Genomic DNA, 144,179 nt, shown 5'->3' on the forward strand with positions numbered 1-144,179 from the left:
CAATTCCCTGTTTTGCATTACTCTGCACTTCTCTGCACACCTTTACCTATATTGCTGTTAAATTTCACATACAGTTGTATGCCACACAACTGTAGCCACTCCACTGTGTGCTATTCCACTCTATACCATTCCACTCTACACCTCTCCACTGTACAAGACTCCACTCGACACCACTCCACTCCACTCCATGCTATTACACTGTATAAATCACCACTGTATGCCACTCTACTCTATTCCGCTCCAGTCCATGTCACTCTACTGTATACCACTCCACTAGATGCTGCTCTAACATACGCTATTCTACTCTATGCCATTCTACTGTAGGTATCTCATCCTACTCTAGTCCATTGTATGCTATGCTACTCTACATAACTCTACTACTCTCTACTCCACTGTATGGCAGTCCACTGTAGACTTTTCAGCTCTATGCCACTCCACTGTATGGCACTCCACTCTATGTCACTTCATTCTGCACTATTTAATTGGACCCCACACCAATATACACCACTCTACTGTATGCCATTACATACTACCCCACACCACAGTACTCCACTCCAGTCTACACCACTCCATTTTATGCCACTCCATTGCATGTTACTCCATTATACACTGTCACACTCTATGCCACTCCATTATACAACACTCCTCTCTACGTCACTCCCCTCAATGCTATCATACTGTACACAACTCCAGCCTATGCCAGTCCACCCCATGTTACACTGCATACAACTTCACTCAAACTAAGAGAGAACAAGGCTAAAGAATGCAAATAATGCAGCACTCTTAGTCTGCGCAATGAATTTATTAAGGAACTTCCCAGGGTTCAAACATAAGTATACAGAAATATTAACTTGAGCATTTAACTTGAATGCACCAAAACATGTGTAGCCACTAAAAAATCACAGCAGTGGAATAATAATAATAATAATCAGAATAAATGAAATATATCAACACTGAATATGTATGCAGGAAATATATATATATATATATATATACACAGTAAAGCTAGATAATTAAGAATTAAAAATGCATGACCACAGGGATTGAATTCAGCATCATCCTTGTCTTTGCCATTGCCAAGGTTAGGAACTCTGGGCTGCAGAGACAGGAGACATTTTCCCCAATGGGCCTCAGTGGCAAGTTTCCCCAATATATATGTGAATATATATATATATATATATATATACATATATATATATATATATATATATATATATATATATATATATATATATATATATATATATATATAAAACAAACATAAGAGGAAGGTTCTGGTAACGTCCCTCCCTTTGAGTAAATTGTGAAATTCAAGTGCTAGCTGTACTTGATCAGTGTTGGAAACACACACAAAGGATTGGCCAAATTTTAAGGTATATTTCCAAGACAGAGACGTACCCTTCTCTGCTATAAATATTCTCAACCTTGTTCACTCTTATTAGCGTTGCATCCCCCATGTTATCTCCCCTTCCCTGGTGAGAAAACTGAAAATATGTTAACAAACTGTTTGTGGAAAAATACCTGTGCCACCGATGTGAGGGTTTTAGAAGCTAAGTTCAGCACAAAATGGAGTCAGTGATCAAGATGGAATCAGTGGTTAAATACAGATAGCGTTACAGCCACTCCCCTACATGCTATTTCACTCTACCCCATTACACTGTATACCACTGCAGTCTACACCACTCCACTGTGTGCTACTCCACTCTATGTTATTCTACTCTGCACTATTACACTCTACGCTATTCTACTCTACCCCACTCCACTGTAATTCTCTCTATGCTATTCCACTGTACACAACTCCATTCTACACAATTACACTGTAGGCAACATCAATCTTTCCCCACTAGTGCATGGTATTGTACTCTACCCCACTCTACTGTATGCTATCTTACTCTACCCCACACAACAATACACTAATCCAGTCTACACCACTTCCCTGTATGCCACTCCACTGTATTCTACTATACTATACTCTATTCCACTTTATGCCTCTCCACTGTATGCTACTCTATTATACACTGTTCCACTCTGCCATTCTACTGTATGTCACTCCATTCTCCTCTATTCCACTGTATGCCATTCCACCATACAACACATTACTGAACACTATTCTGTTGCATAACACTCCACCACATGCTATTCTATTGTAGGCCGCTCCGATGTATGGCAGTTTTATCTATGCCACTTCATTATATGTCATTCTATTGGACACCAAAACAATGTACGCCACTCCACTCGATGCTATACTCTGTACCCCATGTCACTATATGCCACTCTAGTCTACACCATTCCGTTACACGCTACTCCACTGAACGCTACTGTACTAAATACTATTACACTTTATGCTACTCCACTGTACAACACTCTGCTCCACAGCACTCCACTCTATGCTATTACACTGTACACAACTCCACTCTGCACCAGTCCACTGTATGCTATCACACTATATGTAATTCCGCTCAATGTCTCTTCAGTGTATGCCAGGCCACTGTATGCCACTCTGCTATATACTACTCCAGTACATACTATTCCACTGTATGTCATTCCACTTTGTGCCGCTCCACTGTATGCTACTCCAGTCTATGCCACTCCAGTGAATGCCACTCCACTCTACCGCACTCCATTCTACGCTATTCCATTGAACGCCACTCCACTGTATACTATTAACCTTTACACCATTCCAGTGTATGTGACCCCATTCTACATCACTTTAGTGTATGGCATTGCACTGTACCTTTTTAAGGAAATTTGTGCCGTCCACACCGTCTTCAGCCAGCAAGCAGGGTCCCTCATCAATGGTACCACCCCAACCTAAGCCCAAAGCCATGTCTCTCAGCAAGGCAGCCACTGCAATCATGGCAACGAACAGTAAGTCTGAACTGGAGTTGTCTCAGTAGTAAACTAGTACCTAATCATCACAGGAAACTGAGCAAAGTGGACAACAGGAGCTGCAGCCAGAAATAGTAGATCTTTCTGAAGTCAGAGCACAACAGGAAGTTGACCTTCCTGCTGAGCAAAATTTACCTCTTCTTGACCTATTGGCTTCCCGATCTCCACCAAGAAAAATGAAAGGTACTCCACCATCTTCTCCAATTCCCTCCTTCTGGTGTTCTGGACATGAATTGGACCCCGCCTAAGTCCGAAACCCACAACGAAAGACAAGGAGAATGGAAAGATCCCAAAAGCCTTAAAATTAGTGAAATGGATTTGGAGGAGGGTGAACCACTCATTGTTATAGAAGCTAGCTCAGAGGGCACCAACATTACCCCTCCTAATTAACCTGTTCTGACAGGCTGCCGAGAGGCAAACATTGCCGTACGCACCTACCTCCAGTTCTTTGGGCATTGGCAGTGGCACCAGTAGCCCACTAAAAAAATCTCCTCCCAAGATTGGGACTTCTTTACAATGGGCAAGCAGAAGGAATGTATTGCAATATGCTCCATTTACCACGCTTGTGTTCGTCAAGGTAAGCCTGGTTCATACTATGTTAATGGAAGCCAAATAACCCATATGAAAAAACATCACACACTCCAGTGGGAGAAGCACCCCAAAATATTAAATGTAGGTGGTGGTGGTGATGAGAGAGGGGAATCAGCTCCAATCATGGTAAGGGGTGAAGGTGGGAGGTGAAGGTGATGAAAAGAAGAGGGTGACTGTGTTATGCCAAGCAGCGCTGTCCCCAGCAGTGCACCAACGTCACCCACCTCAGCAACCTCAAAATGTCAAAACAGTCAAATGGAGACACCAAATCATACAGACTGCCCCAAGACTCACATAGAGTCTACCGCCTCCTAGTTCTCAGAAGTCACCTGTGTCAGTGGCATCAGAAAAGAAAAAAATCCGGACTACCATTACGGGCACATTTAGGCAAGAGGGACCGTAGGAACACAACTACCCAATTGTGCGTATGCACAATGGGAAGCTTTCTAAAATGTAAGCCTTGACCTCCTCTCTTTTTCTTTTGTGGAAGAAGGGGGACTCTTAAAATTTGTGGCAGCCATCTGCCTGAAGTGGAAGGTTTCAAGTCAGCCCTGTTTTGTCAAGGTTTGCTGTTCACGATATACTGCAATTGGTTTGACAATCTTTGCAGCAGAGTGCAGTTCACACTAGCTGCCTGACGACAGACATGTGGACCAGTTGTCAAGCAACTGATTACATGTGTATCACTGCACACTGGATCTTTTTTGTGGTTAGTAGGCAACAGCTACCTAGAGGTCTCATTTGCGGCATGTAAAAGTAGCTATGTTCACAATGGAGAATCCCATACAGCTGAAAACATCTTGGAAGTCTTTAACAGCAAGGTGTTTGAATGGCTGCAATTGGATTTGTTGCTGTGGACAATGGCAGTAATATCATCAAGGCCATGGCAGATGGTGACAATTTCAGGGTCCTGTGTTTGGCACATTGCAACAACCTGACTGTGCAGGACCTTCTCAAAATGAAGACATAGTCAGTGACATACTGACCATCTACAGAATAATCTGCACTCATTTCAGCCATTCTTTTGAAGCTCAGAAGTAGCTGAGGATCATTCAGAGTGCTAATAGAGAACCAGTTCAGCCCTCATAAAGGAGGTTCCAACACATTTTAACTCAACCTTTTACATGTTGTAACACCTTTTTGAGCTGTACAAACTGATCAATGACTGTTATTCAAAGAAGAGGGGATGCAATTGGGAAAAATATGAGAATGGATGAGGATAAATAGGACTTAGTCAAATACCTAATCAGATGCTATTTCCTTTTGAGGTTTTCACACATGTAGTCAACAAGGAGGACAGTATGATGAGCAAAACTATCCAATTGGTGAATCTGCTACAGGACCAATTAAGAAGGATGTTGGAAAGATTTGCTACTGTGAACAGGAAAAGAAAAGCACAAGATTTGGTTGAGAGCTTAATCCTTTGCTTGGCTGTTAATCCAAGGTTGATAAGAGACATCATGTCCTCCAAAGGGTACATCTGAGCAAAATACATGATTCACAATTAAAAAAATACTTTCATTCCTTTTCTAGAAGGGGATATTTCACTATACAAGATGTGGATTATTGCGCAACGAGAGACCTGGAAGAGGAATGTCTAGAAGTTAGAGGTCCACGCAGAACTTCTGGCATGAAGTTTTCAATCTCCGGAGAGGGAAGTGCTATTGTCTCACAGCAACCAATACCAGAACAAAAACAATGGCACAAGAGCTACAGATGAATCAGAGCCAACCTTTGTAATGGCTTGGTTTCAAGTGGCAGGGCTTAAGTCAAGTGCAGAGCTGAAGGTAAAAGTGGGTGAGGAAGTGGCAGCACCAATGACCCTTCAGAGGATGTTTTAAACTATCTGAGTGACCTGAAAGAGGTCTACATGAAACAAATTCCATTGGTCTATTGATATGGGAAGATGCACCTATGGTTAGAGCTCAGGCAGGCTGGCAATAAAGTGTCTGTCTTGTCCGGTAGCCAGTGTGTCTGCTGAGCATGTTCTCATTGCAGCTGGGGATGTTGTCACTGTCAAAAAGACCAGTCTCTCACCTCAAAATGTGGAAAGAATAAACACAATTAAAATGAGCCAACAGTTAATACCACGCAATTACATTGTTCCTGAAACACCAAAAGAGGAGGAAGAAGATGAGGGTGATTGGTCACGTACAAGTACGTTAGCTGATCAACTTCTGAGTGAACCCCCTGAGTTTGAGGACAAACTCTACTTCCTAAACTGAGTAGGCCACCATAGAACTTTCAGATTACTGTCAAACTGCTTCGACTAATCCAAATGGCTATAGCTGGAGGAACACTATGGCCCTCATTTCGACCTCAGCGGTCTTTTGGAAAGACTGCTGAGGTACTGCCACGCTGAAGACTGCCAGTGCAGGTGGTTTTCCCCGCAGCGTATTATGACTGCTGGCAGCCCTCCGTCCTTTTTCGGACGGAGAGCCGCCAGCAGCCATACTGGGGTTCGGCGGGGAAGTGGAGGCTACTCCACCTCCACCGCCCCATCATCAGAACACCATCCACCGAATCACGTCCCATGATTCGGTGTGGCGGTGTTCTGGTGACGGGGTGCTGGCGGCAGAGCAGCCCCCATGGATCCCATCTCCTCCTGGAGGATCACTGGAACAGGTAAGGTGATCGTCCGTTAGGGGAGGGGGGTGGGGGTGTGTTGTGTGCTGTGTGCATGCATGGGGGTGTGAGTGTGAGTGTGTAGAGGGGGTGTGTGAGTGGGTGTATGCATGCAGGGGTGTTGTGTGTTTGGAAATGTGTGCGTGACTGTCTGTATGTTTGACTGTGAGTATGTGTGTGTGTGTATGTATGTATGTGTGCGTGTATGACTATGTGTGTCTGCTGGAATGTTTGTTAGTATGTGTGCGTGTATGTGTGGTGGTGGTGTCTGTGTGTGTGAAGGGGGTGTGTGTGTCGATGTGGGGGGTGTGGGGAGTGTGGTACTACCACCTTTGAGGGGTGGTAGGGGGGTCGGGGTGTGGGGGGATGACTCGGGTGGGGGAAGGGGGGCAGGGGAGACCCCTATCAGTGCCAGGGAAGGAATTCCCTGGCACTGATAGTGCCTACCACCATGGATTTTGTGGTGGTTCCAAACCACACGAAATCCATGGTGGTATGCAGGGTCCTGATACCGTGGGCAGTCTGGTGACGGCCGCCGGGCTAGAGATCGAAGATTCCAGCCCAGCGGTCATCACCGCCCTGGCGGTCGGAGTGAAGAAGTGGCGGATGACCATGGCGTTAACCGCCATGGTCATAATTCCATTTTTTTCCTCCAGCCTGTTGGCGGTATTACCACCACTTCTTCCCCGTCCGCCAGGGTCATAATGAGGGCCTATATATTTAGTTTATTTCTAACTTATTCAGCCCTACCATTTTAGGAACATGTCTGGCCGGATTGGAGTTGAACCAATGAGTAGTGAAGAATCCCCCCTGTTACCTTCAAGGACAATGCCTGTCTCCTTCCAATACCTATCCTTCTTTTTTCTACATTCCCTAGCATTCCAAGACTGCCTAATTGCCAAGAGTTGTTTCCATCAAAGGAGGAGATGCAATGGTGTACCATCAAGCTTGAATTGGAACAGGTAGCTATTGCACCAATGAGTGTTTTATTATAGATTGAATGTGAGTGATGATTGATGATTCAAGTGGTGGCAGACACTAAGGAAGGGTGTTCAACTTGCAATTTGTAAACTTGATGATTTGTAATGTTTGGAGGCTGATATGTGATTTTGCCTGAAGATGACTGACCCTTTCACATTTATCTAGATTTACTTGCATGATCCACTCCTTGCTGTACTTTTTTCTTGTTCTTTAGAGACCATTCAGCCAGTTTAGGTAATCAATGCAAATCTACACAAAATGCTCAAATTATTTTGCTCCTCTTGCTTATCAAAAGCAGTGTGCTGCAGGTTTATCGCTCTCAATCTCATTTGGGTCGGGAGTGGGAGTGATTAGTTACTCAAAGTGCAGACTTAGAGAGGGACTACCTCACCAGCCAGAATAAGGAATGTATCTACTTCAAAGAGAAACCTAACCAACATGATAATAACTGTAAGAGGCCTACTCTGCCCTGTGGATAGAAGAGAGGTGTGTTGATTTGGAAATGCTTGCTGGTTCAAATAAATGTCAAACTTCATTATTATGTGGTTGTGATTGGGCGGCTGTAACTGTAGACAAACATGTTAAACATGATGGACACACTCAGCTAAATTTTAATACAGTTGTGAGATTGATCAGACAAGTATGTGAAGCTACTTATCTGGGACTGAATGTAAATTTGCTCTCACTTCTCACTCTTAATCATGATGACTCATGTGTTATCGATTTGAGCAGCTTGTGTCCTGGCTCTGCGGCTTGGTCTACTCCTCCTGAAACTTATCTTCTGTCTTTCTGCTTGACTCTACAACATTGTTACTGTTTTAAAATCCACAAGCCTTCTCTTCTCCTACATAAAAGGCAAAAGCTCCACAACTCTCCTGCTTACCTTACCAGACTGGTTCAGCCCAACACCCAAAACAGACATTCCAGACATTTTGAGAAGAATGCAGATGCACCATCCAAATTGGCATTTATGTAGTATCATTTCACTTTTGACCATCATAATTTTTCGAAGGCTCAAGAACTGCTTGTACTACATTTAATTGAACCTTCATTTTCCTTTCACAACAGAATTCATGATGATGATGATGTACTGCTCAACACCCTAATGAATATTGTTTTTGTTCTTGTTGCGTTTGTCACACTTTTCCCATAAATAGATCACACAATTGGTGAGTTGGATGTGTTGAAAATGACACCAACTCAGTGTGTGATCTTTTTGTACATGAGCAATAGCCCACACCAGCACTAGTTATCTATCCACACATAAAAGGGATCCGTAATTTAGATGTGTATAATATAATTCGTCAACATCATCATTCAGACCTTTGCCAATTACCTAAACACTTAACCTTGTCCACTCTAGTCCTGAGTCCACTTCTCCTGACTCAAGGATTTCATAAATGTAATTGAATACTAGCTTACGATTGCTGAGAAGTTACTATTATTGCTAGTTTCTGTTATAATATCAGTTGTTGAAGGCTGGCCTTCAATATAGTGTGCAAAACACTGTAAACTGTACAGAGGGTCCGGGCAACCACACCTTGCTTTACGGAGGTAAAAACTAGATCACATTACTCTTTCATTTGTATGGTAGCTTGGTCAAGCAGTTAGGTTAATCTTGGAGACGTGCAAAGCATTTGTTGTACTCACAGTATCAATAAATGAAAAAACACACTCAAAATTATAACTTGAGACCAATTCACAAAAATATTTCTGATTTTTATAACATTTTTAAGACCAACATCATCAAAATCAGGTAAGTACATTTTAAGTTATGAATTTTCAAAGTTTAGAATATGTCTCAGTTCTGTGCGTATTTACGCACCATAGGAATCAATGGAGAAATACTTTAAAAAAGGCATATAAAATCAGGCAATGTATTTACCATTGACTCCTCTCGGTTGTAGGTTGAGGTAGTCGGTGTGCCCTGTGGAACAGCTGGAGAAGTTCGAGTGGCTTCTTGTTTTGGTGGGAGCAGCTGCAAAATGTCTTTGGACCTGGTGCAAGGCCACTGCGGGTGCCACTTGCACTTGGAAAAGCAGAGCACAGGTGGACTTCAAGATGAGTCTGGTGGGTCTCCTTGGAGTTTCAAGGTCGCAAGGGGTGAGGTACCCTTAGAACACAGCTGGATCTTAAGTGCAGGGCACAGGGCATCCGGGTGTAGAGTGAATCAGTGAGCCAAGAGCTGTGTACGAAGGTGCCCTTGGAAGCAGGAGGTAGGTAAATTTGAGGGTCACTTTCAGGTCAGCAGGGTCACTCTGGTGGGAGGTCTTGGTGTTTTCTGAAGTCCCTTGACTGAGGCTTCTTCCTGGTCCTTTTACAGTCCAGCATGGAGTGTCCATCAGGATGTCCGATGTTGGGTGTCTAGTACACCTGGCAATTGCACGGTTCAGCCACTAGAGATCACAGTGCCACCAAACTTGGGACACTTGCAGGGTTTGTCCTCTGTGTCTGCTGGGTGAAAATTGGTATGGCTGAAGAATCCTGTTCCTTGGTCAGCTGCCAATCAATGAGCTGAACTTTACTGTTTTTCGTCTCTTTGATGCTAAAGAGTAATGCCTTCAATCTGAAGGGAGATCTTCTGTGATTTTTAGAAGAGTGGAGGTCCTCTGGGGGTTTTGGAGTCCATCCGATCTCCGAGCAACTCCTCAGTGGTGATTCTCGAGACTTGGGTGCAGCAGGCAAGGTTTGGCACCTTTTTCTTGTTCTCGAGCCTTGGGTCTTCTTTGTTGCTGGACTACTTGTGCCCTTGGAATCTAAATCTCTGGTCTAGGGGTGCACACTAAATACTGTATTTAGTGGGCGTTTAGAGGAGTACCTCATAGAGACCATTGGGTCAACTACCTTAGGGTGGCTACACACACTATATGACCACTTCTTGTGGGCAGCCGTCACTTCTCTACCCCTGATAGGCTATTTTCCTACCGTGCAAGATGGAGGAAAATGAAATGGAAGAGTCACCTCAAATGCAACTCCTTTGGGGTGGTGCAAAATGGTGGTGCCCATTCCTCATGTCCTTTGTGTGTTTTCCCACCATTGGTCCCACGAAAAGTGGAGGTTTGCAAACGGTGCGTTCATCAGTTGCAAGCAGCAGGCCAGGGGTTTGAGTTTCAAAGAGCCCTTTGAAGCTTGATAGCAGAGCAGTGCACAATCCTGGAGGGAAGTGTGACATCTGCACCCAGGAAGAGCTTTGTTCTGGGACCCAGAGTGCAGAAGCTCTCATCCCGGGTTCCAAGATCTGGACTGGTGGTGGCAGGCTGGTTGTAACTGGCCACAACCATGTCAGTGTTAGTTAGCTTTGCAGAGGTCACTTCAAAGTTGGCCCTTGGGTATATTTTGCAATACATCCAATACTGATACCAGATTAGATTTATAATTCTGAGTTGTTTGATAACCAACAACCCAGGGTTCATTGTAGCCATCATGTAGCTGTGAAACTCGTACTGACCAGTGTCCAGCAAATACATTTAAAATGGCTATTCTGTTAACTTACTATGTCCCAGGTTTGGCAAGGACACAGTAGGGGCATATTGTTCATGCATCTATGCCCACACATACAGTATAGTGCACCCTATGACTGGAAGGCCTGCCAGATGGGTGACCTACCCATATTGCATGCAGTGTGAAGTGGACAGGGCACACAGGCTGTGGGCCATGTTGTGTTTGCATTTTAGGATTGCACCAGGGCACTCAGCCTGCAATGGCAGTGTTGGGTGCATCTGGATGCATGGACTACGAGGGTGGCACAATCTGTGCTGCTGCCCTCAGGGGCCTACCTTAGTACCCCATGTACTGGGTAGCTAAGTGCCATTTACCAGGGACTTTTAGTGGCAGCTAAAGGAGTTGCCAGTTGTATCAATACCTTTGCAGATTTAGGGAAAGAACACTGGCAGTGGGGACCTGATTATCAGGATCCAACTGCACTCCAGTCCAAGTTGCATCTAGAACCCAGACAACAAGTTGGGGGGTACTGAAACAGGGTGCCAGGTTCCAATATCAGGTCTTTGTGTCAAGGTGTTAGTCTGGTCTCAGTCTTTGTAAAGTTATGCTATAAATAAATAGACCACTAACACTGTGTTAGATTTCAATTTAGTTGAAGTGTATAATCCTTCTGATTAATCCTACAGTTGGAGTTCACCTAGGTGGGAGTGGGACATTGCTTGTGATGTTTTCCCTGTTAGCGCACTATCCTGCTACTACAATTACTACCACCACCATTGTAAGGGAAACCCTTGGGAAAACCCTGCAGTAAGGTTTTGGAAGATTGAGAGAGGAAGCAGCTGTCACTTTATCTATTTAGTTAAGAGAACTACAGTGTGAAGTGAACTAGTTTAGTTAGTAACTTATTTCTACTGAAGATTAAGAAGCTGGATTTCTCAGTTGTTGTAGGCAATATAGGCATCGGCAATGATATACCCCCAACCCCCAGTGGTCATTATATTTACAGAAGGTAGTAGGACAATGGTATAACTAACTGGTATGCACTTTGATAAAGAGGCTGCACCTAAAGAATGCTATCCCTTTTATTTCTATTAAAGATGTATTGTAAACCCACCCTCTCCACTCACACAGGCCCACCCCTCTCCCAAATCAACCCCATCCCCAAGCAACATCTAAAATGTCGAAAGAAAAGTCAAATGTCACATTCCTTACCCAATTTCCACTCTTTCTACCCACAATAAGACCCTCCCACCAAAACAAAGGGCATTAGAGGGCTTCAGTTAGGCAGACTTGAAGGCTTGCCACCTCCAGGCAAAGGTTTGTCACCTCCTGGCAAAGTAGTGCAAGCTCTCGCAGCTTATCACGTTGAAAGCAGTCTGGGTAGGAGGGAGGCTGCAGTGGAGGAATTAAAGGATCCCAGCTGCCGGAGGCACAGGTGATGCTGTATGATGGAGGTATTGGTGGCCAGCTGGAGCTACTAAGGCCCAGGGCTGGTCCTACCGCCTCTTCCTCCGGAGCCACCAGCCAATGATATTTGTCACGGGTGGCCTCCATCCGCTGTCTCTGCAGCTGGGCTACTATCTCCTGATGCGATGGTGGACCAGCAGGAATAGCTATATCATGAAACAAAAAAATAAAAAAGACAAATTTTAAATAATGTTCAGTGCGAACACTTGATTATATAGTGGCACAGTAGCAGTACACTACATTATTGGTCTCCCAGGGCTGTTGGAATTTTAGATGTGATTAGTCACAGGGCCAAGTTTTTCCCATACAAGTCTCACATAAAGGCATTGACTGGCTGCAAGAAATTAAGTCAGAATACCACTAAATTAAAACTAAGGCCCTCATTACAACCCTGGTGGTTGGTGTTAAAGTGGCAGTAATACTGCCAACAGGCTGGTGGCAACTACCTCCAAATTATGACCATGGCAGAAAGATCTCTGATAGATAGCCAATGTACCACATCGACCACCAGGGCGGAAACAATAGCCACCATGGCGGTAGCCGCCTACAGCCAGGTGGAAGTCAATGTTCCGCCCACCATATTAAGACACTGCAAACTGCCACCTTTTCTCGGGCGGTACCAAGGACATCAAAAGCCTGGCGGAAACTGAGCTCAGAAGGGAAAGGACTCACCATTGGCAACACAGGGAACAACCACGCCACCATGGAGCCAGAACTTCCCCATGATCTTCTACTAGCTGCTCCACAATGAACACCAACGCCGGTGAAGACGACGACGGTGAGTACAGACACCTAGCACACAAGGGCGGGAGGGAAGAAAAAGACATTGACACACACACTCACTAAACACCCCACCCCAACACCATACACACAATCAGCTGCATTACTAAAACATTTTTACCCAGTAACTCTAATGCATATGCAAGGACAAAACGATTTTGAAAAAGTGAATGTAATGAGATCAACACATCAAGAAAAATAAGTTAGGCAAGATAATAGATATATACATATGTACAGAAAAAGGGACACAGCCTATTCCACAACATTCGTAGGCTACATGGCCATAGGACAAAGTCCAAGGCCACACATGTCACCTGCATCAACAAGGAGAAAACACTGCAGGGCATCAGTTGGTAAATAGGCAGGCACCTCTTGGGGATGGGGGATGGGTGGCACCTCAGCCGGGAGATGGAACAAGACCACTTGCTCTGGAGGGGGCAATATGCCCTGTGCTTGGTCCTGAGGAGTACAAGGCCACAGTCTCTCGAGTGGTGTGACTTGTCCACTTGCTCTGGAGGGGGAAACATGCCCTGTGCTTTGTCCTGGGGAGTGCAAAGCCACAGTCTCTCGAGTGTGTGACTTGCTCACTTGCTCGGGAGGAGGCAACATGCCTTGTGCTTGGTCCTGGGAAGTGCAAAGCCACAGTCTCTCGAATGGGTGACTTTCCCACTTTCTCTGGAGTGGGCAACATGCCCTGTGCTTGGTCCTGGGGAGTGCAAGGCCACAGTCTCTCGAGTGGATGACTTGCCCACTTGCTCTGGAGGGGGCAACATGCCCATTGCTCTGTCCTGGAGAGTGCAAGGCCACAGTCTCTCGAGCGGGTGACGTGCCCACTGGTTCTGGAGGGGGCAACATGCCCTGTGCTTGGTCCTGGGGAGTGCAAGGCCACAGTCTCTCAAGTGGGTGACTTGCCCACTTGCTCTGGAGGTGGCAACATGTCCTCTGCTCTTTATCCTGGGGAGTCTTGGGTATGTGAGTTTCTTAGCCACTGGTTCTGGAGGAGCCTCGTGCCCTGTGCTCTTGATCCTGGAGAGTCTTGGGTATGTTGGTGTCTTACCCACTGGTTCTGGAGGGGGCCTCCTGCCCTGTGCTCTTGATCCTGGGAGTGCAAGGTCACAGTCTCTAAAGTCGGTGTCATATCCACTGGAGGGGGCAGGCCGCACAGCAGCCCATAGAGGCAGGATTACATACCGTCCCCCGGCGGTGATGGCTGCTCACTGGAGGTGGTGGTGCTGCTGTGGGGGGGGCTCCTGTCCATCCACTGCAACCTTGAAAGGCTGCTCACCGGAGGTGGTGGTGCTGCTGGGGGGGAAGGCTCTGGCCCATTCCCTGCAACCTCGGACAGCTGCACAGCCATGGTTGGTGGTGGGGGCACTGTCACAGTTCCTGCCCCAGGCCCCTTCAACTTCCTATCTGCTGGTGCAGGCATCTTGCTCTTCCTAGCAGCTGGGGCCGGGCCCTTTCCCTTCTTAGCAGCTGCTGCAGGCTTCTTGGTCTTCCTGCCAGCTGGGGCAGGTTCCGTGATCTTTCTGGCAGCTGGGGCAGGCTCCTTTCCCCTGAGGTTGTCTGGTGCCGGCTCCTTCACCTTCAGGACATGTGGCCTGGATCCTTTTCCACCACAAGCGGTGTGGTGATTACTGGGCCTGTGGACTGGGAGACTGAGGTGCTTGGCTGGGTTCTTCCCACCCTGGCCATACGTGCAGGATGGGGGTAGGGGTAGGGAAGAGGTCAATGGTGGATAGGAACAGTTTTTCAGGGACATTGGGGTGGGAAGAGAGAGAAGGAATGGGAGTAGAGGAAAAGGGAGTGGTTGTTGGAGGTGTCTGTCTACTGATTTTGGGTGCAGGTGCATGGGTTGGATGCTGTTGTGAGGTGGATGGCTATTGGGTGTCTGAGTGCTTGCGTTTGTGTACCTTAGGAGGGGGGCAAACACAGTGGGAGAGGACACAGGGGACGTGTGCATGGCTGTTCTGGAGGTGTCTGCCAGTGAGGTGTGTGTTCTGCTTGCTGTGGTGATGAAGCTGGTAGTGGATGATGATGGAGTGCATGCAAGTGTGAGTGTAGACAGAACTGGGAGGGAGACGGGGGAGGAGGAAGGGCGACAGTGGAATAGTGGATGTTGGTGTGTCTGTATCTGGATGGTGTTTGTGTGAGTGCCTGTGGGATGAAGTGTGGTGCTTGTGTTTGCCTGTACCACTCTTGTGTGTTGTCTTGTGTGCATGCTCACCCACCTGTGTGTTTGGGATGGGTTGGGGTTGAGGAGAATGGGACTTGGAAGAGAAGTTGGAGAGTGGAAAAAGGGACAATGGCTGCCATTAGAGAGGAGGCCAGAGCCTGGATCGATCTCTGTTTGGCCGCCAATCCAGTGTGAATGCCCTCCAGGAATGCACTAGTCTGTCGCATCTGGGCTGCCAGCCCCTGGATGGCATTCACAATGGTTGACTGCCCTCCAGAGATTGATCTCAGGAGGTTAATAGCCTCATCGATCAGGGCAGCAGGGCTCACTAGGGCAGGGCCTGAGGTGCCGGGGTGAAGGAGATGCCCACCTTCTTGGGTGATCGGGCACGGGCAACTCGATTAGGGGCTGCTGGGAGGGTGGTGCTGGTAAGGGTGTGGCAGCTGTAGCTGGGGTGACCACAGACGTGTCCACCACCACCAGGGAGCTTCCATCAGTGGAAGTATCTGTGGCAGAACTGTCCCCTCCTGTCTCTGCCATAGTGCTCCCCTCACCCTCCGTCCCACTGGTGCCCTCCGTGTCGGTGGACTCTGCCTCCGGGATCCGGTGGGACGAAGCTCCCTCCGTAGCCGGTGCCTCTGCTCCTCCGCCAGATGATGTTAATGCACATAAGGACAGGGTGACAAAACAATAAGGATGGGGGAGAGACAAAGACTACACTTGGTCAATGGCTGCACCTACACCTCCGTTGGCGTACACAGCACCCTCACACACAGAGAACAGCCCTACGCAATGTGCCATAGCACTACCAGAGAAGCAGTTAGCAGCTAAGGCATGGGAAGGGGCACACACTGCCAAATGCAGCACACCTGGGACTCACGCAGCCCTGACCAGTAGTGGATGCCTACGAGCAAGGTAGCAAGATTTTCCCTTCTGAGCCCCAGCCACCAGGGGACCTATGCTGCAATGTCAGGCCTGGCCTAGGGGCACCCACTGACACACATCCCCCGCCCGGATACCATGCATAAGTTGTAATACAGGCCCTGTACTCACCCCCTTCTGGCTGCTGTGATGCCCTCAAGCGCCATCCAGCTCAGGATAGGCCACCGCGAGTATTCAGGCCATGAGGGGGGTCAAGGTTCGATGGGCACCCCTTCCTTGTTGGGAGGCCATCCCCAGCTGGGCATCCTACGTCTTCCGTGCCCAGCGTCTCAGGTACTCCCACCATTTCTGACAGTGGGTGCTCTGCCTGCCGTAGACCGCCAGGGTCCACACGTCCTTGGCGATGGTACGCCATAAACCCTTCATTTGATTGGCACTGACCTGCAGAGGCAATACACACTAGAAAATTGAGTTAGTCAAACAGTCCTGCCTGTTACACACATGGCCCACCATACCCTTTCACATCACCATTTCCACACACATGGCCCAGCACACAACCAATACACCTCTCAGAGGACATCCACCCACTCCCCTTACACGAGGCCTTCACACACCACTCCATGCATTCATACCACATGCATCGTGCCCACAGTGTACTCACATGCTGGTCTGAAGGCCCATACAGCAGTCCATACTGGGGTAGGACCCCATCCACCAGTCTCTCCAACTCGGCCGAAGTGAAGGCTGGGGCCCTTTCCCCAGTAACACAGGCCATGGTAGGTTCCAGACACAGGTCACAGCAGCACATGCAGTGTAGGTCTTCTCCTGTTGAAGATCAGGTAGCAAGTGAGGGATGAGGTAGAAATTGGTGGTCACGTCCACGGCAGTAAATACCGTCACTGCTGGCGTGGATCACCATTGACCACTGTAACCCATAGGGCCCAATGTTAAACAATGAGGAGTTGCACCGCGGTTCCCGACCGCCTCCCACAACGGGGCACAACATCAGTGGAATTACCTCACTTCCACCTGTCCCTCCACACAGGACAGGCGGACGCCATTTCGGGGTGGGTGGTGCAGGCCCTGGAAAATTGCTGTGATGCTGTTGAAAATAGGATACACTGGACAAATTACACTTACCCATAACAAGTTAACAGCATGCACAATTCTGTTGCATCTCCATTGTTCAGTTTGTGACTGGCTCTTCACTCTTTTGCCCCATAGATTGCTCCTGTTGCGGATGAATAGGAGATGGAGACATAACCCCGTGTATAGACCCCTGGTGGATTTGGCAACAATGGAGGACAGGCACATTATCCTCACTTGTAGACTTGACAGGGCCACAATCACAGAGCTGTGTGCCCAATTGGAGCCTGACTTGATATCTGCTATCTGTCACCACACTGAGATCCCCCCTCTTGTGCAAGTTCTATCAGTGCTCCATTTCCTGGCAACTGTTTTTTTCCAAGTGACAGTGGGCTTGGCAGCAGGAATATCACAGCTCATTTTCTCAATAGTGCTAACAAGAGTGTTGTCTGCCCTGATTAAATACATGTGCAGCTATATTGTATTTCCCAGGTTGAAGATTTGTCTACAGTGAAGGCCAAGTTCTATGCAATGGTACATATCCCCAACATAATTGGGGCGATTGATGGAACACTACATTTATTCCCCCGTCAGAATGTACAGGTGTTCAGAAATCATAAGAGTTTCCACTCCATGAATGTACAGATGTTGTGCTTGGTGGACCAGTACATCTCCCACATCAATGCTAAGTATCCTGAGTCAGTGCATGATGCCTTTGCCCTGAGGAATAGCAGCATTCCAAATGTGATGTCCCAACTACAGAGGCACAGGGTGTGGCTAATAGGTGAGCTATGATTCACACCCACCATATGCTGGTGCATGGGTAAGGTGTGGGCCATATGGGATAATATGTGGCTAAATGTTGTCCCTCAAAATTTACAGGTGACTCTGGTTACCCCAACCTATCATGGCTTCTGACCCCTGTGAGGAATGCCAGGACAAGGGCAGTAGAACACTGTAATGAGGCACATGGGAGAACCAGAAGGATAATAGAAAGGACCGTCGGCCCCTTAAAGGCCATATTCCAGTACCTCCATCTGTGCTACTCACCCAAGAAGGTCTGCCAGATAGTAGTGGCATGCTACATGTTGATCAACCGTGCCCTGACACGTCATGTGCCTTTTCTGCAGGAGGAGGAGGCTGGTGATGCCCATGTGGCAGCAGTAAACCCTGTGGACAGTGCGGATGAGGAGGCAGATGATGAGGATGAGGACAACAGAACATCAGTGATCAGACAATGCTTCCAATTCACACAGGTAAGACAGTGTTACTACACATTTCAATTACATTTGTTTGAATTTCTGTGGCACTGGCATGCTGTTATTTCCCACTTCTATGCCCACTTACTGTACCCTCTGGCAATTCATTTTGCAGATGTTGGTGACCTCACATATGCTCCTGGTGTGATAACTTCAGCCAGTTAAAGGTCATTACTCTATGTTCATTTTCTGTATAGTTAAATTGCAATGTTTGTACCTGTTTACATGAATACATACTTGAACAATTTGACATACTCAAAACTTCTGTTTTTTCCAAGGGTGTTTATTTAAGTGCTAAAACCTTGAGGGGGAAGAGTAATGGGATGGGGTGATGATGGAGGAAAGTCCAGGGTATTGTTCCTGTCTGTTTGTAGCACAGGTGAGTTGTCCAAGGGGACATAGGAAGGGGAGCAATGGCAGTTCAAGGTGGACAAGGTGACTTAGTGGGACACAAGGGGAACAATCAGGAGAGTCTCATTTCCTGGCGGGGTCTTGGCAAGTGTCTCTGACTTCTGTCTGGATCCCAGGGAATGTTTGCAGGGTGGTTCTCCTTCTGCAGGGGGAGGGGTGCTGGTGGCCTGTGAGTCCAGTGGCGGGGCCTCCTGGCCACTAGCGGCAGCAGAGGTGGAAGGCTTTTCAGATGTCTGGCTAGTGGCAGGGGACAGCTGTTGTGTGACTGCTTCCCTCATAATATTGGCCATGTCTGCCAGCACCCCTGCTTTGGAGATCAGGGTGTTGTTGATGGCCTGCAAGTCCTCCCTGATCCCCTAGTACTGTCCCTCCTGCAGGCACCTGTTCTCCTGCACGTTGTCCAGGATATGGCCCATCATGTCCTAGGAATGTTGATATGCTCCCAGGATCTCTGCAAGTGCCTCCTGGAGAGTCGGTTCCCTGGGCCTGTCCTCCCTCAGCACACAGCAGTCCTCCCAGTGTCCCTGGTGGCCTGTGCCTCTGTCCCCTGAACCGTTTGCCCACAGCCACTGACCCTAGGTCCCTGATTGTCATGGGTATGAGGTGTGGCCTGGGGTCCCTGTAGAGGTGGACACACTGCTGATTGACATGTCCTGGGGACAGAGGTATGGGTACGCTGGTTGGGTGCTGTGGTGGTGTTTCTTGATGGGGGAGGCTCTGTGGTGTGTGAGACTGAGCCTGGGTAACTGGCTGTCCAGAGGCCCCTGATGGGCCAGGTTGGTCATCCAGATCCTGATGACCCGAGTTGCTGTCATCACCGTGGGCCTCTTAAGTCAGGGGACTGGTTATTGCTGGCACCTCCTCTCCGCTGACATTGGCTTGGGTACCTGTGGGGATGTAAATAATGTGTTATTGTTTCTGTGTCTGACATATTGTGCATCTGTGGCTTGGCCTCTTTGGTTGTATTTACCATGGCAGCTTTGACTTGTGTATGTTTGTGTATGGTGGGATTGTTAGTTCTCTACGGTGTGTATGCTTTAGCGATGAGTGTCCATGCAGGGCTGTGAGTGGTGTCTATGCATTGTTAGAGCACGCAGGGCTTGACACTGGAATGAGTGAGATGTGATGGTGGAGTGTTTGGGAATGTAGTGGAGTGTTGGGAGTGAGGGTGGGGATGTGTGATGGCATGCGGGTAGGGGGGTGATAGAAGTAGAGAGTTGACTTACCATAGTCCAGTCCTTCTCCTACTCTGGCCAGGCCCTCATGATGCAGTATTGCCAAGACTTGATCCTCCCATTCTGTTAGTTGTGGGGGAGGAGGTGGGGTCCACCGCCAGTCCACTGTACAGCAAGGTGGTATCTTGCTGCAATGAAACAAACCTTCCCCCATAGGTTGTTTCACCTCTTCCTGATGTCTTCCCTCGTTCTTAGGTGCTGTCCCACGGCCTTGAACCTGATTCTCTGCCATAGCTCGATTTTCCTAGCTATCGCTATCTGTTGCACCTGTGCTCCAAATAGCTGTGGCTCTACCCTGATGATTTCCTCCACCATGACCCGTAGCTCCTTCTCTGTGAAACGGGGGTGTCTTTGTGGTGCCATGGGTGTTGTGTGAGGTGTGTAGGTGAGGGAGTGTTGGGTAATGTGTTGGGATGTGTGATGTGGAGTGTGTGTGTGGTGGATAGGTGTGAGTAGTGTGTGGCTCGGGAAACATCCTGAACAACTAGGTCTAAACCACTACTTGCCTGAACCACTACTGCTAAACAACTAAAAAGTCTCTACAACTAAGTACTGAACAACTACTGTCTGAACAACTACTGTGTCTGAATAACAATTGCCTGAACAACTAATTTTAAGGTAAGGTTTTCCTTTTGGTTTTTATGGTTTATTAGTTGTTTAGAATATATATATATATTAGTTGTTCAGGCAATTGTTATTCAGACACAGTAGTTGTTCAGACAGTAGTTGTTCAGTACTTAGTTGTAGAGACTTTTTAGTTGTTTAGCAGTAGTGGTTTAGGCTATAGTTGTTTAGGCCCTAGTTGTTCTGTCACATATTCGTGTGGCTCTGGTTGTGTCTGTGGTCTTGATGTCTCTCTGCTGGCAATGGTTTGTATTAGTAAAGGATTGTGGATAATGTATGTGTGTTTTATAGTGGTGTGGGTGTTATGTGTGTCTGGGTGTCAGGTGTGTGTTGTTTGAATTGGCCAATGAGGTTTTGTTTTGTTTGTGTGTGTCCATTATGAGCGCGGCAGTATGTACCACCAATGGTTTATCGCCGTTGAATGTTTGCCATAGTGATTCATGGGTCATAATGTGATGGGCGTAGTTCTGTTGGCGTAACGGTGTGGGTTTTGATACCGCCAGTTTATCACTGACCTTTGGTGTAGCGGATTTGTGTATGTGGCTGAATACTGACAGATTGGTGTATGTGTGTCATAATATTGTGAACGGATATCCGCCGCAGTGAGGGTAAGTTGACGGCAGTCAGCGTGGTGGTAAGTGGGATTTACCACCAATGCCATGGGCAGGGAGGTGATGGTGATGGGTGGAATATCTGCCTCATTTAAGAAATACAGTATACCATATGGTCTGAGTTTGCAAATGCAATGGGACCTCGTACTTTCCAGCCATGCTGCAATGCTATGGAAACTGCTGGTGTACTGTACAAATGACACTCAGCAACATGCCCCTCAACTCAGTGCTCCAGTCTTGACTCCACTATATGGGACACCATGCCACTACACTATATAACACTTTACTACACTGCTAGTGAAGAGTGTCTTATAGTTCAGTGTCATCAAACATAATGTTGTGCTGTAGAGTGCTGAAGAGTCTTGTACATAGCAGTGTTTTTCAATGGAGTATCGTTATTTGTCACAGCACAGTGCATGTAAAGTGTTGAGTTGTAGTTACTGTTGTTTGGTTAGTGAGCTGAAAAGTGTGTATAAAGAGCTCTGCTAATATAATAATTTGAAGGTGGTAGATAAAATGAAATTTATAACTAAATCTTTACAATTTTTAAAGTTTGTGTAGTTTAAACTTGGTTTGTATAGGGAAATAAGCTTTTCCTATTTATAACTACTGTTATAAGGTATAAATATTGTTAGAAATGGGGTCTTTGGTTGGCAGCCAGGTTACCGCCTGTCCAAGCAAGGACTCTCACTCTAGTCAGGGTAAGGGAGAATCACCTTCAGGTAACCTCGATCACCCCATTGGCAGCTTAGCACGAGCAGGCAGGCTTAACTTCAGAAGCAATGTGTAAAGTATTTGTACCAAACACACACAGTAACTCAGTGACACCACAACAAAATGACATAACACAGGTTTAGAATAATAGGTAATAATTATCTAAACAAAACAAGACCACAACAACAAAAATCCATCATACACAAGTCAAGTTATGAATTTTCAAAGAGTAAAAGTCTGAGGACTAGATGTACGTACCATTTTTCTTGTCGCAAACAGCGACAGGAAAACACATTTTAGTATGTACAGACCCTATTTTGCGATTCGGTAATCTACTTCCTGAATCGCAAAATAGGTTTGCGAGTTGCAATTAAGAAGGGGCGTTCCCTTCCTAATGGAAAGTCGCAGTGCGGTGTAGCATTGTTTTTTTACCGTGAATGCGGTCACAAAACAATCGCAGTTAGCACCAGTTTCAAATTGGTGCTAACCCATTCGCAAACCTTAAGAGATCCCAATGGGACCCCTTTCCCTTTGTGAATGGTAGCAAAAATATTTTTTCAGAGCAGGCAAAAAAGGCTTTATTTAAAAGCAGTCAAAGAAATGGTGGTCTGTTGTCCCCAGCAGGCCACCATCCCTGTGAGGATGGCCATTCACAATGGGGTCGCAAATTGCGACCTACCTCATGAATATTTATGAGGTAGGTCATTTGCGACCCCATTAGGAATCACAAACAGTGCCATTGACACTGTTGTACATCAGGTTTTGCGACTCACAAATTGCAAGTTGCTATAACCTAATGTTCGCACATGTGGCCAGTAGTGCTTAGAAACCAGCTTGAATGCTGTTATTTCTCAAATACCTGGGTAGCATCAAAATAAAGCCACACTGGTAAGAGTGCATCGAAAAAGGCAAGCAATGCATTGAATTCTCACTCGCAAGACCGTGCGTCGTTTCTCCTCCAGTCAGGTCAGCGTGTGTCGTTTCTTCTCTCCCACAAGAGAGCAATGCGTTGATCCGGTCAGGCACCTCAGGTCCAGGCAGGCTTTGCGTTGAATATCCGTTCCCAGCGATGTTGTGTCGAAAATCATGCCGCATGGTATCACAAAACTGCGCTGAATGGGATTTGAGTCATTATCAGCTTCCGGTAGAGGGTGTTGCACTTTTTTTCTTCAGCCGCAATGCAGGTGGAGCATTGATTTCAGCTGTGAAGCCGGCGGCACATAGTTTATCAGATGTGTCACGGAAGTTGCGTCACATATTTTCAGTTCTTGTTTGCCAGCTTCACTTTTCAAGAGCTCAGGAACTGGATAGGGCAGGACTTTGCAGGGCATGAGTCTCAGCAGAGGGTCTAGGTGCTGGGAGGTGAAGTCTTTGATGGCCCTGAGACTTCAACAACAGGAGGAAAGCTCAGTACAAGCCCTTGGAGATTCGTATCAAGCAGGAATCCACAACAAAGTCCAGTCCTTGTCCCCTTTCACAGGCAGAAACAGCAACTGCAGGATAGCCCAATTAAGCACAGGCAGGGGCAGCACTTCTCCTCAGCCCTTCTCCTTGGCAGAGGTTCCTCTTGATTCCAGAAGTGATCTCATTTTCAGGGTTTTTGGAACTCTTCTTATAGCCCTTTCTCCCTTTGAAGTAGACCTACTTCAAGCTAGCCTGGCTGATGAAGGGTGATACCCTGAAACCGGTCCAAGGATGCTTGGTCCATGAAAGACCTGTCCTGGCAGTTCGGGCTGGACTCCTCCCATGGGGAACAAGGTCAAGACTGATTTGCATATGGCTGGGTCCAAACTGGGGTGGCATGGCAAGCAACAAAACTGATGGATTAAACCCAGGTCTGTGACCGGGGGTGAATGTTTGATTTATTCTGCATTCTGTCCATCATCTATTGTTTTTGCATTACTTTCTAAAAGTGCCATTTTCAAACAACCAATTTAAAAACAAGCTTTACTAAAAGATGTATTTTTAAATTGTGAGTTCAGAGACCCTAAACTCCATATTTCTATATGCTCCCAAAGGGAATCTGAGCTTTAGTAATATTTAAAGGCAGCCCCATGTTAAGCTATGAGAGACATAGGCCTTGCAACATTGAAAATCGGAATCTTCACTCATGATTTTTTTTTTAAATCCAGCAATGTGAGCTGTGCAGCCACAGAGGAAACCATCTTGTACTACCGGAGGAAGTCAGAAACTGAAACGTTGTAGTAAAGATATATTTTTGTTCTTTGGTGAGATCATCTATTTGAGTCACTTCTTTCTTGGATATGACATTTCTCTTCTTGTGATTCATTGCATCCTTTGGGATCCAGATTTTTGCCCTGGCTGGCTGTTTTTTTTCTTGTGATCTTTCATCTTCTAGTATATATAAATATTGCACTTTGATTGTCACCACTGTGTAGTTATATGCAATTTAGAGTTTCCACAGGAAGAGCATTCCTTGTTTTGCTATAACTTCGGAGCTGTTTGACAAATCTTCACAAAAGAAAAATGTTTCCTCCAAAAAAGTTCACCCATCTCAGACTGTTTTTTGTTGACACATGTTGGAATGGAGGATGCATCTCTGACAGTGGTCGGAAAATTTTCTTAGACAAATCTGAGGCTTTATTGTGCTAAATGCCCTCTTTATGTTCCCCCAGCGTACTCTGCTTTTATAGAAGGGACTGCAAATGCTTGTGTTGCCCATCCTGTAATACTGACAGCCCTGGGGCAGATATAGCACCATTGCTATCATGAGAGGGTGTTCCCTCATTTACATGGCGACTTGGCCCCCATGCAAAACAGGGAATCATTCTGCCTCTGCCTTGTGCCTGCTTACAGATGTAGGGGCAGAGGTAAACAAGCCATTAGGAGGCTCACTGACAGTGTACGAAAAAATGTGGTGCACTTCTAGTGTATGGGTAAACTGAGCTGATTGCAGAACCCCCCTAACTTTTTGCCCTCATTTTTCACTCATACTGGTGTTTTTCTGGCTCTGATGGTGCCATGGGCACTGCTAAACAGTCCCAGGGCCTGTGCTATTTTTAAATTAGATATGCAAATTAGGCTAATTAAAATTGGCTGCACCAACCTACCTATAAGTACCTAGTATATGGTACGGAATGTAGGTTTAGGGACCCCAGCATAGGTAGTACACCCATGGGTGCACTGATGTGGTGCCCAGTGTCATTTTAAAAACAAGCCTGCTTTACTGGCTGCTTTTAAATTAAAGTTAACCCCAAATTCGACTTTGGAATTAAAAGTATTTCCAAAGTCCTAAGTTACCTTGTTTTTACATATGTCACACCTAAGGTATGCCCTAAGTGCCCCTCAGGGTTGGGTGCAGTTTGACTATAAGCAGGGTCTTCATAAAATATGTTTTATAAGCCCTGGTGAGGGAAAAAACAGTTAAATTCATTTTTCCCATTGTAGTAAAAGGGCCCATATACTAACATGGAGAGTCTTTATTTTAAAACGATATTGTCTCATTTTCCATAGGAGGTTATAATGAATCTAACAATGTGACAGTGTTGAATTAATGTAAACTTGTACCTAGAAAGAGTTTTAGAACTCTTTCTAAATGTTACCTGTTTCAGCTCAGCAATGCCCTTCTCTGATTGATCAGCCTCTGGCAGCTTGAGCCAGGCTGCCTTGATGAGGTGTGAAGTGGCCTAACACAAAGTAAGCATCTGTTTGGAGTAAATCTGCCTCAGCAGATGGTGGAGCAGGATGGTGGGAGAGCAGCCAAATTGGTCTTTAAAAGAGGAAAGGACATTTGAGACAGCAACTTTACCTCCCCTATTTCCTGCAAACCCAGACAATCAGGTGCCCCCTGATTAGATTAAGGAAGGGTGTGTTAAGGGAAACGTGGCCACACCAGACGAGTGGGTTCAGCCAGACCAAACCTCTGAGATTGAATTTTCCCCATCATAGACTTTGGGAGAATATTGCTCCCTGGGATTGATTTTTGCTACACTTCCCAGGAAGTGGTCACTCAAGAGGGTAGTGGTCTGCATATGATTGGTCAAGAGGAGCCCCCGCTTTCCACCCCAGGAGCAAGGATAACATTGGCAGAGATGCACCCCACCTCAGATCCCTACAAAGAACAAAGAAGGACTGTCCTGCTGGATTCCTGACTTTGTCTGTCTTCTGCTATTTCATGGAGGGACTGCCTGTTTACTACAGGTAGAAAACAGCTGATCAAAGTCCCATGCATCAAGCCCTGAAGAAACTGACCATCTGACGAGTGGTCATTCTGGATTTGAGCCAGGTGCATTCTGGGAGTTGGAGTCCTAACCCTCATGGAGCATCTCAGAGCTTCTGGAACCTTGGGGTGAGTTGTAAACTCCAAAAGGCTTTTCAAGGACTTTCTAGAAGAAGATCCAGAAGTTTGAAGAAGTCTGGAGCAACTTTGGAAATAAGCTCCATAAGTGGACCGACCCGACGTCATGAGTCAAGCAGGCTTACCCCCACGGGTGTCCTCCTCCAGATGGGTGCAGTCACTTACTGCACCCACCTGTAGGAGGACTTCTGTCCTTTAAAGCACTGGCAGCTGAAAGAACCGCTTATAATCAGCTGCTGTATATTTCACTGAGTGTTCAGCCACCAGTACAAGTGAGATTTTCAGCTCCCCTCAGGGCAGCACATACATCATTATAGGGAGCACTAAACCAGTCTGTGCCAGGCATACCTTTTTAAAGTTATGGCATGATATAAAAAGAAGTTGTGCGCCCCATACATTATACAGGCCCTGGTATATGTTTTTGAAGGTCCTAGTAAGTTATGCACAACGTATTGACAACAACCCAGCGAGGCACCAGAAACCAGAGCAAAGTCCCAGGGCTGGAAAATGTCCAGGTTGAGGTTGTTTGATTATGTGGCTGTATAATTGCCACTATGTGTGTATGTGAGTTTGTGCGCATACGCATGTGTGTGTGTGCGCGCAGGTGTTGGCATTGTGCAGTAGCTTAAGTGTATCATCAAACTTAGTGCAAGGAAGGAAATGGGCCCCCTGGCTGCTGCTTTAGTTATTAAATACAGCAATAATCAGTGCCCCCCTAGTCCTCTGAACCCTGATGCAACTGCACCTGCTGCAGCAATGGAAACTACGTTTCTGTCTATGCATGTTATTTCGTTTTTGAAAATGGATGCGCTCTTTTTTATTAATATTTATGTAATGTAAAATATTTTCCACCCAAACTTCCTTTCTCTTGCTAATTCTCACATTTCAAGTCTTTCAGGGCCTTTTATGTGTTCTTCAAGGCAAGAAGATATCGATTTAGAAAGTTGTTTTCCAGCAGTTTAGCGTTGCATTTCATGCTGTGCCGTTAACCACAGGAAAACCCGAAACTGACAAGCACAAGAATGTGTTCCTGCCCCCAGGCTATCCACATGAGGCGAGAAACAAAAAAATTAAGTCCAGTTTCATAATGATGGAATTCAACTGAGATCTCTTTGTAGAAGTGCAAGGACTTACACATCGAATCTGTGAATCCCAACTGCAAAACAGTACGTCATGAAAAGAAAAGCACACAGGACATTGGCACTTAAAGCAGTACAACTTGAATTTCATTACAGTTTTCATCCTATTGGGTGTGTACTCATTTCTGTGTTTCTTATTTCGGTCCATATGTATATAGATATTTTTTAGCACGTTATACTAGGCATAAACTCCTCCTTCAAGATCTTTCATCAAATGTTTATAAAATTATCTATTTTGGGTGTGTGCTTCCAGTACAAGCACAGTGAATATTTTAGCAGCCATGTTTAGTTGTCTGGATGAGAAGGAGTGGGACGTGTTGTATAGGAGAATAACTTAGAAACTCCGAGGCGTGATCAATGCAGCTCATTTTCCTACCAAACAGCGGCGGCTCCTCCGTAAGGGTGGAGGAGCATCGCCCCCCTCCAGCAGCATAAGCTGCAAAACCTTTGACAACGAAAGGATAATAAATGGTATTCAATATCCTTTCCTTATGAAAGGGGTGGGGCATTGGAGGATAACGGAAATGAGGGGAGTGCACTGTACACTTCCCTCAGAGCACATGTGTGTTTTAGCGGCCGTCTCGGGCCAGCCAAACACACATGTGCAGTGTGCTCTCTCCAGGCCAGCACTGTGTTGCTGGGCTGGAGAGAGCAGGCACAAGCTCCCAGTCTGCCTGGGAGAGGCCAGACGCTCCCAGCCAATCCTGACGCTGTTCTGAGCAGCGTCAGGATTGGCCACCGAGCAGGCCGGGAGCCTGTGCCTGCAACGAAGAGAGAAAGAGGAGAGTTGCTGCAGAAAATCAGGTAAGTTTTTATTTTTATTTTTTTATTTTATTAAATGTTACCCCCTCCACCTCAGTGCAGTGCACCCACCCCGCCCCTTTTGAGCGCAGCGAGCCGCAACTGCTACCAAACCAGTGCTGCTGGGGTTTATTATGCATTGGCTAGCACCCTCAGCTGAAAAAGACTGATACAAAAACTAAACGATACAGTCTCAATATGATGATACCATTAAACCAATTTCTTTAGAGAGATTTATGTAACTCAGCTATCCAAATTACTTTGCTGGGTTGCACAGGAGGGGACAGCCGGGCAGTGCCATATCTACTAAGATATGGAGCTGATGCTCTCTTACCTGGTGCTGGTGCTATTTCATACTGTCTTGCGCCCCGCACACCCTACCGTTATAGCAAGGTGCAAAGATTTGTAGGTCATGTCTAGCATAGGTTTTGAACTAGAGGGTTACTCTTCCTGTCCAAAAATCTGTGCTTGGGCATACTTTAATGCATTTCCTGCATTATATGGGAGTGAGCCAGTGCTGCACACATGAAATGTGTGAAAAGTTGGTGAAATGAAAACATTTTTCTTTGTTAGCGCCTGACTTGAGTAGTCATTTCTTTTGGCTCAAAGTAGTAGTAGTAGATAGGGCTTTGCGTCAAAAACCAAATGGTAGCATGGGACTGCTGATGTACCACTCATGAGATGCCTGCTTCATGCAAATTGATTCAACGTACTGCAAAGCGATATTTGCATTACTTTCCAGCCCAAAAATGTTGTGCATTGAAAAGTAAATATTGATATGGACTTGGCACCAATTTGTGTCACGTTTTGTACTACTGCATCAGTGCAAAGCATTGAAAAGTGTGCCCCTTAATGTCGGATCTCACTGCATGTATTTCTTTTGCCACTGGCTCCGTGGCACACAAGGGTGTCATTGGCCCGAATGCAAGAAATTAAATTGGGCTGCAATGACATTACCAGCCTTTAACCAGATGCAGTTGGAACCCTTCACATCCCATGGTCCCTGTGCATTGCATGTGCCTCTCCATTGATATCTACACTCCTGATCTGGCTTTTAAAGTGCTATCTGCACTTTCATGTCTCTCAGTGCCATTCCAAGTTTTAGAGGAACCAAGGGCCAGATGTAACAAATGTTTTGCATGGCGCAAACAGCTAAATTTGCTGTTTGCGCCATGCAAAACGCGCATTGTGATGCTCAATCCAATTTTGTGAGTCGGTAACTTGATTACCGACTCGCAAAATGGGAATGCGACTCGTAAATAGGAAGGGATGTTCCCCTTCCTATTTGCAATTTGCATCGCGATGCAGAATTGCTTTGTGACCGCGAACGCGGTCGCAACACAATTCGCATTTAGCACCCATGTGATGTAGGTGCTAACCCATTCGCAAAAGGGAAGGGGTCCCTATGGGACCCCTTCCCCTTTGTGAATGGCTCTAAAAATATTTTTTCAGAGCAGGCAGTGGTCCTATAGACCACTGCCTACTCTGAAAACATGAAACCAAATGGTTTCATTTTCTCGAGTGTATTGCAACTCGTTTTCCTTTAAGGAAAACGGGCTGCAATACAAAAAAAAAAAAAAATGCTTTATTAAAAAATCAGTCACAGACATGGTGGTCTGCTGTCTCCAGCAGGCCACCATCCCATTAAGTGCAGGGAATCACAAGGGAGTCGCAAATTGTGACCCACCTCATTAATATTAATGAGGTGGGTCTTTGGGACCCCCTTGCGATTCGCAGATGGTGTCAGGGTCACCATCCTGCATATGGGTTTGCAACTCGCAAATTGCGGGTCGGTCCGACTCGCAATTTGTGAGTCGCAAACCCATTTCTTCCTACATCTGGCCCCAACTTCTTTAATACCCTGAACAGGTCCATCAGCTTCTAAACGTGACCTTACTCTTGTACTTGTAGAGCTAATCGATTTAAGTTTACACAATACTATTACTTTTTAAACTCCTCCATATCTCTTATTTTACTTATGCCTGTATTTTCCCACATGAAATGGCTAACTCGTGTTTTCCCTATTAGCTCACCTCCTCAGTTGATGGACCATCATTGCTTTAGTGTATGAACGATACTGCCCACCTGCTAACAGATGATATCGCTCTGGCCAGCTTAAAGTAGACACACAAGAGGACATGAAAAGTTTGATTAATGATTGATTCAGACATGTTTTCACCCTCAAGATGTAATCTGTGTGGGTTGAAATAAAGTATCTCTCGATAAAGCTAGCCTACAACTCACCTTTCTAACAATAATGATGAGTATGGTGCAACATTCTACAGTTTCTCCTCCTAGGCTTCATTGTCAATGTGGATTCTATTGAGATGTTTATTTATTTGAACGTATCCATAACTCAAACTGGACCCAAAGGAGGTGGGATAGGCAGACACTGCTTTTCCATCGATGAAGGCTCCTGTTTACAATTAGATATCCACCACAATAATAGGGAAATCTAAAATGTCCCACACTTCTTCCTCCACTCATTCTAATGCTAACTTATCTAAAATTGAAGCAATGTCTGTTTGAGTATATTGTGCTCGGGCTCGGGACAAGCACAATGTATGCTTACTATTTTTTTAAGCATGCCATGTAAATCATCTGCAGCTGTTGTAGTTACCCGTCTTTCCATTTTATGCCCAATATCTGATTACCTTCTCGGTTTACCTTCAGTACTCAAGCCAGCGTTTTTCCTGGGCAGTCTCCCTCACCAAATGCCCTGGATCGTGCTTGTCTAGCCAGATACAGCACTTCTCATTCTACATTTGACAGGATTCTTTCAAAGCCTCTTGCAAATCCACCAACAATGTGGAATTTTTACAGGACTTAGGGTCAGATTTACAAGAAAGTGGCGCATCGATCCCGATGCGCCACTTTTCTTGTGCTCCCTTTGCCCCCCCTACTGACACCATGGTTGCACCATATTTAGAATACGACGCACCATGGCGGTCATTACAACAGCGTAACATTTTTTGTTTTTGATACTGTTGTGGCACATTGCTGCACTAGCGTCAAACATTTTGACACTGGTGCAACAAAGCACAGAGGCCCATAGATTATAATGGGTGCATCTCTTTAACACCTCCCCAGAGCAGGCATTAAAAAATGGTACAGTGAAATCTTGTAAATTTCACTGTGCCATTGTTTCAAGCCTCCCTGCATGGAAATGCCCCCTTGCATACATTATGCCTGATGCAGGCATAATGTGACGCAAAGAGTTGCAAAGTGGCAATATGGATGCATTGCGCCACTTTGTAAATATGGCACAGGGGAATGGCCATCTTAATGCCACCTTAAAATGACAGTAAGGCAGCGTTAAGGCAGCGCTAGGGGCTTGGAAATCAGCCCCATGATGTTATCTAATTTTGAGTATAGCCAAACTACAGTTCTACCTTCAACTGAAGCTTGTTGCTCCCACCATGATGACATGCTTAGAAATTTATGTTTGGCTCTTTCTATTGTTTTTGCAAAATGATACAGAAAAAAACAGGAGAAAACAAACAACAACCAGTAATGTTATCAAGATGTCATCATACAAATCCTTTCCTCTAGTAGTAAACATACACAGCACAAGGTGGGCGTGCAAGAGTAGGTTGTGTGGAGTGTTGGGTGTGGGGTATGCATAGGATAGTGTTGAGGGGTGTGCCCGCCAGAAGGGGGAAGCTGGGGCAATATGAGAGGTACATGCTGTCAGGAATTTGTGCAAGGGGGGAAACAATGAACATATGTGACATGATGGGGATAGTGGTCCTCCTGGTGCAAGTGATATTTGGATGCAGATTTGATGACAGTTTAGTTACATGCCATTTGTTATGAGTGTGTAGATCATGTGGCAAAAATATTGTGTCTATTCCCAAAAGTGGCAGTGTTGTACACATGGCCTGTGCACTGCATTTGAGCACTTACATACAGTGCAGAGTTACAAGTACTGTAGGTACAAAATTATTCACTCTTCATTGTCAGTGGTGAAGGACTATTCATGCACCACAGCTATGCAAGCTGTGCCTAGGATATCCCACTGAAGGATACAAAAACGTCAAGGCCGGAATGCTTGAATTAATCTCAACCCCTAGTTATTTCTCAGGCCACGTCCCAATCCATCTTTATTTTTCCCACCATGCCATCTCAGGCATGAGCATTTCATATGCAAATGAGCCTTGCTCCTACTCCAATGGAACTGTCTAGCTCAAACTGCAGTGCTAAGTCCCTTCTGAATGGGAACACAAGCTGCCCAGACCAATTTTGGCCCATTCGGTACCCCTGGGGAGGTAGTGGCTTGCAACCGAGGGAGAAGAGAGCACAGAACTAGATCTGGACATACCTGTCACATTTAGGGCATTGCACTGAAGAGAAAGGTACAGCGATGGGTGGAAAGCTTGAATTAGTCTCAGCCACTGGTACTTACTCAGGGCTTCATCCCAGCACATTGCTTTTTGCCCACCATACCACTTCCAACTGGAACCAGCCATCTGCATTCAGTTTTGGTCATGCGCCAATAAGAACAGTCCAGCTTGAATAATAAAGCTAGTTCCCCTACTAAGTGGAAACAGATGCATCTCCAGACCATTGGGGTTAGTCAGTATGTTGCATCTTAAGTCTAAAAGCACAATGAGCATAGGACTCCAGCTGAACTCTGCTGATGAGGAAGAGTCCAGCCCAGTAAATACTCAGGATTGCAGTCAAGATTAATTGTCATTGTCCGAGGCTAATTCAAGCCATCCACCTATCACTTGTATCCCTCACTGCCTAGGGCAACAAGCAGGTGATGGGTGAAAGTGTGGAACTAAATAGAACATTTGTTCAATGTAAGAACCTACTCTGTCTGCTGGGATCTGAATGTTAAGTGTGCTGCAGGTTCTTGCAATATACTGCTGATGTATGTGGCTGCATTGGACATTTAGCGCTATAAGTTAAATCTTCAGGTATTTCTAAATGAAATAACTTTGAATCTTGAGATACATTGGAATGAAATAAATGTACATTGAAAGACAAACACTTCAACAATGCTGTTTGCCAATACTCACAAAACCCTTCTGCAAAACCTCAATATTCTGACCCTTGCACGTTGACAGCAATAATACCATCTCAAATTCAGAAGTGAAATAGAGGCCATGCTGGTCCATCAGTGATTGTTGGTACTTCCAGAACATGTGACCAATCAGCTTAAAGTGATTACATATATCTGCCTGGTCCTTCTTAGTGATAACTAATCATCCACTGATTACTAGGGAACATTTAGGGCCTGATTTAAGTAAAGTGGCGCTGCACTTTTCCTTGCACCCCCCCCCCCAACGCCACCATGTGTGCGCAGTATCTAAGAGATGGCACATCATGGCGGTAGTTAGGGAAACTAGCGTCAACATTTTTGACGCTAGTTCAGAGCTCTGCAGGGACCAACGTCAAAAATGTTTATGTAATCCTGGAAAGCCCATTGAGGCCTATTGAAAGCAATGGTGTGCCTTCTCTAAGCAGGCGTTTAAAGTGCCGAAACAAATGAGGCAAAGAAGTCTCTTGGATTTCTTTGCACCATTTTTTCAGCCCCCCTACTTGGGGAATGCCCCCTTTGCCTACATTATGCCTAGCAAAGGCATAATGCAGCGCAAAGAGTCACAAAGTGATGCAATGCATGCATTGCGCCACTTGGTAAATTTGGCGCGCAATTTTGGCATCGTTGGGCCATATTGGAGTAAAACAAATACGCTAATGTGGTGCAAGGAGGCGCTAGGAGCTTTTAAATCAGCCCATTAAGTTCTCTGAAACATTGGCTTGTTAGAGGTTTTGATACCTTCAGCAGCAAGAACTGGAATGTATGATCTGTGAACCTTGCAAATCACTACTTTGTTCATGTTGTTTTTCAACCCTTCTCTGCTCGCAATATCCCATCCTACTCTTAGGCACTCAGAAATGACCTTTAGAGGCATGTACTGCCTTGTACATTGACAATAAAGAAACAAAGAAATATAAAAAATATGACATGATCAGCCACATTTTGTGAGAGGTAGCAAGAGTGTTTCAAATGTATATAACTTGACATCTCTTTGAAGGGGCTGGAGTGTGCTAAGCCAGCATGACACACATAATAAATACATTAAAACATATATAAATCAAAACAGAAAACATGACACCCAATGTACATTTTAGGGTTGAGCGTGAGCAAATGCTCTGGACCATGTTGTAATCTCTCTGTGGGTTTCTAACCAGGCCCATGTCATTCCCGTCACTTTCATTAGTTGGTGAGCTTGCCTTTAAAAAATCGATTGATTCTGCCTGAGGAGACTGTTCCTAAATCGCCCACTGAGGTAAAACAATATTCTTTCTTAAACTTTATTCATTTCTGTTTAATTTGCGATGTATGTTATTAGGGCCGAGCGCGTGAAAGCCCTTTGGACCATGTTGTAATCTCTCTGTGGGCTTCTAACCATGCCGATGTCACGCCCGTCACTTTCATTAGTTCGTGAGTTTGCCTTTCAGAAATTGATTGATTCCATTTGTGAAAGGCATGCATAGGTCATGCCTTTTCTGGTGTTCAGCCCTCCTCTAGCGCACGAGTAAACTACTGAACACATACAAGGCTCCATGTTTTCAGCAGGTTTCTAGACTACTTTATCTTTTCATTTCCTGTGCAGTGCAATATCACTATGCAGAAGTCGAGAGCTTTGCATGTCATCAACCCTGTTACATGGATAATTGCACTTTTGATGGTTACATGGATAATTGCACTTTTGCCGGTAACATGGATAATTGCACTTTTGCTGATAAGTTTCACTGACAGCGAACTTCTGTTTCCTTTTCTGTGTCTCCTTCACGTTCATGGCAACCATCGGCTCGCATATGTGAAACTGTTTTACCTTTCATTATTAGTTTTTGTGGCAAGAAAAGTCCGGTTAAAAGTTTACAAAGCTAATAGCTCTAACGCAAGCAAATGCAAGACCCGTTGCATTGCAAATGCTTGTTCCTTTTGCAGACCAGAAATGTGCAAGTTTATTTTGTTATGCGACCTATATGCTAAAAAGGAGTTTCACAAATTTTACATTTGCAGGGGGTCACAAAACCACTTACTGCATGCATATTAATTAGGCAGGTTTAAGGTTGTGATCCCTTCTGAATGTAGGGAAGGTGTTCTGTAGTAGCCAACAGACCTCCGCCCCTGCTTTTGCTTCTCCAAATAGGAAACTTTTATTTTAAAAGCAGCCCGTGTCCATTGAGGTGACTAGTGTTGCTTTTTAAAAAACAATGTTTACAGTTTGGAGTCTAGTGAGTGTGGCGAAGCTGCAGACATGATCCAAAGGAATACTTGACATCCCAAATGGGGAGTGGGTACTAATGAATAGTTTGCAAATATAATTGCTGTTACAAATCATTGATACATCCTTTCCAAATCATAAATAAGAGGTAATGTCCCTTTGGCAATCCCTACTATTTGTGTCACAGAGAACGCTGCAAGAGCCCTTTTAAAAGTCAGAAAAACATTCTAACCAGAGTAAGAGCTTTCATGCATTCTGGAATCGTAAACTGGGAGATTTAGAATCACAGATTATGCAACTGAAATATGACTTTGTACAAGTGGCCAATTATTCAGAAAAAAGATGAATTTTAAGAAATCTTGCATAATGCTCATTAGTGTATTGACCAGGGTCGGCCACTCCACGTGGGTGGAGGAGTGTTGCCCCCCAAAAAAATGCCATGGATAATGGGGAAATAAAATGCTTATAAACTTTGGGCCAAATTTAAGAAAAGTGGGGCTGCATCCAAAGCATCACCAGTTTTCTTGCGCCCCTCTGCACCCCCTAGTGCCACCATGTGTGCGCTGTAGTTAAGATACGGTGCACCATGGCAGTGGTTAAAACAACAGCGTCAAAAAGCTAGTGGCTCTTTGCTACACTTAGCATCAAAAATGTTGACGCTAGTATAGCAAAGGGCAAAGAGGCCCATTGATTTAAATGGGTGCATCATTTTAACAACTGCTCTGAGCAGGCATTAAAAATTACAGAAAAAATGGTGCAGTGAAATATTTTAAATTTCACTGTGCCATTTTTTCAGGCCTCCTAACAGGGGAATGCCCCCTTGCATATATTATGCCTGGCACAGGTGGCGCTAAAGTGGGGCAAGGGCCTCTTAAACCTGCTCCTTTGTTTATTACCATTTTATGTTTCAGCACCCCATCCTGAACTGAGTTTCTGAATAGGGTGGGGCAATCGCTGCTAAGTGACAGCAGGGAGCTGTGCACTTATTTAAAATGCGCATGTCCCTTTGGCCAGCCGGCCAGCCTGACATGCACACATTAAACTTCTCTAACCCAACTGTCTTAAGGCAAGCTGGCTTAGAGAAAGCACAGGCCTCCAGCACTCTTGTGAGTGCTGAGAAAGGCCGCTCCCACCAATCCTGATTTAATTTTGGTTGCCAGCATGAAACCAGTGTCAGGTTTGGCTTGTGCAGTTTCCTGGGTCCCGTGACTGTCGTGCTTCGGAGCTGGGAGAGAGGATGCAAGGAGAGAAGATCATCATCAGGTAAGTGCCTTTTTCTAAAAATGTTATTCTTATTGTATCCCCTCTCCCACCCTCCTCCATTATAAATACGAGCTAGCCACCACTTGTACAGACAAAAAAATAAAACTGTCCTACATCAATTCACATACCTTAAAACCTTTAGAACCAATGGGCTGTGTAAGTCAAAAACTGCACATTGTTATGTGCAGTTGACAAATCTGCACTTTCACAAGGTTGTGAAATGTATCCACTTTATGTAAATGCATGCAAAATTTCTCACAGAAAAAAGGTTTTACTGAAGTTTATCTCATTAGGTTTTTCTCTCTGCTTTCTTTCAAGAATTTGCAGATTTTATAATGACCTTTTAAAATAATAAAATACCTAGAGAAATTCACAATGGAAGAGAGAAAAAAAAAAATCCCAAATTGGCAGAAGCAGAGGAAAATATCTTTGAAAAACCCTAGTGAGCGTGTCAAGTGACTATTTATTAATTTATTGTCAATTTAGTAGTCTAAGCCCTGATTTACTATAGTTTTGCAGAAGCCCTTACGTCACATAATGCACCACGAACTATAGAATCAATTGTCTTTCATACAGCACATTTGTGGCATTTATTTCAATGCAAATGTGGCGTTAAGGTGGCATTTCCCCGCCCCATATTTGCAAAGTGGCGCTATGCTTGCATTGCACCACTTTGTAACCCCTTATGCCACATTATGCTTGCGCTAGCATAATGTATGCAAGGGGGGCATTCCGGCGATGGGGAGGGGCATAAAAATGGTGCAAAGGAATCTCTGAGATTCCTTTGCGCCATTTTCATCTGCATTTTTAATGCCTGAAAAGAGGGTCCCATCAATTTCAATGGGCTTCTGGGTGCTTTGCAGGATTAGCATCATAATTTGTGTCACTAGTCTTGCAAAGCACCGGACTAGCGTCACACATTATGATGCTAGTCACCCTAAATAGCACCATGGTGCGCCGTAAACATGGCGCTACCATGGTGGGGTTAGGGGGATGCTAAGGGACGCAAGAAAGGTGGTGCTGCACTATGTGCAACTCCACTTTTCGTAAATATGCCCCTAAATGTAATTGCTTTCTGTAGCGCAAAACCCCTTATAATTGTTGCAAAGTGGGCATTACACGATGGGAACTTTGAAAAAACCTATACTAGTTAGCACACACCCATAGCTACTAAATCATCCAAAGTACACTTGGAATGCGAGCTCCATAAGAAAACAGGTGCCAATAATGAGAAATAATGTAGTTTGCCAACATCACGTGATTTTAGTATGCGTAGGAGATGCAACATTGCGAAAAGGGGTCTTATTTAGCCAGTGCTTAATTTGTAAATAAAAAGGTGCAGGTACAGAGAGCTCTGCTTTGAAACACACAGCTGCTGCAATTAAATGTGAGAGCAGAGAATACTGAGGCAGCGTAATCCTAAAGCCGTCTCGGGCCTCTTTAGTCTATTTACAGCCTCACCCTGCCACTTCAGCTCACTCTTGCAGCTTTCTGTGTTCTTTCTTTGTGACACTTTTTCGTTTTTCTTTTCTGCCTCCTTTCCCATATGTGTCCTTTTCTGACAGTAAATGCCTGATGCAGAAAATTAAGTGCTGGCCCTCAAAAGTAAGTGCTGCTGCCCCGCACCGGAAACCACTGGCGAAAATTAAGCACTGTATTCAGCAAATCAACCCTGAGTCTTGCTGAACGTCGTTGTACTGCAGGGTGTACCTCAATCTTGCAAGTTATCCCACAAATCCCTTTTATGCCATCCAGCTCTTTTAAATCTCTTTTACCATTACACAAGCATGGCAGTATTTACATTTTTGTTACCAATGACGTTTTTAAGATGTATTCTAATTACGACGCTGCAAACAAAGGTTTTGCTTGTTTGAGCAGCAAAGCTAATTTTGCGCAACCTTTCAAGATGTAAATCTGCTGCTAATTTTCTTCACATTATTTTCCAGTGCTTAATTTGTGCTTGTTGTTTCCGGTGCTGAGCACCGGCACTTATTTTTGCGGTGCTTATTGTTCTGCCTCAAGCATTTACTGCGAGCAAAAGACACATATGGGAAAGACGGAGGAAGAGAAAATCGATAGAGCGTCACAACGGGAGAAAGCTGCAAGAGTGAAGAGGGCCGAGATGGCTTCAGGATTACGCTGCCTCAGTGTTCCCTGTTCGCACATTTAATTGCAACAGCCGCGTGTTTAGAGGAGGGCTGTGGGCACCGGCACGTTTTTCTTTACAAATTAAATACTGATTTTTTTCACAGCTACCTGAACCGCTGAAACATGGGAGGCATTTTTGCAAAGGATAGTGTACATCAGGATAACTTTTATGTTTTAGCTTCTTGGAATGCAGTACTCAGAAATTGTATTATTTAGAACCCTAAAGCTTTATATATATATTTTTAAAATGATAGCACACAAGTTTCTTACATTAGATTCCAGCAAAAACGCTGTGGGGCACAAAGTCCATACTTCCAGGGGCCCATAACGTGTCACGGATGTGTGCACCTGCTTTCTGTGTCTTGAGACACTTTGGTATTACAGAAGGGGGCGTAGACACTTGTGTCACCCCTTTTGTACTACAGATCAGGCTTGTACACTTATAGCCCTTACATGATTTGGGAGGGGATTCTAGTATTCGCTTGAGGAGGTGGCCCTGTGCTGAGAGAAACTCTTTGCTTTTACGCGTGTGCCATGTTATGGACAAAGGTGCGGCGGCAAAGAGACCACCAGCATACGCATTGACGGTGCACCACAAAGAGGTGGTGCACAGTCAGTATGACCCGCTCCAAGGGCAACTCCTGAAAAATAGGAGTAGGTGGTCCTATAAACTACCCCCGGACAACTCTTTTCCCCCCTCGGGAAGCGCAATTAATCACTGCACGGCATATTGCTGCCTATACTGTGGAAGGCAGACCGACCAGTACCAACAACGGATCCGACTTTCAATGATGTTTCCACCAGGACAAGTGCCAGTTCATAGCTGTCTTGGGGGCAGAATGTTATCTGTAATAGGGAGCCCTGACCAGTGCGCCCTATATGCAATATTTCCAGAGAGGTGAAATCTTATTACAATTTTCAGCAAAGTAGTACAAAACATTCCTTCACAACGTTGAAGATTCTCTTTGCAATTTTTTAAGTGTTTACTGTCAGGATGGCTGTGTGTGTTATGTAGACAACCTTATGCCAAAAACTACCTTAACATATGACAAAGCTGATTTTGTGTTGATCTTTAATTTCCAAAATGTAAGAACTCAGAAGCCTTAAAATAAGCTGCTGTTCCAAACCACGAATAAGATGTGCCAGTTCCAGGACACAAGCCCTTGTCTCATGAAGAGTCTAAGCACATTTGCAAAGCAGCGGGTGGACGCTTGAATTGCTGTACCTGAGCTGTGATTAAGCGGTGAGATTGGTCTCAAGCTGCAACCTTTCAGAACTCATTTTTCCAGCTGTATCACACCGACGCATCGACGTATCCCGCCAGTATAGGCATGCATTAGTTATTAAAATTACATATTCTGTGCAAATGGTGTGATGAATGGAAAAACATAAAACATGCAAGACTAATCGTTACTACCAAATTGTGATATATTTCAACAATTTATTAAAGCAGGAATTTCAGTTCTTGTTAAGTTATGATATGTTATGTTAAAACCACTTTTAAGAACACAAGTGTCATGTTCTAAAGGCTCTTCACTTGAGGCCATATAATTAAGAAGAAAATGCAAGCATAGAGTGTTGGTATAATAGGGGCACTTGCAGCCCCTGCAGGGCGAGCCACCTTTGCCCATACTGAGCATGCTGTCTCTGAACAGCCTATTCTTGGGTATATCTGCGTAATCGCCACCCGAAGTGAACATTTAAGGCGACCTCACCATATTCTACTTTGTGCCACAGAGCGAGCATGTAGCACTTCAACTGGAAAGGGACAGGGACTTCGTATTTAAGATGGTCTTCACTCACCATAACGGAGACAGGCACCCTATTCCAAAGGGGGAAACATGGATGACTATTTAAGATTCTCAATAGGGTGGTTCAACAATCACTGTGACATGACAGCCCCTTGGTGGACAGGCCACCAAGTCAGTGGTTCAACCAGGCAAAGCCAGATAAGGCTTTGCAAGTAAAAACCTGGTGCTTCTCTTGACTCTATGTATTGCTGGGGAACTGAGAAGCTGGGGGGATGTAAGCACAGCAAATCCATGGCAGTACTCCAACCCCACCAAACTCTAAATAAGGCTTTCTGTTTTTTTCTTTTTTCGCTAGTACTTGTCATGTCTGTTTTGAAAACATTGTACAAACACTGGGCCTGATTTATATTTTGGTGGACGGGTTACTCTGTCACAACTGTGACAGCTATCCCATCTGCCGAAATATAAATCCCCTAGGACATAATTGGATTTACATTTTGGTGGATGGGATATCCGTCACATTTGTCATGCAGTAACCCATCTGCCGAAATCTAAATCAGACCCACTATGTTGTAAATATGTCTCCCTTAAGGTGCAGCAAGAATATATTTCTGGTTGCTACACTTAGCTAAAACAGTCACCCAAGGACAACACAGAACCTTCAGGCATCGAGGGTATCCAAGGGCCTGATTTAGAGTTTAGCAGGGAGGGTATTGTTCACAGCTGATTTACAGACGGCCAAACCTTCAGTATCTTCAATATTTTTGATATTGAAAAGCCAAAAGCTTGTTAAAAGTTTGAGGGACGTCTGTCAGTTTCACAATACTGTTTATCGAACATTAAGAGCATTAACAGGAACCACACAGTGCCAACGACTAGCTATGTCAGAATGGCCTGTGGACATCTCTTAATGTGGAGGACAGGTATTTTGTCAAAGTGAAGGTGTATTTTATTCTGTCGCCTTAATGGAGTACAAACTGAATTCGGCTCTGTAAATCAGGCCTCTATTCTAAACTATCCATGATTACTTCTTTTCTAATACCACAACAGGACTCTTGCCCACTATCATGTCACAGAATCTTTGATTGTGAGGTTATTTTTTTACTGCTTCTCATCTAACGAACAGGAGCACTCCTGAATTATTATTTGTTTGACTTGCCTCTATCTTTGGCACCATTTGACTAATCTTCCAGAAATATTCCAAAAGAAGTGCCCAGTGATTCTTAGTGTGCAAGAAAAGGAGTGGGGTGATCTGTCAAGTGAGGGTCGAGAAAAAGGGAGCTAAAAAACATTGCGTTTTCCATAGAAATTCCCATAGGATTTGTCAACACGTCCACAGCCCAAACCACTGGATGAAATTACACCAAATTTGGTAGAAAGCTAGCTGTCGGTACGCAGATTGTGCTTTTTAATTGGTGTAAATCCGTTCAGTAGTTTTTGAGAAATTTAGGGAAATTCAAATTTGTATATCTCTGGCCACAAAGTATTTGTGCACAAAGACAAGCGCATGAACGGAAATGCACAGCTCTGATTGGCTGCCAACACTTCAGACCAGGAAGTGGGATCTTGGAATTTGGCTTGAGCCAAGGGTTTTCCTCTTAAAATATAAGGAGGGTCCCCCCGCTGCCTTGGGGACCTTCCCAGGGCTTTCCTTTATGAATATGCGGGGGCAGCATCCCTGCTACTAAAATATGCCCTGCTGTCCTGGGGCCGCCACAACCCCAGGGCTTTCCATTTCAAAAAATGTAGGGGGACCCACAACCCTCTCCTGCCCCATGGGCCACCACCCGCCGGGCTGAATATTTTAAAATAGAAAGGGGGTCCCTCTCGGACCCCTAAGCCATGGGGACCACCATCCCCCAGGGCTGTGTCATAGTTAGAGGACGGCCATGCATCTTTGCCATGCACAGCTAATTCCTCCATATGTTATATAATTTATGGCATATTCTATGCCATCTTTAATATTCTCACTGCAACATATGCAACTGTGCAGGGGGAGGGTGTGAGTTATAGTTACCTTAGGGCACGAGTTTTAGTTATTTGAAAAAACTTTAGCTATAACTGCTGATTTTCTATGGTTTTGTATGAGTAAATTCAGAAACTAACTATAACGCCCCTGTAACGTTTGTTTTTTTAGTGAATATGTATATATATATATATATATATATATTTAGAAATGGTGTCTCTAGCTGGCAGGGGTTCACACCCTATCCAAGCTCGGACTCTCGCTCTTGTCAGGGTAAGGAAGTCTTCAGGCCTCATTACAAGTTTGGAGGTCAGTGGACTTCCATGGCGGCGTTGGCAGTCCAACCACCGTTGGATTGGCAGACAGACCGCTGTATTATGAGTCATGCAGGCCTATGGAGCGAAGACTGCCGCGGTCCCACTGGCGCGGCCAGGCAGCACAGACCACCACAATCACGAGGCAGTACACACAGGCCGGTGGAGCCTGTGTTCTGCCAGACACTTTGGGGCATATTTATACTCCGTCTGCGCCGAATGTGCGTCAAAAATTTTGGCGCACATTCAGCACAAACGTTGCCCCGTATTTAAACTTTGACGCCCAACCCGCGGATGCCAAAATTCCGCCGTGTGCATCATTTTTTGGATGCGGCAACCGGCCTTGCGTTAATCATATGCAAGGTAGGCGTTCCCGCCCAAAAAATGACTTAAACAGCCGTGCGTCATATTTATGCTTTTGGGCAAAAATGAAGCACGGCCGGGAGGCGGAGCCGGAAAATGACGCACAGCCCGATTTGCGTCAAAATGTAACACCTGGGTCAGGGCAGGCATTAAAATGGGGCAACACACCTGTATTTAATCAGAACGCACATAACAAACAGCAGAGCAGCAGAGCAGCAACAGGGAGACATGGAGGTGATTCTAATCCAGCGTGCACGCAGACACAGAGCCCAGCAGCAACAACAGCAGCTACAACAGCACCAGCAGGGACCCCAAAGGCAACGCAGAAGGCAGGAGAGGAGTATCTGCCCCAGAACCACCCTTCAGGGCCTCAGGGAACACAACATCATCCAGAGCTACCGGTTGAACTGGCAGGCCATTCAGCAGCTGCTGCGCAACATTGAACCGCAGTTGGCCCCCACTTTGCTGGCACCCTGCACCATCCCAGCAGAAGCCAAGCTGCTTGCCGTACTTCATATGCTGGCAAGTGGCTCTTTTCAAACAAATGGTGCCCTGGTTGCCGGAATTTCACAACCATCATTCTCCGCCTTTTTGCCCAAAGTACTGGATGCCATCATTGGACTGACACCCCGCCACATCTGCTTCCCTAACACACTGCAGAAGCAGCAGGAAACAAAACAGGGGTTCTACCTCATCAGTGGCTTCCCACATGTCCTTGGTGCAATCGACTGCACACATGTACGCCTTGTGCCACCTGCTACAACTGAACACCTCTACCGCAACAGGAAGCACACACATTCCATCAACGTGCAGGCCATAGTCGATCACCAGGGATTGATCACCAACATCGTGGCTAAATATCCTGGGAGTGTACATGACTCATTCATCTTCCGTCACAGCACCATCAATGAACACTTCCAGGATGGATTGTATGGCAATAGACTACTTGTTGGTAAGTACAAAAACCTACTTATATACACACTGCACAGCAACCCTCTAGGACACACAACACATACACCACAACAGCAACATGTGGACAGGAACACACTGAGGTCGTGACATCGCTAGCCATGTTTCTTAGGTCACCATTGAACCTGTCACACATCGGAAATTACTGTACAGCCTAATGCTAAGACGTCAATGATCACAACGTGTGGAGTGGGTTGCCCAAATGTCACCTTGCAAAATGTAAGTTTCCCAATGACCTTTACATTAATCCATTGCATAAGTCTAAAGGTATGGGATGTCCAGGGTACATTGATATGAACGTGTTAACAACACTGTCAATTTTAACCTGTTTATGGAACTATCATCTCACCCCCAGTGAAGACACACGGACACCTGTATCACAAGTTACAATGCTAGGGAGGGCACACTGTACTGCAAATCCCAAAACATACTGCTGACGAACGGTTAGCAGACAAACACTCATTCAGCCAAGGAAACAACACAATGCAGATGGTACATCCTACAAGCCTAGGATGCTACATTATAACACAAAAGAGTCACAGACAACACAAGACAACTATTGCCATGAAAGGTCATTTCAATAGGGCCAGCTACATGAACATGATCCCAATCATTTTCTCTTACAGCTGATCAGGGGTATGGCATCCAGCCATGAATTATGACACCATTTGGCAACCTGAGTACTGCTGCAGAGAGTGCCTACAACGACGCACATAGGAGGACACACAGCATTGTCGAGAGGACCTTTGGCATCCTCATGTCAAGGTTCCGGTGCCTTGACATCACTGGTGGTAGCCTCCTATATTCGCCGGAGATGTAGGATCATCCTAACATGTGCAATACTGCGCAACATTTACATCAAAAGTAACATTCCCTTCCTGGAACCAGAGCCACACATGCCTGAAGAGGAGGAAGAGGAGGATGCTGGCCTGCAACATCAGGGGGAACTACAGAACACGGCCGCTGGTATACGCAGGCAGCAACAGATCGTCAACAATTTCTTTTGGATATAATCACCTTCACCACTTTACTTAACTAATTTAAATAAACACCTATAATAATCACCATATCATGGTCTGGCTATTCATTTTTGCGCACCTTCATCTCTACTTATCAGAATAAGAGTGTTGCCTCATGGAGCATTGCTGAGATACTGATTAGGACACTGAACATCCCAGAGCTAATGTGATGCGTAACATACAATGGTCACATACGCACACACTGTTAATGACATATATCATGTACATTTCTCCTTTGAAGGCCAATAGCAGAGGACCACAACTATTTCACACATACATGTTGAAATCAAGGTCCAACACAGCATATGGCACACTTCTAAGACAACATCACTCTATAAGGGGAAAACAAGCCTCATACATGAGGCAGTCAATGTGCTTTTGCATCAGTAACAGGAATGTCTGACCAGACCCTTGACAGCAGTCCAACTGCATCCAATATTTGCAAGGACTATCTGTGACCAGAGTTCCATAGAAGCAGAACATAGACAGCGCAAGTGCCACACATAAGAGCAGCATTGCGCACATTACATTCCATGTACATGTCAGCCCATTTCCTAACTCCTGACACACCCATGCACCTGGTCACAACCTACCTGTCGGAAGAGGTCCCTGGAATACTAAGATGTGTACCCTGATATTCTATCCTCTACACACACAGACCAACATTAGCAATCCAGTGTGCTACACCCTTTCCTATGGTATGCCATTGTCATAGAACATATGACTGCATGGACGTCGGGTTAATTTATACACTGTTTTCTAGTTTCAAAGCCCTGTTAGCACCTGTAGATTGCTTCCTGTGTGAAAATGTCTGTTGGCCCTTAGAAGTCTTAGATGCAAGTCTCACCTACAGGACTGGTGAGAAACAGATGCAGCCCACACCTGTGATCACCTCCATGCACACCACCCATTTCAAAAAGCACTGCCCCTCCTGATGCCTGGAACAGAATGGGAGTTGCCATTTAGTCAATTACACCGTTAAGCATTGATACTAATTAAGCTGTGTAACACAGCCCTTGGGTTAATTTGCCACCTTCAAAAACACAGGACATACACAGTTTGACATGTCAACTCTCTAGATCGTCCTTCAAACAGTCTTAGTCAGACCATTGATTATGTAACTTGTCAAATTGCTGGATCCTGAATCACCCTGCATTCTGTCAGCCTGACTGCCATCTGTCTGTGCGTCACACTAAAGTATCCCTGTGTCTACATATGTACCACACTTGAGTTAGCAAAACTCTCATTTATCAGGGGGTATTGGGCATGGGCTTCTTCAATGCATACACAAATACATTGTATAGCATCATCTGCCTTTTAACTGTACGATTTGAGTTCAATCCTCTGGGAAAAGCAAAATTCATGGCTCATCCCTTGTCTGGGTCGCATTTATGCATGAATGACAAAGTGTGACAGTGTCCCAGGGCCGTAGGCAGGGATTGGGTGTGGGCTTTCAGCACAACCAGCAACCTCTGATAATGTCCATGAAAAATACACACGTTAGGACCATGACAGCTCACACACAGAATCACAGTGCTCACAACATAGTGATGGGCCATGTGTGGTGAATAGCTGTGAGAATAATCAGCACAGAGGCTATGATGTTCCCAGATGCAGTGGGAATTGCAGAGGCTAACCTGTGTACAAATGTTGTAATGACACCTGCCGGAACATGACACCTGAGACATTATCTCACTCAGCACACCAAGGTTGCCCTGTTGACTGTCTCATTACACGTCTTTAGTGACAGGGTGAGACCATCCCCATGTAGGTTCACATGTCCACATCCACTTTACTCACATTGATCAACCAAGGATACTCAGTAGATACAGGAATAGCTGCCACTGACTCATGATGAGTCCTGGACCGAACTGTGACAAATTATACCCCAAACAATATACAGGATCATCATTGGACCACACACATGAACAAGACAACTATGTGCAATTGATCACTGGAAATATGTGGACACGTGCTGTCTTGTATGCTGGTCCACCACAGCCACTTGATAGTTGGGGCTCACTTCTATGGCCTCAACTGTGGTGTCATCATACATTTGAGATTCACCCTTGTCTGTCTGTGCAAACAACATGGTACCCACTTCCTCACTGCATGTGTATGACTCACTGTGGGATTCACCAACTAGTGCCTAGGAAGCTGTTACCAATATTCTAGGACATAGGATGTAGAAAATGTGGACCATTGTCATGAACAAGCGTCTGCCATCTATCTGGTGCATGCTATGTCACAGGTGGTGTCTACGTGACCCTAAATCTTGGAAGTCCACTTTACAGATGTTGCTACATGTATGACTAACACATGCCCTCTCTCATTTCCACTATGACTTGCATCTAAGGATTGGACATTGGACGTCACAAACATACAAGCATATGTTCAAATATGCTTCATGTGATACACACACACTTGGTCAACAAATACATTATTTGCCAAAGCACACACTTTGAGCCAAAGGCATTTAGGTATTGTACATATGTGCGTCACATTGCTATCCTCTCCTTATGCCAAACATGCACAATTTGTGCAACACATATATGTAGGCCACACTAATGACCAACTATTGCGTCAGCCAACCGTAAAAATACTGTGAAGGGAGTAGCGGATCATGGTCTGCTGCAGTATGATGTCACACATGTGAACATACACCATCAACACCATAGTGTCTTCAATAAGCCTATCTCTGATGTGTCCCAAATGTAACATAACAAAAAAACAAGACAAATTGCCCAAAACCAGTTAATGCACTGAAATTTTGACGTTCCTAGCGTTATGCGTCATTTTTTGTGTACCAAAACTGTATTTGCGTCATTGTTTTTGACGCACAGGAGCGAAAATTAGCCTGCATCCAGATATTTGTACAGGCCATGTACTATTATGTGGATGCGGGCTAATTTTCACTCATGTGTGTCAATAAAAATGACGCAAATACAGTTTTGGTACACAAAAAATGACGCATAACATTAAAAAGGCGGACTTTTCACACAGGAAGTGATGTAATAGGATATCCTGTTTACAGATCATGTACAGTGGGTGTACTTTCACTTTCACTTTGCAGACTATGATCCTTCTAGACTGTGTGGCTGTGTAGAGAGTGCTGTCCTGAGATTTTGTGCTTTTTTGTCCTGTGTGCTATCTGTAAAGTCCATTTGTGAAATAAATATTGTTGCTCTATACTGTACTACTGTGTTTTGTCTACATTTGTCCATTTATCTTGTGTTTTTGTTGTTTGTGGGAGTCTGTTGTGGGTAGTGTTAGTTTGGGGATGGTTGGGCTCTTTTAGTGGTTAAGTTGACTTTTCATCTGTATTTGTACCCCTACTTTCCCCCTTTTCCCCTTTCTATTTATTTTACCCCTATTCCCTTTCACTTTACAAGTATGTCTGGTAGGCCACGTCTTGGCAGGATGGGTGAAGAGGAGTTGGGGGGGGTTCATCTGGCTTGTGTACCATTTCTTGCCACTCATGATCCAGGCAGGGGGCAGGGTGATACAGGGGTATCCAACAGAGGCGTGCAGAATCCGGTGGGGAAAGGTGCTGCATCACCTGTAGCGTGTGTATGCCAGCCAAAGGAGTGACCACCAGCTGAAGCACCGGTGGGCTGACCTCATCACCAGGGAGAAGGATCTCTTGGACCACCTGGGAATCATGATTGGTGGCACTGTTGGTGAGTGCTAATCATGTAAATGTGCACGATTAAATGCTCTGTAGTGACATAAGAGGATTTGTACTATGTCTGCCAGCTAACTTGCTGACTGTGTGTAATGCTGGGAAACATAAAGGGATAATTGATGCACTATGGCAAGGATCACAATTGCTAGCTGTCAGGTAGCACGTGCTCAGCAAACTTACAGGATACTTTTCCATGAAGTAAATTGGTGTGGCCTTTTTGTCAGAAAACCAAACAAAATAGGAGCCACTCATGTCTATATAGGGTACTATTGACAGAGAAGTAAAGATGTACCAACATATTGGGTAACTTTGTTGAGGCAATAGCTAGACTGACTTTAAAATCCATCATGATGCTGAAAATGAGTGCTGCCTTCACGTCAATAGATAATAGCAAAGTGGCTCAGACATATGTCTCATGTGAGTCTGGTGAATGTGGAAGGAAAGCGTTCACAAAATGTAAAGAAATGGCTCCCTGTTGCAGTTACCCCCCACTTTTTGCCTGATACTGATGCTGACTTGACTGAGAAGTGTGCTGGGACCCTGCTAACCAGGCCCCAGCACCAGTGTTCTTTCACCTAAAATGTACCATTGTCTCCACAATTGGCACAACCCTGGTACCCAGGTAAGTCCCTTGTAACTGGTACCCCTGGTACCAAGGGCCCTGATGCCAGGTAAGGTCTCTAAGGGCTGCAGCATGACTTATGCCACCCTAGGGACCCCTCACGCAGCACAGACACACTGCTTGCCAGCTTGTGTGTGCAGGTGGGGAGAAAATGACTAAATCGACATGGCACTCCCCTCAGGGTGCCATGCCAACCTCACACTGCCTGTGGCATAGGTAAGTCACCCCTCTAGCAGGCCTTACAGCCCTAAGGCAGGGTGCACTATACCACAGGTGAGGGCATATGTGCATGAGCACTATGCCCCTACAGTGTCTAAGCAAAACCTTAGACATTGTAAGTGCAGGGTAGCCATAAGAGCATATGGTCTGGGAGTCTGTCAAAAACGAACTCCACAGCTCCATAATGGCTGCACTGAATACTGGGAAGTTTAGTATCAAACTTCTCAGAATAATAAACCCACACAGATACCAGTGTTGGATTTATTAAAAAAAATGCACACAGAGTGCATCTTAGAGATGCCCCCTGTATTTTACCCAATTGTTCAGTGCAGGACTGACTGGTCTGTGCCAGCCTGCTGCTGAGAGACGAGTTTCTGACCCCATGCGGTGAGAGCCTTTGTGCTCTCTGAGGACAGAAACAAAGCCTGCTCTGGGTGGAGGTGCTTCACACCTCCCCCCTGCAGGAACTGTAACACCTAGCAGTGAGCTTCAAAGGCTCAAGCTTCGTGTTACAATGCCCCAGGGCACTCCAGCTAGTGGAGATGCCCGCCCCCTGGACCCAGCCCCCACTTTTGGCGGCAAGTCCAGGAGAGATAATGAGAAAAACAAGGAGGAGTCACTGGCCAGTCAGGACAGCCCCTAATGTGTCCTGAGCTGAAGTAACTCTGACTTTTAGAAATCCTCCATCTTGCAGATGGAGGATTCTCCCAATAGGGATAGGAATGTGACCCCCTCCCCTTGGGAGGAGGCACAAAGAGGGTGTACCCACCCTCAGGGCTAGTAGCCATTGGCTACTAACCCCCTAGACCTGAACACGCCCTTAAATTTAGTATTTAAGGGCTCCCCTGAACCTAAGAATTCAGATTCCTGCATCTACAAGAAGAAGAGGACTGCTGAGCTGAAAGACCCCTGCAGAAGAAGAAAGAAGACACCAACTGCTTTGGCCCCAGTCCTACCGGCCTGTCTCCTGCCTTCTAAAGAAACCTGCTTCAGCGACGCTTTCCCCAGGACCAGCGACCTCTGAATCCTCAGAGAACTGCCCTGCTTCAAGAGGAACAAGAAACTCCTGAGGACAGCGGCCCTGTTCCAAAAAGACTGCAACTTTGTTTCAGAGGAGCAGATTTAAAGACCCCTGCAATCCCCGCAAGAAGCGTGAGACTTGCAACACTGCACCCGGCGACCCGACTCGACTGGTGGAGAAACAACGCTACAGGGAGGACCCTCCGGCGACTCCAAGACTGTGAGTAACCAAAGTTGTCCCCCTTGAGCCCCCACAGCGACGCCTGCCGAGGGAATCCCGAGGCTCCCCCTGACCGCGACTGCCTGATTCTAAAATCCCGACGGCTGGAAAAGACCCTGCACCCGCAGCCCCCTGCACCTGAAGGATCGGAACTCCAGTGCAGGAGTGACCCCCAGGAGGCCCTCTCCCTTGCCCAGGTGGTGGCTACCCCGAGGAGCCCCCCCTTGCCTGCCTGCACCGCTGAAGAGACCCCTTGGTCTCCCATTGACTCCCATTGGAAACCCGACGCTAGTTTGCACACTGCACCCGGCCGCCCCCGCGCTGCTGAGGGTGTACTTTTTGTGTGGACTTGTGTCCCCCCCGGTGCCCTACAAAACCCCCCTGGTCTGCCCTCCGAAGACGCGGGTACTTACCTGCTGGCAGACTGGAACCGGGGCACCCCCTTCTCTCCATTGAAGCCTATGTGTTTTGGGCACCTCTTTGACCTCTGCACCTGACCGGCCCTGAGCTGCTGGTGTGGTGACTTTGGGGTTGCTCTGAACCCCCAACGGTGGGCTACCTTGGACCCAAATCTGAACCCTGTAGGTGGGTTACTTACCTGCAAAAACTAACAATACTTTACCTCCCCAGGAACTGTGAAAATTGCACTGTGTCCACTTTTAAAACAGCTATTTGTGTTTTATGTGAAAAGTACATATGCTACTGTAATTATTCAAAGTTCCTAAAGTACTTACCTGCAATACCTTTCAAATGAGATATTACATGTAGAATTTGAACCTGTGGTTCTTAAAATAAACTAAGAAAATATATTTTTCTATACAAAAACCTATTGGCTAGAATTGTCTCTGAGTGTGTGTTTTCTCATTTATTGCCTGTGTGTATGTACAACAAATGCTTAACACTACTCCTTTGATAAGCCTACTGCTCGACCACACTACCACAAAATAGAGCATTAGTATTATCTCTTTTTGCCACTATCTTACCTCTAAGGGGAAGCCTTGGACTCTGTGCATGCTATTCCTTACTTTTAAATAGCACATACAGAGCCAACTTCCTACATTGGTGGATCAGCGGTGGGGTACAAGACTTTGCATTTGCTGGACTACTCAGCCAATACCTGATCACACGACAAATTCCAAATATTGTCATTAGAAATAGATTTTTGCAATTTGAACTATTTTTCTAAATTTTTAAAAGTCCTGCTAGGGCCTTGTGTTAGTCCCTGTTAGCATTTCTTTTAGAGTTTAAATGTTTTGTGAAAGTTTGAATTATAACCTAGAACTAGTTTTAGATTCTTAAAAAGTATTCCAACTTTTAGAAGCATAATGTCTAGTGCAGAGATGAATGTGGAGGAACTCGACCTCACACCTTACCTCCATCTTAAGATGAGGGAGCTAAGGTCACTCTGCAAAATAAAGAAAATAGCAATGGGCCCAAGACCTTCCAAACTACAGCTCCAGGAGCTTTTGGCAGAGTTTGAAAGAGCCAACCCCTCTGAGGATGGCAACACAGAGGATGAAGATAGTGACTTGGAGGAAAATTCCCCCCTTCCAGTCCTAACTAGGGAATCCAGGGACCCTCAATCCCTGATTTCAACTGTGATAGTCAGAGATGCTGCTTCCCTCACAGGAGGGACCAGCACCTCTGAAATCACTGAGGATAGCCTCAGTGAAGATGACCTCCTGTTAGCCAGGATGGCATAAAGATTGGCTTTGGAGAGACAGCTCCTAGCCATAGAAAGGGAAAGACAAGAGATGGGCCTAGGTCCCATCAATGGTGGCAGCAACTTAAATAGGGTCAGAGATTCTCCTGACATGTTGAAAATCCCAAAAGGGATTGTAACTAAATATGAAGATGGTGATGACATCACCAAATGGTTCACAGCTTTTGAGAGGGCTTGTGCAACCAGAAAAGTAAACAGATCTCACTGGGGTGCTCTCCTTTGGGAAATGTTCACTGGAAAGTGTAGGGATAGACTCCTCACACTCTCTGGAAAAGATGCAGAATCCTATGACCCCATGAAGGCTACCCTGATTGAGGGCTTTGGATTCTCCACTAAGGAGTACAGGATTAGGTTCAGGGGGGCTCAAAAATCTTCGAGACAGACCTGGGTTGATTTTGTAGACTACTCAGTGAAAACACTGGATGGTTGGGTAACTGGAAATGAAGTGCATGACTATGTTGGGCTTTATAATTTGTTTATGAAAGAACACATTTTAAGTAACTGCTTCAATGAAAAGTTGCATCAGTATCTGGTAGACCTAGGTCCAATTTTTCCCCAAGAATTGGGAAAGAAGGCAGACCACTGGGTCAAGACTAGGGTAACCAAAACTTCCACTGGGGGTGACCAAAAGAAAGGGGTTACAAAGCCTCCCCAGGAGAAAGTGGGTGACACTAGAAACAAAGAAAAAGAGTCCTCTGTAGGCCCCCATAAACCAGAACAGGTGGGTGGGCCCCGAGACACAACCCAAAACAAAGGTGGGTACCAGGGTAAGAACTGGGATGCCACTAAGGCATGGTGCCATAACTGTAGACAGACAGGGCACCACACCAAGGACACTTCTTGTCCCAAAAACAAACCCCCTTGCAAAATCCCAGGGGTGACCAGTGTAGCCATTGGGGATGACTCCTCAGATGAGGAGGTCTTCATAGCCTTCAACTGGAAAAAGGGCCCAACAGGTGAGTTGGAGATTCCAGAGGGAAGTAGACACTTCCACCACCTACTGGTGAATGGAATCCCAGCCACTGCCCTGAGAGACACTTGTGCCAGTCACACTATTGTGCATGACAGGCTGGTGTTCTCAAACCAGTACATCCCAGGTGAGACTGCCAGAGTAAGAGTTAGCCCAGACAGGGTCACTGATAGGCCTGTGGCTTTTGTGCCCATAGAAGTGGGTGGGACTTTTAGCTGGAGAAGGGTGGTAGTCAGTACAGACCTCCCCCTTGATTGTCTCCTTGGAAATGACTACCCAGGGGTTAGTCAGAGCCCAAGAGAGGAACTGGTCCAGTGCCAGTCCTCTCCCAAGGATTCTGGAGGTCCTGCCTCTGCAGTAAATGCAAGTAGGCCCCAGAAGAAAAAGAAAAGAAAACAGTGTAGGAAGGGTGGACAACCTTTAGCCAAGGTTCCAGAAAGCCAAGGAGATTCTGCTCCAATAGGGGAGAACTCCAAAAGTGGCACTGGTAAAGTCCAACCTGACCCACAAGAAGTCCTGGCTAGTCAGGCAACTGTTAAGCCGGAGTGGGTGGCTCCTCAGCTAACAGAAGAAAGAGTGGAAGAAGGGTGTTTACTACAAGATGTGGTAACCCCCCACTCTAATACAGCAGACAGGCACCCTGAACCCAAAGAAACCTGTAACTTAGCCCCTTCCCTTGTAGGTGAAGATCTAAAGGTGTGGTTCTGGACACTGACAGCTGTCTGTGGCCTCTGCTGGGTGTTAGCCTTTATGGCTGCACTATCATTGGCATGGTCGTCAGACCCCATGCCAAATAGCAAGTTAGGCCCCCTGACCCTGTTGGTCATGGTGGGGTTACTCCAGCTCTGGGTAACCTCTTTGGGTAAGCTAGGGGTGACCCTGGCTAACATAAGATTAGCAGAGGTGGATACCTCTAACCCCAAAATAGAGAGAATGGGTGAAGACATTAAAAGCACAGACAAGAGGCAGTTCAGATTAGGTCCTATCACTGTGGAAGTGGGTCTGTTCCCCAGAGGGAATGACCTGAACAGGAGGATGTAAGGCAGAGTAGGCCCTGCAACAAACCAGCCTTTTTCCTCTACTCTTCCTCGCCTGACAGACTAGGAAGACTCTCCCAGCTTTGGCTGAGTCTCCTGGCCTGTGGTCTGGGGGGGGGGGGGGGTTGTGTAAAGAAATGGCCCCCTGTTGCAGTTACCCCCCACTTTTTGCCTGATACTGATGCTGACTTGACTGAGAAGTGTGCTGGGACCCTGCTAACCAGGCCCCAGCACCAGTGTTCTTTCACCTAAAATGTACCATTGTCTCCACAATTGGCACAACCCTGGCACCCAGGTAAGTCCCTTGTAACTGGTACCCCTGGTACCAAGGGCCCTGATGTCAGGGAAGGTCTTTAAGGGCTGCAGCATGACTTATGCCACCCTAGGGACCCCTCACTCAGCACAGACACACTGATTGCCAGCTTGTGTGTGCTGGTGGGGAGAAAATGACTAAGTCCACATGGCACTTCCCTCAGGGTGCCATGCCAACCTCACACTGTCTGTGGCATAGGTAAGTCACCCCTCTAGCAGGCCTTACAGCCCTAAGGCAGGGTGCACTATACCACAGGTGAGGGCATATGTGCATGAGCACTATGCCCCTACAGTGTCTAAGCAAAACCTTAGACATTGTAAGTGCAGGGTAGCCATAAGAGTATATGGTCTGGGAGTCTGTCAAAAACGAACTCCACAGCTCCATAATGGCTGCACTGAATACTGGGAAGTTTAGTATCAAACTTCTCAGAATAATAAACCCACACTGATGCCAGTGTTGGATTTATAAAAAAAAAATGCACACAGAGTGCATCTTAGAGATGCCCACTGTATTTTACCCAATTGTTCAGTGCAGGACTGACTGGTCTGTGCCAGCCTGCTGCTGAGAGACGAGTTTCTGACCCCATGCGGTGAGAGCCTTTGTGCTCTCTGAGGGCAGAAACAAAGCCTGCTCTGGGTGGAGGTGCTTCACACATCCCCCCTGCAGGAACTGTAACACCTAGCAGTGAGCTTCAAAGGCTCAAGCTTCGTGTTACAATGCCCCAGGGCACTCCAGCTAGTGGAGATGCCCGCCCCCTGGACCCAGCCCCCACTTTTGGCGGCAAGTCCAGGAGAGATAATGAGAAAAACAAGGAGGAGTCACTGGCCAGTCAGGACAGCCCCTAAGGTGTCCTGAGCTGAGGTGACTCTGACTTTTAGAAATCCTCCATCTTGCAGATGGAGGATTCTCCCAATAGGGATAGGAATGTGACCCCCTCCCCTTGGGAGGAGGCACAAAGAGGGTGTACCCACCCTCAGGGCTAGTAGCCATTGGCTACTAACCCCCTAGACCTGAACACGCCCTTAAATTTAGTATTTAAGGGCTCCCCTGAACCTAAGAATTCAGATTCCTGCATCTACAAGAAGAGGACTGCTGAGCTGAAAGACCCCTGCAGAAGAAGAAAGAAGACACCAACTGCTTTGGCCCCAGTCCTACCGGCCTGTCTCCTGCCTTCTAAAGAAACCTGCTTCAGCGACGCTTTCCCCAGGACCAGCGACCTCTGAATCCTCAGAGGACTGCCCTGCTTCAAGAGGAACAAGAAACTCCCGAGGACAGCGGCCCTGTTCCAAAAAGACTGCAACTTTGTTTCAGAGGAGCAGATTTAAAGACCCCTGCAATCCCCGCAAGAAGCGTGAGACTTGCAACACTGCACCCGGCAACCCGACTCGACTGGTGGAGAAACAACGCTACAGGGAGGACCCTCCGGCGACTCCAAGACTGTGAGTAACCAAAGTTGTCCCCGTTGAGCCCCCACAGCGACGCCTGCAGAGGGAATCCCGAGGCTCCCCCTGACCGCGACTGCCTGACTCTAAAATCCCGACGGCTGGAAAAGACCCTGCACCCGCAGCCCCCAGCACCTGAAGAATCGGAACTCCAGTGCAGGAGTGACCCCCAGGAGGCCTTCTCCCTTGCCCAGGTGGTGGCTACCCCGAGGAGCCCCCTCCTTGCCTGTCTGCACCGCTGAAGAGACCCCTTGTTCTCCCATTGACTCCCATTGGAAACCCGACGCTAGTTTGCACACTGCACCCGGCCGCACCCACACTGCTGAGGGTGTACTTTTTGTGTGGACTTGTGTCCCCCCCGGTGCCCTACAAAACCCCCCTGGTCTGCCCTCCGAAGACGCGGGTACTTACCTGCTGGCAAACTGGAAGCGGGGCACCCCCTTCTCTCCATTGAAGCCTATGTGTTTTGGGCACCTCTTTGACCTCTGCACCTGACCGGCCCTGAGCTGCTGGTGTGGTGACTTTGGGGTTGCTCTGAACCCCCAATGGTGGGCTACCTTGGACCCAAATCTGAACCCTGTAGGTGGGTTACTTACCTGCAAGAACTAACAATACTTTACCTCCCCCAGGAACTGTGAAAATTGCACTGTGTCCACTTTTAAAACAGATATTTGTGTTTTATGTGAAAAGTACATATGCTACTGTAATTATTCAAAGTTCCTAAAGTACTTACCTGCAATACCTTTCAAATGAGATATTACATGTAGAATTTGAACCTGTGGTTCTTAAAATAAACTAAGAAAATATATTTTTCTATACAAAAACCTATTGGCTGGAATTGTCTCTGAGTGTGTGTTTTCTCATTTATTGCCTGTGTGTATGTACAACAAATGCTTAACACTACTCCTTTGATAAGCCTACTGCTCGACCACACTACCACAAAATAGAGCATTAGTATTATCTCTTTTTGCCACTATCTTACCTCTAAGGGGAACCCTTGGACTCTGTGCATGCTATTCCTTACTTTGAAATAGCACATACAGAGCCAACTTCCTACACAGAAGTACTATGAATGTTTGGGATTATTGTGTTCCTTGATCTTTTTGGATACACGTCAGATCTGGATTTGAAAACATAGTGAAAAGGAGTAAGGTGCCCTCAGCTAACATCTTAGAATGTTTGTTGGAGTTAGTTGTGTCACATTCCAAATATGGATGGCAGTCCAAGTGTGTGCACATGGCTTCACATCTCCATGGTTGGTGAAAATCACCATAGCTGGGCCACATCAATTGAATCACATGTAACAACAGGGGGGCTTACAGAAAGTCCCTGCCCCTTCCTCTGTACATTGTACCTATGTGTCATTAATGTGTCATGGCCACAAGGCATGTTTGACTGGTAATGCAGTCCTCAAGTAACCAGGCTTTGGATGTCTCTCTTGGATGCACATGATGAGAAGATTACACTCCATATTTTTTTCTAGTCACCAATTACGGGGCATGTTTGCAACCACATGATAGTTAGGGCCAATGTATGTGTGCAGATATGTGTGTAACTGTCGCAGGAGACCCATGCTATGTACAAGTTGGCCGTGATATATCAGATGTAGTACCATCATGTCTGAATGGCTGCCATTTCCTTATTCAGCCTACACATTGTATATGTTTATGAAATTGTTGTGTTGTGCACAGATTTTTAGCACATTTCTTCCTTCCATACCTTACAGGTGGACCGGCACCCTACACTGTGGGAGAGGTGGCGACATCTGAGGACACCGACCACTCCAGTAAGTGTTGATATGTCTGTTATGTGTTGTGTTTGCTGGTAATGGACTAGTGTGAATTGAACGCATAGCAAGGTGTGATGCGTTGGGCAAGCTTTTCTCTTGTTCCATGAGAGGGAATTCAGTTTCTCACACGTTTTGAGTTGGCCAATTCGTATCCAATGGTGTTATGTAGGGATTGTAGGCCATTCCTGTAGGCCCCACTGTGAGTACAGGGGTTACTCATGTGGATGACACTTGTATCAACAAGAGTCACACTGGAAGTCAGCTCCGATTTAGTCAGCCTATCAGACCCACATTCTCCAAGATTGGTACAGCAAATTGCTTTCCAATAGACATCTGCTTCCCTATTTACCAACGTAATTATGAAACAGTAGGTAGAACCTCCTAGCAGCATGTACTTCCACGTGTAGTGCTACAAGTATGTGCAACTTGAGTTCAATGGCCTAGGTGTGCATGCAATTCATGATCATGGGTGTTCTTGCAACTATGTGTCTGATGTAAGTCAGGCCTTATTGGAAGTGTATGTTGTGTACCAAGTTCGGCATTTCCTGACATGTGTGGCCTTATGATTGCTCTAGGGTTTGCTGACCCCTAATTGTTGATAGACCTTACCTGTGGTGTGTGTGTGTAGAAACAAACATGTGTGGTGTTTTCTATACACTCCTCTGTGTACATGTTGTTGGAAATTGATAGTTGTTTATCCACCCCCTCACCCGCAAACACGGGCATGGGTTTGTGAATGGGGTACCTAGTACTGATGCCACCAGTATGTTACACATACATGTGAATAAGTGACGGTTTGGTTGCAACCTAGTATACACACTCAGGTTTGGCACTTGGTACTATACTGGCAAGTCCAGTTACAACTTGCAGACCATGTGGCTTTAGTTTTGCTTTCCGTACACTAACATTTGTAGCCCAGGTCTTGGTGGAGGATATGAAGCATGATTCTTAGCTGATAACTGGCAGAACTCAGATTGCAAGTCAAAGCCAGTTGTTACCCATCTTGTAGGTTTTGGATGTGCTATGTGTGATGTGACCTTTGTAGGCTGGCCTGCCATGTACTTCCTCAGGGACATTCAATGATCTGTATTGTGATATGAGCTGTTACAAGTACAGTAGATGCATTGTGATTAACTTCTTGTGCCATTTCACACAATGCAGTTACTAATGTAGAATATCTGCATTTGTCTTCACAGCTGCAAACATGACTCCAGACCTGGTCCGTGAATTCTAGCGCCGGGCCATGAGATACCAGCACATCCTGCTGGTGGAGTCGGGGTTCAGGAGGATGGCCTGGCGATATCGCCATGAACGGGCCTCCGGGGCATGGAGAGCTTTCCCACAGGGTGGCACTACTTTGCCCACCACAGCCACCACCAGCACAACCACCAATCCAAGCCAGGTGGCCCCACCCACAGCTGGGACTGTTGGTCCTACATCTGCTGGACTTCCAGGCCCCAGCATTGCTACCGGTGCAGGATAGCCCACTAGGCCTGGCACCACACACACACACAGACCTCCTCCACCGGTACCCAGACTGCCACAGCGCCATCTGTTGACCCTGCAGCCTTCCACAACATGGAATGTAAAATGGACCATGTGCTGCGCAAGTTGAGCCACCTGAGCCGGGATGTGCGCCACATTAACCGGCGTGTTAAGTCTATTAAGAGGACCCTCGGGAGGGCCAAACTCTAGACATTTTTTGATAGACATGATTCCCTCCCCTCCCTCCTCTTTCCTTGTTCTTATAGTTAGTGGGCTTAGGGGGCTTAGTGTTAGGTTAGTATAGGCTGTTAGTTTAGTTAGTGTTAGTGGGTGGGGGGTCCAGATTCTTTATATTTTTACTGATTAAGTGTGTGGGTGGGTGGGTGGGGGGCTATGTTGGGGTTCTTGTGTGTTTAAATAAAAAATATATAAAAAAAATATATATATATATTTGTTTAGGATAGTATAGTATGTGTTTAGGTTAGTATGTGTTGTCCTCCATGTGTCCCATCTCATAAGGGGGCTGGGGGGTAGATGTTTAGAACGTTTCGTTGCATGTGATAAGTCTGTGTAGCTTAGGGTAGTTAGGGACAGTTGTGGGTAATGAGTACTCAGGGTAGATTAGGGTAGGTAAGATTTTTCCCTCAGTTTCCTCTTCTGGGATTAGCATTTAATAAATATTTGGTTAACCCTTAATAGTATGTTTTGAATGGTACTTGATCGTGGGTTTGGATTCAGTGTACATACATTTTGTACTATTACATTTGTGTCCTATGCTACTAACAAATCCCAACTGAGCTGTACGATTGGCAGCTAGCCCAGAGCTACCTTGCAAAGTGTCGACCCTTTGTTGCAACCACCAATCACAGTTAATATGGATGACAATGTGTTTCTGTTGATAACTGTGTTTTGAAAGTCACAAACAGCGCTTCCAGACTTCGTATTGGGGAAACAGTTTTAGGTCTGACTGCATTGTGATGATCATGGACACCCTTATAAGATGAGTTCTCATTGGCAATCTTGTATTCTTGTCTTAATGACTCTCATACATCATTTGTGACACAGTTCAGCATGATTACCTATTTGTATGTAAACTCAGACACCTTCATTTATGCAGTTTTTGTAGTGTTTGCTTAGATTAGTGTGCCATGCTATTTGTGTTATTTTTGAATGTTGACAACATTTTGCGGCCACTATTTGATGACTTAGTTATCCCCTGAGGAAGCATTCTTCTGTCCAACACAGCATGATGGTGTATGGTTTCTCACTTCATCAGATTTGTCCCTCAGGATGGGCAGAGTATGATGCAATCATGGGCACTGTGCAGATTTCTCTGACTACATATTATCAGGACAGTTGTATTGACAAGCTACGTAATTTGACAGTAGGCACATTTCAGTTATCTACTGCACAGTTGATATGACACATTACCCAGAGACAGATTTGTTGTGTAAGTGCTATTTATTGAAAAGTGCTGTAATGCTATCTGTACATTGTCCAGGATTGTGAGTCCATTATAGTGATATCTTACATTGTGATCCAACACAAGGGTTTACCAAAATGCTTTTGACATGCTGGGATTGCTGTTTCAGACAGTGCAGAGGGACAGAATTTGCCAATGAGTAGGAGAGAGACAATCACTGGGCTGGGTGACAAGATATACAGTGGTTTGCAGAACAGTGCTTGAGTACAGTTGTTGCAAGACTGGCAAGTTACAAAGCGCAGGATGTTGGCCATGTGGCAGGGACTAGTGCTTCCGGGTCATTTTCCTTGTGAATGTGATCTGTTCCATGTCTTCTTCTTCTGATGTGTATGTTGCCTCCTCTGTCCTTGTTGTTGTTGGTTGTGAAGAGGCAACACACACCTCAGTGTTAGAAGACGTGGAGTCAGACATCCCGGTCGCTGCTCCCTGTGAAGGTCTTAAGGGCAGTACTGCAGCAAGGAGTATCTGCTGGTTTTTAAGAATAGCAGCCATATCACGATGGTAGGCAGCCAGGTCGGCCCTGAGGGGTTCAATGTTGCATTTGTGCACGCTTTGACAGGATTGCTGTAAGTGTTGAGTCAACTGTATTACAGCTGTGCTGATTTCCTTCAGCCTTTTTTCTACTTCCTGCAAGATAGTTGTTTGCCCTTGCATTGCTGCTGCCTGTTCTTCAGTTGACATCATGCACGAACGCACCCCCTCTAGGCTGGCTGCCATAGTTTGCATCCCCGCCCGCACCTCATTGGCCAGCTCCCGCTGTACTCCAACTACAGTTCTCTCAAAGCTGGTGCCTGTTTCGTCTGAGTCCTCAGCTGTATTGGAGCTGGCAGATCTTACAACTGGGGTGGTGGGTGGATTCTCTGCGATGGCTGCTTGTTCTGTGCTCCTCCTTGTGACTGAAGGTAGGGTCTGGAGGGTTTCAAGGACCTTTTGGATAGTCTCCTGGGGAATGTTTATCGGTTCGTCATCCATGCCATCAGGGAAATCTGGGACAGGCATATCCGCAGGAGATCCACTTCCTTTGCAATGAAACAGGGTACAATTAGTGTGTCTGTGTTGTGGCAATTTTGATGTGACGTGCATGCCTTTTGATGAATTCACTTTGTGATCTTGTTTTGTGTTAATTGCTCCAGTCCTTCAGATGGGCATTCTTCCAGGCCTATGGCCCACCTGCATGTCACATGTATGTTATTGAGTTATTAGACTTGTCAGCATCATCGCATCTAGGTGTTGGTTTAGGCCAAATAGAGAATTGCCACCTTCTTTTCCTACTTAAGCCTCCGTCTACATCCATTGTCATGGTGAGACCTTTCACTGGCTGTGGGTGTTCTGATGGCCCTGGCAGCACACTTAACAATCTGGACCTGCCCCAATCTCTGATCTTTCACATCCACTTAAATGTATTTGACATGTGGCATATCCTATGCATGACAATGTTATGATCTGATATGGTTGGTGACATTGGTAATGTGTACTGCTGATGTTGGGGAATGTGTGTTACATTGGATTGCCCTGATAGTCGTATCAGTGTCCTATTTCCTCCTCTGACTGTGCAGGTGTATTTCAGTGACCAGTTACATGTTCCCCCCCCTCAATGCTGTTGTCTGAGCAGTATGACATTTGGGATGTTGCATTGTTACCCAGGCACAGGATGGAACCTGACATATGCAGCATGGGTGTGTCCTTAGTGCTGTGTAGCTCCTATTGTTGTTTACATTGGCTGATGTTTGCGACAACTATGGACATTGACATTTGAGAGTACTGGGGCCTTTGTCTTGTTTCTGGGGATTGTTGAAGTTGTCATCCTCACCCGCTAATTTAGGTGTGTATGATCCATGGGGAGGTTACTGTCATTGGCTACTTGAGATGCACACAGAGCGGAGGTGGTAGTGGCAACTGTTGTCGCAGTTACATTCCAGTTGTCGGTATGGCTAGAGGTTGTTAAGAGGGACCTAGTTAATGTAGGGGTATGGTGGCTGGCGTGTGCAGGGATGTCAGTTTGACGTTGTGGCCTTCCCTCCTGGCGTGGCTTTCCCTTTGCTCCATCGTTGGCAGGACAGCATGCCCCCATGGGACTGTTGTTGGTGTTGTGTAATGGTGTGCCCCAGATATTCTCAGAATGGGTCATGCCCCCCTGCCGTGACCCTTTACCCATGCCAATCCATGTATAAGATGACTTCCATGCATTTTGTGGTCGGTATCCGCCCCCCCGGTTGTAGATGACATTAGTGCATTTTAATTCCCGCATGCAACTTACCCTGCATGTGCATTGTCTCCTGGTAGTCTGCTCTGTCCTGTCCTTGAATCCTTGTGACTATCTCCTCAGGGATGACGGCTGTGACCATCTCCTCCATGTGGTCCAGGGCCTCCTGGTGTGCTGGACTCCCCCCTCCAGTCTGCAGTGCTGCCTTCCTGTTCCTGGCCATCTTTTCCTTGGTCCTGCGCTTGCAGTCATGCCAGCGTTTCTTGCACTCGATAACTGTTCTGCGTACTTCAGCCACACTGTTAATCTTGTCGACAATTTGTTGCCATATAGCCCCTCTCCTACTGATTGGCAACTTTGAGCTGACAAACAGTTGGTGCTGGTGTTCCGTCACCTCTTTAACCAGAATTTCCTGCTCCTCTGCACTAAAGCGACACTTTCTTTTCTTCTTGTCCTGGTTCTTGTGTGGGTCATCCTGGCTGGTTCCTGGTCTGCTGTCATCTTCCTGGGGTCTGTAGTGGCATCTGGGATCCATTTTGGCTCTCCTCTGGTGAAATGGCAGTGTTTGCGTGTTTTTTTTCACGCTATTACGTCATAAAACGTCGCATATCCGGTTTGCGGGGTCGTAAATCGACCCACAGTAATTTCCGCCACGTTAGTGTAGTTTTGCTTCACAACTTGATGCTGCGGTATGCGTCAAAAATAATGACTCCCACCTGTGGTTTGCGCTTCCGTGCGTCAAAGTATAAATATGACGCCCGCACGGCACACCAAAATGGCGTTAGCCAGCAGGAATATTTTTGACACAAAACTGCGCCGGTGCAGTTTTACATCTAAAAGTATAAATATGGCCCTTTATGCAATTGCACATCACCAATGTGACTGTGGTGGTCCAACTACCACATATAACAAGGTGGAAATGAGGATTATATAAGGAATCACTCACCTGCAGGCAGCGCTACACGCCTGGCACTGCCATGGAGCCCAACACACTGCAACTGCTTCTAGTCATCAAAGGAGCCCAAAATCCCCAACTCTGTGGATACACCTGATCATAAGTACACACACCTACCTGTGCCATTAACCTTAACAACAGATCATCACCTGTCAGCTACATTATATAACACCACCCTCATTAAACAGCCCTGCAATGGACACACACACACAGTGCCTCACAATAGAAAGACAATGGGATGCACAATAGACAGAGAGACAAAAATACTATGCAAACAATACCTGCACAATAGAAATGGGGGCATTAGGAGCACTCCAGGAAGGAGGTGGCTTTGGGACACATATCACTTTGCACATGCCCCTTAAACAACATTTGCTCAGGAACTAGCCCTTCAGTTATCTAAGGGACAAACAATACTAGACTCAAGTGACATGACAATCTGCACAATGTGGAAGTGCAAGTCAACAAAGTTAATACAACTCCAACTTCATGTGACATACATCTACGTGATGAAGCTGCAAGGTACACACAGCTACATAGACAGATGCACGGTCAAATGCAAACTAAGGTAGCATAATCGAGCACACTCTATGTCTGCATAAACAAAACTCAAGCTGCCACACATTACACAAATCCATAATCCATATCAGGGGGACAAGTTTAACACCATACATGCTCACATTGGACAACACAAGATAAAATACTTACCATAACAAACAGGGGACAATGTAATGACACCACAATTGCATTAACACCCACATATCCATACAGTCAACATATACCTTTGTCTTAGGGGACACCAGCACTGACCACAAAGTCAGATACTGTAAACAACAGCAAATGGATCAGCAGGCAGGCTAAATCACACAACTGTGAGCAGACAATACAAGTTACTAAGGAAAAACATAAAGGTGGAAAAGGAACTGCAGGACAAATGTGTACCCAAAAAACAACTGTTTTGGTTTATTTATAACCAAACTTGGAAAGTCCAAGGCCATTGGCCAGTCCATATAGAATAGACCAGGCACCTCAGTGTGCTGTCACTTAACTCCTAACTGCCAGGAAACCTCCACAGGAAGGGTCATCAAGTGGGTAGGCGGGCACCTCAGGGATCTTCCTGGGGGGGGGGGCAGAATGTCAGATTTGGGATGGGTGGGTTTGGGTTTGTGAGTGTGGACTGCCTTTTAGGAGGGTTGTGCTTTTTATTGAGGGGAGGGTTATTGGTGTTAGCAGGGGGGCAGGTGTGACAGGGGAGGACTTGGAGGTGGAAGGGATGGGTTGGGAGGTAGGTGGGGACCTCTTGGTTTTGGGTCTGTGGTGGAGGCACTGAGTGGTTGTCTCTGTGTCGGTGGGGATGTCTTGGGTGTGTGTGTATGTCTGAGGTATGCTTATGCGTGGGTGGTGTCTGTTGCATGTGTGAGTGTTTGCATTTGCTTGTCTTGGAGACTGGGAGGTGGAGGTGCTTGGTGATGTGGGAGTGGTGGATATGTGTGTGTGTCTGTTGGAGTGGTGCCTGCAGGTATGCTTGCAGTGGTGGATGTCTGAGTCTGTAGTGGGTGGGGTCTGTGTATATGTTGGATGTGGTGGATGTTTGTGTGTTTCTTGGGGTGGTGTCTTCAGGTATGTTGGATGTGATAGATATTTGTGTGTCTCTTGGGGTGGTGCCTGCAGGTATACTGGATGTGATGCATGACTATGTGTCTGTTGTGGTTTCTGCAGGTATGTGGGTGTGGTGGGTGTGTCACTGACTGCTGTGATAGTGCTTGTGAGTATGCTTGATGGGATGTGTGGGACGAGAGGTTGGAGGGTGTTCCTGGGGAAGTGGTGGCTGGTGTTGTGTGTCTGGGTGTCTGTTGAGTGTTGAGGTGGTTGTATGCTGATTGGTCTATGAGCTTGGGAAAGGTAGGGGAATTGGGAAGAGGGAGGTGGAAGGGGGACTGAAGGTTGGGGGGGTCAGTAGCTGCCATCAGTGTGGGGGCCAGACATTGCACTATGAATGCCTTCCAGGAGTGCATTTGTCTGCTGCAGTTGAGTGGACAACCCCATGATAACATTCACAATGGCTGTCTGACTCACAGAGATACTCCTCAGGAGGTCAATATCCCCTCACTGAGGGCAGCAGTGGTAACAGGGGCTAGGGCAGAGGTGCCTGCAGCAAAGGAGACGACCACCCTCTTGGGTTAGCGGGCATGACCAATTGGGTGGGGAGCAACAGGGAGTTTTGCGATAGAACTGGGGGATGGCGGCAAAGGTGGAACAGGGGTATGTCCTGATTGGTACGCCATCACTAGGTAGTGGCCACTGGAGGAAGAATCTAATGATAAGGAGGATGAAGATCCGGTCTCCTCCGTGGCAATCCACTTACCTTCTGGGCAACTGGGTTCCTCTGTGTCAGTTATGTCTTGACCAGAGGTCCAGTGGCCAGATGCTTTCCCACTCTGCTGTGCCCTGTCTCTTTCACTTCCCTGGGCTGATGCTGCAAAGACAAAGAGAAATTGGGTCATCAGATGTCCATGATCACAGTTGAAAAACAGTTGTGGTTAGCAAATATTGCCATGATGTCAAGTAGGCCCCAGCACAAAACTTCACCTAAGTGGCCTATACATGTACCATACTATATGCATGCATGACATCTGAACTGGCAACAGTTGGCCAAAGAAAAATCAGGATCTCACACAACTACAATTGAATGGCTGAAGTTGTGCAATCACAGTAACCATTGAACACGTAGGAGACATCATCACTTTCAATGCTTTGCCTCAAGGAGCATATATCACTTAACCATTATCACATAATAGTAGGCCAATACAAACCCCATTCCCACAGATCCCTCACAAGATCATACACACATCTATTTTTCAGATACACAATGACACAACAATAAGATCTGATGCTCCCCGAACATGCAATGTTGCTAACAACAGTACAATAGCCTGGAGGAGGTGACATGGAAATACTCATGTCACACTGGAAACTGTTCTTCGATACACACTTCACAAAATGATATTTGTTTCAGTGGAGTCACGGAGGTAGTACTAATGTTGCTCAGTTATGCCACAGATTTGGCATGGAAATGTACACTGTAGATGAAATGTGAAAAATGTCAGGGAGATATGTCTATAAAATCCACAGTACTTGTAGAAGGCCCTCAACATGTTGCCCAATTGAAAGCTACATCATTGTCTCCATTTCGGTCACGCAAACCCAGATGTCTGTGGATGAATGCTTGCACCCAAACACGTATTACCAACATAACTGGAAGTCACTTCATGATGCATGGAAATGCACATTGTAGGTAAAATGAAAATCACTAGGCCTAACCGTCATGTCCGTCATTGCTACTGCAGTTGTACACACCAAATGGCATGCTATGTCGGGGGAAGGTATGTGTCAGCCAAGAATCAATGGTGATACACTGATTTCTGAGCACAACATGAAATGTACCCCCATTGTAAATTTCCCACTCCATGCATAGGTTGGCATGCACATATATTTGAGGGAATACAGAAATTATCCCCTCAACACAGGTAGACCATGCATGAAACAGCAGATTACAAATTATTTTCTAAAGAGAAGAGTACACATGCTGACATGTAGGCACAAGGAATTTTGGCAACAGTGATGGCACATAAATCATGTCAATGGACATGTCCCACTTAGCAGGGAAAAGTAGTGATCTATAGCTGCACCCTAAAAAATTGTACGCACTGGCAGATGTATGATGGCCATCTTCAAATTTCAGACAGTAGTGAGGAACCAGCACCCGTCATCTGCTAAAGACAAGTAGACTCTGGTTGGCAGAGGCCAATATACTAATTTTTCCAGACAACTGGCTGATTACAGTGATCCATCACAACCTTTCGTTTGGCCTGTAATACTGAGGAGTAGTGGTCTGTTGCATAGATACTACACCCACTACAACAACAAACATTACTTGATTAATCACTGTACGCAGCCATATGTTGTCCATGGACAGCTAATTGTTTGTGGATTGAACACAGTTGTGTCCTAGGTCACTGGGCCAGTAGGCAAGGCACCTCTGCATGCAACAAATGACATGTCTACACAAACAATCACTCATCTACTGTGTTACATATGGCTCATCCCTAATCGTCAGGGGGAGCTGTCAGAACCTAGCACATTACCCTGGCAATGTGACAGGCAGGTATATGGCCTGTACTTACCCCCTTGTAGCTGCTGTACTATCCTCAAACTCCCATAAAGGTCTGGGTAGGCCACTGCCAGAATGTAGGCCATTAGGGGGGTCATGGTCCAATGGGCACCTCCCCCACATTGGGAGGACATCCCCAGCTGGACCTCAGCCATCTTCCAGGCCCAGTATCTCAGGTCCTCCCCCTTCTTGCGACAGTGGGCACTCCACCGGTTGTGGACCCCCAGGGTTTGCACCCTCTTGTTCCCCATCATAACTCCTTTTTCTGATGGGTGTTGACCTGCATGGATGAAAAAGACAAATCAAGAGATTACAATCACAATTGATGTCTCAAATGGTTGAGTCACATAAATGTCAGAAACACAAAGCTCAAACTTTTTCAATGTTAACACTCCACAGGTGTGAAACACACAAGTTCATAAGTACAGGGACATGGCTACAGACATATGTATTTGCATTTGCAGACTAACCCACTTCCCTGCTCATGGCCTACAATGACTAAGCAAGCTTACTGACATGAGGTAGCCCCTGTTCCAGCAACCTGTACTGTAATGTGAGTCACAATGAAACACTGCACACTTATGTGGCTTCTGAAGGGTAAACTCCTTAGGCCAGACTGGACCAACTCATAGACACTCTGTGAAGTTGAATCACTGCATACATCCCCTACAGGCAACTGCCATAGTACAAACTTCACCATTACACTTGGGTAACAATAAAGAGGCTGGCATGGTGGGTACAGAAAGTGTTTTTCTTGTCCATGTGTAGGCACGTGGAATAACAAATGCAGACTCATGCCACTTCAGGGGGCGGTTTCTGTGGTATGTACCTGTACCACATAACAGTCCTGTGAACATATGTACCTATACTACAGAGGCGGCATCCAACATACAAAGACATGCATTTTACAGTTTCTGCTATGTGACCAAGCTCCTGAGTCACATATCATGGCCTCCCAGGAATCAACACACTGTCTTAACTGTGGGACTGTCATTCATACAATAAGGCTGTACAAGACAAATATGACCTGTGTGAAGGTGACAACAGAGCTGTGGGAGTAAGGACCTGTCATGAGCCTAAGACACACATTGACAATGATGCAAAATGCACATATGGACTAGAGAGATGATTTAACTATGCACCCATTCCTAATCTAATCAAAGGAATTAGACATTCCGGGCAGGTTTTGCCACTAGAGCATCATCTTGGTCACAAGCCAGGATCCTCTGGGATACAGGGAGTGGGCAAAGTGCCACAGTTGCCTAGCCATAGCCACACTCCTACAGCCTGGATAGGTCCCATACTGGGAGATACATTTGATAGGCCCTGTTCTATACATGCTGAGCATAGAGAACCATCATGATATTCCATCCCCATCTCTTCCATGCATGACAGTACATAATGTCGCCATCAACAATTTGGCAAATGGTGTGTGTGTGGGGCAACCCGAAGGGCACAGTGAGTCATGATACGCCTCTCACAAAACAGTTTAGCAACGCCAGATGTGGTTTGAAAGCTCTGTGGCACTATACTCATTAATCACATGATTCTCAAATGACTAAGCCAAGAATCATATTCAGCTCATGCTGTCATACACATGCATGTTTTCTAACATTTACAGATATCGTGTGGAAAAAGGTGTCCTCAAATGGCAGTAATGACTCCTTACTTAGTTATGTGCAACCAACACAAGGATGATCTAGGTCCCCAAAAACCTCACAAAAGAGCATGTGACTGAACTCAACATATTGGTCCTGGCCACCAATACCTGCATATTCTACATCCCATTGATGCTGCACAGATTGTAGTAACAGGCACGTAAGACGTCTAACTGGCACACAGGGGCATATTGTAGCCTGTGAGGAGGAAAAGGATAGTGAAATACATGTAAAGTTGTGCACATGAGGTACTTACCTGCTCCTCTGGTGAGCCATAGAGCTGTCCATACAGGGATAGGACCTCATTAACTAGCTTCACCAGCTCCTCTGGAGAGAAGGTAGGGTCCGAATAATCTGCTGAACATTGTGTGATTGCTCCCAGAGGCAGCACACAGCAGCTAAGGTTGTGTAGGTGTTGCTGGCAGCAGTGTCAGGAGTCAAGTGAGTGAAGCTGCAGAAAATGGCGGTAGGTCTGCCATGTACGCAGTTGTCACCACTACCGGACACATCCATTAGCCACCCTGACTGCCACTGGAAACTATTTTAGCCTATGGCTGTGTCTGCCGCAGTTGCAACCTCCACCACCATGACGACTTCCACTGACGGCCACAGGTGGTTCCTAATGTACAGTAGAGTAGTTCAGGCGTCTGGCATTTTGGCAGTCTGAAATGCAGTATTAGGCCTCATAAGCTGCATCACACCTACAAAACATGTTTTTTACCACACAAACATCCTTATCCTGTCTTATCATGTAGGTCCTACTACTCAACCACCATTAGTATGTAGCTGGGCACAGATGGCATTTCACAGTGAAGCACAGTCCACCACAGCTCACTGTCATTTTGGCGGTCGGACAATGCAGTTACATTTCGAGGGGCAATTGTGTTGCACATCTTTAAGTTTGGTCTAAATCTATATTGTGGACACATGTGTTGAAAACCATGGGGTTCACATGTGACACTTGTGCAGTTGGCAGCTGTGATGTCTACTGTGTGTCATGTCTATACAGTCAGAAATGCTTTGTCACATTATGGCCCTCATTATGACATTGACGGTAAATGCTGCTTACCGCCACGCTGACGACCACTAACATAATGCTGCGGTGGCGGATATCCGTTCTCCAAATTATGACACACACACCAATCTGACAGAATACAGCCACATACACAAATCCACAGGACCAAAGGTCTGTGCCAAAGTGGCGGACTCAACACCCATACTGTTACACCAACAAAACAACCCCATCACATTATGGCCCTCAAATCACCACAGCAGACATTCAACGGCGGTAAACCATTTGAGGTACATACCGCCACGCTCAGAATGGACACCCACATACAAAACAACACTACATTGGCCAATACAAAAAGAACACACACCTGACACTCATATACACACCACACCCACAACACTATGAAACACACACCCACATCACCCACAACCCTTTACCAACAACAATTGCTGCCAGGAGATTGACATGAACAGCACAGAGACAACTAGACACACACACCACTCACATCCATGCATCCCTCACGCATGCCACATCACACACACCACCACATTACTCAACACACTCTCACCAACACAAACCACACAACACCCATGGCACCACAAAGGCACCCCCCTTTCACTGATGAGGAGTTAAGGGTCATGGTGGAGGAAATTGTCATGGTAGAGCCACAGCTGTTTGGAGCACAGGTACAGCAAATATTGATGGAGCTATGGTGGAGCTACGGTGGAGAATCGTGGACAGGGTGAACGCCGTGGGACAGCACCGAAGAACAAGAGATGACATCAGGAAGAGGTGGAACCACCTACGGGGGAAGGTACGTTCCATAGCAGCAAGGCACCAGCTCGCCATACAGAGGACTGACGGTGGACTGCAACCTCCTCCCCCACAGCTCACAGCATGGGAGGAGCAAGTCTTGGCAATCCTACATCCTGAGGGACTCGCTGGAGTTGCCAGAGGACTGGACACTGGTAGGTCAACATTTAACATTTATCAACCCCCATGCCTGCATGCCATCACACACCCTCACTCTCACTCCCTTCTCTCTGACTCCAACCCACACATTGCAACTACACAAATGACTAACCATAATACCAAGCCCTGCATGCCATACCAGTGTATGGACAGCCCTCCCAGCCTGGCATGGACACCCATCACTAAAGCATGCACAGCATAGGGAAACTAACATTCCCACAATACATCACCATACACAAGCAAAAGGTGGCAGGGCAAAACCAACGATAGAGGGGAAGCCACGGATGCACAGTATGTCATACACATGAAGCATAATACATCATTTACATCCCCACAGGTACCACAGCCAATGTCAGTGGAGAGGAGGTGCCACCACTATCCAGCCCCCCAACAGAAGATGCCCCCAGCGATGACAGTAACTCTGGACTTCTGGATCTGGAGGACCTACCTGGCCCATCAGGGACAACTGGACAGCCGGTCACCCAAGCACAAACACAGTCTACCACAGAGCCTCCACCATCAGGATCCAACACTACAGCACCCACCCAGCGTACCCACACCTCTGTCCTGAGTACATGTCAATCAGCAGTGTGCTCTCCTGTACTGGGACTCCAGGCCACACCTCGCCCACAAGACAATCAGGGACCTGGGTTCGGTGGCAGTGGGCACACCGTTCAGGGGACAGAGGCAAACTGGGAGGACCAGGGAACCGACTCTCAGAAGGCCCTCTCCGAGATCCTGGGAGCCTACCTACATTACCAGGATACGATGGGCCAGATCCTTGACAATGTGCAGAAGAACAGGCGGCCGCAGGAGGGACAGTATCAGGGGATCAGGGAGGACTTGCAGGCCATCAACACCATCCTGATTTCCATAACAGGGGTGCTGGCAGACATGGCCAACATCATGAGGTAGGCAACAGCACATCAACGGGCCCCTACCACTAACCAGTTAACTGAACAGCCCTCCACTTCTTCTGCCGCTAGTGGCCAAAAGGCCCCGCCACAGGACCCACAGGCCACCACCATCCCTCCCGACGCCAGGAAATGAGACTCTCATGATTGTCCCCCTTGTTTCTCACACTGTCACCTTGTCCACCTTGAAATGCCTTTGCTCCCCTTCCTATGGACACTTGGACATTGCACATGTGCTACAAACAGACTGGAACAATACCCTGGACTTTCCTCCATCATCACCCCATTCCATTGCACATTCCCCTCAATTTCTTAGCACTACAATAAACACCCTTGAGCACAACTCAAATACTTGTCTGTCATGTGTTGAAACAGTGCATTAATAGAAACAGTTGTATCCGTTGCAAATAAACTGTACAGTGTGAGAGCATAGAAATAATGACCTGTAGCTGGCTGTAGTAAGCATATCAGTACACAGGTGTCATTGCACTAACATCTGTAAAATGTGAATCCATAGGCGACAGTAAGCAGAGGTAAGTAGAGGTAAAAAGTGTGCAATGCCATCTTGCCACAGCCACACAGAAAACACCAATAGTCATTGAAAGGTGAATTTGCCCTGACTCACCTGTGTGTCATTAGAAGTACTGACGGATAACTGTGGTTCTGTTGTCCTCATCCTCATCTTCAGCCACAGGGGCATCTCCAGTCTCCTCCTCCTGCAGAAAAGGTACATGGCGTCTGAGGGCCAGGTTGTGCAACATGCAGCATGCCACGACTATCTGGCAGACCTTCTTGGGTGAGTAGCACAGATGGAGGCACCATACACAAGCAAAAGGAAGCAAAAGTTGGAGGCCGAAGGCACTCTCAATGATCCTCCTAGTTCGCTCAGGTGTCTCATTATAAGGTTCTCAACCCTTGTCCTGGCATTCCTCACAGGGGTCAGCACCTGAGATAGGTTGGGGTAGCCAGAGTCACCTGCAGGTATTGAAAGACAACATTTTGCCACACACTATCCTATCAGGTTAACATCAGAAGCATACTTTAACATACAGTGGGTAGGGACCAAGGTTCACCTATTAGCCACACCCTGTGCTTCTGAAGTTGGGACATCACATTTGGGATGCTGCTATTCCTCAGAACAAAGGCATCATGCACTGACCCAGGATACTTAGCATTGACGTGGGAGATGTACTGGTCTGCCAGGCACACCATCTGCACATCCATGAAGTGGAAACTCTTATGATTCCTGTACACCTGTTCATACTGGCAGGGGGACAATCGCAATATGTGCCTCACCAATTGCCCCAATAATATTGGGGATATGTCCCATTGCATAGAATCCGACCTTTATGAGGCTAAATCTTCCACCTGGGGGAAAGCTATGTAGCTGCACATGTGTTTTACCGGGGCAGACAACAGTCTTGCCAGCACGATTGAGAACATTGGCTGTGACATTCCTGCTGCCAAGCCCACTGTCACTCTGAAAGAACTTGTCACCAGGAAATGGAGCGCTGAGAGCACTTCCACAAGAGGTGGGATCCCAGTCGGAAGACGGATAGATGAGATCAGGTCAGGCTCCAACTGGGCACACAGCTCTGTGATTGTGGCCCTGTCCAGTCTATAGGTGAGGATAATGTGCCTCTCCTCCAGTGTAGCTAACTTCAACAGGCATCTGTACACAGAGTTTGTCTACACCTCCTATTCATCTGCAGCAATAGGTGTCTAAAGAACACATGAGTGAGTAGGCTGTTACAATTTGAACAACTAAACCACAACATCATTCCACATGGTGCACCTATGTATTGGGACAATGTAAATGTCGAAGTATGTGCCTATTTAAACTGTGACGCAGTAACTGTCGATTGGCCTGTCCCCCCTCAGAAACGGCGGCCGCCTGTCCTGTATGTAGGGACAGGTGGAAGTGAGGTAATTCCGCTGATGTTGGACATCTTGGCGGTAGGCGTTCTTGCACCACCGTACAATTCCTCATTGGATAATAATGGGCCCTATGGAGTACAGTGGTCAATGGGGAAGTACGCTGGCGATGACGGGTTACGCTGGCGATGACGGTGTACACCGCCGCGGACATGACCGCCATTTTCTAACTCAATCCTCACTTGTTTCCTGACCAGCAGCAGGAGAAGACCTACACTGCATGTGCTGCAGTGACCTGTGTCTGGAACCTACCATGGCCTGTGTGACAGGGAAAAGGGCCCCAGCCTTCACTTCAGAGGAGCTGGAGCGACTGGTGGATTGGGTCCTACCCCAGTGCGGACAGCTTTATGGGACTCCAGACCACTTTGGGCATGATACATGTGGCATGGATGCATGGAGATGTGTGTGAAGGCATCATGTAAGGGTGGGGAGGATTCTCTGTTGGCAGTGTACATGTTGTAGGATGGCCTATGTGTGCCAATGGTGATGGAATCGGGTACGGTTGGATGTGTGTGTGACAGGCTAGACTGTTAGTTTAATGGAGTTCTCCTATATTTATTACCTCTGCAGGTCAGCACCCATCAAAAGAAGGGATTATGGCGTGCCTTCGCCAAGGAGGTGCGGACCCTGTGGGTCAATGGCAGGCAGAGCACCCACTGTTGGAAACGTTGGGAGGACTTGAGATGCTGGGCACGGAAGACCGCGGAGGCCCAGCTGGGGATGGGCTCCCAATAAGTAAGGGGTGTCCGTCGGACCCTGAACCCCTCATGGCCCGCATACTGGCGGTGCCCTAGCCAGAACTGGATGGGCGCTTGAGGAAAACACAACAGCCACAAGGGGGTGAGTACAGTGTGTTTCATTACATATTTTGGCTGGTGGGGTGGTATCCTGGTGGTGGTTGTGTGTTAGTGGGTGCCCCTAAGGCCAGGCCAGACATTGCAACGTGGGTCATCTCTAGGGTTATGGTTGCATGGCAAATACAGGTAACCTAGCTTGTTAGTAGTCCCTTTTAGGCAGGGCATTGTGGGTCCCAGGTGTGCTGCATTTGGTGGCGTGTGCTCCTCATTTTGCCTTGGTCACTAGCTATATCACTGGTAGTGCAATGCATAGTGCTTAGGCCTGTTCCCTGTGTGTGACAGTGATGTGCATGCCAATTTTGGTGTTGGTGTAGTCATTGACTCAATGTATACTTTGTCTCCCCCCCTTTCTTGTTTTGTCATCCTGTCCTTGTGTGCATTAGCATTATCTGGAGGAGAAGCAGGGGCACCGGCGATAGAGGGAGCTGCATCCCACAGGACCCTGGAGGCAGAGTCCACGGATGCTGAGGAAACCAGTGAGACATAGGGCGAGGGGAGCACCACGGTGAAGACTGGAGGAGACATCACAGACTCTGATTCTTTCTCTGATGGGAGCTCCCTGGTAGTGGCGGACACCTCTGTGACCACCCCAGCTGCAGGTACAGCTGCCACCCCCATACAAGCACCGCCCTCCCATTAGCCCCTCCGAGAGTTGCCCATGCCTGCTCATCCAGGAGGGTGAGCATCTCCTTCTTCCCAGGCACCTCAGGCCCTGCCCCAGTGAGCCCTGCTGCCCTGAGTGAGGAGGCGATTGACCTCCTGAGATCCATCTCTGTAGGGCAGTCAACCATTGTGAATGCCATCCAGGGGCTGGCATCCCAGATGCAGCAATGCAATGCATTCCTGGCGGGCATTCACTGTGGATTGGCAGCCCAACAGAGATGGATGCAGGCTCTGGCCGCCTCTCTGATGGCAGCCATTGTCCCTGTTTCTACAGCCCCCCCTAAAACTACCACTTCCCAGTCCCATTCTCCTCAACCCCAGCCCATCCCAGGCACACATACAGACGAGCATGCACACAAGACAACACACAAGAGAGTAACAGGCAAACACGAGCACCACACTTCATCACACAGGCACTCACGCAAACACCATACAGTTGCAGACACGACAACATCCACTGTCTCCCTCTTCTCCTCCTCCACCACCTCCCTCCCAGTCACATCCACACTCACACCTGCATGCATTACATCAACATCCACTACCAGCATCACCACACCAAGCAGAACACACAACTCACTGCCAGACACTTCCCCAACTTCCATGTAAGCGTCCCCTCTGTGTTCTCCCACCCTGTCTGCCCCCCAAAGGACACAAACGCAAGTATTCACACACCCAACAGGCATCAACCTCACATCAGCATACTGCCCATGCACCTGCACCCACATCCAGCAGACATACACCTCCAACAACCACTCCCTCCTCCTCCACTCCCATTACTCCATCCCTCATCCCACCCCACCGTCCCTCAAAAGCTTTTACTTTCCCAATTTGACCTCTTCCCTACACCTCCCCCCCATCCTGCCCGTATGGGCAGGGTACCAAGGACACAGCCCAGAATCTCATCCAAACATTCCACAGGAACAGTGGTAGCACCACCTACTCATGGTGGTAAGGATACCAGACCTCCATCGCAGAAGGGGAAGGAGCCAGCATCACCAGGGAAGAAGGGGAAGGGGCCTGCACCACCTGTAAAGAAGGGGAAGGAGTCTGCACCATCTGGAAAGAAGGAGAAGGGGCCTGTACTACCTGTGAAGAAGGTGAAGGAGCCTGCACCACCTGTGAAGAAGGGGAAGGAGCCTGCACCACCAGACATAGAGGGGAAAAGCCCATCCACCCCTGCCAGGAAGGGAAAGGGATCCACGCCCCATGTACAGGAAGAAATTAAGCTCTCTACGCCAGCAGAGGCTGTCAGGCTGACACCTCCACCACCACCAGCTGTCACGGGCCCCCACCGCCAGCTGAGGAAGTGCAGCCATCAGAGAGTGCAGGGGCTGGCCAGGAGGCTCCTCCATCCACCACCACAGTGCAGCCGTCACCACCAGCGGATGCCATGTAGGACACACTCCAGGGGCTGCTGTGTGAGTTGCCCCCTCAAGAACCAGTGGGCAAGTCACCAACTCCAGCGCCTGTGGCATTGCACTCCCCAGCAAAGACAAATGGGCATGTTGCCCCCTCCAGAACCAGTGGGGAAGTCACCCACTCGACAGACTGTGGCCTTGTACACACCAGGATAGAGCAATGAGCATGTTGCCCCCTCCAGAACCAGTGGAAAAGTCACCCACTCGAGATACTGTGGCCTTGCACTCCCAGGACAGAGCAATGGGCATGGAGCCCCTCCAGAACCAGTGGGGAAGTTCCTGAATCTGGCTGAGGTGCCCACTCCACCCCTCTGAGGTGCCTTCCCACTTGCAAAATGATGCCCCTGCAGTGTTCTCTCTGGATGTGTCAGGATACAGGTTGGGCCTTGGACTTTGCCCTGCGGCCTTGTGTGCCCTTATGACTTTGGACGGCCATTGGCCCTTTTTGTACATCTGTAAATATATTTGGTTTTTGCTGTGGGTTTTGCTATGCTTATACATTGTCAGTACTCCAGCAATCTGGTACATGTTTTATTATACTGTGTGTCCTGTGTCATTGGTTTAAGTGTGCAGATGGTTGTGAGGATGGTGCATGTCGTGTGTGTGTGTCACTCTCATTTTTCTCCCACCCTCCCTTTTGTCCTAGGCAGCTGTACTCACCGTCATTGTCTTCGTCGGTGTTGGTTTTCCAGGTGGAGCATAACATAGATCATCGGGAAAACTTGCAGTTCGGGTTCCATGGCGTCGTGGTTCTTCCGTGTGCCTCCAATGGTGAGTCCTTTCACTTCTGAGCTCTGTTTCTGCCAGGCTTTTGTTGGCATTGGTACCACCTCGGAAAAGATGAAGGTTTCCAGTGTCATAATATGGGGGGCGGTACTTTGTCTTCTGCCTGTCTGCTGTTGGCTACCGCCGTGGTGAGTGTTGTTTCTGCCGTGGCGGCTGGTGTGGTATATTGGCTGTCTACAGGAGTTATCACCGCCATGATCATAATTTGGTTGAAGTCATCGCCAGCCTGTTGGTGGCATTACCGCCACTTTATCACTCACCGCCAGGGTCATAATGAGGGCCTATATGATTGACATGCATCATGTATGTTGCTGTGGATGCACTGACTAATGTTAGAATTCATGTCTTGTCATACTTAGATACCCTGGAAAAGGGAGGATGCAACAACCTCCTCTCTACCATCCACTACCAGACCTTTAGACCATGGAGCAAAAACACATCATCAAGTAATACCACCTCGATAGGCAAACAATAGTGGACTTATGTCATCAGTTGGAGCCAGATCTGTTGCCAGCTATTAGGTATCCAAACAGCACTCATTTTAAAGTTGTGTCTGTATTGCAATTCCTAACCACAGGGTCCTTCCAACATACAGTGTCCCTATCTGCTGGTATGTCCCAACCTACGTTCAGTCTGGTGTTGAAGGATGTCCTCTCAGCAATGTTGAAACACCTTGACAGCTATATTCTGTTTCCCTGACGTGAGAATTTAGTCAATGTGAAGACTGACTTTTATGGTTTTGCACACTTCCTATATGTGGTGGGAGCCATTGATGACACATATGTTGACTTGGTGCCTCCACAGGCCAATGAACAAGTTTATTGTAACAGAAAAAACTTTAATTCCATCAACGTGCAAGCTGTTAGTTTGGCAGATCTCTACATTTCAAGTCTCTGCCTGTTATCCCGGTTTAGTCCATGATTCCTTCATGATGCAGAACAGCACCATATCCCAGCTGATGTCACAACTGTGCCCAGAGAGAGCCTAGCTAGTTGGTAAGTCACATCTGCCCTAATTGTGTGTGTGCAATGTCAGGCTCTACAATCATGAAGTCAGCGACTCGTTGCACATATGTCCCATTCCAGGTAGTGGAGCAGGCATTTGTGCTTCTGGGGGCCAGATTTAGGTGGCTGCACAGGACTGCTGGAGCCCTCTTCTACTCACCCGTAAAAGTGTGTCAGATCACTGTAGCATGCTGCATGCTCCACAAGATCCCTCTGCTGAGTAATATTCTTTACATCCCAGAGGAGGGGGATGCTGCAGTGCCATAGGGTGTGACTCCTGAAATGTCAAGTGAGGGTGACAGTGGTGAAGAGGAAGCAGCTGACTTGCGGGTAGGTCTCATCAACAGCTGCTTTTCATGAGTGTAAGTATGTCAGGTGATGTCATGACTTTATACATTGAACTGTTGTTGTGAGAATGTGTGGAGTTGAGTGTTTTAGAAACAACTAGGAAGCTGATACTCTGCAATATTCAGCCAAAGGCTGCTTGATGAGGTCGTTTTTTACATATCCCCACCTTGATGATGTTGCTTTTTTTGTGTCAGTTTCCTTGCAATGTAATTTCTTTTCCAGATGCTTACTATGTGATTTGTGTAATAGGTATGTTTTCCAGCATATACTCCTTGTTTTGTCTTTGTACAGGTACCTTCACAATGACAGCCTCATGTGGGCATTTTAGAGTTGTTAAATTGGCAGGTAACTGATGCTGTTCTGAACATACAAAGTGGACATGGATTGTTCCAGGTAATGTAAGTCACTGATTTGGGGTGTATGAGACCTGTCTCAAGACAGCTTGCACAATGTTTGGGTGGAAGGTCAGAAGTGCACGATGGGCTTGTTTTGTGTGCTGTGATGTGCTGCTTCTATCATGTGTTTCATCATGTGGGCATGAAAGATGTATTCATAGATTGTGGCCAAATCATTTTCCCTTTACAATGGCTAAACACTATTCTTGTGTGGCCTGTATGTAGCTGTAGAAGTGTTTCATCATTGCAGGTCACTGTGCCTATGCCACAACACTGACATACATATTTGTGTCATACGCATGACATATGTTTGTGTCAGATGCATGGTCACTGGATAAAGATGGGCCTGTTATCAGGAACTGCTGTGCTGCCATCTCTCAGTATGTTGGATTTTGTGATGTTGGATTACTTTGGTGTGGTATGTGATAAGGCTCAAGCTGCTGACATCAACCACTTCAATGTTTACCTATTCTATGGAACAATGTCTGACAAATCCCTTCCTTCCTTGGACTGGGGGCTGTTCTTAGAAATATGTACTCAGTCTGAGTCACACATTCATGTTTCAAGAAGTCCAGACGTATTTGCAGCCTATGTGCTGTACACTGGCATAAAATGTTTGGTGTGACCAGACTCTTTTGATAATGTGTTTGTGTGTGATGGTTGTAATTCTGATCACTGTCTACCTGTAACATATCGCTCCTTGCACAATTATCTTGTGTCTTCATCATATGCTTCACATGATCCTACATCTCTACATAGCAAAGTGTGGAAATTAAGCAAGCAAACAATGAGTTTGTAATAGGTATATTTATTACAATGATGATGCAGAAAGTAACATTTGGACAGAAAAGAACAAAAAAGGAAAGTGAAAGTGTTGGTCAAAGTGAATGAAATGATTGGAGTAGATGCCACACAATTGGGAGTCCAGAGTACTACTCCCATTGGAACTGGTAGTTGGTTGAGGATCGTTCAACAGAGTGGATAAGTGGCACACAAAGGAAGTCCTTTAAGAAGAGGTCACTTGTTGGAAGTGGTGGGTGTCTTGCCATCCGTACCTCCTTGATTCTTTGCTGGACGTCCCCACTTGTGTGGGGGAATCTGCTGTTATAGAGGCAGGGATGTCTGGGGTGGGTTATTCCTCTTTCACAGCCTCCCTTCCAGTGGATGTGCCTGGTGTTGATGAGCCAAAGAAAGTGGAAGACTGGTTTTGAAAAACCATGCTCATGACTGTATATATGTCCCTCAACATCTTTGTTAGGGAGGCCATGTTTGTATTGTGGGCCTCCAGCTTTTCTCAGATGTCCCTGTGCATGTCCCTCTGTAGCTACTTGATTTCACAGAGTTTGGTCAAGACCTGGCCCATCACGCCTTTGGACTCCTGATAGACCCCCAAGATGCGGCAGATGGCGTTCTGACCAGGAGCAGCCCCAATGGAATCCCCAGCTTACCCACAGCATCCCTCCCACACACCCTATCCCCACGGCCCTCTTCCTTTGCCTCAGGATGCCCTCTCCCACTAAGTCCTGGAACCTCATTGCCCAAAGTGTGCGCTACAACTCAGGATCCAGAACTGGGGTCAGAAGATGGTAGACACTGTGCTCGGAACACAGGTTGTGAGGCAAATGGTTGCCTATGTTGTTGAGGTAACCTGGCTGGGACGTGCTAACGTGGCCACAGTGAGACTCCCTGTTGGTGTCTGACCTGGTTGCCCAGATGGACCAGAACTGTCCTTCACGTCCAGATGTCCAGGAGTGTCTACTTCACTCAGGGCTTCATCCAGGGGGTAGTGGCAGTCTCTTCTGTGATCTTTGTGTGCCAAATGGCAGTTTGACCTGTTGATGTTAAAGATACAATGTTACTGGTTGTATTGTGATATCTTCCTCCAACAGTTTAGTGTTACATTAAGCAGAGACCTTGTACAAAGTTAAGTTGTAGTTAGTCCCATTGTGGCAAGTACCCATGGTATTGGTTGTATTGACTTGACATTTGTGGAGCATTATAGAGCTTTTTGACTGAAGCAGATGCTGACATTTGTAGATCTATAGCCCTTGGGAGGATGCCCTGAGAATGAAATCTCACCACCAGTGCAAGCAAAACAGTGCCTATGCAAGATATGGTCATTTTGAAGCCTAGTTTATTGTGATACAAGCAGACCCAGGAGTTTGGTGTATAGGTAATTGGAATCAACATGTGGTCAGTGCAATGTGAGTGTGTCTGCTGCCAATACCACTCTGGTCATGCATCTTCAGGCCTTTGGGATAATTCTTCTGCACACTTTGTAAGCTTTCCTTCCTGTCCTTATTGTTTTAACTTGGGTCAAGATGAAGCTTGGTAGCCAGACACATCTCAGGGGTGTTCATGATTTGTGTCTTGGTCACTCCCAGGTGGGCCAGTGACCTCTGGACAGGTGTTTGGAAATATAGTACCTAATGGGAGTTGTAGTCATGTCACTCGCCATACTATACAACTTGACACACACACTTGACAAATGTTAGCTTCCAAGGTGAGCAAACTTAATTTGAGAGTTCACTAATAGATGCATTTGGGCACATTAGCACTGGTTTTGTGGTTGGAGTTAGAGAAACTGGTCCTATTGGGCTCTGCATTCTGGTCAAGCCCTCTACTTTCGACCAAAGATGGTATCCTCCAAGTTGAGCACACTTCAATTGAGAGTCAACAGACATGGATATTTGGGCATGTGAACACTGGGATTGTGTTTGGAGTTAGAGAAACAGATCCTTCTAGTCTTATAAGTCATTTCAGTCCCTGTACTTTAGACACTTGATAAATGTCTTCCCTCCAGGTGAGTACACTTCATTTGTGAGTTAATAAACAAGTGCATTTAGAGAGAAGAAGACTAGACTGGGGTTGGAGTGATAGTAACATAGCCTCCTGGGAGTTGCAGTCATGTCAGTCCCGCTACTACACACACTATAAAAATATTATCCCCCCAGGTGAGTACACATCATGTGTGAGTTACCAAACAGGGGTCTTTGGAGAAGAGGACACTGAACTGGTGAGTGAAGTAACAGTGATGGAGCCTCCTGGCCTTAGCAGCCATGTCACTCCGTTTACTTCATACACTTGATGAATGTTATTCCCGCAGGTGAGTACACTTCATTTACGAGTTAACAAGCAAGGGTATTTGGAGGGGGAGAACCATGGGCTAGTTTTGGAGTTATAGTAACAGTGCCTGCTGGGAGTTGGAGTCATGTCAGTGTCTGAACTACCCACACTTGACTAATGTTATCTCTCCAGGTGAGTACATTTCATTTGTGAGTTAACAAACAAGGGTATTTGGAGTAGAGAATACTGGACTCGTGGTTGGAGTGATAGTAACAGAGCCTCCAGGGAGTTGCAGTCATGTCCGTCCCTGTACTACACACACTATACAAATGTCATCTTCGCAGGTGTGTACACTTCCATTGTGAGTTGCCCAACTGAAGTCTTTGTACAGGTGAACACTGGGCTCATTAGTGGAGTAAGAGTAAATGAGGCAAAGGGCGAGCTATGAGCATGCATGACATAGCATTTGTGTGACAGATTTTGTGTTGTGACTTACAAGACTCCACTCCCCTACGTATTCTAGTCAAGCCCTCAGGATGCACGATAGCCAAGACCTTCTCCTCCTAGGGAAGAGATGTAATGGGGCACTGGGAGGGCCACCATCACTCTTCTTGGCCTGGGAATGAACCTTGCTCCTGGGGTCATCCCATCTCTTCCAGATGTCCTCCCTTATGTGCAGGGTGGTGCCTACAGCATTCACTCTCTCGACAATCCTATCCCACATTTCTATTTTCCTAATGAGAGGAGTATGCTGGCCTTCTACTCCAAACAATTGTGGCTCTACTCATATGTTTTCATCCACCATTACTCTCAACTCACCTTCAGAAAAATTGGGATTTTTTTAACATGACATGGTGAAAAAAAAGAGAATGGGTGACAGTGACTTACTAAACAGGGGAAGTGCAATAGGGTGTGAATGGACAAAAGTGTGTGCAGGGTGTTAAATAGGATGGTGAAAAGGGGTGCCCGGGTGCTCATGGTCTTGTGTAAATGCAAAGCATTGTGGTCAGTGAAGGGATGTATTTTATAGTGTCTTTTGCAGGTGTGTCTAATGTGGCAATGTGGGTCAGATGTGTTGTTTTCAAATACACCCACTGTGCTGTTGTGTATTACTTTTCTGACTGCCGAAAACAATGGTTCAGTCTGCGATTGGCTGACCGCCGTGGGGGTCTGCTACTGTGTGCTTGTAATAAGGTCAGTGGTTGGTCCCTGTGCTGTTGGCACTTCATGTTGGAATGCCTATATCCAGGCCACTGCACTACTGGCAGTCTGCCTTTCTTGAATGGCGATCGGTGGTCCTGCCTGTATAGCTTGTAAGAGGGCAGTCTGAAAGACTGCCAAAATGGCACTCTTTTCAGGTCTGCCAACATGGAGGTCTGGCGGTCCGACTGTCAAACTCGTAATGAGGCCCTAAATAGGAATCAAAGGATGTATCTCTTTAGCACAATGTACCTGGAATGCATCAACAACAAAGACGATGCAGGCCACAAAGGAGGTGAGGCACCAGAAAAGCAAATCAATGTGTTGGTTCCTTAATGCGCAGGAGAGGTGATGTGCCAATGTCCACTTTCGAAAATTGCATTTTCAAACAATTCAAAAAACAACTTCACCAAAAGATCTATTGTTAAATTATGAATTCAGAGACCCCAAACTCCACATATCAATCTGCTCCCAATGGGGAATTGCATTTAAAATATACTTCAGGGCTCTCCATGTTGTCCTATGGGAGAGATAGGCTTTGCAAAAGTGTAAAAACAACACCCTTTAAAGGTTAGAGTGACGCATAAATTATGTAAAATATAAGAGAGAACTCTGGATAGTTCCCAAGTTTAGGTAGAGAGCAGCTCCAGTAAGGAGCACCCTGTAATACCAGAGATCCTCTAGATTTGCTCACCTCCGATGTCTGTTTTTCTCACAAAGGTTTTTAAGCATAGCATTGACACAGTGCCATCCACTCCAAGCTAGACAACAACAAAGTCTTTTGCCATTAGTACATTACAATCTTTAATCATAGGATTGCAATCCTTGCCAAGCTGTAAAATGACAAAAGCCTTTCACCACTCCAGGCCCAGTATTACAGCTTTGGACTGGCAAAAGTAGCCTATGACATGTTTAAATGTCATTACATCTCATCAGAGAGGTTTAGTTTTTTCCAGACACAAGGGAGCACCCAGTATAAGTCAAAATAGCACCCTTTCAGAGCAGCCAGACCCTGCAGCCAATGCCCCTAACCACCAAACCCCACACTGTGCTTTGGCTGTGGGCTGTAGGAGTTAGCCACAGCCTGTCTCTCTGAGTATGAGAATAGGTGTGAGATTGTGTATCTGTGCTGAGAGTGTCTGTTAGAGTGTCTGCCTGGGTGTGGTGGATAGTACATAAGTATCTTAGTTGGTGTGTCAGGGTCTGTGAGGGTCTGTGAGTAGGTGTTTAAGGGTTTCAGAGGGTCTGTGAGAAGGGGAGTGGGTCTGTGAGTAGGTGCTTGAGTGCCTGAGTGGGTCTGTGAGTGGGTGTGTAAGGCTGTGAGTGGGATGTGAGTGGGTACACAAAGTCTGAGTGGGGATGTGAGTGGGTACATGAGTGGGTCTGTGAGTGTGTGTTAGAAATGGGGTCTTTGGTTGGCAGTCAGTTTACCCCCTGTCCAAACAAGGACCCTCACTCTAGTCAGGGTAAGTCACACACAATCCAAATTATCCTGTGCCCACCCTCTGGTAGTTTGGCACTGAGCAGTCAGGCTTAACTTAGAAGGCAATGTGTAAAGTATTTGTGCAATAAATCACGCAATAACACAGTATAGCACCACAAAAATGCACCACACATTGTTTAGAAAAACATAGAATATTTATCTGGATAAATGCAGGTCAAAACGATCAAGATTTGATAAGTACAAGTTAAAATATTACCTTAGTGAATGATAAGAAGAGTATTTAGTTCTTAAAAAGCAACAAGTGTCTCTTGCAAGCACAAAGTACCTGGTTTGCATTCAAAATCTCCGCAAGGGGCAGCAGTGGAGGAGATGCGTGGAAAACGCGGAGGTGTGTGTTGATTTCTCCGGCGCACCCAGGAAATGGGTCGATACGTTTCCACACAGGGAAGGCTTTGCGTCCATTTCCAGCACGCAGACTTGGATCCTCTTCGGGTTGCAGGGTTTTCAGACACCCCGGGGATGATGCAGAGAAATCCTGGGCATGCAGGATGAAGTCACGGGAGCTGCATCGCTCCAGTGTGTGATGCATGCAAATTTCTGCCGCACGTCAATTCTCCTCACAGGAAGTTGGGCTGCGTCATTCCGGCTTGGCTTTGCGTCGATCCAGTGGGCCATGCGTTGAAGTCCTGGTTGCACAGCTGGCACTGCTTCGATCTCCTCTTGGGGGCTGGGCTGCATTGTTTGGTTTTGCGTGCGGTGATTTTCTCACTGCGAAGCAGGCTGTGTGTCGTTTCTGGCAGGCTGTGCATTAAATTTTCACCGCACAAAGAGTTCTTTGCAGGAGGAAGTCCTGAGGCTTTAAGGAACAGGAGACAAGCTCTATTCAAGCCCCTGGAGAGCGCTTCTCAGCAGAGCTAGAGTGCAGCCAGGCAGCAGGGCAACAGCAGGGCAGCAGTACTTTGCAGAAAAGCAGTCAGGTGAGTCCTTTGGGCAGTCAGGCAGTTCCACTTGGCAGGTTGCAGGTTGTGGTTCAGAGTTTCTTCACCAGTGGTATCTTATCCAGAGGTGTCTGAGGTGGTAGGGTCAGAGGCCCTGTATAAATACCCAAATGTGCCTTTGAAGTGGGGGAGACTTCAATGAGTGGCTTCGCAGTGCACAAGGTCCCCTTTCAGTTACATCCTGTCTGCCAGGATACCAGTAGGGGGTTTGGCAGTCCATTGTGTGAGGGCAGGCCACTGTCCTTTCAAGTGTAAGTGTCAGGCCCTCCACCCTCCCAGCCTAGGAAGACCCATTCAGTATGCAGATGTGTGCAAGTGTGACTGAGCATCCTGTGTTTGGGGTTATCTGAGTGAAAGCACAAGGGAGCTGTCAAGTAACCTAGCCAGTCGTGGATTGTAAGACACAGAAGCATTTAAGTGCAGAGAAATGATCACTTTCTGAAAGTGACATTTCTAAAATACTAATATTAAATCCAACTTCACCAGTCAGCAGGATTTTGTATTACCGTTCTGGCCATACTAAATATGACCTTGTTACTCCTTTCAGATCAGAATCTACCACTCAAACAGTATATGAGGGGAGCCCTAATGTTAGCCTATGAAAGCAGCAGGCCTGACAGCAGTGTAAAAACGAATTTAGGAGTTTCACACTACCAGGATATATAACCTGCACAGGTACATGTCCTGCCGTTTATCTACATACCACCTTGCCCTATGGGTTACCTAGGACCTACCTTAGGGGTAACTTATATGTAGAAAAAGGGATGTTTAAGGCTTGGCAAGTACTTTTAAATGCCAAGTCGAAGTGGCAGTGAAACTGCACACACACGCCTGCAATGGCAGGCCTCAGGCATGGTTAAGAGGCTACTTATGTGGGTGGCACAATCAGTGCTGCAGGCCCACTAGTAGCATTTAATCTACAGGCCCTGGGCACATGTAGTTCACTTTACTGGGGTCTTACAAGTAGATTAAATAAGTCAAATGGGTATGAACCAATGTCACCATGATTTAAGGGAGAGAGCATATGCACTTTAGCACCGGTTAGCAGTGGTAAAGAGCGCAGAGTCCTAAAAGCAGTGTCTAAAAAGTGGAGGGAGGCAGGCAAAACATTAGGGGTGACCACCATAAGGCTGTCAGGTCTAGCATGTGTCCCCCCCCCCAGCTGAAAGTGGGGAGAGCTACCCAACCTTCTGGGAGCTCTCATCGCTAAGGCAGAAGTATCTGGAGAGGCAATCATCGTTGGCATGGTCAATCCCCGGGCGATGCTCCACCGTACAGTCCATCCCCTGTAGGGAAATGGACCACCTCAAGGGTTTAGGATTTTAGCTACTCATCTGTATGAACCATCTGAGGAGCCTGTGGTCTGTCTGAACCTGTAAATGAGTCCCAGACAGGTAGGATCTAAGCTTCTTCAGTGCCCACAGCAAATGCTTTTCTCTTAATTGCACTCCACCTCTGTTCCAGTGGTGATAGCCTTCTGCTAATAAAAACTACTGGTTGGTCAAGGCCCTCCTCATTTAGCTGTACTAGAACTGCCCCATGCCATGCTCTGAACCGTCAGTCTGCACAATAAATTCCTGGGTGGGGTCAGGTGCCTTTAGCATGGGGGCCGTGCACATGGCACCCTTCAGAGAGTCAAAGGCTTTCTGACAAGCCTCTGTCCAATTCACCAACCTAGGTTGCTTTTTGGATGTGAGTTCTGTCAAGGGTGAGATACAATGGTTCTATAGCCCTTGACGAACTTACAATAATAACCAGTAAGGCCAAGGAAGGCCATCACCTCGGTTTGGGTTCTAGGTGGTTGCCAGGCTTTGATAGTTTCAATCTTGGCCTGGAGCGGCTGCACCTTGCCACCCCCTACTGGGTGTCCCAAGTACACCACAGAACCCTGCCCAATCTGGCACTTACTGGCCTTGATAGGCTGCCTGTTGCAGGGCCTGAAGCACCTCCTTTAGGTGGAGCAGGTGTTCCTCCCAGCTGGAACGCTAGACGGCAATTTCGTCTAGGTTGGCTGCGCAAAAGGCATCCTTGAGAGCTAGGACCCCGTTAACCAACCGTTGGAAGGTAAATGGCTCACAGGAGTAGAGAAAGCGGATCTCCCTTGAGCCTCTTTAGTCAAGGCGATCTGCCAGTACCCTGACATGAGGTCAAAGGTACTAAGGAACTTGGCAGTGTCAAGCCTGTCTATGAGCTCATTAGCCCTGAGGATGGGGTGAACATCTGTCTTCGTGACAGAGTTGAGACCTCTGGTAGTCCACACAGAACCTAGGTTCTGGCTTGGCACCGGGCACAGCAGCCTAGCGAGCCAACACCCCTAGGCTGGACCAGGGACTGCTGGACTTCTCTATTCCCCAAGAGCCAGCATCTTGGAAACTTCATCCTCGATGCTGGACCTCACTTTGTCTGACATCCTGTAAATTTTGTTCTTCACAGGTGGACTGTCTCCTGTGTCAATGTCGTGGACACACAAGTGTATGAGCCCAGGAGTGAGAGAGAACAGTGAAGGGAACTGTTCCAACAACTCGTAGCAGTCTCCCCTCTGATCTAGAGTCAGGAAGTCAAAGGGATTAACACTCTGCACTTACCCATCACCTTCCGTGGCAGAGAGGAGGTTGGGGAGAGGCTCATTCTCCTCTTCCATGCCTTCATCTGTCACCAGAAGCATGCTGACCTCAGACCTCTCAAAATGAGGCTTCAGTCTGTTGTGGTGGAGAACCCTTAGGGGGTTTCTAGGGGTCTTGAGGTCCACTAGGTAAGTGGCCTCCTCCTTATGCTCCTTGACCTCAAATGGGCCAGTCCAGCAGTCCTGAAGAGCTCTAGGCTCTACTAGCTCCATCACCCATACTTTGTCTCCAGGTGAGAATTCTACCAAAGTGGGCTTCCGGTCATATCACTCCTTCATCACCTCTTGACTGGCCTCAAGGTTGCTCTTTGCCTATTTCCAGAAACAATGTATCTGTATGTGGAGTGCTAGCATGTAACTGACCACTTGCTGGGGAGGTTTCTTGAGAGCTTTCTCCCACCCCTCTTTTACTATGCTTGGTGGTCCCCTGACAGGGTCACCATAGAGAAGTTTAAAGGGACTGAACCCCACCCCTTTCTGGGGTACCTCCCTATAAGCAAAGAGAAGGCATGGCAAGAGGACGTCCCACTTAGGCCTCATGGCCTCAGGCAGGCCAGTGATCATGCCTTTCAGGGTCTTGTTGAATCTTTCAACAAGCCCATTGGTTTGAGGATGGTAAGGGGTGGAAAACCGGTATGTTACCCCACACTCATTCCACATGGACTTAATGTACGGTGACATGAAGTGTGTGCCTTTGTCAGACACAACCTCCATTGGGAACCTCACATGGGTAAATATCGCAATCAGAGCTCTGGTCAGCACCGGTGCAGTCACTTTCCTCAGAGGGATTGCCTCTGGACAGCGGGTGGCATGATTCACCAAAACCAGATTAAACCTGTTGCTTAGGGCAGTTTTGGGGTCCAAGGGACCAATGACGTTGAAGCCCCCCCTTTCAAAGGGGGTGCCACCGACGGGGAGAGGAATCAGGGGGGTCTTAAGCCTTTTCCCTGTCTTCCCACTAGCCTGGTAGGTTGGGCAGGCCCTACAGAAATTATCTGAGATTACTCACATTCTAAGCCAATGGAAGTGGGTGACAAGCCTGGCAAAGGTCTTGTCTTGCCTCAAATGTCCTGCCAGGGGGATGTCGTGAGCCAGGCCCAGTAGGAAGGCCTGGTAGCACTGGGGGACCACCAGCACATGTGCTTCCCCAGCGGCCGGTACCTTAGGCTCACTGTAGAGGAGATCATTCTCCCAATATATGTGTTGATCGCTAGAGGCTTCATCTGCTGCTTGGGCTGAGGCCTGTTGCCTCAGACCCTCAAGAATGGGGCACTCATTCTGCGCTTTGCAAAATTCCTCTCTGGTTGGCCCTCCTTCCACTTGCCAGCCAGCAAGCTCCGGCAGGTTACCCAGGTCAGCAATATCCTCTCCAGTTGGCTCAGGTGCCTCCTCTTCTGGGACCCCATAAACCACTGTGGGAATATCTGGGGCTGGTTTCCCACGCCCCTTGCCCTTCCTCTGTGCAGCTGCCTGGGCCATTGTTCCAGGCTCCAGATGCCCTTGACTCCCTCCCTATGGACATATCGAAAATAAAAATGTAATTGCCAGTTAAAGAGTGAGATTACTTTTTATTATGAACCCAAAACATTTAAATTTTAAACTAAATTAAAGTAGGAATTTTATTACAGACATGCCAGGACTGGTACCCTCAACTTTCAGCGTAAAGGTCTGACACTTTAATCATCATGATTCAGGTAATTTCTTCCTGTGCTGTCTTTTTCTGTGAAGTCATTGCATGAAGAGACCATTGCAATGACCATCTCTCTCTCTTCCATCCCATTATGGGATAGAATAGGTAGAGAGAGAGAGCAAGAGAGAGAGAGAGTGAAAGGACCACGGGGGAAGCCTCAAAGAACCTGCAGTCCTAGCCTGCTCCCAATGCCCTGTGGGAGCTGACATTGCTCCCTCAGGCAGGGAGCTGTTTTTAATAGCAGCTCCCTGCTTGCAGGAACAATGTTTTCATCTGTCTTTACTGCATGTATATTTGTATGCAGGGAAGACAGATGACAACTCTTATTTCTGACAGTTGGAGCTCCCACTGTCAGAAAGTAGACTTTGTTTGCTTTTCCTTGGTGGTAGCTGTCAGCTCCCACCAAACAAAAGCAAAAAGCTATGTCATGGGGGTGGGCATCCAGCGACATAGCAGGAGCTGGCCCTTGGGGTTGGCGGTCCCCATGGCCATTAGTGGCTCCATGAGGAGTGATGCTCCTCAAAGAGTGAAGGAATGGGGCTGTGGGGATCTGAAACAGACCCCATTTACTTTTTTTGCTGCGCGGCCCCCTGAATTGTTTGTCTTTAGTGCCCTGGGTAGGTGGTGGTCTCTGGGGCTGCTCAGGGGGCCGAGTGGGCCTCCTGCATTGTTTACAAATAGTTATCTGGGGAGGTAGTGGTCCCCAGGCTGCAGAGGGGCTGCGCAGCCCCCTCTGCATTAATTTACATTTAAGCCCTGGGGAGGTGGTGGTTCCGGGGCTGCAGCAGGGCCACACAGACCCCATATTGAATTAAATAATAGCCCCAGAGAGGTTGCGGTTCCTGGGGCTGCAGGGGGGGCATGCACCCCCACATTAAATAGCAGTTAAGCGCCAAGGAGATGGCAGTCCCCTGGGCTGCAAGGGCCTGGGTGCCCCCACATATAGGGGGTCATTACAACCCTGGCGGATGGCGGAGAACCGACGGTAAGACGGCCAACAGGCTGACGGTCTTACCTTGGTAAATTATGACTATGGATGTTACCGCCATGGTCATCCGCCGGTTCTCCGTCCCGCCCGCCAGGGCGGAGATGACCGCCGGGCTGTAGACCTGGGTCTCCAGCCCGGCGCCGTCACTATACCGCCGGCGGTAAGCACTATCAGTGCCAGGGAATTCCTTCCCTGGCACTGATAGGGGTCTCCGCCACCCCGCCCCCACCCCGACTCCCACCCCTACACCCCCCACCACCCCTGCACCCCCCCAAAGTTGACAGGGCCCCACTCCCCACCCGACCCCCAACAAAACATTACTCACACACACACCCGACACGCATGCAGGCACCACCAACACACACACGCACACACCCCGCCATGCATGCCTACATCCACACACACAGTCAGACACGCACACCCACATTCAAACATACACGCACAGATCCATACAGCCATACCCACAGCCATACATGCACTCATTCCCATACACACAACACCCCCGCAAGCATACACGCACCCACACACCCCCTCTACATACACACACGCACTCCCCCATGCACGCACACAACACACAACACCCCTCCGCCCCCCTCCCCTAATGGACGATCGACTTACCTGGTTCGTCGATCCTCCGGGAGGGGACGGGAGCCATGGGGGCAGCTCCGCCGACACCACACCGCCAACAGAACACCGCCACGGCGAATCACAGGACATGATTCGCTGGGCGGTGTTCTGTTGGCGTGGCGGTGGAGGTGGAGCAACCTCCACTTCCCCGCCGCCCGCAAGTATGGCTGTTGGCGGCTCTCCGTCGGAATAACGACGGAGAGCCGCCAACAGTCATAATTAGCCGAGCGGCAAACCGCCTGCACAGGCGGTCTTCCGCACGGCGGTCCCTCGGCGGTCTTGCAAAAAGACCGCTGAGGTCGTAATGACCCCCATAATGTTTTTGACCCAGGGGAGGAGGTGGACCCTGGGCCTGTGGGGGGGCTGGGTGTCCCTCCTGCATTACAATTAACAATGCCCCCGGGATTTGGCCCACCCGGGGGCTTGAAGATGACGAAGCGTGGAAGCCTGCACTTCATTTTTTCTTTTATATTTTTTGTCAGATCTGCAATGAATTTTGGCAAAAATAAAAATAAAAATTTGGGCTCTGGAAATGGTCCCTCTGGGACCCCAGCACCAGAGCTAACAGGTCAGGGTGATTCTACTCTGGCCCCTCTTGGACTTTCTTACACTTTTTTTGGGTACTCGGATGAACCTGAGTCCCAACATGGCTTCCAAAACTTCCTTGTGCAAGGTGGCACTGGCGGTAAACATGTGCAGTCCATTTTACCATGAGAGTACTCTAGGTGAGTCCCCAACTATGAGGCTCTCTCATGGTAAAAGGTCAAATCACAGGTGATCAAAAAGTGAGAAATGGACCAGATAATCAGAACCATCTTCCCACACGCTGCACTCAGCTGATTTCTACAGGGAAGAAGTAGCCACCAATCATGGGTGGTCTTCACCTGGTCAGTGATAACAAGTGATGAGGGGTTCTGACCAGACACCTCCCTCGTCAATTGTCCATGACCCCCAATACTTTACACTGATCATCAGCCACTAGGACCACCTCCTTTGCCCAACTATGAGATCAGATTCCCTACCGGGACCCCATACTGCCCTAGGATCCCTCCTGGTTCTAGGTTGACTGCATCTAAGTCTCTACTTCCATCCTTCAGAGCAACCTTGGACTTTCCCTTGTCCTGGGTCACGCAACAATATGCCCCCATTTGGACAAGAGTACAGTAGCTCTGCACTGCTGCCTCCACCTTAGGTAGGTCTAGATCCTGCTCCCTGGGCCACTGGCTGGTCTCCCTTCTGAAGATTATTCCATCCTGTGCCTTCTTTCCTCCGGATTCCTACATCCTGAGAATGCAGACCCTTGGGCCCACACCCCCAGCATTCCGCAGGGGTGGTTGCTGCCACAACCCTTTCGGGATGACTGCCTTCCCACACAGAAGAACAGTCCACTCTGAACTCTTGGTACCTTTCCCCCCACGGAGAAGCACCACTGGCCCAGTCCTGGCTCTCAGAAAGGATACCAGACAGGCCTCACTACTGCACCAACATTGTTGGAGGAGGACCACTGAGAGTGCCTTGCCAGGCATCCCGCATTTTCCTCCCACCATCTTTAGTAGCTCCACAGGGAATCCACCTCAAGAACCTAGACCTTATCTTTGTTCTGCACTGAGAGAACAGGGCCTATGCCCCCTTTTTCACTAGGGAGTGAGCTCTACCCCCTAGAGCACCATTGGAGGAACCATGAGCCCTGTGTCAGCTTCACCCAGGCCCACTTCCTTGGGCCATCCTTGGTCTCCCAGCATCATGTCAAGTGACCTTACCGAAACCCTACATATCCCTGGCTAGCTAGCGCCACCCTACAGATGAGCACAGGGTCCCTTCACTTAAGATAGGCCCATCTGTCTCCTGGGAGCACAGACCCCCTTCACTTAAGCTAGGCTCCATTTCCCTCCAGGTGACCACTAACTGTGCCACCGTTGGCGGGCCAGCCTTTGGCATCATACTGAGGGGACACCCCCCCAGCCATTGCCACCATATGGGACCAAAGGGCTTGCCCAGTGACCCATGCAGTGGTCCACTAAGTAAAAGTCTCTGCAGCCCATCACTCATCAACAGCTCAGAGTGCCCCCTAACAGAGGTGGCCCCTACCTCCTTCCTTTGTCCTGGGGTCTGACTCCACAGGACCTACCTGACTGGTCAGTCAGCCGGGCACCGCCCCAACCACCATCCCTGTTACAAACTGACTTTGCTCCATGATGACATTCTTTTGCTTCCTTTTGGTAGCCTCCTACCCTACCATGACACATCAGGGCCCACTACTAACCTCCTGAGAACTCCTCAGAGTTGGTCACTTAGCCCACCTAGAGAACCTAGGGGTTCACACAAACCCTCCATTGGGGCCACCCACCACCATGGACCAGCCCCGGGTCACTCACCCTCCCCACCTGGTAACCTAGGGGGATCAAGGGAATCACAACTTCCTTGCACCCACCCACCACCACGAAAACATTTTTTTCAGGGCTCCCACCATGGGAACTCTTCCAGGGGGTGTCACTACCTGTGGGTACAAAGTCTTCCTCTTTAGCTACACAAAAGGATGGTGGAGGTAGTGCTGAACAATGCAAATACTCACCCTCAGTCACATATCTGGGTTTAATCCATCGTTCTTTTGCTCATCATTCCACCCCAGTTTGGACCCAGCCATATGCAAATCAGTCTTGACCCTATTCCTCATTGAAACAGTCCAGCCCGAACTGCCAAGCCAAGTTCTCCCTGGACCGGAAGCAAGCTTCCTGGGACCGGTTTCAGAGTATCACCCTTCATCAGCCAGGCTAGCTTGAACCCAGTGGCACAGTGAGCAAAGGACCCACATCTGGGCATATCCTTCCCACTTCGGGCAATTTTAGCAACACAAAAGGATGATGAACGGCGTGCTAAACAATGCAAACACTCACCACCAGTCACAGATCTGAGGTTAATCCATTGTTCGTTTGTTCACCATGCCACCCCAGTTTGGACCAAGCCATATGCAAATCAGTCTTGACCCTGTTCCTCATGGGAACAGTCCAGCCCGAGCTGCCAAGCCAAGTCCTCTCTGGACAGGAAACAAGCATCCTGGGACCGGTTTCAGAGTGTCACCCTTCATCAGCCTGGCTAGCTTGAATCCAGTGGCACAGAGAGCAAGAGACCCACGTCTAGGCAGACCCTTCCCACTTAGGACAATTTTAGCAACACAAAAGGATGATGGACAGAGTGCTGAACAATGCAAACACTCACCCCCAGTCACAGATCCGAGTTTAATCCATTGTTCATTTGATCACCATGCCACCCCAGTTTGGACCAAGCCATATTCAAATCAGTCCCCTTTGTGAATGGCTCTGAAAAAATGAAACAAAAACATTTAATTTTTTCGTGTGTATTGCAACTTTAAGGAAAATGGGCTGCAATACAAAAAAAAAACTGCTTTACTAAAAAGCAGTCACAGACATGGTGGTCTGCTGTCTCCAGCAGGCCACCATCCCTGTGAGTGCTGCGAATTGCAAGGGGGCCGCAAATTGCAACCCACCTCATTAGTATTAATGAGGTGGGTCTTTGAGACCCCCTTGCGATTCGCAGATGGTGTCAGGGACACCATCCTGCATCTGGGTTTGCGAATTGCAACTTGCGAGTCGTTTAGACTCACAATTTGCAAGTCGCAAACTCAGACTTACCTACATCTGGCCCAAGGTCCCACTAGGAGGGTAACTACTATCGCTGCCTCAGTGCAGACGCATAGCAGCCTAGAGCCTTCAGGGGCTCATTGGACCCAGAAATGGTGTATTTTACTACCTCCAACAGAAGTCGAGGTGATATTTGCAAGTATAATGGCCCAGGGCATTCTTGCGATGGTTAATTCAAGTAGCAATCAAGGAATTGGAACAGTTATAAAATCAATTACAAGATTTCATACCAGTTTTTGTATGGTATGCTGCACAGAAAACCTGGTCCTAAAAACTGAGGTCCAGATTCCTAGTGCTTTGCTAAACTAACTCCATAATCTATGATGCTAATCCAGCATAGCACCACAAGTGCCATAAATGATGATGCTATTTTGGAAACGAGCGCTATAGTGTGCCGTACTGTAAAAAAGGCACAACCATGGTGTCACTAGATGGGGCAGGGGCGCCGCAAGAAAAGTGGCTCATTGGGACCGATGCAGCATTTTCTTGTAGATCTGGTCCTTAGTTTGCAGTGCCAAGGATTAATAAAGTAGGATACATTTCTGTCGTATTTTATGACTGTGTTGTACAATTTGGCAATCAAAAATAACATTCTAAATATGGAAATTAAAGAGATCAACAATGGTAGACTGTTGATCAGGAGAGGCCTCTGATGGTGAAAACTTTGCGCTAATCATTGAGCCTATTTGGGACAGTAGGAGGACTGTACAGTTTAATATACAATATTTTACAGGGTAGACCAAAATAGCATAATTATTTTAAGCATAGATGCATGTAATTTATGGTCACCTCAATCCTCAAACTTAGGCCAATAAAGTTGTAGCCTGTGACTTGAATCACCTTTTGAGTTTTAAGAAACCAAATGCCAGTTTTGCATATTTTAACCAAAGATAATCACTTTATTGTTGCTTCTACCTCTAACATATTGTTTCTGTTATGATCCTTATGTGTATTTAGTAAGACGAACATCACTACCTCCAAGAAGACCATGCCATCCTCATATTGAAAAAACAACACTGGTGTGAGTCCAAGCCTTGGGTAAATGCACTAGCAGCCCCTCGGTGTGCAAGTGGTCAGGGGGCAAAGAAAAAAAGGATAATACTACCCGACCAAATCTCATTTCAGGGCACAGTTGGTGTAGGCTTCATTTGAGATCACAGAATCATCCATTTGCTTCCTCACCCACCTATCTCTATACAAGCTGAAAATTGCCCATAACAAGGGCTGCAAGATGCCAAAAGAATGTAACATTGACCTTAGATGACCAGGATCTACTCATTTGAAAGCTGCCTTATGGGCCAGGAGACATGTGCATAACGATGGTTTGTCACCTGGGTGTAAACTAAAAATGACAGCGCCAATATATTATCAGTGGTGCCACACGTTTTAAAGAAACACATATTGAAAACGAGAGAAGATTAACATTACATCTCTTCACATTTCATTGTGAAATTAGATCATATGACAACCAGCATGTACTGTTCAATAGGAAACATACAGTATTACCTAGGCATTCCAGCGGTGTAGGTTATGTCTAACAATCAAGGCAACTCCAAGTATAGGAATGCTGTTAATCAGGCGTCAACTCCAGCATTTACAGTGCATAGTGACTGTTCCTTCGTATGGCGGTGTCGTGCCATCTATTCCAAAAAAGGCCAGTCTGGCCACCAGAATGGTCATCTGGAGGAGCGCACCCACTAATTGGCCTGCCCAGGCTCTGCCAGGGGACCATCAGTGATTTCTTCAACAACCTTGGTCACCTCCCTCCAACCTGTGATTTTATAAGTGTTACCAGCGGGCCCCAAATGTCTCTAGGCCAGGGCGCACTGGCCTTGAGATCCTAGTAAAAATAAATTAAATAGTGCTCAAGTTGCTCAGGACAGTTTGCCACATATCCCAGCCAGTATCATGTGTTTGGGAGAGAGCACCTCCCCCAGTGCACTGTTACTCTACGCTTTTCAAGAGAGAGTAGGAGTACTGTAAGGTGGCAAGGGCCAGCCAAGTCTTCTGCGACATAGTTCAAGACTGCAGCTAGTGGGGTCGTGGGTATGTGAACATAAGTAATACAGCAAATTATATCCGACACAAGCTTCCAATACGGAGCAGTCCGTGTGCATCACCATCCCAGGTGCAGAAATCCTGCATCAGGGCCTGTGGGATATATACAGGAGCATTTGTTTGCATGTGAGTGTAGAGACAGGTTATGAGCCTCCTATGGGAGGAGGTTCCCAACATCAGCTCCAACGCAGGTAGCGGGGCCTTCAGGAAGGAAGCACAGATGGTCTCGTAAGTGGCCTAGTGCACAGAGTCCACCCTGTTTGTATTGCAGAGTTAATACTTCCCAAGTGAGTCAAAACAAGGCTGATAAGGTTTGGACCAGAGTTGGCGAAAGAAATATCTGCTTAACGAGCAGATATGTTAATGAAGACGTAAAGAAACTGAGGAAGGACCACCACTCTGGCAATAGTGAGTTTGCCAGCCAAGGTAAGGGGTAACCTAGTCCGAATGATACCCTATCCTTCAACCACAAAAGCGCTTTAGCATAGTTGTTGTGGACCACATTTTCCAGATTAGTGCTGATCCATACACCAAGGTATCTAATGAACTCATCGGACCATCTTAACAGGAACGCAGGCTCACTTAGTTGTTACCACTGTGAGAAGAAACATGATAGAGTTAGACCATGTTAGAAATGGGGTCTCTGGTTGGCAGTCAGTTTTCACTCTGTCCAAGCAGGGACTCTCACTCTAGTCGGGGCAAGGGAGATACACACTTAAATAACCCCGCTCACCCCCTTGCTAGCTAGGCACAAGCAGTCAGGCATATCTCAAAGGCAATGTACAAAGTATTTGCACCGGCACACACAGTAATATAGTGAAAGAACTACAAAATGGACACAACACCAGTTTAGAAACATAGGTAATATCTATATGAATCAAACAAGACCAAAACAACAAAAATCCAACATATAGAAGTCAAGATATGAATTTTCAAAAGACTAATGGGGTCATTATGACATTGGCAGTCAGCTGACCACCACGCCTGCGATGGCAGTTGGTCCATTTCCAGGCTGGCGGTGAATACCACCAAATTATGGCCATGGTGGTGGACCCTCCTATAGACAGCCAAAGTACCACCTGAACCGCCAGGGGGTTAGAGACTGCATTGTGTGAGGGCAGGCACAGCCCTTTCAGGTGTGAGTGACCACTCCTCCCTCCCTCCTAGCACAGATGGCTCATCAGGATATGCAGGCTACACCCCAGCTCCCTTTGTGTCACTGTCTAGTGTGAGGTGCAACCAGCCCAACTGTCAAACTGATCCAGACAGGGAATCCACAAACAGGCAGAGTCACAGAAATGGTATAGGCAAGAAAATGCCCACTTTCTAAAAGTGGCATTTTCAAACACAAAATCTTAAAATCAACTTTACTAAAAGATGTATTTTTAAATTGTGTGCTCAGAGACCCCACACTCCACATTCCATCCGCTCTCAAAGGGAATCTACACTTTAATCAGATTTAAAGGTACCCCCCAGGTTAACCTATGAGAGGGACAGGCCTTGTAACAGTGAAAAACAAATTTAGCAATATCTAACTGTCAGGACATATAAACCACATTACTATATGTCCTACCTCAACCATACACTGCACCCTGCCCTTGGGGCTACCTAGGGCCTACCTTAGAGGTGTCTGACATGTAAGAAAAGGGAAGGTTTAGGCCTGGCAAGTGGGTACACTTGCCAAGTCAAATTTACAGTTAAAACTGCACACACAGACACTGCAGTGGCAGGTCTGAGACATGATTACAGAGCTACTTAAGTGGGTGGCAGAACCAGTGCTGCAGGCCCACTAGAAGCATTTGATTTACAAGCCCTGGGCACCTCTAGTGCACTGTACTAGAGACTTACTAATAAATCAAATATGCCAATCATGGATAAGCCAATTACCAATACAATTTACACAGAGAGCATATTCACTTTATCACTGGTTAGCAGTGGTAAAGTGCTCAGAGTTAAAAAACCAACAGCAACAGGTCAGAAAAAATAGGAGGCAGGAGGCAAAAAGATTGGGGATGACCCTGCATAAGCATAAAAGTCCAACAGGTGGGTTGTAGAGGAGGTTTGGGGGTGGTGGTATAGGGAGTGGTTGTAGGAGGAGTAGGTGTGCTGGACTGGGTTGCAGGTGCATGGACAGTGTGCACGTGTGAGGTGGATGGCTGTTGAGTGCCTGAGTGGGAGCGTTTATGTGTCTTTGGACAGATAGGGTGGAAGAGGACAAACAGGACGTGTGTATGTATGTTGTGGTGGTGTCTGCAAGTGAGGTGGGTGTGCTGCATGAGGTTGTGATGGTGGTGGTGGTGACTGCGCATGTGGTGTATGGGGTTCTGGGGTGATAGTTTGCGTGTCTGCTGTTGAGACTGTGGGCAAGGCCGTACAGGTGGCAGGATCTGGGACTGATGATGCAGTGCTTCCAGGTGTGAGTGTGTTTATGTCACTGTGAGGGAGGAGGAGGGGAAGACAGTGCAGGCAGTGGCTGTTGTTGTGTGTGCTTTTGTGTGTTGGCTGAGTGTATGCTTGTGGTGTGATCTGAGGTGCCTAAGTTTGTCTGTGCAAGTCCTGTCTGTTGTCTTGGGTGCATGCTGGTCTAATTTTGTGCTCGGGATGGGTGGGCAGAGAGGGCTTTGGGACTGGGAACAGGTAGTTGGAGGGGGGACGGAAGAACCAGGGACACTGGCTGCTGTCAAAGAGGAGGCCAGAGCCTGAAACGATCTCTGTACGGCAGCCAAGCCACCCTGAATGCCCTCCAGGTAGGCATTGCATTCCTGCATCTGGGATGCCAGCCCCTTGATGGCAATCACTATGGTTGACTGCCATACAGAGATGGATCTCAGGAGGTCAATAGCCTCCTCAGTGAGGGCAGCAAGGCTGACTGTGGCAGGGCTAACACTGTGCAATATAAACCGCAATGCCAAACCATTACCTAGCAACAACAGCAGAAATAACCCAAACACTACCAACAGCACACCTACTGGGACTCAGACATGGCATGCCAGCTACTTGCCATTGCAAAATATACATACCACACTACATTGCTAAGCAGGACTCCACAGGATCAGCTAAACCGGCATATTGGGGCATCCACTGACTAGAACCTTCCACACAAACTCCATGGCAGGCAAAAAATAAGAACACCACACACTGTGTACTCACCCCCTTGTGGCTGCTGTGCTGCCCTCAAGTGCCCACCCAACTCAGGAATGGCCACGGCCAGTATGCGGGCCATTAGCGGGGTCAGGCTCTGACAGGCACCTCTCCCTCATTGGGAGGCCGTCCCCAGCTGGGCCTCTGTGGTCTTCCGGGCCAGTGTCTCAGGTCCTCCCACTGTTATCTGCAGTGGATGCTCTGCCGGCTATGGACCCCCAGGCTCTGCATTTCCTTGGTGATGGCACGCCACAACCCTTTCTTCTAATGGGCGCTGACCTGCATAGGGAACTCAGATGAATGGACATCATTAACTCAAAACTCCATTCTGTAACAGAAATGGCTTACATACTGCATGGATCCCACATCAAGCCCACACATGACGGTACCTCTGCATACGTAGTGCATGCAGCAAAAATACACTCCCCATATGACACACTGGCAGCACACACTTACATCTACATGCATTTATGTTGCATCCAACGTACCCATAAGGGACACACCTTTTGGTCTTGAGGCCCATACAACTGCCCATACAAGGGTGGGACCCCATCCAACTACTCCAATGTGAAGGCGGGGGCCCTTTCCCCTGTAGCACGGGCCTTCACGGGTTCCAGACACCGGTCACAGCAGCACTTGTAATGGAGGTGTTGACCTGGAGTGAGTCAGGAATCAAGTAAAGTGGGACAGAGAAAATGGCAGTCATTTCTGTGGCGGTGAACACCGTCACCATCAGCGTTGATCATCATTGGTTCCTGTGCTCCATAGAACTCCATGTTAACCAATTAGGAGTTGCACGGTGGTGCAGACCACCTTCCGCCATGATGTCACTTCCACTTATCCCTGCATACAGGACAGGCGTTTGTCAATTCCTAATGCTGGTACTCATGGCGGAAAATTTAATGTGCGTCATAGGTACCGATGGTACAGACCAAGACAATTCCAATCTGCTACATACATACATGCTTTGTTTCCTGTGATACTGTGTGTCAATCCTTTCTGTAGTCACACACATCTCATGATTGTTTTATTTAGATACCTTACACTGCGGAGGAGGAGGTAAGCACCATGTACAGACCCCTAGTGGACATGGCTACACTGGAGGAACGCCACATCATTTTGACCTATCAGCTGGACAGAGCCACAATTACTGAGCTGGGTCAACAACTGGAGACACATCTGATTCATGCTATCCGTAGCACTACAGCAATACCCCCTGCAGTACAGGTACTGTGTGTGCTCCACTTCCTGGCAAGTGGTTCCTTCCAGGTGACTGTGGGCTTGACTGCCAATGTTTTCAAATGTGCTTGGAAGAGTTTTGGCTGACTTGCTAAAACACATGAGCACCATCATGTCATTCCCCCAGAGTGAAGATGTGCCCACTGTGAAGGCTGTATTCTATGCAATAGGACACATACCACATGTGATTGGGGCCAGTGATGGGACCCATATTGCCTTGGTCCCGCCCAGGACAAATGAGCAGGTCTACAGAAATAGGAAGAGTTACCACTCCATAAATGTCTAGATGGTGTGCCTAGCTGATCAATACATCTCCCATATCACTGCCAAGTTTCCTGGATCTGTGCATGATGCCTATGTGTTGAGGAATAGCAGTGTCCCACAGGTGATGTCACGACTACAAATGCAGAGAGTGTGGCTCATAGGTGAGCTTGAGTCTTCTCCCAATGTATGTCACCTTGTGCCACCTGAAGTTGTACTCTTTGCAATTGTACATGAGTAATATGTGTCCCTCACTACTTCCAAGTGACTCCGGCTACCCCAACCTGTCCTGGCAGTTGACAACATTGAGGAATCCGAGGACAGGGGCAGAAAATCCATACAGTGAAGCACATGGGCATACCAGGAGGGTTATTGAATGCACATTTGGGCTACTGAAAGCCAGGTTCCGGTGCCTCCATGTCACTGGTGGATCTCTAGTCTACACCCCTAAAAGGTCTGCTAGATGGGGGGTGGCTTGCTGCATGCTGCATAATTTGGCACTTAAATGCCATGTGCCCTACCCGCCGGAGGAGGGGGGAGACAATGCACCTGTGGCAGCAGAGGACACTGTAGACAGTGATGAGTATGGGAGGAGGAGGATGTGGACAACAGTACACATCTGATACAGCAGTACTTCCACTGACACTCAGGTAAGACTGTACTTCTGTTCATACCTCCATTACAGTTAAGTGCTGTGTGGCTGCTGTGTTGTGCTAAGCACTACCTTTACTTCTCAATTGACTATCACTTATGCTTTCCCTTTTTGCAGATGTTGGTGTGGTCACAACTATGTACTGATGTGATGACTACAGACTGCTTACACACATTTGTTGGATGGATTCACACATTACAGGACATTTGCACAGGATAATACAGTTTAAGACTTTGCACATTGTTGTATGATAAAGCACAGTCACTTAAGTTGTGTTCAAGAGTGTTTATTGAAGTGACAAGTGGCCATGTCACCCAGCACCCCTGCAATGGTGGCTATGTTGGCATTTAAGGCCTGCAGTTGCTGCATGATCTCCTGGTGGTGTACCCCCTGCAGCTGCTGGTTCTCCTACAAGATGGTAATCACCTAGCCCATCCTGTCCTTGGATTGTTGGTAGGCCCACAGGACATGTGTAAGTGCCTCCTGGGCAGTTGGTTCCCTGGATTGGGTGTCCCCTGGTGCACAGTGAAGATACCACTGGGCCTGGCCCCTGGTGCCTCTGTCCCCTGAATGGTGTGCCCACTCCTATTTACACCAGGACTTTCATTGTCTTGCCTGTGTGGTATTGACTGGGATCCTTTTACAGGTGGGCACACAAGTGATTGACGTGTCATGGGGACAGAGGTTTGGGAACTTTGGGTGGCTGCTGTGGTGTTGGAGAAGGATGGGTGGGCCCTGTGGTGGACTAAGTGTGGGATGAGGAAGCCAACTGACTAGTGGTGCCAGATGGGCCAGGGAGATCATCCAGCTTGGGACATCCAGAGTTGCTGTCATCACTGAGGGCATCTTCTGGTGGGGGACTGGGTTGCCATAGCACATAGTTGCCGCTGACACTGGCTGGGGTACCTGTGGACATGTAAAATATTTGTTACAGTCATTGACAGTTACATAATCAGCATTTCTGGCTTTCCCTATGGATTGGGTGTTGACCTCCCACCTTTGGTTTGTGTATGGTGATGGATTGTGGGACTGGTAGTACTACATGCTGCCCATGATTTACTGTTGTGTGTGCATGCAGAGCTGAGAGGGGTGTGCTTGCAGTGGGTAGGGCATGCATGGGTACACAATTGAGGGTGGTTATGGGGGTGGTTCACTGTATTGCATGGAATGGGGTGAAGGGAATCTGGGAGAGGGGGTGACATGCCATGTAGGTATTGATGGTGGTAGGGTAGCATTGGTGACTTAACAGTGTCCAGCCCTCCAGTGACTCCAGTGAGGCCCTCAGGAGGCAGTATTTCCAAGACTTTCTACTCCCATGCTGTCAACTGTGGGGGAAGATGTGGGGTCCACCGCCAGTCTTCATTAGAGCAAGTTGGTGCCTGGAGACCACAGCATGCAACTTCCCCTGTAGGTTGTTCTACCTCTTGAGAATGTTCTCCCTTGTGCGTGGATACGTTCCCATGGAGTTCACCCTCTCCACGATCCTCTGCCATGGCTCCATCTTCTCCGCAATGGATATCTTCTGGACCTCTGCACTGAACAACTGTGGCTCTACCCTGATGATTTCCTCTAACATCATCAGCAAAGCAACTCCTCATCTGTGAAACGGGATTCTTCTGTGGGGAGATGCCTATTGTGTGGTGGATGTAGTGTGTGTGTTGTGAAGAGTGTGATAGATGTTGGGGTATGATGTGTGGTGTGTGATGCGTGGCAGGTGAATAGGTGGCTGTGGTTTGTGTGTGCAGTTCTTGTATAATCTTTTGCTGGCAAAGTGTAGTAAGTTTTTTGATTTTGCAAAGGATTGTGGGTTGTGTGGGGGTGTGTTTTATAGAGCTGTTGGTGGGTGTGTACGGTGTGTGTATATGTGTCAGGTGTGGGTTTTTCAGTCGGGCCAATGTTGGTGTCTGTTAGTGTTGGGTGCCCAATTCTACCACGGTGGTGTGCACCACCAATGGCTGAACACGTTGAGTATACAGGGAGTGCAGAATTATTAGGCAAGTTGTATTTTTGAGGATTAATTTTATTATTGAACAACAACCATGTTCTCAATGAACCCAAAAAACTCATTAATATCAAAGCTGAATATTTTTGGAAGTAGTTTTTAGTTTGTTTTTAGTTTTAGCTATGTTAGGGGGATATCTGTGTGTGCAGGTGACTATCACTGTGCATAATTATTAGGCAACTTAACAAAAAAAAATATATACCCATTTCAATTATTTATTATTACCAGTCAAACCAATATAACATCTCAACATTCACAAATATACATTTCTGACATTCAAAAACAAAACAAAAACAAATCAGTGACCAATATAGCCACCTTTCTTTGCAAGGACACTCAAAAGCCTGCCATCCATGGATTCTGTCAGTGTTTTGATCTGTTCACCATCAACATTGCGTGCAGCAGCAACCACAGCCTCCCAGACACTGTTCAGAGAGGTGTACTGTTTTCCCTCCTTGTAAATCTCACATTTGATGATGGACCACAGGCTCTCAATGGGGTTCAGATCAGGTGAACAAGGAGGCCATGTCATTAGATTTCCTTCTTTTATACCCTTTCTTGACAGCCACGCTGTGGAGTACTTGGATGCGTGTGATGGAGCATTGTCCTGCATGAAAATCATGTTTTTCTTGAAGGATGCAGACTTCTTCCTGTACCACTGCTTGAAGAAGGTGTCTTCCAGGAACTGGCAGTAGGACTGGGAGTTGAGCTTGACTCCATCCTCAACCCGAAAAGGCCCCACAAGCTCATCTTTGATGATACCAGCCCAAACCAGTACTCCACCTCCACCTTGCTGGCGTCTGAGTCGGACTGGAGCTCTCTGCCCTTTACCAATCCAGCCACGGGCCCATCCATCTGGCCCATCAAGACTCACTCTCATTTCATCAGTCCATAAAACCTTAGAAAAATCAGTCTTGAGATATTTCTTGGCCCAGTCTTGACGTTTCAGCTTGTGTGTCTTGTTCAGTGGTGGTCGTCTTTCAGCCTTTCTTACCTTGGCCATGTCTCTGAGTATTGCACACCTTGTGCTTTTGGGCACTCCAGTGATGTTGCAGCTCTGAAATATGGCCAAACTGGTGGCAAGTGGCATCGTGGCAGCTGCACGCTTGACTTTTCTCAGTTCATGGGCAGTTATTTTGCGCCTTGGTTTTTCCACACGCTTCTTGCGACCCTGTTGACTATTTTGAATGAAACGCTTGATTGTTCGATGATCACGCTTCAGAAGCTTTGCAATTTTAAGAGTGCTGCATCCCTCTGCAAGATATCTCACTATTTTTGACTTTTCTGAGCCTGTCAAGTCCTTCTTTTGACCCATTTTGCCAAAGGAAAGGAAGTTGCCTAATAATTATGCACACCTGATATAGGGTGTTGATGTCATTAGACCACACCCCTTCTCATTACAGAGATGCACATCAGCTAATATGCTTAATTGGTAGTAGGCTTTCGAGCCTATACAGCTTGGAGTAAGACAACATGCATAAAGAGGATGAGGTGGTCAAAATACTAATTTGCCTAATAATTCTGCACTCCCTGTACGCTGTGGTGATTCTTGGTCCACAATTTGGAGGGCGGTGTATTGCTGGTGTAGCGGGAGGGTGGTGGGTTTGACAGTTTTTTGCCTCCGTTGGGTCTGGCACGTTTGTTGTTGTGGCTGGTTTCTGTCGGTTCTGTGTTTGTGTTGCATAACCTGGCTGTCGGATTTCTGCCTCCGTGGCAGTCTGTTGGCGGCTGTCACCACAGCGGTCTTCAGAAAAGACCGGCAATGTCATAATGACCACATAAGAGTCTTACTTAATAGAAAACAATAGAAACATTGATCTTATACAAAGTACCTGGTTTTCTTAAAAAATAAAGCTGCACGGGTGAGCGTGCATCGAAAAAGTCAGCAATGCGTTGATTCCTTACTCGCAAGTGAGGTTGTGTGTCATTTCTTCTTCGGTCAGGTCGGTGATGCGTCTTTTTTCTCTTCCACAAGAGAGCGATGCATGGACTTCCGGATGGGAACCTCGGATCCGCGCAGGCTTGTGTTGACTCTTGACGTCTAGCGATGATGCATGAGAAATCCAGTCGCACAGTGTTGGAAAACTGCAATGGGTGGGGTTTGCATCATTATCAGCAGCCGCAAGCGGGTGTTGTTGTTTCTCCAGCAGCAGTGAATCGATCTCCCAGCTGCAATGCAGGTGGGGCATCAAATTTAGCTACTTTGCAGGTGGTGTGTCTAAATTTTCCCACTTGGTGTTCTGTAAGTGGATTTCAGTCCGTGTTCTGGCAACTTCACCTCTCAAGGGTCCATGGATTGGATAGGGCACGACTTGGCAGGACAGGAGTCTCAGCAGAGAGTACAGGTGCTGTCAGAGGAGGTCTTTGATGGCCCTGAGACTTCAAAACAGGAGGCAAGCTCCATCCTAGCTCCTGGAGATTCTTCACAAGCAGGAATATACCAGAAAAGGCCAGCCTTAGTCCTCTCTCAGACAGAAGGAGTAACTGCAGGCCAACCCATCAAAGCACAGTCACAGGAAAAGGGGCAGTACTCCTCCTCCAGCTCTACAGCTCTTCTTCTTGGCAGAGGTCCCTCTTCATTCCAGAAGTGATCTCAAAATCTGTTTTTTTTTGGTCCACTACTGATACCCCTTTCAGCCTTTGAAGTAGGCAGATATCAAACAAAAGTCTCTGTTGTTCACAAGATCCTGCCTTGCCCAGGCCTGGTTCCAGACTCACACTAGGGGATTGGAGACTGCATTGTGTGAGGGCTGGCATGGCCCATTCAGGTGTAAGTGACCACTCCTTTCGCCACTCTAGCTCAGATGGCTCATCAGGAAATTCAGACTCTACCCATTAGGACATGTACAACACATCAGTACATGTCCCACTTTCAACATACATTGCACCCTGGCCAGGGGTCTACCTAGGGCCTACCTTAGGGGTGCCTTACAAGTATAAAAAGGTAAGGTTTGGGCCTGGCAAGTGGGCACAACTGCCAGGTCAAATTGGCAGGTTAAAACTGCAAACACAGACACTGCAGTGTCAGGCTTGAGTCATGTTTACAGGGTTATTCATGCGGGTGGCACAACCAGTTCTGCAGGCCCACTAGTAGCATTTTATTTACCGGCCCTGGGCACCTCTAGTGCACTTCACTCAGGACTTACTAGTAAATCAAATGTGTCAATCATGGAAAAGCCAATTACACAATCAGTTTACACAGTGAGCACTTGCCCTTTAGCACTGGTCAGCAGTGGTAAAGTGCCCAGAGTACCAAAAACAGTGAAAACAGAATCCAGCACACAGTCAAAACATGGGACACAAAGGCAAAAAAGACAGGGGAAGCCACACCAAGGATGCTAGTGCTAATAGAGCAGTTGATGTTGATGCCAGTAAAACATCCACACTGATTGAATTCCCTCAGTATTGGAAGGGGGAGTAATAGCCTCATTTTCAATATAGAAGATAACATTATCAGCATACGTTGAAACTACCAGGCATCTGATTGTAAAATTTAGCCCCCTTTCACCATGGTGCTGTTGCAGCCTAATGGCAAAGGCAGGTGTTACAATGTAGTTAATCTGCAGCTGGGCAGTGGGTGGGGTATAAAATAATCAGATCTGTGTCATAATTTTGCAGCTATAACCTCTCTTTTCCTGCTAAAAGAAGGGGTAATTACACTCAAACAAGTCCATCAGCTTAGTAGTTTTGAGGAAGATGGCAGCTCCATGCACCTGTGGTACTGAAAATTCTGGACCCTTGTTATAAACGTCGTCGTATCACAACGATTTTGGTATCAGCAGACCGGGAATGATTAGAATAGTATGCACAAGCATTGTATTCATATTCGGGTAACAAAATCACCCGAATATCAGAGTTTCCGTCCTGAACCCTCGTGTTCCATTTAAACGACAGCCATTTTATGATTGCCCTCACATAGGCCAATGTCTAATGCTGAAAACGAGTCTCAAGGACACGTACACCTTTGCTGACTCCTCTGTGACCTGGGCAAGCTGACTCCACTGCCTGAAGCCAAACCTGTTCGGCCAGTTTCTTTCCCAGTGGCCGAATGAGATTAGTATCAAGGCACAACACATCATAAAACCTTTCATCACACACAAACCATGCCTAATCTTACACACACCTGTCCCTGTTTCTTTCTTTATGACTTGCTTTACAAGGAGGAGGTGCCCGTTTATATTGGGGGTCCGTCGATATCTGATGAAAGTACTAAGCCTTGCCGGGTAATTGATTGAGGGCTGGACAAACTGAAATATGGCTTGTCATCATAACCCTGCTATTTCTTTTTAGTGAAAATATGTGAATGGTCAACTGTAAAATAAGGAATGTTTGCCTAAAGCATAATATTTTGTATAAAAGAGAAGGTTAGCTTTGCAAGGGGAGCAGTCTCCTGAGAATATACACTGTGTTGTACTTCGAGGATACCTGTTACTGGCTGCAGCCAATAAACAAGATCTTTGACTTCACCAAGAAGACTCTGGCCCTCATTCTGACCTTGGCGGGCGGCGGAGGCCGCCCGCCAAAGTCCCGCCGTCAGGTTACCGTTCCGCGGTCGAAAGACCGCGGCGGTAATTCTGACATTCCCGCTGGGCTGGCGGGCGGCCACCTTCAGGCCGCCCGCCAGCCCAGCGGGAAAGAGGCTTCCACGGTGAAGCCGGCTCGGAATCGAGCCGGCGGAGTGGAAGCTGTGCGACGGGTGCAGTTGCACCCGTCGCGTATTTCACTGTCTGCGCAGCAGACAGTGAAATACATTTAGGGGCCCTCTTACGGGGGCCCCTGCGACCCCCCCTACCGCCATCCGGTTCCCGGCGGGCGGACCGCCGGGAACTGGATGGCGGTAGGGGGGGTCGGAATCCCCTCGGCGGCGCAGCTAGCTGCGCCGCCTTGGAGGATTCCAATGGGCGGCGGTACACTGGCGGGAGACCGCCAGTGCTGCCGGTCCGACCGCGGCTTTACCGCCGCGGTCGGAATGCCCATTGGAGCACCGCGGGCATGTCGGCGGTGCTCCCGCGGTCCTCCAACCCGGCGGTCATGGACCGCCAGGGTTGGAATGACCACCTCTGTGTTTCTGTAGTCTGAAACAGGAAGGACTCGAAGTCTTAGGGTGTGTTCCCTGGCACCACTGGGTTCTGAAAAACCCAGTACTTCACACCTGATGTTCAAGGGAGTGCTACAGCGCAGTGAGGGTATGGAAATTATGGGCTGTAGAATGGCCGAGAATAATGTCAAACCATGTCCCATATTTGAAAAAAGGTGGTGCATCAGAGCAGCTACGTTTTCTACACCCCCGCCCTACCGGTACCTAACAGCCCCATGGTGGTTCCGTATTTATAACACCGTGCACCACTGTGGTCGTTACCACAATAACATCAAAAAAATTTACGCTATTGTGTCATTTTGCTACACTAGCATCAAACATTTTGATGCTAGTGTAGCAAACTGCAAGAAGGCCCATAGGTTTCTATGGAAGTGTCATTTTACCACCTGCTCTGAGCAGGTGTTAAAAATGATGCCAAAAATGGTGCAGTGAATCTGTTAAATTTCACTGCACCACTTTTTTGGGCCTCTTAGTGCCAGAATGCCCCCTTGCATACATTATGCCTGGCACAGGCATAATCTGGCGCAAGGGTTTATAAAGTGACACAATGATTGCATTGCACCAGTTTGTAAATATGGCATGGGGAAAAAGTCACTTTAGTGCCCTCCTATCAAAGAAATTACCCTATTGCAGCACTAATGTGCTCTTATGTCAGGGAGGAGTGGTAAAAGTCTGCTTGCAATAAATTTGGGTAAAATCCACTTGTCAATATTTATCATACAGAGTGTGGCCTGTAGGAGTCACAGCTGTCCAGTGGTTTTGTCTGGTTTCAGAATTGTGACAGTCAGGGCCTCATGAAGGGATGGCAGCAAGAAGCCTGGTCTTTATAGAATAAGGCAGTCAAGACATCCACACCCAATGCCTTATCTCCCAGCAGGCTATGAATGACTTATTCAACATGCTGAACAAGGAAAGGGACATCCAGATATTTTGTCTAAGTGTAACCTAGCCAGAGGAGATGGAGGGAATCAAAGTATTAATTTGTTCCAAGGTGAGACTGACACCACAATGGTATAGATCGGAAAATAAAGATCTGAAAATGTGTTCTACTTTATCAGTGTCAAACCATGGCAACCCAGTGTCGTCAGCCAACTTTGTGATGTAAAAGGTTGTCCATCAACCACAAAGGAGGCACACAAGAGTTTTCCCTGGTCTGTCTCCCTTTTCATATCGCTGTGAGGTCAGAGACAGGGGGTATGAACAGACTTGCAGTGCCAGTGACCACATCACGCTTTCAACCCCGGATCCAAGCGACAGGATGGGCGCGCAGACTTGGCCCCTGTGCACAAAGGTAATCTAGCTTGTCAAGTCAAATTAGACCTCACGGGTAGCGCTGACGGCATGCAGGACCCACAAAGGGTTTACTGTCACCTCATTCTCCTTATCTCTAGGTGGGTAAAAGCTAGGGAGTCAGATCAAGGGCCCTCTCCCAGTCACATCTTTCCTCAGAGTAGAAACGCCAAATTGCACACCTGGCCGCCAATGATATTGCATCTCCTCAGTTTTCACCTGTGGTGGGGGGGGGGGTCCAGTGCCCCATTCTCCACAGTGATTGGGCACATGAACAAGGCTACATCCACCACACAAGTCATGAGGCTGCATACAAAATCCACTCCCAGCAGTCTGCAACCATAAGCAGCAGGCCCCAAGAAACCTGTGCCAAGTGGCCAGAATTTGAAAGCAAGCTCTCACCCTTTAACTGGAGCAGGGCCACCTCTGCAGCCTCTCTGTGAGAGAGCAATGTCAGATCTAAGTACTCCAATAAGTATTTCTAACAGACTCAATGAAAGCATAAAGCTGTCATTACTGGACTGTTCCCATAACCTCCGATCTAATGCCAACTTTGATGTATCATCTCAGCCTCTTCAGTCATTTTGGGCTACTAAATTCACCAGAATAACTTAGTGGCTCCTAAATGAGATGATACAAAATAGTCACCTGAGTTCAATTTCCAGCCTTGGTTCAACACTGAAATAATTACTTCAAGAAAAGAGCAGCAGAGAAATACCAATATAATCTGGAACAGATTGGTGAACTACAGAGACATGGATATACTGAAAATGATTATCTGACTGTAGACTACCATTTAAGGCTATTAATGACTATGGCCCTCATTACAACATTGGCGGTATTGACTGCCTACCCCCACAGCGACGGCCGCCAACATACCGCCGCTGTGGCTACCAGCTGTCTACGCGTATCATGACTGCCGACAGTATTCCGCCAGAATGCTGTGGGAACACCGCTGACGATCATGGCGGCGGACGAACGTAAGGCAGCGCTGCTGACAGCAGCACCGCCACACTAGCAAAACACCGCCGACCGTATCATGAGCAATGATACGGCCTGGTGGTATTTTGCTGGCGAACGCCCCCTGGCAGGTAAATCAGGTTCTCCGACCGGAGAGGGGGTGGGGGTCTTGTGTGTAGGGTGGGGGTGTGAATGTTTTGGTATGCGTGCATGCGGGTGTGAGTCGCGTAGGATGCATGCATGAATGAGTGATTGTGAGTGTTGTGTGTTGTGAATGCATGTGTGTGACAAGGTATGCTGGTGGGTGTTGCAGTGTGTGGGTATGTATGTATGCATGCGTGGTTGGTGGTGAGTATGTGTGTGTGCATGTGTGTATATGGGTGCGCGTGTGGGTGTGTATATGTGCGGGGGGAGGAAAGGGAGGGGGAGGGTGGGGGCAGATTTTGGGGGGGTTTGGGGAGACCCCCATCAGTGCCAGGGAAGGGATTCCCTGGCACTGATAGTGTCTACTGCCATGGTTTTCTTGGCGGTAAGTTTGGAACAAAAACAATGGCGGTAGGCCGGGTCATAATCCCGAGGGTGGGATTGTGACGGCTGCCGGCTGGAGACCGAAGTCTCCAGCCCAGCGACTGTTAACACCCTGGTGGTCGATGTGCTAAAGTGGCGGTCTTGGATGGCGGTAACTGCCATGGTCAAAATCCCATTTTTTTTACCGCCGGCCTGTTGGCGGTATTACCACCGCTTTAACACTGACCGCCAGGGTTGTAATGACGGCCTATGGGTCTGATTTAGAGTTTGTGGACAGGTTACTCCATCACAAATGTGATGGATATTCCGTCCGCCCTATTCGAATTTGATTATATCCTATGGAAATCGTAATACAGTGAATGGGATATCAGCCATGTTTGTGATGCAGTAACATAACATCCAAACTCTAAATCAGGCCAAATATTGCAATTAGATGAACACCAAATTGATCAGATCTTTGAGATGCTGGCATTCGTGATATTTTAGAAAACAGTGTTAGACCTGGCATCCTTGGTGTGGTTTCCCGTAATTTTATTGGCTCAGATCTGTTTTGCTGACCTCATTTTTGCTGGCTTTAGGACTCTGGGCACTTTACCACTGCTGACCAGTGCTAAAGTGCATGTGACCTCTATTTAAACATAGTGATATTGGCTAATCCACAATTGGCATATTTAGTTTACTTATAAGTCCCTAGCAAATTGCACTACCTGTGCCCAGGGCCAGTAAATTAAATGCTGATATGAGCCTGCAGCACTGATTGTGTCACCCACTTAAGTAGTCATTGAACATGACTCAGGGCTGTCAATGCAGGGCCCGTGTGTACAGTTTCAAACTGCCACATCGACTGGTAAGTTAACCCTCCTGCAAGTTCTCAATCATTCCTTTTTATTACAAAAAGGTCACCCCTAAGGTAGGACATACACAGCCCAAGGGCAGGATGCAGTGTATTTAAAAAGTAGGACATGTACTTGTAATTCATGTCCAAGAAGTGAAAAATGTTGTATTTCATGACTTCAATGCCTATCTCTCCTGTGAGATAACACTGTGATTGGCGTATTACATTTTATAAGTGTAATTTCCATCTGGGAAAATATGGGACCTCCAAAGTTTGGTGTGTCTGGAATCTCAGTTTAAAATCACAACTAATAGAGAAATTGGATTTTGAATTGTAACAATGAAAATGCCATGTTTTAAAAAGTTTGCAATTTATTTTTTTAGGCATTTGAGACCAGATGTACAACGGTATTTAGCAGCTGCAAAGGGTCTGATTCACAGAATCAGGGCATTTGCAACTACTAAAAACCCATTTTTTACAAACTAATACTATTTTTCCTGTCTGTAACCTATTATCAAATCACAAAACAGGGTTTGCTATTCGGTATTAGGAAGAGGCATGTTAAGAGCGTCCCTTCCTAATAGTAAATTGCACTAGCATATACAAATGTTTTACGACCGAAATACAGTTGCAAAACATTCGCAGTTTACCACCAACTTTAAGTTGGTGGTAACCCATTCACAAATTGAAGTGGTCCAAAAGGGACCTCTTCCCCTTTGTGAATGTGGGCGCAAATATTTTTAAGAGCTGCTCTTACAAAATGAAAAGAAAACTTTTAATTTTTATTTTTGAAATGTATCCTGTTTTCCTTTAAGGAAAACAGGCTACATAAAAAAGAAATTGCTTTCTTGAAAAAGCAATCACAAGCATCGTGGTCTTCTGACCCCAGCAGGCCACTATTCTTGTAACTTTTGGCCATTCCCAATTGGGTCACAAATCACAACCTCCCTCATTAATTGTGATGAGGCAGGTCCATTTGTGATCCACTGTGAATCGCAAACAGTATCAAGTACACTATAGTACATCCCTGTTTGAGATTTCCTAATAGTGAATTGCTAAAATTCATTATTAGGATATCGCAAACCTGAAATTTAGTCTATCTGGCCCTTGGTGCCTACTGCCAGTCTCCAACACACTTCTGGGTTGGGGGTGACAGCTGGGCTTGTGCATTCTCTCTAGACAGCCATACACAAAGAAAACTTAGATGTGACTGATGGGCCATCCACAGCCTGATGGGTCATCCTGCGCAGAAAGGAGGGAGAAGCTGACTCTTATACCTGAATAGGCAGAGTACTAACCCCACACAAAGGGCTGCATACCCCCATATAGTGAATCTGGAGCCAGGGCAGGGTAGGCAGGGACCCTTTGCTCTTCAAATGCCTTTCTTTGAAGTCTCCCACTCTTCAAAGGCACTACTGGGTATAAGTACCAGACCTCAGACACCACCAACTCAGTACACTTCTGGACCTGTAAATACTCTACCAAGAAGAAGAACTGCAGTGCTACTGAAATGACTATCACTCTGCTGTCTGCTGCCCTCCATGCCTAGTAGTAAGATGTATTGGACCTCAATATCTCCAACCCAGAAACAAAGTGACTCCAAGGGTGTGTTGCTTGCCTCCTGTTCTTCTGATTTCTCAGGGACACAAAGGACTATAAAATCTATTTTTCAAACAAGGTGTGATATATTTTTGTTCAGTTTTTCACTGTCAGTCTGTTTGAAGTGTTGCACAAATACTTTACACATTGCCTCTCAGGTTAACCTTGTGTGTTCTGTGTCAAGCTACCAGAGGGTGAGCACAGGTTACCTTAGGGTGTGTTTGTGACTTACTTTACCAGGATTGTGGTTCCTGCTTGGACAGGGTGCATACCTCTGCAAGAAGAACCCCAGTTTCTAATAAACATTTTGTCGCTTAATCAGTTCACCCGCTATATGAGTTTTTATTACTTTAAGGTTAAACAACAAATTCCTAGTATTGTCGTATTTACCAGAGCAATCACTCTACTTCTCATGTGGCCACTCTGCAACAGCTTGATCAGGCTTGTTCTCATGAGCAATATCAACATTAATTAATGTGAAGGAGAGAGCAGAAACAACTGCAATATTCCCGACAAGTACCACAGCAAGAAAGATTATTCTAGAATAATAGAAAATATCAATTTAGAGGACTCTAGATTGAGAACTATAGCACTATAAATACAGAGGAATTGTCGACCTACTTTATGTCTTGGTATTGAAGGAATAAAGATGTAGTGGAGAAATGGGGGGTTCACGGCCTCTTTAGTGCAGGTTTCCTTGAGATTTAAGATGTCAAATTTGCTGCAATGTTCTAAAACATCCTAGTTGAGATATCGCCTATTGAAATGCAACATTCCCAAACAGAGTTTTTAGCCCCTCTAAAATGTCTCCAGATGGCCCTGCACCTGATGACAAAGCCCTATCTCACAGATGAGTCCATGGTGATGGCAATGTTAAGAAAATTGTAAAAATCATCCCAGTGCATGGATTCTAACATGTCTATATTGAAGACACCAAAGATGGGATTTAAAGTAGTTTGCCCATGACTGTAAAAAGAGAGCCACTTTGAATGGTGTACAGTCTATCTACATCGAGCTTGAGGGTCCAAAAAGGAAAAAAATACACACAGAGGATGTTGAGCAATTACCGCTATCTCATACAGCTAAAGTACAAGGTGGTGTCAATGAAGAACTTTGTACATTGTAAGAGGCATTGTTGGAAAAGTCCCTTTTTGCAGGGTTATCCCCAAATCTTTTGCCTCTGACCTCCTGTTTTTGACTACGTGTTGCTCTTCATTTTTGCTGGCTTTGGGGCTTTGGGCACTTTACAAGTGCCCCCTGTATAAATTGTATTAGTGTTTGTTTTTTACATAATTGGTATATTCAGGTTTTTTTTCAGTCAGAAATTATTTTATTTGGCTTAAACCTTAAAAGTATAAAAATAATAAAATATATGAAATTCAGTATAAAAACCTATACATAAGCAGACAATTATACAAAATTCATTAAGAAGAAAAAAGGGATTCCCTATTGCATAGTACATTCACCTACATAATTCATAATTCTAAATCTTGGTAACAAACTCTATATACATGGGCCCGTATTTATACTTTTTTTAGCGCCGCATTTGCGCCGCTTTTTGACACAAAACAGCGCAAACCTACAAAATACAATGGCATTTTGCAAGTTTACGCCGTTTTTGCTTCAAAAAACGATGCAAATGCAGCGCAAAAAAAGTATAAATACGGGCCATATTTCATTAAGATATTTTAACCTTCAACCAATTTCATTTCCTTATAATTCTTTAAAAGAACTGCATGCTAAACAAATCATCCCACATACAATTCTAACGGGACTCAAAGCCTTAAAATAACATAAAGTGCAATTACCAATTTAAAGTGCTCTACATTTTACATTTGGCTGCTTTTTAATGTGGCAAAATTTCCATATTAAAAACAATCTATTTGTGCCATTTCAAATTCTTAGTTCGTCTTTCCTCCCTATGAAGGACCCGGCACGGTAATTTCAGTTAAGACACCTCTTAATCCTATTAGAAATTAGGCTAGTGCACAAGTTAAATAAAAAAATCTCATGTCTATTAATAATCTAAATGCTTGATCTTGGTTAATAATATTATATTCCTTAAAAACTGGTTTTAAAAACGTCTTACACACCTCTAAAAACCAATAGCAATCCAAAAGTAGGTGTTGCATGCTGAATTTCTGTTGTAAACCACATGTGCATACACCCAAAGTATCCTTAAGAAATTATATTGCTTTAGGGTCCATATAGCCTGGATTCAGCCTAATTCAGAAATTTAACACTGCGTCCCTTAATTTTTGGTTAGGTAGGGCCTCTATATAGGGAAAGTTTTCCGGGTTCCGCCATCCCCCTACTATAGCCTGGGTCGATATTTTACACTCTAAATACTTCAGGTATATTTCTCTTGCCCTTTCCTTCACTACTGCACGTAAAAAAAATCGGGATTTGTTCACTGCGCCACTGATTACCGGGTAAGCCCAAGAGAACACAGATTTTCTCTAACCGTTCTCTCACTTGTAGCACCCAATATAATTCGCTTGTTGTTATTTTTCGTTTACACAATCTTGCGATCTTACAAATCCCCTCATCTCTTCCCTGGTAAGTCCATGCCGTCATCTGGCATTCTGCTCTTATAGCTTGTAACATACTTGACGGAGGTAATGATAGCAAACGCTTTACACAAAAGCTTTCTTCTATCTCCCAATTTAGTTTCCCTGAGAGTGTTAAGACTTCCACCCCATATTGCAACTGGGGACGTACCATAGCGTTAAAAGCAGAGATAACCGGCTGGAGGGAAGGACCCCCATATTTACTACTAAATTGTTTCAATCCCCAGACCGATGATAACGCTTTGTTTTTTAGGGCTTCAATATGATCTTTCAATTTCAAGTCTGAGTCAAACCATATACCTAAATATTTATATTTTTTTACCTTCTCTAGTTTGTGACCTCCTAGTAGATAAGCAAAATCACTCTTCACTTTCCCTATAGATATAGGGGGTCATTCCGACCCTGGCGGTCTGCCGGGGATCGCGGATGCACCGCCAACAGGCTGGCGGTGCATCCAGGCCAATTCTGACCGCGGCGGTAAAGCCGCGGTCAGAAAAGGGAAACCGGCGGTTTCCCGCCGGTTTTCCCCTGGCCTGAGGAATCCTCCATGGCGGCGCTGCAGGCAGCGCCGCCATGGGGATTCCGACCCCCTTCCCGCCAGCCTGGTTCTGGCGGTTTTAACCGCCAGAACCTGGCTGGCGGGAACGGGTGTCGTGGGGCCCCCTAACAGGGCCCCACATTGATTTTCAGTCTCTGCATAGCAGAGACTGAAAATCACGACAGGTGCAACTGCACCCGTCGCACAAAAGCAACTCCGCCGGCTCCATTCGGAGCCGGCTTCATCGTTGCTGTGGCTTTCCCGCTTGGGCGGGCGGGTGGCCTTTTGGCGGTCGCCTGCCCGCCCAGCGGGAAAGTCATAATGACCGCCGCAGTCTTTTGACCACGGTACGATCATCTGGCGGTTCCCGCCAGGCGGGCGGCTACCGCCGCCCGCGGGGGTCGGAATGACCCCCATAATCTTTGTTTTTTCTAAATTTACAACAATTTTTTTCTTTTGACAGTAAGAGTGGAACACCTCTAATTTCCTTTGTAAACCTAACTCCGACATATCCATTATCACTAAATCGTCAGCATATAATAAGCACGAAACATGTACACCGTCCACTTTGGGGCTAAGGCCTTTGACCTCCTGCAGCAACCCGGGCAAATCTGACAAAAATAATGTGAATAATGTTGGTGCCAACACACAACCTTGGTGCAAACCATTCTTTATAGGAATCCTTTTTGACAGTGAGCCACTCGTGTCCAAAATTACTTGGGCCCAATTTTGTGAATGCAGGCCCTGAAGAAGATATAATAAATCCAAATCAATCCCTAACTGTCTTAGCATATTCCATAGCAAATTTCTATCTACCAAATCAAATGCGGCGTGAAAATCAACAAAACAGCAGAACAGGCTTCCTCGCAATTCCATTGTTTTTTTTGCTAAAGACCACAAGCTGAAACAGTGGTCGATTGTTGAATGCCCTTCCTTAAATCAGCCTTGTTCTACAGGTATCAAATCATTTTCCTCTGCCCATTCTTTTATTAACCCCAGCAATATCTTTTTAAATACCTTTTCACCTACATCTAATAAACTTATCAGCCGATAATTTTTGGGTTGTATTGGGTCCTCCTTTTTATGGATGGGTCTTATCATGACTCCCTTCCAATTCTCTGGAAAATGGCCGAAATCAAGAATTTTACCAAATGTATCATTAAAAAATGTAGTCCAACAATCAATGTTTTTTTTTTATTATTATAGCTGGGAGATTATCCGGGCCGGCCACTTTAGTTAATTTAAGTGCTACAATAGTTTCTTTTATTTTTTGTGGGGCAAAAGCTAATCTCATATTCTCCCCCATCTTCCTGATGACACCATGTCCTTCCTCGATGTCGATACCATCACCCACGTTCAACAGATATTTATACCAATCCTCTTCTCCAACCAAACACCGCATGGTTCCTGATACTTTACCCTCCCTTACCAACTGCCAGAAGCCCCTAATATTCTTTGTTCTTATCACTTCGATCATTGTGTCCCAATTTTTGTCGATATATTCCCGTTTCTTTTGTCTTATGACTGTTTTAAAACTCTGTTTTGCCCGACAGAGCTGCTCTTCTGTGTCGATGGTGGGTCTTCTCCTAAGTTCCCTCTCTAATCTTTGAATCTTTTGCTTTTTACACCTACATTCCCAATTAAACCATACTTTGCTATTATTAATCTTATGTGGTTCTCCCTTCATCTCTCCCACTTGCTGTTTTTTTAGTTTTGTTTTTAGGCAGTCCACCATTAACGCAATACCCCTATTATAACCTTTAAACACATCTTGTGGATCTTCCTCCAATGGAAGGTCTGGATAATTGACTATCAATTCATTAAGTGTTCCTAGGCTACTTTCTGTCAAACGGGTCGTTATTCCACAAGAGTACTCAAATAGCGCTATCACTGCCTTTTCTCCTTGATTTTTATTAGTAGATCATACTGTTATATGAAGTGGTCAGTGATCACTGCCCTCTATATGCTCAACTTCAAAATCCTGCACTTCTCCAAAAGACCAAGCATTTACAAAAGCATAATCAATGGTGCAAGTCTGGTTGCCAATTCCAAAAGTCTGTTTTGCCAGCTGATCCTTCTTCATACGACCATTTAGACAAAACATACCTTGGGATCCTAAGGTTCTTACTAGTATAAATCTACTTTTGGGAAAATGCTATTTGGGATTTGTGCAACTACCAGTAGTTCCTTATACAGTTCATCAATACTATTGGGATTAAGTTTGGGATTAAAATCTCCCAACATTTGGGTCAAGTATCATGGTTTACCAATGCTTAATAGTTCCAGATCTTCCTCAAACAGACCCCGCTGAATATCATAAACATACATTTTCCCCGGTTGTATATATATATTAATTATTATTAACCGTACAGCTCCTCCAATTGCCTTATAGAGATCCACCTGGCCTGCCAATAGCCACCAGCATTTAGTCTTTATCTCTATAAACTTTTTTGCTATTCTTGTTGAGGCTAAGGTTATTAGACCCCCTGATGGGCGACCTAAGCCTTGCCGCGTTGCTCCCCTGAATAGTTTCATGAAACCATCAACTGGATCAGGTTCATCGTACAACCAAGTTTCCTGGAAACACACTATGGGGGTCATTCTGACCCCCGCGTGCGGCGGAAGCATCCCGCCTGGCGGGAACCGCCAGAAGACCGTACCGCGGTCAAAAGACCGCAGCGGTCATTTTGACTTTCCCGTTGGGCTGGCGGGCGACCGCCAAAAGGCCGCCCGCCCGCCCAGCGGGAAAGCCCCAGCAACGAAGAAGCCGGCTCCGAATGGAGCCGGCGGAGTTGCTGCTGTGCGACGGGTGCAGTTGCACCTGTCGCGATTTTCAGTGTCTGCTTTGCAGACACTGAAAGTTCTGCTGGGGCCCTGTTAGGGGGCCCCTGCAGTGCCATGCCAGTACCCCAGGGGCCCCACGACACCCGTTCCCACCATCCTGTTTCTGGCAGTGAAAACCGCCAGAAACAGGATGGCGGGAAGGGGGTCGGAATCCCCATGGTGGCGCTGCTTGCAGCGCCGCTGTGGAGGATTCCCTGGGGCAGGGGAAAACCGGCGGGAAACCGCCGGTTTCCCTTTTCTGACCGCGGCTTTACCGCTGCGGTCAGAATGGCCCCAGAAGCACCGCCAGCCTGTTGGCGGTGCTTCCGCGGTCGTTGGCCCTGGAGGTCCATGACCGCCAGGGTCAGAATGACCCCCTATATCATACTTTCCGAACTCTCTTTTAAATAGGACTTGTTTTGAATGCTTTTTATAACCTACCATGTTCCAATAAAAAAAATCAAATGGCTGTGCGACGGGCCTAACTCCTAGTCCACTACACTCAATTCGCCCCTCCTATAATTATAACAAGGACATACAAGGGCTCAGGGCAATTCCTCCACTGTAGGTCATTATTTTCAGTAACAAAAGTTACACTTAAACTACCATTATTTCCAGCCACACACCTTCTTCGATTGTTATTATATAACAAATTACACTGCACTTGATTTGGGAACAATCCTGCATGACATATAAGGACCCTCCCTTCTTGAGTCTCGCACCCTAACTCTCTTTGTTGTACTAATCTTATACCCTCCTTCCCTAATTCCGCCTCTGCAGGCAGTACCAAACGTCTAATGCATTCAGAGTAGAAGAGTGCTTTAGTCACCTCTTCCCCCTCCGCACTTAATATGAATCCAATTTGCTTTATATCATCTGACTCGATTTCACATAGACTTGGACACCAGGCCATAACTTCTGGAAGTCAGGCACGATTCAGAGGTTTTAACTTTCTATGCCTCTTCCTCCCAATCTCTCTTCCCCATGGTGCTAGATAGATCCACCTACATTTACTTCTGCTAGGGCTCTCCCACTCCCTCTTTTTCCCGAAACCTTTAATTTCAATTTTTTCCATCTCCACAGCAGTCCTATGAGTAACTTCCTTTCTTTTTCCTTGCTGGCTGACATCCCTGTATGGTACAATAGGTACATTTGTAACGTAGCCCCTTGCTCTAGGGCTGCTACTTCCCACCCTTGTCCTTGATCTATGCTTGGGGTATTAGCCTGATCTATCTTTCCCTCGCTCCCTAAAGAAGTTTTCCTCCCAACATTCCTTTGTTTACTCTGCTTACTTTGCCTCCTACAATGGAGTTTATAGTGACAACTATTGAACCCATAACCCTTTCTCCCCCTTCTATAATTCCTCTTTCTTACCAGCATTGGTTGTTTAGAGATATATACTGAGGTCTAAGGTCTGTATTTTATCTATTTCCTCTCCTTCATTACTGAATTCCCAGGTATCATGGATATCATGAGTATCTGTTTCTTGGTCTCTTTTTCCTAGCACAGGACTTACTAGGGTTGGCATACTGCTATTAATGCATTTTAACTCTGCTGTTATCTCTTGTAGTTGATTTTTATGTACTTTCTTCAAACTATTATTAACAGTCAGTACTTCCAAGATTGCCTGTAGAGTCTTCTGCATTAGGAACATTACCTCTAATAGTGATTCAGCTGGTACAGCAGTACTATCAAAAACAGATGCAGATTGTTTACCCAAAATAGGTGACGGCAACATATCCAACTTTTTACACCCACCACCCTTCTCTGATCTCCTCTCTAGTAATAAGTCCTCTGTTCGCAATGAGTCTAAAATCGGGACCTCATTCCTCTCAAAGTGCTAAAAATGCTTGCTTACACTCTGATTGGCATTGAACATATTACTCCCCTTTGAGAACTGTAACTGTGACATGTGGTGTTTTTTTAAAGTATCGCCCCACAAAATCTCTAATTGATGCTCCAAGAGGGGTTCCTGATGATCTTTCGTGGTTATCCCTGGCAACTCTGTCCACTCTATTAACTATCGAAGACTCCTCCTGTCCAGGTGACTGAAGTACTTGCTCTCCGCCTCCTTCTTAATTTCCAAATGGCGATGACCCTAGTGGCGGGTATTCCTCCATGAACTCCTTTGCCTTGGGGCGTGATTTTGATCCCTATTTTCCACCACCACGTGGTCTCGCCTTACTCGCCGGCAGACTGTGTCCTATAGAAAAGGAGTTATTGACGTGTTCTTGCTGGGAAGTTACTGTAGCTCTTCTTATTCTGGGGAAAATTCCCAAACTTCACAAGGTCTACTTGTCTACTTTCTTGAATTCTTAAATGCATAGACAACATGCAATGTGCACATAGAGCGCATGGGGGAGGGAGGGGAATCAAACCTCTGTGGAGGACAAGCGCACTGGCCTGATACCAGCCGCCTCCGCCCCACCACTGGGGGAGCTGCAGCACTAGCTGCTTCCAACAAGCTCTATCCTGGAACCTCCCTCCACTCTGGCTCTAGGTATTGCAGAACTAATATAACCTGTGCTCCACAGGGACCTTGAATACAGACAAACAAAAACGTATTCTGCCCAGATTAGAATATTTTCTCCACCGTATTTTCCAGAGCAGGTCCTTATAGGAGGATACTGACTCCTCCAATGACGGTGATTTAGTGGTTGAGTGGTGGTTTAATGGTAACAAGGCAATGAACGGGGGCGAATACCCTGATGAAGCACGGTGAGCCCGTCTGTCCCGCGAGCAGTCCTCCACGGAGGGATGGCGTCTGACCGGCAGCCTTCCACCAGAAGAGGCTCAGCATAGACTTCCTGGCAGCAGATGCCTCGGCGCGGGCTGGGGCTGGGCAGCTCACCGCCGCCCCTTCAAATGCAGGAGGCGTGTGGCCACCCTAGCGCCCATGCCTGCTGCCTTCGTCTTCAGCAAGCACTGTTCCATCCAGTTCCGGGTCTCCTTCGGCTTAAAGGCAGACGGCAGCTCACCAGCTCTGGCTTCCGCTGCTCTCGCGCTACTCCTCCTGAAGGACAGGCAGGCACTGGAGGGACAGAGGCTGCACGTAACTTCAAACCACAAGTGAAATTTCTGCTCTATTCACTGCTGAAGCGGTCAGCTTCCACTCCGGTGTGTGCTCCGTGGCTCTATATACTGGTACCAAGGCTTCAGTGCTCCTCCGGCTCGGCTGACGGTGCTCCTGGCTGTGCCACGGTAAATTTGATTTACTAAGTCTCTAGTAAAGTGCACTATGTGTGCCCAGGGGCTGTAAATCAAATGCTACTAGTGGGCCTGCAGCACTGATTGTGCCACCCATGTGAGTAGCCCTGTAAACATGTCTCAGAAATGCCACTGCAGTGTCTGTGTGTGCGGCTTTAAACTACCATTTCCACCTGGCAAGTGCACAAGCCCAAAACCTTCCCTTTTACTCCCTGTAAGTCACCCCTAAAGTAGGCCATTCTGGTCTGAAGAAATTCTGCCTGGGGTACAAAGGTCTTTCAGGACTCCTTCGAGGGTTGCTGGCAGTTGTGCCAAACGATCTACTACCTCCTTTCAGGAACAAATAGTAAAGTCCTTGAATTGATTTTTTTGTACCATTGTTATCAGTGAATTTAATTCTTGTAGCTTGCCTTCCATTCCTGCCACAAACACAGCCAATGTATTTAGCACATCCACCTGCATACATTTAAGGGGTTATTTCAAGCTCATATATCATTGTATTACTCATTTACACATTCATGTGTTCTTTTTCTAATACATACCTAGATTCCTGTTTAGTCTTCTTTTCATACTCACGAATAATGGCAGCACTCTGGAAAATGACACAAGTAACTCAGAAAACGTATTATACATCATGCATGAAACATAAAAAGTCCTTTTTTTCTAAGAGTTCGAGAAAACAGCACAAAACTGAGAGAATCTATCTACTAATGTTTTCTCAACCCTTTGCTTTGCAGTTCACCATATCCCGAAATTTTCGAGTGATAGCAATGTTAGGAGAAATCCCCAAGAGCTGTCCAATTTAGACAAGTATTTCTAAAGTGTGTATATAGTCTCAGTGCTAAGCTCGTTTCCAGCAATTGTGATACAAGTCCTGATACTTGTCTTTTCTTTTTGCTTGTAGACATTTGTGGGATGACATTCCAGTAAAACCAAAGAAGATCAACGCCAGAAGCAATGTTTACACAGGAACGGCCTACATGGACGTGGTATGGCAGGGAATCGGGTAAGTGTCCCCGTTAAGTAGTAAGTCTCCACCATGGACACTGTAAGCGGAAGAATCCGGTAAATGCCCCGTTTGTAGGTAGCCGCCTCCGAGGATACAGTAACACTGAAGGTGAACAGAGGTGAGTGTCCAGGTGTACAGGAAAAATGGTGCAATGCCACGAAGCTGCGGCCAAAAGACTAGAATGGCAAGCTGCTACCTGAAGGACGGTGAGCGCCTAATAGCGCGTATGGCCTACATCACTCACGAAGACCCAGGCTGCGCTCTCAGCATGGGCGCAGGTCAGAGTCGCTTGCCAGCAGGCCCTACAGTGGCACACCAGCTAGCTTGGTCAGCAAAGTCCTTAGCCTTCATCTTCTCACCCTGCCGTAGTCCACCCACCATATTTAGAGATGCCTATTGGACTGGTGGGTATTTGTTTCCCTACAGTGCACCCCATTCCACAGTGAATGCATTGTACACACAGCCAAATTATGTTTGGCTCATTTATCCTTGTTTATTGTTTCTTCACTGGGTCACCTTGCCTTGCCTGGCAGCCTCAGGCAGGTAAATTCACAGACAGTGGAAAAGCCCTACATTGGGAGTGGCTACTGCCACTGTGCCCTGACAAGCTGCTAGGCCATGGTTGCCTGATGGAAGAGTCAGTTAAGACCCTTTTAGTAGAAACCTGACGATTCCCTTCACTAAAGAGGGTGAGTGTTAGAAATGGGTTTTTTGGTTGGCAGTCAGATTACCCTCAGTCCAAGCAAGAACCCTCACTCTAGTCAGGGTAAATCACACACAATCCAAAATTAGCCTGTGCCCACCCTCTGGTAGTTTGGCACAAGCAGTCAGGCTTAACTTTGAAGGCAATGTGTAAAGCATTTGTGCAATAAATCATACAATACCATAATATAGCACCACAAAAATACACCACACAGTGTTTAGAAAAATATATAATATTTATCTGGGCATTTGCAGGTCAAAACGATCAAAGATGCAATATGAATTTGTAAAGATATCACTGAAAAGTGATATAAAGTGTCTTAAGTCTTTAAAAAGCAAACAAAGGGGGTTATTACAACTTTGGAGGAGGTGTTAATCCGTCGCAAAAGTGACGGTAAAGTGACGGATCTACCACCAGCCGTATTACGAGTCCATTATATCCTATGGAACTCGTAATACGGCTGGTGGTATATCCATCACTTTACTGTCACTTTTGGGACGGATTAACACCTCCTCCAAAGTTGTAATAACCCCCAAAGTCTCTTTCAAGCCCAAAGTACCTGGTTTGGAGTGGAAAATCTCCGCAAAGGGCCGTAGAAGAAGAGCTACATGGAAAAATAGTGTGTGCGTCGATTTCTCCCCAGCACACACCGACTTGCGTCGTTATTTTTCATGCGGGGAAGTTGTGCGTCGTTTTCCGGCGCACGGACAGTCTCTTTCTATGGGTCGCGGGGATTACCAGATGTCCCGGGTCTGTGCGTGGATTCTCCTGCTTGTTTTCCGGCTGAGCGTCGTTCCGCGGGGCTGTGCGTCGAAGTTTCGCTCTCACGGCAGGCATTGTGTCGATTTCTCCTCTGGAAGTCGGGCGGCGTTGTCCTTGCGAGGCCGTGCGTCGAAGTTCCAGTCATCCCGAAGGCGTCGCATCGATCAGCATCGGTGTGCGGTGTTTTCCTCGCCGCGGAACAAGCTGTCCGTCGAAAAGTTCGGCGCACAAAGCGTCCAAATGAAAAAGAGAAGTCTTTTTGGTCATGAGACTTCAGGGAACAGGAGGCAAGGTCTATCCAAGCCCTTGGAGAGCACTTTTACAGCCAGACAAGAGTTCAGCAAGGCAGCAGGCCAATAGCAAGGCAGCAGTCCTTAGTAGAAAAGCAGACAGGTGAGTCCTTTGAGCAGCCAGGCAAGAGTTCAACAAGGCAGCAGGCCAACAGCAAGGCAGCAGTCCTTTGTAGAAAAGCAGACAGGTGAGTCCTTTGAGCAGCCAGGCAGTTCTTCTTGGCAGGGTGTAGTTTCTGGTTCAGGTTTCTTCTCCAGCAAGTGTCTGATGAGGTAGGGCAGAGGCCCTGTTTTATACTAAGTTGTGCCTTTGAAGTGGGGGTGACTTCAAAGAGTGTCTAAGAAATGCACCAGGTTCCCTTTCAATTCAATCCTGTCTGCCAGGGTCCCAGTAGGGGGTGTGGCAGTCCTTTGTGTGAGGGCAGGCCCTCCACCCTCCCAGCCCAGGAAGACCCATTCAAAATGCAGATATATGCAAGCGAGGCTGAGTACCGTGTGTTTGGGGTGTGTCTGAGTGAATGTACAAGGAGCTGTCAACTAAACCTAACCAGATGTGGATTGAAGGGCACAGAAAGATTTAAATGCAAAGAAATGCTCACTTTCTAAAAGTGGCATTTCTAGAATAGTAATATTAAATCCGACTTCACCAGTCAGCAGGATTTTGGAATACCATTCTGGCCATACTAAATATGACCTTCCTGCTCCTTTCAGATCAGCAGCTGCCACTTCAACAGTGTATGAGGGCAGCCCCCAATGTTAGCCTATGAAGGGAGCAGGCCTCACAGTAACGCAAAAACGAATTTAGGAGGTTTACACTACCAGGACATATAACTACACAGGTACATGTCCTGCCTTTTACCAACACAGCACCCTGCTCTGGGGGTTACCTAGGGCACACATTAGGGGTGACTTATATGTAGAAAAAAGGGCAGTTCTAGGCTTGGCAAGTACTTTTAAATGCCAAGTCGAAGTGGCAGTGAAACTGCACACACAGGCCTTGCAATGGCAGGCCTGAGACAAGGTTAAGGGGCTACTGAAGTGGGTGGCACAACCAGTGCTTCAGGCCCACTAGTAGCATTTAATCTACAGGCCCTAGGCACATATAGTGCACTCTACTAGGGACTTATAAGTAAATTAAATAGCCAATCATGGATAAACCAATCAATAGTACAATTTACACAGAGAGCATATGCACTTTAGCACTGGTTAACAGTGGTAAAGTGCCCAGAGGTCAAAAGCCTACAACAACAGATCAGAAAAAAATAGGAGGAAGGAGGCAAAAAGTTTGGGGATGACCCCGTCAAAAAGCCAGGTCCAACAGTGAGGAAGGCAAAGTAAGGAAGAGAGGGAACCCTCCTTATGTATGGAACTCTAAATCATTGTCTCCGTGTTGTAATAGCGCTTATGTCAATGTTGGGAAAAATCACAAGACTTGTCAAAGAATGAAAAAACAAAGTTGATGGAGGTCTTTCGAACCTTCAATATGCAGAAGGACAGGGTAAGATATGAGCTGAAAATAGAACTGAAATTTAAAAATTATGACAAAGACTGGGATTCGGTGCTTCTTCTACAGAGGCACGCCACATTAAAGCAATGCCAATGAAACAAGAAGCTGACTAAAGATGAAAGAGTAAGGCCAATAGACATGCTTACTCAGAAACAAAGAAGTATGATTGCAGACCTAAATAGGAATATAGTAAGTTTTTCTTTTGGAATATTGCAAGGAAAAGCAGATAGCGCCTCCTTTTTTTTCACACTGCATGGCCTACTTAAACCTTGTTACATTGCATGTACAGTGAGTTATAATTAATAAAGGGTCACAAGAGCATGGGCAGTTGCACATGCGTATTCATGAATACATGATATATAATGTGTGACAGTGAACAAACACAAAAAGCCTGATTCACAAAAGAATTTACACTTATAAATCAAGTTTATCAACACAACTGGTAGAATTTGGCTGCCAGTCATTAACAAAAGGTCACCCAGCAGTTATTTCACCGTAATTTTATAACACAAGTGGGTACAAATATGCAACAGTAAAAACATTACCAAGGGTTGAGAAGCTGGTGTTATAAAGCATAGTCTGCTTCATTAGAAGGTGCACTTTTGTCCTGTAAGTTTACGAACAATCATTTTGTGGACTGTTACAAAGTCTCCTCAACTTTTTCCTACCCTGGAAACAGTGGAAGTTTTATGTGTGCAAGGATTTGGTGTGACCTCCCTTCTACTGTGAAAAAGGCAACAGATCACCCCAAACTTGCAGAGAGTAGGGGAAAAGAGTTTCAAACTTTTTCCACGTGGAAAAAAATGTGTGTATTTGGTCACCAGGTCGCCTTTCCATATTGAGTATTTGAAAACTATGTACAATTCTGCATTGTTGAAATGAAAACCTTTAACCCTCTCGCTACTAAGTCTTTCCCCCCTTAGTGCTGAGGCCTTTTTTGGCTATTTGGGGTAGTTCCCGCTTAGACCTCCACAACGTGTAGTGCACAAAAGCAATCCAAGCCAAATGTGCATCCTTTTTTCCAACATCCTGGGGATTCTAGGGGCCGGATTCATACTTTTTGACACAAAACTGTGCAAACTTAGTTTTGCGTCCAAAAAGTTTAGCGCTGGCTAGTGTAATTCTTTAACGCCACCCGGGCATCATATGTATACTATGACACTGGGTGGTGTAAAACAGGTCAGAGTAAAAAAAAATTACGTTAACCATTGCGCTTTGTCGTAAGGCAAAATGACAGTAATGCCGGAAAAATTTCTCTAACCTGTTTTACGACACGTAAACATGTCACAAAATGGAAATGCACCATTTTTAACAACATTAGCATCAACTTTATATGCTAATGCAGACAACAGTGGAAAGGAGAGGCAAAATAGGGCTAGAAACCCAGGAGAGACCCTAGGGTGACCCCAATCAACCAGGAAACAGCCAAGAGGACACACACAAGACCCAGGGAAGGGAGAAGAAAAAGAGAAAGTGTTGTTTCAGTGCGGAGAGCATGAAATACTGGTGAGACAGGTGACAGAGCATCAACATCAACTCTTCATCACCTCAAAATTGCCAATTGGCAGGAGAGAGGCTATCTGGCAGCAGGTAGTAGACAAGGTTAACAGTGTGGCAGAGTTGAGGAGAATCGTAACTGTGAGCAAGAAACGCCGGCATGATTGCAAGCGAAGGACAAAGGAAAAAATGGCAAGGAACAGGAAGGCAGCACTGCAAACTGGAGGTGGTAGTCCAGCACCTCAAGAGGACCTGGATGAGATGGAGGAGGTGGATGCAGCGGTAATCTTGGAGGAGCTGGTCACTGGAATCGATCGCAGGACAGAACAGCGCATACTACCAGGAAACACCACAAATGCAGGGTAAGTTGCATGGGGAAAATTAATGCTAAATTGTCAAGTGCAAGAATGGGGAGGCACATAGGACAATACATGTCAAAGGAGCGCAGAGGGACACATTGCACATCAAGCAAGTTGCACCATGCTGACATAAACTACACATGTAAAAATACCTTAGTGGTGCCATGCACCACAGCACATACACAAACTGGACATATGTTAGTCATCAGGGCAAAATACCTATATGTACATATGTAGCACATGGGATGGATGGCATGTCTGATCACTGTGCCTCTGGTTGTGTCATCACAACATCCCTCGCATATAGTCAAATTGACCCTACCAACACGATGAAGACATCAGAGACTAGGAAGTCAGTCAATACCATTCCTGGGGTTACGTCATGCTGGTGTCCCTTACAGTAACACCTTGCTGAGCCAACAACTACTCTGACACAACCATGTGAGACACATAGGAATGGGGAAATAAATACACACATATAACACATGGTGTATGACTGTAAACATAATGGTGTATAATTCCACATTGATGGGCGGGAAATGGTGCATGGGCAAGACTGGTGTATGACTGTGAACATAATGGTGTATCCACATTGATGGGTGGGGGATGGTGCATGGGCAAGTCTGGTGTTGGCTAGACTGCCAGTGCAATGTACCCTTTGCAGTTGGCAGTATGAGTCACACGTTTGGATGGCGGGTGGAGCTCTATCTGCTCATAGTAGCCCTGAGGGGCACATAGCACAACATTGTTGATGGATCAAATAGAGTCAGTGGCAGTCTTGGGTGAATTGGGTGTGACAGGACTCACTGCTCTTAGCCCTGCAAATCAGGCAGTGGAAAGGGCAAAAGGGCAGGGCATCGGACCCCTTGCACTGCCCATGCCAGGTGCATGGTCTGTGGTGTGGCACCCTGGGCCACACCACATCACATCACTACCAACCTTTGCATGGGGGTTTCACCGCTGTGCAAAGGCTGGTGGAAAAATGGGAACATACCTGGAGGCTAGCGTTGATCGTAATACTGGTCTGGTGTCAAAAGACAGGTGGCATTGCCAGCCTGTAAGCTGCTGGAAACCTGCCAGTGCCAGGCTATTGGCCCATGGGGCATTCCCAATTGACAGATTGTGCCACTACCACCTGGGCTGTTGAGGGTGGTCATATAGGCAATGGCAGTTAGGTGGTCATAGGACTGCCACACTTGTAATGAGGGACCAGTATGACTACCTGCAGAATCACTATCAAAATAGCTTGAGGCCCTGACCTAGGTTCAACTCCAGTTAACTGGCTACGTCCATCAAATAATTTAGCATCAGGCATTGTCATATACAAAATGATGTACACAGCAAAAAATAATACCTATGCTAGCCATCCCTGGGTCCACCCCTGTGCCTTTGTCAATTTAGCTGCACTCCCACTATGCAGCATCTCTTACATCATTGTGCAAGGATGGCTGCATTGAGGGGGAGATCAAACGTGTGTAGTAAGGCGCTCCTTACAGCACGTACAGAAAAATAAACCAAAATCTGCTATGTCCATGTGTGCTGTGCAATGTAGCACACATATATATACATCAACATGAGGAGCTTTCAAAGGAAACAACAGCATAGGGGGTCATTCCGACCCTGGCGGTCAAGGACCGCCGGGGCCGGGGTCGGCGGGAGCACCGCCAACAGGCTGGCGGTGCTCCGCAGGGCATTCTGACCGCGGCGGTTTGGCTGCGGTCAGAACAGGAAAACCGGCGGTCTCCCGCCAGTTTTCCGCTGCTCTCAGGAATCCTCCATGGCGGCGCAGCTTGCTGCGCCGCCATGGGGATTCCGACACCCCATACCGCCATCCTGTTCCTGGCGGTTCGCCCGCCAGGAACAGGATGGCGGTATGGGGTGTCGTGGGGCCCCTGGGGGCCCCTGCAGTGCCCATGCCAATGGCATGGGCACTGCAGGGGCCCCCGTAAGAGGGCCCCACAAAGAATTTCAGTGTCTGCTTAGCAGACACTGAAATTTGCGATGGGTGCAACTGCACCCGTTGCACCTTTCCCACTCCGCCGGCTCCATTCGGAGCCGGCTTCCTCGTGGGAAGGGGTTTCCCGCTGGGCTGGCGGGCGGCCTTCTGGCGGTCGCCCGCCAGCCCAGCGGGAAAGCCAGAATGGCCTCCGCGGTCTTTCTACCGCGGAGCGGCCATATGGCGGTTCCCGCCAGGCGGGCGGCGTCCGGCGCCCGCCGGCCTCAGAATGAGGCCCATAGTGTCTTGGCAATGCCATCCCTGTGGTGGTACAAGGCTTCAGTACCACACGGGTGTATGTGAAATATGTAAGGCTTGGGCAGGGGCCTATTGCCATATGTGGTGCTGTGGCTTGTCCACTGCAACACCCATTGCAAGGCCCTTCCATGCAAATGGATGCAGAGGGAGGGGTGACAATAACAAGATGGTGTGAAGCCACAAAAAGCATGTACATCACACCTAGTAGATATGACATAGCAAATTACGCCACTTGAGCTTCCCCTCATGTGACACTCAGGTGGGGCAAAGGGCTGATAGACTGCAGCCATGATGTACAGGAACAATGTTTGGGAAATAAGATAACAATGAGCCTCCAATAGCAAGTCAGTGACGTGACGTGTCAACTGACACAACACAGAAAGATTTACAGCATCTCATTGCAGAGGATGATGGCTTTCTTGTTCATCTGCCTGTCCTGGAGTACCCCAATGATCTGGATGACCAGCTGGTAACCATCAGCCAAGAGACCTTCCAAAAAGAACTTGTATTCCTCCAGACACCACCTCCAGTCGCAAGGAGGACAAATAATGTAGCAGCCATGCCAGAGGCCCCACCAAACACCCCAATAGTATGACCTGTCAGCACCGACACAGCTGAGGACTTTGAGGAACCAGGGACCAGCTATGAGAGGACAGTGATAGGAGTCCAGCGAGAGCAGGCGAAGGAGGTGCGGGTGGGGATGTAGACTGTGGCAGCCAGCCTAGAAGGTATGTGCAAGTGCCTCATTCGGCCAATGAACAGGCTGCAGCCAAATGAGGCACTCACTCCCCACTGCATGGAGTCCAGCAGTGTCTGAGGGACATAGCTGCTGCCATGAGGAGCAGCCCACAACAACTGTCCTCCCAAACTGGCAGCAGCGTGATTGAGAGCAAGCTAGACTCCATGCACAGGGAAGTGGCCACCCTCAGGCCAGACATGGCTGCCTACCACCAAGATGTTGCTGCTATCCTCTAAAATCAGCAGCTCCTCCTTGCTACAGTGATGCCATATGTTGTTCCACAGATGGCAGCTGCCTGGAATTGGGAGTCCACATCTCCAACCACTGAAGTGGGTGTGTGGCCCCCTTTTCCTCCCCACCACCACCATCAAGGGCAGAGGAGACACCACACACATCGGAGGAACAGATCATCTTCACTTGTAAGAGTTCCCGGTATCACCAGCCCATGCCACATGGGCAGTGTTTTCCTTTGTCCTATGCTTGAGATCATGCCAGTATTAGCACAGTTGGATATGTGCACTCTTCACCGACACACTGTTGACCTGTCTGCTATGGACTGTCATTGTCTCTCACTTGCCAACTGGCAATTCATGTTCCTCAGCACTTAACAACACTTCACCCAAGCATGTCCCATGTCAACCCTGGATTTGTGTTGTGTCACAACTGTGTGGATTTCACAAATGGGGTCACTGACCTGGACATTGTAAATATTGCACTACAACACTTGTAAATAAACACCTCCTACACAAACAGCATGTCTTTGTATATTGTGACACATTTACTTCTCTTAGGAATTGTGATGTGTGTAACCATGTCATTAGTAACAGAGTGTCAGTACAAGAGTGCAGGAATATGGGGGCACATACCTACACACAAGGTTCCAACATGATAAATATCAATGCTGGTCTCATCCCCTACAAGCAATTCACTCGGTATGTCAAAAATGAAGAACACATGTCTGCTTCACTCACTACATATGGCATGAATGGCTGTGAAACAGTTCTCAGACAATATCGTCACCTGGGAGTACCAGCAAAACACATTGGTGTGAAACAGAGGAACCTAACCTCATTAGGGATTGCCACAGGTCACTTTTGCAGGATAGAGTTCGAATGTAGGCTGTTGTCGGATGTGCCACAGTCCCCACCATTCCTACACAGGATCCCAACACTGACAGCTGAATTACACACCTACCTGTCCAATACAAAGTTAACATGATCACCTTGTGTGGTGGGTATACTGGATTGCAGATGCATGGACAAGTAGATGTGTTGTTGTTGCCAATGTGACAGCTCAGTTGTCAATAGGTGATGCACATGTCAAGAGAAGGATTCGTAGGCAGGACATAATCCCTAGGCCACTGCACAATTTGCACTGTGCACTCATGGGAAGTACTTGAGATACTAGCATATCACACAAAATGTATCTGAGTACGCAAAATGTTTATTAAGTGCTAAACTGAGCAAAAAAAAAATTACCCTATTCTAACCTAATCCATTCTAACTATACTTAACCAACAACTAAAGCTAAATACCCTATGCTAAACTTAACTAACACATTTAACACCACACTCTGAACATTGGCCCCACCCCACTTAAGTTACAGGACACATGCAGAACAACATATACTAATACGATACATATACTTACTAAATCTAAACAAATAGATATATTTTTTATTGTTTATATATATTTATTTCATTAAATACAGAGATACCCCAACATGAGACCCCCACCCACCAATTAACATGTAATAAGTGGATAACCCACCCCACAAATCCACTTATCCTAACTAACCTACATACCTACACTAATCTAACACTATTCCCCTAAAACCCAAAATAAAACATAACTTAAAAGCAGAAGGGAGAGGACAGAACTTGGAGGTGGCAGTTCAGATTAATTCAGAGTTTGGCCTTCTTCAGTTTTTTTTAATTAACTTTAGGCTAATGGTGTTTGCGGCCACCTCCTTCTCCAAACTGTCCAAACATTTCAGGACCAGGGAAATGATCGGCGGACCTGTTGGTGAGTCTCCCATTGACATACTATTTACTGTTCACTGCTCTTGAATGACAGTAGCAGATGAGTTGGAGTGCTGCATGCAGTGCTTGTGGACTGGACGTATGCAACCAAAATGAAGTTCATCTGTGCCAATCTAGGCCTGTAGTTCACATGTCCAACCACAATACCAAGGCAGGTCGTTAGTTGTGACTCTAAGTACTGTGTTGTTGAACAATCTTCAGTGTTGTCTCAAGGACCTGGGACATATATTTTGGAATCCTAACTTCTACTCAATATATCTACCATGTTTTGTGTAGTGTACCTTTGTATCAGTGTGCTATCACTAGAGGGGACATGGCATATCCTCACAACGCAATGTGGTCAGAAGTGGTGACAACGTGACAACGTGGTAGTCCTACAGAGCCTGGGCATCTCAACCATTTTGAGGTGTCATTACAGATGAAGTGCAACACTTAGGCCCATCTTAATGATTAAGTGACAAAGCACAACACAGCTCCAACGTTGGCAGCCCTGTGCTGCAACATTTTGACTATGCAGGAATGCACCATGTTACATGTTACTAGGCAACCCTTTGTTGTCCCCTGCGCCTAATATGCAGCCGTGCACCAAGACTACCAACCTTGCACCGGGGTGCTTGGCTAGCTGCCCTGTGGAGGTGGATGTATCAATGCAAGAACGGACACCTTCCTATACATATATATTTTTGATGGCCAATTGGCTCTTTCTGTGTGTGCAGCAGGATGCAGCATGCATAGGTGGCACATTCATATGAGGTCAAATAACAGACTATTTCATTATCGCAAACTGCAAACAGCACACCTGGGGTGGTGTTTGATGTTTGCACTGTCTCAGGATTTAGGAGACACCTACATCTGTGTCAGCATCATGATGCCATGTATCTTCTGGTGACAGGCCTGCACCTACACACATTGCAAGCCCCTTCCACACTAAGGCCCTCGTTACAACATTGGCGGTAAATCCCGCTTACCGCCGTGTAGAAGACCGCCAAGACACTGCTGCAGCAGCGGAAATCCGCTACAGCTATTACGACCCAGAGGCCGTAATCCACCAAAATCCAGACACCCACACAAGTCCACCACACCAAAGGTCAGTTATAAACTGTCGATAACAAAACCTCCACCGTCACACCAACAGGAATACCCCCACACTATCACGACCCACGAATCCATGCGGCGGTCTTTCAACCGCGGTAATCCATTGGCAGTACACACCGCCGCGCTCAAAATACACTTACATTTACAAAACACAACCACATTGGACAATTCAAAATACACACACCTGATACACATACACACACCACTCCCACACACCCAATCCAATATAAAACACCCACCCACATCACCCACAAACCCCTATGACAAAAATTGAGAATGAAGCACAGAGAGAGACACCACCATCAACAAACTTGCATCCACAGGCACCCAACACCATCACTCACACAACATCCACACACCTCACAAACACATCCCCTCACACATCACAACACACACCACCTCACACATCACCCACACCACACCATGGCACCGCAAAGACAACCCAGGTTCTCTGAGGAGGAGCTGAGGGTCAAGGTGGAGGAAATCGTCTGGGAAGAGCCACAGCTATTTGGATCACAGGTGCAGCACACCTCCATAGCTAGGAAGATGGAGCTATGGCGCAGAATCATAGACAGGGTCAACGCAGTGGGACAGCACCCAAGAACACAGGATGACATCAAGAAGAGGTGGAATGTCCTACGGGGAAAGGTGCGTTCCGTGGTCTCAAGACACCAGATTGCAGTTCAGAGGACTGGCGGCAGACCCCCACCTCCTCCCCCACAACTAACAACATGGGAGGAGCAGGTCTTGGCTATACTGCATCCTGAGGGCCTCGCAGGAGTAGTAGGAGGAATGGACTCTGGTAAGTCAAACCTTAACTATTACATCCCCCACCCTACCTGCATGCTATCACATAACCCACCCTCACCCCTATCACTCCAACACCTCACATATGTCCCACTATCACAACACACACATCCCAGTACCAAGCCCTGAATGCAACATCAAAGCATGGACACCGATCACCAAAGCATGCCCACTACATATACCCACACAGATCCCCAAACCAAATATCACACAAGGTCCTAGACAAGAATGTAAGCACTGGGGTACAGGGTCACCCACCCATTGCACACAATGGCACACACAGATGCAATAATCATGCCTTTACACCACTGCAGGGCCCCTACCCAACGTCACCGGACAGGAGGTTCCAGACATGTCCACACCCCCCACAGAAGAGGTCCACAGTGATGACAGCAGCTCTGTATAACTGGATCTAGATGACCAGCCCGGCCCATCTGGGACCTCAGGACAGTCAGTTCCCCACATACTGGCACATGCCACCACAGAGCCTCCCCCCTCAGTAAACACCAGCACAGCACCCACCCAGCGGGCCCATACCTCTGTCCCCAGGACACATTAAACAACAGTGTGACCACCACTACAAGGAACCCAGGCAAGCCCACCAACCCAAGAACATCAGGGACCTGGGGCCAGTGGTAGTGGGCACATGGTTCAGGGGACGGAGGAATAGGAAAACCTGGGAACTGGGAGGACGGCTGTGCGACAGGGGGAGGACAGGCCAAGGGAACCCACTCTCCAAAAGGCCCTCTCCAACATCATGGGAGCGTACCGTCATTCCCAGGAGACGATGGCAATGGTACTGGACAAGTTTCAGGAGACCCAGGGGCTGCAGGAGGAACAGTATTTGGGGATCAGGGAGGAACTCAAGTCCAACAACACCACCCTGGTCACCATTGTAGGGGTGCTGAAGGACCTTGGGAACACCAGGAGGGACACTGTGGCACAACAATGGGTCCTTGACACTAGCCTCGATGATGAACAGCCCACCAGCTCCGCCGGCGCTAGTGGACAGGAGGCACCGCTACAGGACCACGACACCAGCACCCCACCCCCTGCAGATGGAGAACCACCCTGCAAACAGTCCCTGAGATCCAGGACAAAGACAGAGAACAAAGCCAAGACCCCCCCAAGAAATGAGACCACCCTGAATGTCATCCTTCTGTCCCACTTCATCACCCTGTCCATCCTTAAACTGCCCTAGCTCCACTTCCTATGCCCCTTTGGACAATGCACCTGTGAGACAAATAACTGGACTCTGCCATGGACATTCCTCCACCATCACCCCTGACCATTTTACAACCCCCTCCACTATTTTGCACTTAAATAAACACCCTTGAATCACAAAACAATCTGGAGTCAGTCTGTGCTTTCACTAATGTGTATTTGCTATAACTAAGGAAAATAGCAATGTCCACTGTATTGTCAACATACCTATGTCACACAGCTCCAGTCCATGAGGTAATATAGCAGAGGTCACACAGTGGGACCCACATCTGTGAAATGGAAATGCAAAGTGACAAGTCAGGGTCTATACAATGGGTGAAAGTGACAGACATATGATAGGTCTAACGATTGTATGAGATGTAGGAGGCAGTGATGTCTTCTTACATGTGTCTCACTGGAAGTATTGCTGGATAACGTTGTTTCTGTTGTCGATATCCTCTTCTTCTGCCTCCTCTTCTTCACTGTCCACAGGCTCCACAGCTGCCACAAGACCTCCTTCTGGGCCATCCTCCTGCAGAAAAGGCACCTGTTGTCGCAAAGCCAGGGTGTACAGCATACAGCAGGCCACGATGATCTGGCACACCTTCTTTGGTGAGTAGTAGAGAGAACCACCTGTCATATGGAGGCACCGGAATCTGGCCTTCAGGAGGCCGAAGGTCCCTTCGATCACTCTCCTAGTTCGCCCATGTGCCTCATTGTAGCGTTCCTCTGACCTTGTCCTGGGATTTCTCACTGGGGTCAGTAGCCATGACAGGTTGGTGTACTCAAAGTCACCTGCAAATGTCAAGGGACAACTGTTAGACACACTATAACCCTTAGGGACAACCCCAGACCCAGACAATCATTCACACAGTATAGGGTCCTTGTCCTCACCTATTAGCAACACACGGTGCCTCTGGAGTTGCCCCATCACATAAGGGATGCTGCTATTCCACAAAATGTAAGCGTCATGCACTGAGCCTAGAAACTTGGCATTCACATGGGAGATGTACTGGTCGGCCAAAAATACCATCTGCACATTCATCAAATGGTAGCTCTTCTGGTTTCTGTACACCTGTTCACTCTTGTGGGGGGGGTACCAATGCCACATGTGTCCCATCAATAGCACCTATGATGTTGGGGATATGTCCCAGGGCATAGAAGGCACCTTTCACTGTGGGCAAATCCTCCACCTGAGGGAAAACGATGTAGCTGCGCATGTGTTTCAGCAGGGCAAACAACACTCTGGACAACACGTTTGAGAACATAGGCTGGGACATCCCTGATGCAATGGCCACTGTAGTTTGAAAAGACCCACTTGCCAGGAAATGGAGTACTGACAGGACCTGCACTAGAGGGGGGATTCCTGTGGGATGGCGGATAACTGAAATCAGGTCTGGCTCCAACTGGGCACACAGTTCCTGGATTGTGGCACGATCAAGTCTGTAAGTGATAATGATGTGTCTCTCTTCCAATGCCGACAGGTCCACCAGCGGTCTGTACACTGGAGGATTCCACCATCTCCTCACCTGCCCAAGCGGACGTGTCCTATGGACGAGAACAGCGAGCACAGAGTCAGCCAACACTGAGGTATTAAAAAAAGAATTTATTGCACACATTTGTCAATACGCAATGTGCCTGTCACTATGTGTATGCAAGGCCTAGATAGGTGTGACGCATTTAAAATGATTGCCATGTGGCCCCCTGAAATGGCGGTTGCCTGACCTGCAATGGGGGACAAGTGGATATGAGGTAACTGCGCTGGCGTTGTACATCGTCGCGGTAGGTGGTCGAAGACCGCTGTGCAATCCTGCATTGGTTAACATTGGACCCTATGGGTCCCAGGAGCCAATGATGATGTACGCCGGCGGTGACGGTAGGCACCGCTGCGGACGTGACCGCTATTTTCTGTCTGTTCTCTCACTTGATACCTGACCTTCGACAGGAGAGGACCTACACTGCAAGTGCTGCTGTGACCTCAGTCTGGAAGCGACGATGGCTCATGTGTCTTGGGAAAGGGCCCCTGCCTTCACTTCGGAGGAGTTGGAGAAGTTAGTGGATAGGGTCCTCCCCCAATACACACTACTCTACGGTTCTCCAGACAAACAGGTGAGTACACTGTGAGCATGCTGTATGGGCAATGCCTGTTTGGAGTGGTGTGGATGGAAGATACGGGGGGGGACTGAGGCCTGCATGAGCGGACAGTGAGTGTATGTGCGTCAGGGCAAGGGTGGAAACGTGGGTCAATGACTGTGACGGTCCGGACGGTTAAAGATTATCCTTTTCCCCTGTACTATTCCTCTAGGTCAGCGCCCACCAGAAGAAGGATATTTGGCATGCCATCGCCAAGGATGTCCGGACCCTGGGGGACCACAGACGGAGCACCCACTGCTGGAAAAGATGGGAGGATATTCGCCGCTGGAGCAAGAAAACGGCGGAGGCCCAGCTGGGGATGGCCTCCCAACTTGGGAGGGGTGCCCGGCGCACCATGAACCCCCTGATGTTCGGATCCTGGGGTGGCATATCCGGAGTTGGATGGGCACTTGAGGGCATCACAGCAGCCACAAGGGGGTGAGTACATTCACATCCATCTGACCCTGCGCGCATTACGAGGTGTCTGGGTGGTGGAAGGGGGCTGTTGGTTCCCCTAGGCCAGGGCGAGTTTTGTAGGCAAAGTCCCTTCGTGAGGCAGCCAATGTGGCACCCCAACCCCACCAGTGGTAAGAGCCATCTACACCTAGTCAGGCTCCTGTGACTTCCATGTGTGCAGCAATCGGGCATACGCCTTGTACCCCATGTCCCTGGGATTAATTAGGGAACTCTAAGTGTATGGCGTAGTTTAGAGGGCTGCTGTGTCTGTAGTGTCCGCCAACAGTAGCGGTATTGCATGCACTGAACATGTCTTTCTTCTGTCTCCCCCCCACCACTTTTTGTGGTCTCCCTGTTCTTGTGTGCATTAGCATCATCAGGCAGAGGAGCAGTGCCACCGAAGCAGGAGGGAGCTGCATCCCACATGGCCCTGAAGGGTGAGACAACGGAGTCTGAAGCCACCAGTGGGATGGAGGGCGAGGAGAGCACCACGGCAGGGACAGGAGCAGAGACCAGCAACAGCGACTCCTCCTCTGATTGGAGCTCCCTTGCTGTGGTGGGCCCCTCTGTGCCCCACATCAACAGGTACAGCCGCCACCCCTCCTACCAGCACCGCCCTCCCAGCAGCCCCTCAGGGTGTGTCCCGTGGCCGCTCACCCAGGAGGGTGGGCATCTCCTTTGCCCCAGGCACCTCAGGCCCTGCCCCAGTTAGCCCTGCTGCCCTCAGTGCTCTGAAGCACTCTGGCCACCAGGCCCCCTCCAGAACCAGTGGAGTATCACATCCACTACCTCAGTCCTTGGCAGGATGAAGCACTCTGGGCACAAAGCCCCCACCAGAACAAGTGGAGAAAGGGATCCACTACCTCAGTCCTTGGCAGGATGAAGCACTCTGGGCACAAAGCCCCCTCCAGAACCAGTGGATTATCACATCCACTACCTCAGTCCTTGGCAGAATGAAGCACTCTGGGCACAAAGCCCCCGCCAGAACCAGTGGAGTTTCACATCCACTACCTCAGTCCTTGGCAGGATGAAGCACTCTGGGCGCCAGGCCCCCTCCAGAACCAGTGGAGTATCACATCCACTACCTCAGTCCTTGGCAGGATGAAGCACTCTGGGCACAAAGCCCCCACCAGAACAAGTGGAGAAAGACATCCACTACCTCAGTCCTTGGCAGGATGAAGCACTCTGGGCACCAGGCCCCCTCCAGAACAAGTGGAGTATCACATCCACTACCTCAGTCCTTGGCAGGATGAAGCACTCTGGGCACAAAGCCCCCTCCAGAACCAGTGGAGTATCACATCCACTACCTCAGTCCTTGGCAGGATGAAGCACTCTGGGCACCAAGCCCCCTCCAGAACCAGTGGAGTATCACATCCACTACCTCAGTCCTTGGCAGGATGAAGCACTCTGGGCACAAAGCCCCCTCCAGAACAAGTGGAGAAAGGGATCCACTACCTCAGTCCTTGGCAGGATGAAGCACTCTGGGCACAAAGCCCCCTCCAGAACCAGTGGATTATCACATCCACTTCCTCAGTCCTTGGTAGAATGAAGCACTCTGGTCACAAAGCCCCCGCCAGAACCAGTGGAGTTTCACATCCACTACCTCAGTCCTTGGCAGGATGAAGCACTCTGGGCACCAGGCCCCCTCCAGAACCAGTGGAGTATCACATCCACTACCTCAGTCCTTGGCAGGATGAAGCACTCTGGGCACAAAGCCCCCTCCAGAACCAGTGGATTATCACATCCACTACCTCAGTCCTTGGCAGGATGAAGCACTCTGGGCACAAAGCCCCCACCAGAACCAGTGGAGTTTCACATCCACTACCTCAGTCCTTGGAAGGATGAAGCACTCTGGGCACCAG

This window comes from Pleurodeles waltl, chromosome 7 (genome assembly GCF_031143425.1).
Source record: "Pleurodeles waltl isolate 20211129_DDA chromosome 7, aPleWal1.hap1.20221129, whole genome shotgun sequence".
In the NCBI taxonomy this organism is placed as follows: domain Eukaryota; kingdom Metazoa; phylum Chordata; class Amphibia; order Caudata; family Salamandridae; genus Pleurodeles; species Pleurodeles waltl.